We start from the raw sequence: 136,402 nt of genomic DNA, 5'->3' as shown, positions 1-136,402 counted from the left end.
TGTTATTTGTGCTTTTTTATTGTGAGATATTTTGAAAGATTTTAAATTAAAAAGAAAAGTGTCTGTTAAGTTTTGTTTTTGAGTCATTTTGTGAAAATTTTATGGAGTTTTTCAAAATTATTTTTAAGTTTATTTAAAAAAAAAGTTTTCTTGAGTTTTGTCAGTTTTGTGGTGAAGCGATAATTTCAATAATTTGTGGATTAAGCAAGATATTTTGAAGTTGAAACTCCTTCGAAAAATTAAGAAAATAATAAAGTTTCAGTGAAATAAAAGAAAAGATTTATTTAAAAATAATATTTTATTACAAAATATATAAAAATTAATAAGAGAACTCACGTAAAAGCGTAAGACGTGAAGACATAAATAGGAGTTTATTCACAAATGAAGCAATTTTTCTTTAAAATCTTCAATCTTCTTAAATATTATTTTAATTCAATAAAGACTACCTATATATAATTTATTTTTATGCGTTGGGAAAATCTCAATTTTTCTAATTTAAAATAAATTAATTTAAATCCTTTCAGTGATTTTTTGTGTGTTATTAATTTATTTATAATAGATTTTCCACAATTTTCATGAAAATCTCGATTCCAAAAATACTTAATAACTTTTTTTAATTCTCTTTTAAAAATTATAAAAGTGTTAAAAGTTTTAGAAACTTTCCCTATACATTGTGCGTAATATCCTTTTCATCTTAATTCAAACTATTCAAAGCGATTTATTCTCTTAATTTAAGAACTTGAAAAAAATTATGTTTCTTTCGCTAATTTTTTTAAAGCTTTTCAAGGCGATTTCAAGAAGTTTTCCAAATTAATTTTCTTTAATTATCTCAAGATAATAATTTTAAAGATTTTCCTTAAAATAATTAATCAAAAAAGAGAATTTTCTTTTATTTAGAATTATTTTTAAGTTGGCCACGAAATTTTGCTTTTGAATTTTTAAAAGGTCTTCATTTTGAATTAATTTTATTCAATTAATAAAAGAAAATATTTAATTAATTACAGAGTGTCCAAAAAGAATTTTGAGGAGCCAAAATGTGCGACGAAGAAGCTGCTGCCCTTGTTGTGGACAACGGATCGGGGATGTGCAAGGCAGGATTCGCCGGTGACGACGCCCCACGTGCCGTATTCCCATCCATTGTGGGCCGACCACGGCATCAGGGTGTGATGGTGGGTATGGGTCAGAAGGACTCGTACGTGGGTGATGAGGCGCAGAGCAAGCGCGGTATCCTCACGCTCAAGTACCCCATTGAGCACGGCATCATCACCAACTGGGACGACATGGAGAAGATCTGGCATCACACCTTCTACAATGAACTCCGTGTGGCGCCCGAGGAGCACCCGGTGCTGCTCACGGAGGCCCCCCTCAACCCAAAGGCCAATCGCGAGAAGATGACGCAGATTATGTTTGAAACCTTCAACTCCCCGGCCATGTATGTGGCCATCCAGGCCGTGCTCTCCCTCTACGCTTCCGGTCGTACCACCGGTATTGTCTTGGACTCTGGTGATGGTGTCAGCCACACTGTACCCATCTACGAAGGTTACGCCCTTCCCCATGCCATCCTCCGTCTCGATCTGGCCGGTCGCGATCTCACGGATTACCTCATGAAGATCCTCACGGAGCGCGGCTACTCCTTCACCACCACGGCCGAAAGGGAAATTGTGCGCGACATCAAGGAGAAGCTGTGCTACGTTGCTCTGGACTTTGAGCAGGAAATGGCCACTGCTGCCGCCTCCACCTCCCTCGAGAAGTCCTACGAGTTGCCCGATGGTCAGGTCATCACGATCGGCAATGAGCGCTTCCGTTGCCCCGAAGCCCTCTTCCAGCCATCCTTCCTCGGCATGGAATCCTGCGGCATCCACGAGACCGTCTACAACTCCATCATGAAGTGCGACGTGGACATCCGCAAGGATCTCTACGCCAACACAGTACTCTCCGGAGGCACCACCATGTACCCAGGTAACCACAAAATTCCTCAAAAGCCTTCAATTCAATTTTTTTTATTCAAAAATTAACTAAACGTCCGTTAAAATTTAAAAATCAAACACTTTTAACGACTTTTTAACGACATTTCTTTAATTCTCTTCAATTTCTTCTCTTCATCAGGTATCGCCGATAGGATGCAAAAGGAAATCACAGCACTCGCTCCATCAACCATCAAGATCAAGATCATTGCTCCACCAGAGAGGAAGTACTCCGTCTGGATTGGTGGCTCCATCCTGGCTTCCTTGTCCACCTTCCAGCAGATGTGGATCTCGAAGCAGGAATACGACGAATCCGGCCCAGGAATCGTTCACCGCAAATGCTTCTAAAGGATAAACTTCTCATGTTAATTGCACAAAAGACTCGATCTCCCAGTATTAAGGATGTGAGACAATACGAATGCAAACGCAATGAATTACAGAATTCTCTAAATCATTTCCGGTGTTTTCATTTCTTTGTTCCTCTTCAGCTTCTTCGGGTTCTTCGTTATTTTCCCGGCGGAATTTTGAGTAAAACCAATTGGCAATGCTGAGTTTTAGCTTGAGAGGATTAACTGCAGCCAGATCCTTCTGTTCAAGCACAGAAATAGCACTCCTGGAATTATTGGAAGGTTGTTAAAATTTCTTCGGAGGAATCTTCTGGAAACTCACTCCGGAAGTGTTGTCTTTTCAGTGATTAGAAGCAAATCCAGGCAGAAAGTACAATGAAGGAGGAACGTCAGGGCCGTGATGAGCCCCATTAGGCTCTGAAGGCAACTTATGCGGAAGAATTTGTGATCAGCTTCCTCGGAGTCAGTGAGGAAGAGCAAATGGACGTCCTGCTCAGCATTGAACATTGAAACAATAGCCGTAATGAGGAAGAGGACAAAGAAGAAGCCACAGAGAAAGATTTCCGATACAATTGACAATTCATAGCGAATCAGGATGCCTGCAGGAGGGTTTCCGGAAGCGGTTTTTCAGGCATTTTTGGATTAATTCTTGAATTAAAAATTGAATTTCTTATGCTTACTCATTGCCCCAATGAGGGAGACAAGAAAAGCCCCAAAGAATGTTCCGCAGAAGATGAATTGATGCGGAAGTGGTTCATGCTTGTACAGGAATCCCAGGATGTGGATCACCAGGCATGTGAAAGAGAGAATCTAATGAAATGAAAATCAATTTCTTCCAAATGATTAATCCGTCAAACTTACAGCTTCCAGGGATTTTGTAAGAAAACAAATCTTAATCATTTTTTTGTAGAAAAAATATTTATTTTATTTCTTAAGAAAAGAAAAACTTCAATGGCGTCTTTAATTCACAGATCAGTAATAAATTCAAGATTTACTTTAAAAAAGAAAAGAAGAGTCTTTAGCGGTTAATAATTCAGTCATTCATTGGTATTATGGATGTAACCAGCTGGTTTTGGCTTGGCAATAGCCCTCACAGACACAGCAGGGGTCTCCGGAGTATCCATGGCTTCCTGCAGGAGGGCTTTGATGTTGATCTTCCGTGGCTGGGCAATTTCCTCGCATTGTTCCTTCTTCTCCATAATTTCCGGAACAACGGGCAATTTCTTGGGCACATTGCGACTTGCCTCCGAACGCTCTTCCACCGTACACATCTCCAGCATCTTCAGCATCTCATTCACCTTCTCCTGCCCATATGGATTGCCGTCAATGGGATTCTCCTGGAAGTACTTGGCATTCTGCTCCTGCCAGCTGCGTACCTTCACATTTGCCGCATTCCGGAAGTAATCCAACTCATTCCGCGTCAACTTCCACACAACCTTCCCCACCGTGCTGTCCTGCAAATGCACAAAATTGCTCTCAATGTCCTCCCCATCGTCCCCACGTGCCTTCTCCGTTGCCAATGGATACAGCTGCGGTGTCACGGTGCTCAGCCCGAAGCTCACGGCATTGCGATCATTTCCCTGCCATCGAGGGAAGTGCCGCGTGAAGAGTTTCGGCAAATCCGCGAGGAAGTCTTCGGATTTTAGGGCAAAATTCATCCCAGCCAGCACCGTGGCAACATCCTCAACGTCCAGGGTGAGTGTCTTAATGTGCAACCTGCCAAAATGCTGGCCATTTGTCAACCGGAACTCCGGGGTGAACGTCATTGAATGCGATGAATCAATCATCCGGATCATTTGCATGACTGCCCCGCGATTCCAGTGCTTCGATGGGCCATACTCCTGTTTCCCGGAAACTGGATTCACCCACTGTGAACGTTTGAATTTTTTAAAAGCTTTTTTTTTAAATCTATATCTTCTATCTATCTATCTACCTATCTTAAGGGATGATCTGATGGGAAATATGAAAGAAAAATATCAAATAATTATTTTATTTTATTATCTATATAATAAAGAAAGGTCTCTCTTTAATTTCGTTCCTGTACAGCTATGCATTTCTACACCGTTGGTCCGACCGTGATGAAATTTGGTACAGAGTCTACTGATACCAGGCGGTTTTTATCAACGACATTCATTTTCCCCCCAGAGCCCCCCTTCACAAGGCCCCCATATAAAATTCATGCTTTTTTGACTACTTTTGAATTTGGCGCGGTAAAAAAGTAGTTCCAAAAGCAACCACTGCTATTTTTTGGCACATTTTACTAAAGAGAAAATGAGACAGTGCACGTCACTGATACTGTCTCCCTCCCACAATAAGTTTTTCGCAGTTTTCTCGCGTTTTCCACCGAATTTCCCAGCGAAATTACCTTTTTTGTGACCAGGAAGCGACGCCGCGTCGTTTGGCATCGTCAGTTCAAAACTCTCAAAATCCGCGCCAGAAAAAGTCGTGCAAATTCCCCAAAAAAATCCGGGGAGTTGCGCCACCAAATTTTTACTGAACGTACTTTGGGCCCCCCTGAGCCACCCGCCAACTTTTGGCGCTCCAAAAATGAGTTTTTCCCGGAAAAATAAATATTTTAAAATTTTTCCGCACAACTACAAACAAACATTTCACGCACACACTAAAAAAAAACTCACCTACACAAAATGCCAGAGTGAGAAGAATAGTATTTTTTTTCTCATGCCATCTCGTCTCTTTCTAAAAATTTGTTTCCTAGTGTAATAAATCCCTTCAATTGCTAATCATTTGAATCAATTGAATGGTTTCCAAAAACCCAAAATGATCAGAATGTAAGAAAAAGTCCCAAGAAAAAGCCGGAAAACAAGGAAAATATTCCATGACATCCCACAAAAATGATCAAAAGTAATCAGGAGAGGAAAATACTCTACAGGAAAATGCCCCAAAAGGGTGGAAAACTCACCAAATCGCATGGAATGATATCCTTTATGCCACCCATGAAGATTTTCTGAGATTTAACTTTGTAAATCTCCGGAAGTGGCCTCAACCACTTTCCAATACTCTCCAGGGAGTACCTGAAATGACCACAAAGATACCCAATTAGCCAACTTCCACGTGCGAATCCCCGAAAAGACAAATTGAATTTACCCATAATCCAGTGCAAAGAGGAAGTAAACCTTCTCATTGGTCAGTGAGTACGTAACGTAGTCCACCTGTGCCCGGAGCCATTTATTCTCAATCATATTGTAGTGGCCAACAATCTGTGAAATACGAGTAGGAGCGATTAGAATCCGCATAGTCAGCATTTTGCTGGGAATTTACCAATGAAAAAAAAACTCACCTCCCCTATTGCTGGGCTATAGCATTGATTGCATCCCACGAAATAATCCCTAGCAGGGAGGATTCTCTCCAAATCCTCCTCGAAGGGCTTCTTCCCCAACTCATCCTCCTCCAGTTGGTAATAGAAGAGATGTGGATTAACGAATTGTGTGATTTTTATATCAAACATTTTTTCATTCCTCACAAAATTCTCACTTTTCGCGGTGAAAGACAACAAGAAACCTTTCAAATGCTTTTGGTGAGTAAACGTCACAAATGCCACGACACACGATACGCAGCCTAAAATTCTTGAAGAGGTGTCAAAGAGAAGAAAAATTTAGTTTTGGCTTTTTTTTGCGTGGAAATTGTGTGAAATTCCTGGATTATTTTCCGTGAAAATTACCTTGTAGGGAATTCTCTTACCTGTGATTGTTCAAATACTTCACATTAGCTATGCCACGAGGTGAGAAAAAGGCAAAAATATGGAGGTTTTCTCACAATTTTCTCATTTATTTGCCTTGTCTTTGTCCCACCGCATTTTCACGGGAAAATTTGATAAGTTTTGCAGAATTTAGAAGATTTTTGAGGTTTTTTTGATGAGAAAATGTCGATATTTGCTTAATTTTCCGAGGGGGTTTTGGGGAATTTTCATTGGGGGAGTTGGGTGAGAAAAATTCAATGTAAACATAACCAAACTTTTGTGTTCTTTGCCAGGAAAATTTGTGAATCACAAAGGGCGCAGTCGCCACTTTACGAATCCGGAAGAATTGGAGGAAGAGCGCAGGAAGGAGCAGAAGAAGAAGTAAGTTCTGTGGAGATTTCTAAAGTTTCTGAGAAGGGTAAGAAATCCTTTTTATTTGTCTTAAGATTGCAGAAAGAATCTGATAGTGAGAGCGAAAGTCCCGATGAGGAGGAAGAGGAATCCGAGGGTGGTGATGAGGAAGACGAGGAGGAGAGTGAGGAAGAGGAGAAGCCCAAAGGAGTTTCCGGGTTGATTGATATCGAAAATCCCAATCGTGTGACGAAGAAGACAATCCAGAAGGTGGGACGAATGAGTCTCGAGGAGGGTGAGGCCTCCAAGCCAGAGCTGACACGTCGTGAGCAGGAGCAGATTCAGAAGCAGAAGGCACGTAGGCAGTACATGAAGCTCCATGCTGAGGGGAAAACAAAGCAGGCACGTGAAGATTTGGCACGTTTGGCCATTATAAAGCAGCACAGGGCTGAAGCAGCTGCCCGGAGGGAGCAGGAGAAGAAAGGTAATGCAATTCCTGATAAAATTTAACCCTTTTTGTCTAATTATTTGACTCTCTTCTCCTGCAGAGAAAGAAGAAGCCCGGAAGAAGGCTTCGAATGCTTGATAGCCAACAGGAAAGCCTCCCGTCGCATGGGATGCATCCGGAATCCACCCAATTGGACATTTCTCTCAACAAGACTAACTGAATTTCCTCCTCAACCACCCCCCCTAGGCACACACTCACTGAATTTTGTTTATTAAATTTAAGGAAATGTGTTTCTATATGGAATAAAAAAAAATTGAATTCACAGCGCTGAATTTAGAAGAAAAATCTTTCAAAAGGACTTTATTCATTTTCATCCAAAAACTCCCCCAAGATTCAGCGGCAAAAAATCATTTTATTTCGAAAGTTGATCACTAAAAAGACCTCGAAAGAGTAAAATTAGAAATTCATATCGATAGGAAAAACGGGAAAATGCCATGTGAAAGTTTTTTAAAAAAAAAAGTGTGGAAAATCGCATTTTTTGTGCTCAGGGATTCTTCCAGAAATCGGATTTTTAGCCCATATTTTCCATTTGTCCCCCGCGTCCCCCGTCTATCTTATTAAATACAGTCAGAAAATTCTAATTTTTGCTAATATCTTTAAAAAATACAGCAGATCGTGTAAAATTTACAGAATGATGGAATTTGTGAAATGAGAATAGTTTGAAACAAAACGAAAAAAAGTTCAGCGGAATCCGAAAAAAAATCGTTCAAAACAAGGATTATACGTTTCTGTTTCGTGAACAATCTCAACGTAAATAATAAACAAGTTAAAACGTAATAAATTCGAAAATAGCCTGAAAATGTGAGAAAAGTGGAAATATTTTCGAATTTTAGACGTTCTGCGGAATTTAGAATTGCTTCGAAGCGGAGTTTTGTTTCTTTTACGTATATTTCGGTTTCTTGAAGACGGGTTTTGTTGTTTTTTCTCACTTGCCCCGTTATATATTGTGTCGCGCTGTCACTGTCAAACAAGAAACGCGATTTTTATGTTTTATAACCGCGTTTCGTGTTTGACAGTGACAGCGCGATACAATTTGACAAGGAGCAAGTGAGAAAAAAGCAACGAAACCCGTCTTCTTACAAAAAGCTTTGGTTAGGCCTTTAAGGTTCTGTAAAATACTTTTTCTTCTGTATTATCTATTCTGATGTTTATTTAAATTTCTGAGTTTTATTGTCGTTTTTTTCATGTTTCCAGTAAAACTTTTAGTCAGACTTTTTAACCCAAATAAGGAATAATTTTCTTGGTTTCTCATGTTCCAAGAATATTTCCTATGATTTTAGCACGATTTGTTGTAATTTTCGTGTTTCATGAAACTATTTTCTGATTGTTTTATGTATCTTTTGCAGTTTCTAATGTTCAATGAAACATTTTTAGATGTTTTTAATGTTTAATAAACTTTTCAATTTTTTTTCCAATAGGTATAGAATATTTTTCTCATTTCTTGTGTTTCGTAGAACCACTATCGGATTCTTTTACGCACTTTAGCTTCCTACTTGGTTTCTCATGTTCTATGAAACCGAAACATATCATGGACTTTGTTTCGCCTTTTGCAAATTTTTGTGTTTCGTTCCAAGGAACACTTCTTAATTTTTTACGTTCCGGCGTTCTGTAAAGGTTTACCCGTTCTACGGATTTTCTTGTTTCATGTGTTCTTCAGCTCTTTTCTTGGTTTCTTATGTTCCATGAACTATTAATCGATTTCAATAGTTTCTACGGATTTTCGTGTTTCTTATGTTGTATGGAAATTCTTTCATTTTTTTAAAATTCTTTAGTTCTTTGTTTATCGGGTTTTGCGTATTAAGTTTTGATATTTTTCGCGTTCCGTAGACTTTTATGTTTCTTGTGTTCCAAAGAACTCGTCATTTTTTACGCCCCTCCGTTTTTTTTTGTTTTCTGCCCAATCATTTTTTGGCATTTTCCGTACTACTGATTTTCTCTTTGTGTTCTGCAGACTTTTCTTCCTTCTCATTCTCCGTGGAAATATTTTCGTATCAGTAACCAGCAAAAAAATTTTTATAAAAGAAAAACAAACTCAACATTTTTTCTCACAAGAATTTTATTTAATTTCTTCTCAATTACAATTAATGTAATTTCCAACGCATATACAGCTAATTAAATAAAAGAGGATTCTATTGACATTCACATTGAATATTAAATTAGTATTATATGAAAAAAAAAGTCATTCCTTCATTATTCTTCCCCGTTGCGCGCGTGATAAAAAACCCCAAAAGGAAAATTTTACTTCACGAAAATGACTCGAATTATGCGAAATCCTCTTTTATGCACTTTGTCTGTTTTATTACCATTTTTTTTCACTGTTTAAAAAACACGGAATTTCATGAAGATTGTTCTTTTTTTTGTGGCAGATTTATCTTAAACCAATCTCTAAAAATCATTAAGGTGTTTTTTTCTTTTTCTTTTAAATATAATTTTTATACATTTTGTAATATTTTCTTTCAATTTTTAATCCCTATATTTCTTTTTTTTTTTAATTTCCTTTTTTTTTCAAGCTGAAATTGAACATTGACGTCGGCAGCACGGATTTTTCTTTAATTCCCTGCAAGAAAACTTAATATTTATCTGCGATCGCGTTCTCGCGAATACGATCGTCGTCGCGACGATTGGCGACTCCTTGAGCGACTGCGTGAACGTGATCGTGACCGACGCTTGCTACTTCCCATCTTCCTGTCGCGACTCCGTGAACGATGCACCCGTGAACGCCTATCCAATTCCCGCCCACCCACATAGTAGCGAGATTTTCTCTCCTCATACTCACGTTCGTTGCGACTGCCGCCCTTGCGGAGTTCTGCCTTCCGTGGTCCAGCAGTTTTCTACCGGAAAAAGCAACAAAAAGAAAACGTTAAAAATTCAAAATTAAATTAAAAAAAAAAGAATTCTCTCACCTCAAGATCGGTCAATTTTTCACGGATGGCCATAAAGCCCAAATGGAGTTTCCCACCAAAATGATCAGCAAGACGCACATCGTTGTCGTGAATACCCAAATAGGCTGAACAAACCTCACAAACACGTAGCTTCTGCTGTTGATACGTACTTGCTGGCATTGATGAACGATACTCATGTTCCGCCTTTACCTTTTGCGAACGCAACTCATCAATCTGCAAAAAAAAAGGAAAATTAATTTATTTTTCCAGCTACAAAAAAACTGCAAAGAAAAACAAACCTCTCCCATCAATTTCATGCTCTCCTCAACTTCCCCAGCTTCTCCAAGAGCTTCAGCTTTTGCCAACTTCTTCCCAATCTCCTCGGCCAATTGATGCACTGCATTGGCCTTTTGAGCTACTTCGGCTGTTAATTCTTCTTGAGTTTCAGCTAGACGTTTCTTAGCTGCCTCAGTTCGTCTATCGCAATCAGCTATGAAAGCCTGAAGATGTTCCATTGCCTGCAAATTCAATAATTTTTAATTAATTTATTTATTAATTATGTGTAATATTGAAGGTTCCCTTTATTTTTAATACATTCAAGCCAAATTTATTACACGTATTTTTGCAGTGTAGAAAAATATTATTTTAGAATTATTTATTTCAAAAATTAATTTTTTATACAACGCGTAAAAAAAGGTTTTTAAATTTTACCTGATAGGACTTTCCTTTTAATTTATTACACGTACCTATTTTTTTAAAACAATGTAGAAAAATATTAATTTACAATCAATCATTTAGTTCAAAATTGTAATCAAAGAATAATTTTTTACATCACGCGTAAAAAAGGTTGACAAATTTTACCCGACAGACCTTTCCGTTTATTTTTAACACATTAAAGCCTTTATTACACGTTGTTTTGCTGCGTAGAAAAATATTAATTTAGAATGAAATGTTAATAAATTGAATAAATTATTTTTTACACTACGCGTAAAAAATATGGTCGAAAAATACTACCCGGCAGGTTTTTTTTCATAGAAAACTCCAAATAATTTCCATCAGATTATCTGACTTCTTAATCATGCAAATACGGATTAAAATTCATTTAAAAAAAATATTCTAAAATGTTAATCCTGTAAGTTTGTTAGGTTCATGATTTTTTTTTCATAAATCAAGAAATATTTTGTACACAATTTGTCAGCCGGGTTAATGTCAATAATATTAAAAGTACTAATCAGCGTAAACTTGGCTTTTAGATGTATTTATCATTTTACATCACAAACTCACCTCAATATCATAGTAATAATCCTTGTTTTTGGATGCCTTCTCGTAATCGGCACGAAGAGCAAGGTCATGTACTTTGGGGCATTCGCCCAAATCCATACGCTGATCAGCCAAAAAGAAAAAGAGCATTGTCTCAAGTAAGTTTTCTTTGCATAGAGCAAAATAATTAAAAAAATTTCTCACATTTTCTGTGTATTCTTTCTTTTTTCATTTTTATTTTTAAAAATATTTCTAAATATTATTTAAAAATTGAATATATAAAAAAACAAAGTCTATGATTTTTATTTAATTAAAATAATTTTGTTTCTTCTCACGTTTTAACTTTAAATGTGTTTTTTTTTTCTTTTGCTTTAGGCCCTGTAACCACACACATCCTAAAGGGGGAGAATAAAATTAAATTACAAAAGAAAAAAAAAAGTAATTTGACAAAATATTATGTTATTAGTCATAATTTTTTGTATATTATATTTTGTTTTTGACGAACCATATTTGGATGCAGGCATCGGGAAATTGTGTGATATTTTGTGGATCGATGTTGATGGATGATCTGCAGAGATCTGTATTCATACTCACACTTCGTCGTCTCACAAACTATATTTTACTCAATGCTTTTTTTCTCTTCTTTTGTGAAAAAAGAAAATCAAAAATTTTACATAATTCTTCACATTTTGCGTGGAAATTTTTATCATTTTTGTAGTTTTTTTTCTGTTTGGTTAACTACCGTCATTTTTTTTTGTTAAAATTTAGAAGTTATATGGTTTGAGTATTTGCTAAAATGTTTATTTAATTTTATATTTTAAAAAAAAAATTTCTTTATTTTCTTGAGAAACTTAAATCTTTACAACATCAATATTAAATTCGAATAAACTCAAATTAACTTTTCAATATACTTTCAGAAAGCAATTTAGGCCCTCTAGAGTACAAAATAGACCACAATCTCATACTCAAACCGTTCCTAACCTCCAAAAATCACTTTTTGACTAAATTTCAACCAAAAATGACTGATAGTTTATCCCAAAAATTGAAAAAAACTACTTTAGTAACTTCTTTAGTGTAAGAAATATCTTTTTTTTTTAATTCAGAAGACATAGAATAGTGATAAAAGAGAGAGAGACTTACAGACTTTTTGTGTCTTTGCTTTTCTGTAAAACTCATGGCGTCTTTTTTTTCGAATATCAGTCATTATGCCCATTATGCCGTGCCTACAATGCCCCGTAGATTATTCACATTCGGAAAGAAATATACAAAAAAAAAAGAAAATTTCTTGAATCACGAAATTTTTAAAAATTTTTTCAACAAAGAAAATTTTTTCCAACAAAAAACCCTCTACAATTTATATTAAAAAAAAATTAAGTAAAAAATAGGACGTACCATTCTGCAGTGTGACTGTTTTGGTTAAAAAATAAATTAACAAAAAATAATAATTGAAAAAGGAAAAAAAATACAAATTTATAGTTTTCTCTTACTCAGGACAACACCCCCATTTGACCGGATCATCTCCCCATCTGGATCATTTCACAGCCACAATGATGATCATCAGGGAAGAAAATCATTGATCTCATTGTTAGTTTTTTTTTTTCATTCGAAATCGCGACTTTTTTCTTCTTCAAAATTCTTGCTGAAACGTTTTCTTGATGAATTTCTTGTAAAATCTACTCACCCACAGAAAGGACACCAACGGTGTGTTGAAGGGAAAAATGCATTAGCATAGTAAACAAGGGTTCTACGTACAATTTTCACGTGGTTTTCCACATCTTTGATTTTTGCTTTTTGGATTTTTGTTGTTTGCATTTTAGATTTTCTTTTCTTTTTCTTGACAATCTCTGTTGAATTTTTGCTCTCATTGAGAATTTTTTTTTCTTTGTGTACGTACCCAATATTTTCCGGAAAAATCTCACCGAGGGGGATGAAAATATTCCACAAAAAATACATTCCTAATTTTCTTTTCAGGCGACTTTTTTTTTGCAAAGGACTAACATTAAAAGTATTTTTTTTTTATATCTAAGAATCAAGATGAAAGAATTCTTTAAAGAAATATTTAAAAAAAAAATGGTATTCAAGAACAAATTAAAGATTTTTTTCATTATTTTTTCTTCCATTTTGATTGATTAACAGAAGGTTTCGTTTTTTTTTTGTAAAAATAAATCTATTTTAACCCTGTTTTTGTTTTGAATTTTTTTTACTATTTTTCTATACAGTAAAGAATGAGATATTGTGTTTCGTGATACAATAATGGAGCACCTAAACATTTATTTCAAAAATGTTTTTAATATTAAAAGTAATTTTTAAAAAATGATTTTGAATCATAAAGATTTCTTTTTAGACAAAAAATATATAAACTGCAAAGATAAAAATTAAATATAGCATGGATGGAACAGTATAAAGCGAAAGAACGGTAAGTAAAACTTACGGGCTGTGATTCTTTCTTTGTCAGTGAAATGTGAAATTGACGGAAAATTGGGGATGGGCAAATTTTAAGTAAGGCTTTCTCGCGCACCGAATCACAGCCAACGCTCAGAAATTTTGTGAAAAGCCTTAATCGTGGGCGTTGGCTGTGATTCGGTACGCGAGAAAGCCTTACTTAAAATTTGCCCATCCCCAATTTTCCGTCAATTTCACATTTCACTGACAAAGAAAGAATCACAGCCCGTAAGTTTTACTTACCGTTCTTTCGCTTTATACTGTTCCATCCATGCTATATTTAATTTTTATCTTTGCAGTTTATATATATTTATCTTTGCATTTTATATGTATATATAATGTATATATCTATGCATTTATATATATTTTACTTTACTTTTGTATATGTATATATAAAACGCCCCGCTTCGCGGGGCGCTAGACTTGAACAACTCAAGATATGACATGTTAACTTTAAAACGCGATATCTCCGGAACGGCTACATAGATTTTCTTCATTTTTGGCATGGTGATAGATATTATAGCCAGCTATAACATATCCAAATTTGAAGCAATTCTATAGAGCGGTGCTCGAGATATTCATCGAAAACTCATCGAAAATTTTGTTTTCGATTTTAGCGCCACTTGCGGTCATTTTTTGAACTTGCGATGTTTCGAGCAGTTGTAGGGCTCGTTAATATCTTTCATTTGAGCCCGAGTTGATCAAAATCGGTCAAGCCGTTCTCGAGTTATGGTCGATTTTCGATGAAAAATTGTGGCGGCCATATTGACTAAACGGCTTGACCGATTTTCAAAAATGAGGTATCGTTTGAAAGGTCTTGATGGCCTCTACAACATATCAAAATTTTAGACCTCTAGCTAAAATAGGGGCTGAGATATAGCGAAAACAAAATTTGACAGTTATTCAAAATGGCGGACGCGGGGGTGGGGGGTTGGATTTGACTTCATAATCGGATGTCTTCCACCCGATATATGAACTTTGCCGTTGACCGCAAGTCTCTATCTATTACCGTTCTCTTGCAATATAGCGTTATATTCCGGCCGGACGGACTGCCGGCCGGCCGGCCGGCCGGCCGGCCGGCCGGAAAGATTTTTGGCGCCACCATTTTTTGGAATGTAGGGACCCTAATTCGTGCTCATCCTAAGTTTGAGCCCGATCTGACGACTTTGCATTTTTGAGTGTACACAGAAGCTGTGCTTCTTTGAAGAAAGAATCACAGCTAAAAAAGTTATAAAACAATAAATATAACTAACGTTCAAAATTCAATAATTCTATAATTTTTAACGTTAATGTATGACTGATGTACTGCTGGTTTCGACTAGTAAAATCAACAAATCTCTTCTTGAAATGTAAAGAAATAATAAGAATGAAAAAAGCTCTCTCATTGGTTGATAGATACACGAAGAGTATTTATTAGCTAATTAACGATCAAATAATTTTCTAATTGGTTGAGCTTTGGTGCAAAGTTTATTTGAATATCGACATGCCACGGACTTTCGATATGAACATCGAAGCGTGTTCGAAGAACTGCAAAAAACTGCTTCGCTTTTAAAATGCTTCGATTATTCGAATAATCGAATATGATTCGAATAATCGAATATGATTCGAATAATCGAATATGATTCGAATAATCGTATAATTTTGAGGTACCTAGTCGAAGCTTTGAAACTTTTTTATGTACTTATTCGATGAGCTATTCTCGAAATAACTCCTTTACAAGAGACCAATTTTTCTGAACTCAACCGATTCTACAAAACAAGATTCACTGCCTATCAGGGCTATCACACTTAAGCTCCAAGTGCTTGAGCATCATAACCTCTATGTGAGTACGAGAGAGACAACAATACTGTTTTTTTCTCGTTCTTTCACATGTAAAATCTTAAGCATCAAGTGCTTAGAGCTTTGGTGTGATTACTCCTTATGACACGCTCTAAGCACTAGATGCTTAAGCTTTTACATGTGAAAGAACGAGAAAAAAACAGTATTGTTGTCTCTCTCGTATTCATATAGAGGTTATGATGCTTAAGCACTTGGAGCTTAAGTGTGATAGCCCCCTAAAAAGAAACACCATGCAGCATTGCAGCAAATGCTTCATGACCCGAAGAAAAATAGCTTTTATTTCGCGGAAAAAAGAATTTTTCTTTAAACTTTTCTTGAAAAATTCTTTCTATTTAACAGGGATATAATATTTGAAGGCAGCCATACTCGAGTATGGTTCATATCATTCGGACATGTCGATACAATACTAAAGAAATTTTTGTAAGCTTTGTAAGAAACCGCCCCCTTTTTTTCCATAGGTGCTCCACTATTTTTATCTTCCACGAAACATTCTCCATTCATTTAAACATTTTTTCAACATAATAAGAATCTTATTAAAAATGCATAATGATAAGAAAAAAATTTAGTGTGTGCTCCCCAAGATAATGATAGCGAAACCATAACTCTTTTAATTGTTTTCTTATTTTTTTTTCTCTCAAGGATTGATAAAATCAAAAGCACATGGAATCTGATGGCCACAAAACAAGCCGTCAGAGCACAGATTGGCAATATATATAAATTCCATAGATATATATTGAGGGGTAGGTGGGAGAGGAGGTATATATAGAAATCGATACTGATTGATTTTTGTTTGTTTGTTTGGTTAATACGTACGGCAATTGTACTTACAAAGAGGCCTATTTAACATTTTTTCTATCCACATCTTAACAGAAAAAGCGATGGGCATTTTCTGAAAAGTATACATCGTAACATATTAAGAAGAAGCAGAGTTCCTCGCACGATCTTTGGAAGATTCTTTTCTTTATTTTTTTTTGTTTTCTTTTGGGTGTGGAGTGGGAACAATTGGAGGGGAAGGAGGCAAGGAAAAAAAATAAAGTTTTGCAGAAAAAGAAATTCAATGGAAATTACTCTACATGAAAGGGAGGTGGGTGGGGTGGGCGGAGGGTGGGAATTCTGGTACTCTGCTGAAGAGATCCAGAGGGTGAGGAAGGAAAACATACTGGAGGCTTTTTAATGTTCCTGGGAAGAAGATCCAGAGGCCACACAGCTTATTTATTTATGAAATTGCTTTCCTTCCTTCCCCGTTTGTTTATGTAAATAATAAAAAAAAACTTCCGGACATTCCGGGGGGTACCTACCGTGGAGGCGAGAATTTCATGGGGGCAGCATCCAAGGAGGAAACTTTTGCACACTTTCCCATCGTGGAAACGCAGCGTATATCGATTGTTTTCACCTGCAATCAAAGGAGAAAAAAAACGTCGTGACGCGTTATATAAAAAAAAAACATGGGGCGCTTTGACATTTCTCCGTGAGAGAAAATTTTCACAAAGAATTTTCAACGCACCATTGCGCCCTGTGCCCATCAATTGATCAAGCATGGCACGCATTTGATCCGTTGCCGTCATTTTTGCCACTTTTCACGCCTTTTCCCCCAAAAACATCCACAGAAAACACAATTAGAAAATTTTCTTCTTTCGTCAAAAAATCAACTCCCCAAAGAAACTTCACTTTCACTTTTGACTTCTTTGCGACGCCAGCGCCACCACCACACTTTCTCGCAATGGCGAAAGCGGCGAAAATTTCATTTGAAGAAAGAAGAAGAAGAATTCCAAGAGAATCAACAAGAAAAAAGACGCGGCGAGCGAAAATTGTGATATTTTGGGAAAGAAAAGCGTGAAAATGGAAAATATCATTATAACCTACTTCGTGAATCCCCATAGATTCTGGTTTAAGCGCGAGGAATTTCATCCAGATGAGGAAATTAGTATTTTCCGCGCAAACTTGGATCGAGCTCTGCGGACACAGAGCTTCAATGCGGAAACTTGGACGCCGGCTGTTGGGGAGGTAAGTTCTTTGTGGCCCCTGCGCCCCATGACAACATGGAAAAACTAACGGGTACCCTTTTTTGTAGACTGTGGCGTACTTCCAGAGAGATTCCGCTGTGTGGGATCGAGCGGTTGTGCGTGAAATTGCTCTCAATGGAAACATAACCTTGTGGATTGAGGATTGTGGGTAAGTTGTGCCCGTTATGTTGCACCCGGAAGCACTGTTATGACGATTTGTCTACTTGCAGGAAGCTTCAGAAGGCGAGGAAGAAGGAAATTCGCCCCATGCCAAAGAATGTGATACTTCCGTCGAAGAAAATTGTTCGGGAAGGGGGTCTTTTTGAGCTTATCCCAGCAAAAAGGGTAAAGATTGCTTCGTAAATTCTCATTTCCGGGCATTCCTTTATGCTTCTCTTTCTCTTTATCTTCTAGAAATTCAATCTCAACACAATGCGAATACAAATGGTTGACTGCGGAGGGGTATGGGCTGAAGATGCAATTGAATTGATGCGCGAAGCAATCAACATTGCTGACAGCATTACATTTGAGATTAAGAGCTCCCCCGATAAGAATACGGCCTTTGGGAATCTCACATTTCGCCTACCTAATGGAAAATCCCTCACAGCTGTGGAACTTCTTGCAGACTACAGCCAGCAATCTGAGAAGTTTTTAGAAGGTAAGTTAATTCGTTTTTTTTCTTCAAGTTGTGTTCTCTGTTTTAGAAGTAACCTAGAACTGTAATCAAGAAGTAGTCAAGGAAAAGCTTTTATTGAATTAAAAAAGCTGAAAGGAATTAGAGCTTTAATTATTTTATTCATTTAGATTTCATTTAAAGTTTATTTCCTAGTTTTGATTTTTGTGCAAGGTTCCTTTGAAATTACTTAGTTTAAAGCTTTTCCTTCATTTCTGAGCAAAAATTCATTAATTTGCCTAAAGTTTGTTCTTTTTTCAAGCTAATTTGTATTCTTTTTGAAGAGAATATTAAGCATGATATTTAAGCCTAGAAGGAACAAGCCTTTTCTACTTTCAGCGTTCTGTTTTGTAGGTCCTTCAGCGTTAATTTCGATTTATCTAATTTATTTGTTTAATTTGAAAAAAAAATCATTTTTCCTTCCCATTTTAACCTGAATTTTCCTTGATTTCCCTGAAAATTTCATTTTCGTTTTCTATTCTCAGTAGGCTTGGCGTCATTTATCCTAACCTCAATTTTCACTTTCTCAATTCTTCAATGTTTTTTATTCTTTTTTCCCGTTTTGTATATTTTCCATACCTTCAATCCATTGCAAGTTAAGTAATTTAGTTCCTTTTCCACAAAAATTAGCTAAAAATCGCTTTTTTCATGCTTTTCGTTACTTCCTTAAGTTTAATGGCGGATTCACCTGAAGTTTGCTACATATTTATTCCACAATTTAAATCTTTTTTTTTTTTTTTCAAATTATAACCGTCAAATCTGTGAAATAGCAAGAAAATCCAAGAAAATCAAGCCAAGATCTTGCAAACTGATTGAGAATTCCTGCATTTTTCAGTTATTTCGCGGGATGTTGCGTGTAAATTGCGTCTTGCTGGTGAGGAGAATTCCCCAGCGACGACGCCGAGTATCAACAGGTGTTCCGTAAATGAGTGGGTGGAGAAATCCATTGATGTGCTCGATGATAACTTTGACGATTCCGTCAGTACATTCAACCCACAGCATCAAACATCCCGGGAGAAGTTCCCAAAGATGAAGCTTCCATCGCCCAAGCAGAAACCATCGCAGCCCCCATCTGCTGGGCGAATTGAATCCTCCTGGACACCGCAGCCACTTCCAAAGCCTCAGGGAATTGATAGGGGCTATGATGGTGATTTCAGTCCTAATGCAGCAAAATCACACGAACAGCCAAAGCAGAGGATTACAGCAGATGACATTTTCAAAGGGATGTCGGGCAGCTCAAATACCGATTCGGCCAATTTATGCCCAAGTGATCAGGATATACGGAAGATTTACAATGCAAATGTCGAAAAGGCCCGCATGATGGCGCGTGAGAAGTTAAATAAGTCCTCCAATGGCGCAGCATCCACCATGCCCACAAATGGCCTCTCCGAGAGTTCACGATCGCATCACAATCCACAGCCAGCGGGGATGCTGCAGCATGCACCGTCGAAGAAGGCAAAAGAAAAGATGGAGAAGGCAATGCGCAGAGCCGGAATGGATCCAAACAGGTATTGATCCTCTTCATCTTAAGGCCTAAAATTTAATAATAAATTTACAGAAGATGTATGAAAGAATTATATAAAAAAAAATTAATGAATAAAATGGTGAAGATAAACTTGATCTATTTTCTCCAATTTTCTTTTTATAGTCCGGGAGTGGATTTGCGGGAATTGGGTGAGGCTCCGGTGGCGCGTACAGCAAAGAAGAGGTACCAGAGAGTCCTGGTACATTGTCCACTACCCGTGACAATGGTTGAAAAGATCACAGATGCCTTCTTTTGTCCGGAAGTCCATGAGAAGCTGAAGCAATTCCGGTAAAGTTTTATTTTAATTCAATTTCATTCAATTTTTTTCTTTTTTTTTGTGGCATTCAAGCCGGGTCAGAGTCCCCGGAATTTGCCTGAATTTCCAGGATTTAAGATTTTGATTTTCTAAGAAATATTTGTGGCGAGAGACGTTTTGGGCTCTGAAATATTCGGCCTTAAACTAATCCTATCCAAGATTTCTTTTTTTTTAATCTTTTACATTTCTTTTAAAAAGAGTAATTTGAATTTTTTTTAATATCTTATTTCTGGTTCTTTGAGAAAGCTTTAAGATCTACTAGAAAAAACTATTGTTTAGCACAAAACTTTCGTGCCGACATGTCGTAAGATAATCCAAATCTTTTCCACTTTTCGTCATTAGAAAAAATATAAATTGAAAAAAATCTTTAAAAAAAATTAAAAAGTTTTTGTTAATTAAAAAATAATAATTTTACGAAAATAAAAAAAAAAACTAATTATTAATTGAATGAACGTCCTATAATTTTGCCATAAACAAGTTAATTTTTGCTGAATGATTTTTTTTCCATAGGAGCAGAAGTTCAATTCCGTTATAGATAAAATTCTAGACGTAACCTACGACTAAAACGGCTATAAATATTTTTTATGTATGATTTTTTTTTACTTAAAAGAATTTTACTTTTAGTTCTCATAGCGGAGACACATTTTGTGCTATAAAATTGTTCTTCTAGTTTTAGACAAAGAAAGGAATTAAAAAGAAATATTAATAAAACAAATTAATTTAATGAACGTCCCATAATTTTGCTATAAAACAACTTTTATTCTGATTTTTTTTCCTAAGGCGCACACGTTCAATTCATGAAAATGTTGTTATGGATAAAATTCTAGGCGCTCCCTACGACTATAAAAGCTGTAAATGATTTTTTACTTATAATTTTAATTTTAGTTCTCCTCTTCACTCATACATCTACAATACTTCTGTTTCACATAAATTAGATTTTTTTATAGCACAAAATGTGTCTTGGCTATAAGACAAGATTTTAACGGTTTTTAGGGATTTTTTTTTCTATTAAATCTTTAAAAAATCTCAAAGAAAATCTAACAAATTGTTTTCTTAGGATTTTCTTTAAAAAAAAAAAAGAAGCCATAAAATGAAGTAAAAATAAATAAAAATAATCCTTCCCGGCAGCATTGATGATGTCCATCGTATTCAATCTCACGCATGGCCACACATTTTCCGTGGTGGTTCAGCTGTTCTTGTGGGGAATAGGAACAGCGGTATGACACTGGCCTACCTGCCAATGCTGTACACGCGTATGAAGCAAGATCAGGAAGATGGGACATTGGGGCTGAATGTGGGGGCACGTGCCATTGTTATTTGTGGCTCAAGCCGGAAGGTGCAGAAGACGAGTAAGACGTTCGATGGGTTCAACGATCGCCACAGAACACAGCTGACTGTGTTGGCTTCATCGGCACCCTGTGAGACGCGTGATCATGTGATTGAGCTGCAGAATGGCTTTGATGTGCTCTTCACGACTGTTCCGGGCTTCAAGAGACTCCTGGAGTGTGCCCAACAGGAGACAGTGGATGTTTTTCAGTTGGAAGATTTGCAGTATATTGTTGTGGATGACTACGATACCATTGTGCAGCACTATGGGAAACAACTGAAATCCATCCTGAAGACTCTCATGTCGCGTGTCGATGAGCACGGGAAGTTTAAGACACAGGTGGTGTTCACGTCAACACGATGGATGCCGGAGTTTATGAGTTTCCTCAAAAGGTGAGTGTTGGAAATTTATTTTATCTTCATTTAAAATGATTTATCTGCGCTCCTTTGCCTTTAAGGGGTGTTTATCTGGCGAATATATTGATTGAATAATAACAATATCTCCAAAGATCTGATTATTCTTATTTTCAGCTAAAATTTAGTACTTCTTCGGTTTGAATTTACTCTTAGAATTTACTTTTTTAGTACTTTTAAGGATAAATTTAGTTCTAATTCGCCTTGGATTTAGTACTATTTCGGCTTTAATTTAATACTTATTTTTTCCTTAAATTTAGTACTTATTCCTTAATTTAGAACTTTTTCAATTTGAAATTGCTATATTTTTAGCTAAAATTTAGTACTTCTTCGGCTTGAAATTACTATACTTTCTCGGTTAAAATTCCCTTTTTTAGTACTTTTTAAGAATAAATTTAGTACTTTTTAGGCTCAAATTTAATACTTTTTCAGCTTAAAACTAATATTTTTCCCATTGAATTCAGAACTTTTTCGGTTTAAATTTTCAATTAGAATTTAGTACTTTTAATTATTGAATTTACTTCTTAAGATTGAATTTTAAAAAATAACTTCTAAATTCTAGCCGAAGCAAAAGTAAATTCAAGACGAAAAAGTACTAACTACAATAATTAATAGTACTAAATTTAAGCCGAATAAGTATTAAATTGAATTTCACTTTGGCTAGAATTTAGATTTTTGCTTAAATTTAGTTACTTTTCCGATTGAATTTAGAACTTTTTCAGTTAGAATTTAATATATTCTTGGCTAGAATTTAGTATGTTTTCAACTAAAATTTCGAAGGCGAAAAAAAGAAAAAGTCGTAAGTCCCTTCAGCGGCCGAAGGTACTTTTAGTACTTTTGATTATATTTTAGTACTTTTGTTTATACTTTATACTTTAGTACTTTTAATTATTGAATTAACTTCCTGAGATTGAATTTTCAAAAAATAGTAAAATCTACTCGAAGTAAGAAATTTAAATCGAAAAGTACTAAATTTAATCGTTAAAAGTACTAAAATTCTAGCAGAAAACATTATACGGAGTTCTAACCAAAAACATGGTTAAATCTAGCTTAAAAGGTATACAGAATACAGTTGGAAAAAGTACTAAATTTAAGCCGAATAAGTACTAAATTGAATTTCACTTCTTTTTGCTAGAATTTAGTAGTCTTTAGGCTTTTGCTCCTCAGTCTTTACCAATTTAAGACTAAGAAAAGGACGGAAATGATTGTCTGTTGGATATTTTGATTTCTTTGGCGAATTATCATCATTTTTCAAGCCAAATGGTTTATTTTCCCCACCTTTTCTTTATTCACCATTCAAATTCACCACCATGACTTTATCGCCTCGTACGCGCGCCAAATTCAAACTTAAATATTTCTCAAAATGGAAATGAGTATAAGAGATTTTTCTTTTGCCCCAAAGGTTTGACAATCCAATGCTGTGCATCTCATCGGGCGTTGAGGCTGCCCTGTACGGAAGGGCAAAGTTTAATTTGCAAATTTTAACGCGTGACGAGAAAGTACGTGCTGTGCGTGAAATTTTGTCAACGCAGAATTACTTTCATGAACCAACAATGGTTATTTGCAATACAGCTGAAGAGGTGGAGCACCTGGCGGATGTTCTCCGGAAGGCCAGTGTGTCTGTTATGGCATTTACAACGACAACAATTGAGACACATCAAATGCACAAGAATGCAGTGATTTTGTGCACTGATGCCTGCTTGTTGCACATCAATGTGCGCTACATACAGAATCTCATTCATTTTAGCCTGCCGGAAAAGTGGAGTATGTACGATCAGCGTTTTGTGGCGTGTTTTGAGTACTATGAGGATCAGGTGACAAGTGGTGGGGAGCCGACAAAGCCACCAGTCAATGTGGACATCTTCTGCGACCAAGACAATGATTTGCAGCTGCCGAAATTGATTGATTTCATGCTAAAGCGCTTCAGTCGTGTTGCCATTGGACCGGAGATTGTGGCTTGTGCGCAGGCAAGTCTGGAGCGGAAGGAGCACAGGAAGTTGGCACGGGGCGTGCCATTGTGTCCGGCAATGATGGAATTCGGGGAATGTCGCATAAAGCGCTTTGATTGTGTGCATCGACACAATTTTAGTCCAGCCGATGCGCCATCCCCGCTCCTGCCCACGAAAGGTTTCATCCGCATGAAGATTGTCAATGTGCTGACACCGCTGCACTTTCAGGGCTATGTGCAGCACTCAATGCCACATCGTATCTCGCCCGAGAGTGAGTGGCGCATTGAGATGCAGAGTGATAAATTCTTGGTCTTCCAGAATGATCTCAATCGGCATATGATGTGCGAGGGGAATCAGCTCACCCCGTCATCGGCGGATGTTGCAGAGAATGACATCTACGTGCTTCCATTTGATCACACGTATTTGCGGGTACGGGTGGATAGTATTGTGTGTGAGAGGTCAAAGGTCATGGTCTCCCTGACGGGGGTTGATGTACCCAAAACAGTGGAAAAGGTCTCAGTACAGGATCTCCTTGTGCTCCCACAGGAATTCCGGGATTTCCCCCATCAGCTCATTGATATACGCCTCTTTGGCTTGATGCCGAATGACAATGAAATGCAATGGGATGCAAGATCAATTACAAAAGTCAAAGAATGGATTAAGGAAGCCAATGAATCGAATAATCTTGCCTTCCTCGGAGAGGTTTGTTTTTCCTTTATTAGGTGGTATACCACAATTGTGGCCAACACCAAGTAATGTAATCGTCAGAAAAACCTACCCCCTCAGATCGGCCTCATACTTGGTATGAGCACGTTTTAGACATCCCCCACATTACGAAAATGCTGGTGGAAATTTTTTAATCCAAACTTTGCCTTATAACCCGAAAACAGTGAGACATAGAGACTTCCGGTTTGAAGTTTTCTATAGAAATGTGGGTGTAAAATTTCATTTTTTCGCATTTTCAAAATCCAAGATGGCCGCCGTCCGCCATTTTGAAATACCGTCAACCACTTCCCTTACAGCTAGAGGTCTGAAATTTTAGTATATTGTAGTGCTCAGTGAGACGTTTTCATCAACAGTTCATACTTGAAAATCGGTCAAGCGGTTTATCAAAAATGGCGGCATAAAGCAAAAAGTGTTTTTTCGATATAACTTGAGAACGGCTTGACCGATTTTGACCATCTTGGTACCAAATGAAAGGTTTCAAGAAGCCCTACAACTGTCTATAACATTTCAAGTTCCAAAAATGACTGCAAGAGGCGCTAAAATCAAAAACAAAAATTGCCTAACTTTAAGGGGCAATATCTCCGAATCCCCATCATCGATTTCCTTTAAATTTTGATATGTTGTAGCCTGACTCAATGTCTTTCATCAGTCCGAAAATGAAGAAATTCTATGTCGCCGTTTAGAAGATATAGCCATTTGAAAAATTCTTGAATTTGAAAAGTTCCAAGAGCCATATCTCTTGAACGGCTTGTCCGATTTTACTCAACTTGGTATCAAATTAAAGGTTTTGCAAAACTCTACAACTTTCTAGAACATCAGAAATCTTTAGAACCATTCCTTCAGTATAAAAAATGCCAAAATATGATTTTGTAAAAGAAAAGTCCGCCATTTTGTGTTCTAGAGGTGACCTTGAAAAATATCATAATATATCCTAAATTATAGATTATTTCAGGACCTTTCCATAACTAGTCAATAAATTTCTGTAGCTCTTATAGAATTTAGAGATATGTGCATTTTTATCTTTGAAATTGCTTAATTTTACAAATAAAAATCAATTTTGCCCATTACTGCTAACAAATTAAATTCCAACGCATAGACTGACCCCTCCGCGCTGTGTTATACCAACTTTTATAACTGGACGTGGAAAAATCTCTATTTTTGATGTATTTTTTTTTTCTTTTCAGATTGAACTAACGCTCAACAAGACAATTTACGTGAAATCTCTCTTCTGTGTTGAATACTTTGACACGAATCATACGAATTTTGTGAAATTCTCCCTGAGAAATCGTATTCTCAATGAGCAAATTGGCATGGAGTGGGACAGGGAGAATATTAACTTCCTCAGAAATCTTGCAGAGGCCATTGGTGAGGAATTTTCATTTATCGTTTTCTTCTCTTGCTCAAATGCAGGACATTTAAACAGGAAACTTTTGTCTTTTTCTCTTCCGGAGTAGGATTGGAGGAGAGGAAGGAGGCAAAGGAGGAGGAACCTCCGGAGGAAGCAGTAGCTCCACAACCACAAATTCCCTCACGGTGGATGTCCTTGGCAAAGGAGGCTTTTGTGAATGTGCAAATGTTGAATTTTGAATCTCCAACGGAATTCTACGTGCAGGATCTCACACGAGCACCCGCCCTTAAGAAGCTAAATGAACAAATAAGCACCTTCGTGGAGCAGGGACTGAAGAATCTCCGTGATCTCCGTGTTGGCAATCACTGCCTCGTACGCATGGATGAGACGTACATTCGTGCGAAGATTTGGCAAGGAACACCCGATGATGATGAATACCATCTCTTCCTTGTCGACGAAGGATATTTCTCCATTTATAAATCAGAAGAAATCTTTGAGATTAGTGAAGCTCTCATCAAGGATTATCCGTTTTTTGTAAGTAAAAATCTTATTTTTTTTAAATAATTTTTATTTTTTTAGGGAAAATTGTGAAATTTTATGAATAATTTTATTTGAAAAACAATTGTCTTAAAATCTTGTCTTGGAATTTACGGGGGCAATCCTTGAAATATTTTCTCTGTTTCAACGATTTCTTGGTCGCTGAAAACAAGTTTTTTTTGAAAATTTTTGCTTAAAAAATTCTCTTTGAATCCTTGACTTAAGATTAACAGGAAATGCGTTTTTTTGAGAGAATTTTTCTGTTTGAAAAAAAGGAGATCATTCAATTTTGTGTTGAAAAAATGAAATACTGTAAAGCCGCGAAACTTTACCCATTTTTTGGTGAATAAAATCACACAGGGAAAAGTAAGGTTAGAATGATAAATTCGACATTCAAAAATATTTTTAAATTACTTCGGAAAGGTGAAAATTCAGGAAGAAAATTAATTAACATGATAGAAAAAGATAAATTTAAAAAATCGGAAAAAATTAAGAAGGACGCAAAACTCTTAATATTCATCTTATTTGTATTGTTTTCCGGGAGAAAGTTAAACATTAATTAAAATAAGAAAAATAGAAAAATAAAGAAAGGCGGAAATGACGTTTTAAAATACTGAAGAAGTAAGTTCTTTTCTGATCTTCTTCTATATAACAAAGAAAGGTCTGTTTGTTGGTAATCGTCGTTCCGACTTTTCTATACAAATCCACACCGTTTGACCGATCGCGATGAAATTTGGTACAGAGGCTCCTTATAACAGGCCGTTTCAGATGGCCGTATCCATTTTACCCCCAAAGCCCCCCTTCAGGTAGCCCCCATATAAAGTTCATGCAGTTTTTGCGAATTTTTGAATTTGGCGCTTGAAATGTTGTATGAAAATGATTTCTTCTCTTTGCAATTTTTTTCTTTTGGGATCGATAAATGGCCCAAATCTGCCTTTAAACCATCACAATTTATTTTCTGTCTAAAATTTGCGCGAAGCGCAAAAAATCCCCGCGAAGCGGGGCGAGGTAAATTGGAGCGAAGCGACATTTTACCTCGTTGCTTAATAAACTCAGACTAAATTTTCATTGGTAAGGATTTTTTCTTAGCCAATTTCTAATGATTTATTTAGGGTTTCTTGACTATTTTGTGTTACTATTAAAAAGTCTATCAAGAAAAAAAAAATCATTAATTTTTATAAAATGACGTTTTTATTGTAATAAATCTATCGAATCGATTTTGATGGAACTTTGTAGAAAACATCCTCGAAGAACAAAGATAATTTAGAAAATGGTTCAGTTAGAATTGGATGAATTTTTAAAAGATTCTTTTATTTAAAAAAAAATTTTTTTTTGAATAAAACAATACCGAATAAAACAATTAAAAGAACGTTTAATTTATTAGTGCAAAGTAATTTAAATGAATTTAAAAAAAAATTGTGGACTTTGTGGACCTTGTGGACAGTTTGCACAAAAATGAGTAAAGTTACCCTTTTCTACGGTATTTCATGTTTGAGCACAAAAATGAATATCCTCCTTTTTTTTCTCAAATAAAAGAAAAAACTGTTTTCAATTTTCCTTTTTGCTGGATCGAAAAGAAAGCATTTTCCTGATAAAAAAGAAATTATTTTCAGCAAATGAAAAGAATCATTTTTTTTTTCATTTAAAAATTTTATTAATTTTCTTTAATTTTCGGAACAAAAAAAATCTTTTTTAGGCCATTCGTTGTGCACTGCTGGGAGTGACGGAGAGGGCGTCAAAGTTCTCGGATGAGGAAGGAAATGATGAGATGTATGAGAAGTACTTCCGTGTGCCCAACGATAAATTTGCCCTCAATGCTTACACGGTGGATGAGAAGGTGCTCAAGGGTGGGGACAATTGGAGAGTGAAGGTGCACTATGTGATCCTCCTGGCGGCCGGGGAGGATGTTCCGGTGGTGAATGAACGTGTTGTTGAGGGGAATTACTGCGTGCGAAATGACAAATGGGCGACTGTGGAGAAATTTATTCGAGATGTGGAGGAACATCCGCAAATTCTGGAGGATTTATCGAAGAAATTGGAAGAGGAAAGGGATTGGGATGAGGAGCTGGCAGCAGAGGAGGAAGCTGCGAAGAAGGAGGGAAAGGTGGAGAAGGAGGAGAAGAGTGTGATGTACAATAAGTTGGAAACGGAGGGAACGGCATCAGGGGATTCATCTGGTGTTGCTGCAGCACTTCCGTTGAAGCCATTGCTTCCTGCTCCTGCCATTGAGTGGCGTCAGACAAGTCAGGATATCATTCTGTACGTCACAGCGGTTGACATGAAGGACTATAAGGTTGAATTGAAGCAGAACTACCTCACACTCGGCCTGGTGTTTGAGGATAAACCACAGCAGGGGTGTGTGATAAATTTCTTTGGGTGCATCGTTGTGCCCAGCAGTGGGGTACGTGTGCGTGGGAATAGTATTGTTATCAGGCTGAAAAAATGCATTTCCGGAAAGAAATTCAACTGGCCAACACTCATGGATCCCCCGGAGAAGGTTTCCTGGCTCCGGGAGGCCATTGAAGCGGTAAAGAGTGACACCGAAGAGTCAGACGGATCGGAGAAGCCTCTCATCCAGAAGGGATCACCGGGAGAGAGTGAAGGAAGCCCCGCCGAAGACAGCTCCGACATAAGTAGTTTCAATTCTGACAGAGATATTCACTTTGAAGATCATTTTGTGCCACCAAAAAAATGAATTTTTTAAAAGATTTTCCCACAATGTTGACAAATTAAATCAAAACGTTCAAATTTGCCATAAATTTTCTTAAAAAAAATGAATTATAAAATGAAATGAATTATTTTAAATATCTGAATTTTTTTTCTAATAAAGTTTACGAGAAAAAATGAATTTTCTCTACTTTTTTTGGATTTTATTTTTTCCAGTATCCAGGAGTACTTCTCCCTGCATTTTCTTCCCGGAAAGACCCAGAGAACGTTGAAAGAATGCAAATGACTCTACTAATTTTGTCGAGGGGTGTTTATTTGAGCTAGCCACTGAAGAAGGCTCTGAGCGGGGCCGAAATGTCTGGGAAGATTCTGAGTTTCTTTGGTTTACTTAGTTTCTCAGTTTAGTTTCTTTGGTTTTGATTTACAAAAAATAAAATTAAAAAAAAAACTATTTCGGAAAAATACGTCAGCATTTTCCGGACGATGAGAAAAGCGAAAAAATGCTATTTTGGAATAGAATAGATTTTGGTCCAAAATTGATTCTTAGGTCCTCCCGTCTACACGATCTACACTATCTATAAGAATTATGTGACAATTCCGATAGAAAATGCGGAAAAATTCAACATTTCTTAACATTTTTCCAATTCTTATTACTTTTTCTTGCTTTTCTGAGAGGATGGAGTGAAATTATACGTCCAATATAAAGAATTTTTTTTTTTATATTTTTAGAAAATATTTCGATATTCCCGAAAAAACGTCCAGAAAATGCTGCAAAATGCGTTTTTTCCCCCAAGAATTTATAGAAATGAAACAACTGTTTAGGAAATATTACATTTTTCAGTATTATCCGGTTGGATTTTCAGGAAAATCAAAATATTTTTTGAAAGAAAAAATAAAATTTTACACTCTCAAAAGGATAATTTTCAAAATAAAAAAAAATGTTTAGAAAAATCACATTTTTTCTTCATTTTCAGAGGGAGTTGTGCCACAATTCACTTTAATATTTGTTATTTATTACACGTGGTGTAAAAAAAATTTCTGGTATTATACATCTTGTTATCGTGTTAAGAAAAGAACGTTTCACTGCATTCCTACAATTTCTTCATTTTGATCTTATTTTTTTAATTATGAATTTACTTTTTCTTGAACATAAATTAGACGAATTTTTACACATTTTCCGTGAGCTTCAGATAAGGAAAATTCGTGAAAAATGCATGATTTTTTGTAAGTTTAACAGGTCTCATCAGCATTTAAAAAAAAACGGCATCAGCCCAGTAAAAGTGTTCGATTTTTCGATGAACTCCCCCGCAATATGTTTTCCGGCCATTTTCCTGTTGCTCTCTCGGAAAATTGTCGTGAAACTTGGGAGGTTTTTCTCCACAACGAAATAATCCATCAAAGTGAATTCGACTTGCGCCAGAGGCGATTGCTTTTCTTTTCTCGATCACCCCGAGATGATCAGTGCGTCGCGACGCGCCGTTGGAGTCAGTGCGCCATTTCCGCACCCACACACTCCCTCACACCATTTTCCACTTAAGTGACGTGGATTGAATTTTTTTTCTCTCTCGATTTTCTTGTCTAAATTTCCCTTGAGAAGAAAATTTCAAGGGTGGGAAAGATCGCGCAGAGGGTTTCTTCGGGGGAAATTTGTGCATCTTCAAAATCTTTTTTTTTTTGGAAGTTTGTAAAATGATCTCATTTGCGGAGGAAGGTGAAAAGTCAATTTTCCCTAAAAGCATCAAGAGAAGACCTTCGAGAGGGTAAGTCCTTTGGCCAAATTCGTGATCTCCGTTACGGAAGTTTTTGCTCTGATTTTGCTGGTTTTGATTGACCTCAAAATTAGTTCTTTTGAGTGTTTATTATACGCACGAAATATCTTTCTTTCCTCAACATTGCGGGGCAAGTTTAAAAATACGGAGATGACGTCAATTCCTGACTTCAACTAAAATTAAATACATTTATTATAATATTTTGCAAGAGGAATGTCTCTTTGACGAAGAAAAACCACTTCACGCGGAACAAACCATTTTTCTTTTCCACCCCGCGCAAGCAAAATTAATAATTTTCATAATTTTTTGGGGGAATGGGAGGGAATTTATCAATTTCCTCTCATAGCGTGAAATAAGAAGAGGATGATGGGAAAAGCCTCAAGAGAGGCGCTACGATGAGAAGTGAATGTGACAAAATCAGATCACCGGAAGTGAATTTAGCCAAGAATTTTCTTCACTCAATAATTTCTCTTTTAACTAAAATATGTCTCAAAATCCTCAAAATATTGTCTTTCATTCGTTTTTTTTCTTCTTCTTCATTAAGCGTTGAGGAAAATTTAACTTTAATTTATTGCATTAAAAATAAAAGGAATTCAGATAATTTTTATTTTAGAAATAAATTGAGGTGAAAATAAGAACTTTTGGCTGATTTTTTCATTTTTTTTAAATCGCCAAACGGTCAATTCAAGTACAGAATCTTCCTAAAATGACATAAAAGTCCCGAGGAAGATCGTAAAAGATTCGAAACGTCAACAGTGGAAACAAAAATTACATCAAATTCAAATAATTCAAACTTCTTCAAATTTTTAACAGAAGCTTTGCAAGAAATCTATTTCTAAGGGATGATTCTTATTGCATTCGAATGCTTTTGACGGCCCTGACCTTTCTGAAAATTTATTTGTAAAATTCTAACGTTTGACATTTCTTTCATGACGTTTGAAAATCCTTCGTTAAATCTTTTTCACGTTGGTAGTTTTTAGTCTGAAATTAATTTTTTTGCTGTCTAAAGAAAATTCAGAACTGTTTTAATTTTAGCGGTGTGTTGAGACGGTTACATTGATCACTTTTACCCCATGTGCTCTGTTCACTTAAAAACTACTGACTGAAGAGGAAAAACAATTCAAAATAATGAAAAACTAAATGAATATTCTTAATAAACTTGTTCTAATTGATCAAATATGGTTGGAAATTGATTATTCTTTCACAGTAAAAGCCTTAAAGAATTGATTTGAATCTTTTGACCCCCTTTACAATTTTTTTTGTTTAATTAAAAACTGATTAAAACATCGCTAAGAAAACATCAAAAGTCCGCTGGAAGATTCCTCTAAATATACCTCCTCAACATATCTGTGGGTGACACATCCTTTCCCAAAAGCTCTCTAAAATGATTTTTCATGCGCGAGGAACAGCTGTTGATGAGCGCATGTTATTTCAAAGAACTTATGGCTTTTTTTAAATCAATATGACAAATCGACACCACATAATTTCTATTAATATAAATACATATTTATGTTGCTATATATTGTTATTGTCATTCATTCTTCAGCTTTTTACATGGAAAATAAATTAATAATTTCCCTAATTTTCTCATTTTCTGTAACCCTATAATAAGGTAATTCACGTACACCATCACTTATCAAAATACATCCCCTTGCTCGCATCCGTGCGATTTATTAGAATTTTCTTATACGTACAATTTCCTCGTGATGTGGAATTTCCTTCTCAAGCTAAAAAGACATTTTTGAGATTCCTGACGTGATCATATAAATCCACCAGCAGCCGTTAAAAATTTACGATGATACCCGTGCGTGTAATTCCTCAATTATCACTTCGCACACAGAGGAGGGATCCTACACACCACAGGGAATCTTTTCCGGATAAAGGTAGCAATGATGATGAAGAAAATCAAGTCATTGACCCCACTCGCACCCCGAAAATTTGGGCGTTGAAATAAATAAAATTTGTGAAAAAGCCGCGATATTTTGAAGCTCTGCTACAATCAAAATGTGATAAAGTGTGAGCGATGTGCGTCGCAATTAATTATGAGAAGCGCCAAGAATGTCCATTGGGGAAAATGCGTGCGTGAAAATTTTGAGCACTCACGCACATGGTGTGGCATGTAACGTAAACATCTTGACTTTCTGGTGCGTTCTTCTCATCTCCGTGTGTTTTTATTGTACCTTCCACTACATAATATACCGTCAAATGGGGTGAATAGGAACATAGGGGTTAATTATTATGATTTTTATCTCCTCAGATTAAGTAAAATTTGAAGATTTTTATGAAGTTAAAAACGTTCATGAGCAGATGAGAATAATTTAAGTTCTCTACCCTTGGAGGTCTTTGCTGGCCACCGTGGCCAGTTCAATATAATTTAAATCGTCACAGAATAAAATCTAATGAACACATCGTGATAATTTCTACATCTGTGTGTAAGGAAGTTCCTTTACATTAAGATCGGCGAAAGAAAACTTGGAAAATATTTCCTTTTTCAGAAAATGTTTCGTTTTTTTTTTTAGAAAATTAAGGTCAAAGTTTTGAGGTTAGAAACCACGATTCTCCAAGTTTTAAATGTATTTTAGTGATTAGTAAGAGCCAATAGGGCACACATACATATTCAATAAATTATTTCAAATAAAATATCTATTTTCATTCACAGACTTTTACAATTAAACGGGGAAAATGCAACAAAATCCTCGCTTTCCAGATTTTTTAATTAAAGAAAAAGTTCTCTTCTTCGTTTTTTTTTATACTTTTAAACATTTTAATCTTTAAAAAATAATTTTCAAAGTATTATTGTATTCTAAAAAAAAATCTTTATGGGTTAGTCAATCACTTTTTATAAAATCTTTCATGGCCTTTATTTATTCTTAAAAAGATAGAAGAATTATTTTTACATGTCGCTTTATTTTGGAAGATTTTATAAGTTTATTTTAATAACTCTGATAGGATCTACAAATATATTTTCATTATATAAATTAAAACATATTTTTATAGCATAAAATGTGTCTTGGATAAAAGTCTGCAACGAATTGCTATAAAATTAGCAAACGGCGCCCTCACATTTGGTAAAGCGCAAATGATGATATAATTTTGAAAGTAAAGCATTTATTTAATCTTCTTTTTTTTTTAATTGGAAGAAAGTTTTTCTTTAGACAATTCCAGGTCTTGTAAAATGAAAGTAAAGACTCAAGAAAACAAATTCAATTAATGTACTACCTGACTTAACTTTTAAACTTTTATCCTCTAAAAATTCAAAACTTCTCCTATTCACCCCATGTGACGGTATAATCTTCAAAACTAACAAACTTTAAAAATACATTGCACTCCATACTAGAAATATACCACAGAGAGTTATTTATATAAAAAGAAAACTTCTTTTTTTTCTCTCATCCATACCACCTCCTCTCTTCCTCCCCTCTATGGCTCCTGTGGAAGCTTCCCAGTGTTGCCATGAGAGAAGAAAAAAAAATATATAGATGAGTGTTTTTCCTCAAGGCAAGAGGAATATGTATGAAAATGAGGAAAAAATAGTCCAATGGGGGCATCTGGATCGCCTAGCTCTTGATCACTCTCTCACCACAAGCAATTACCCGGCGGTGAGAAGGAATTAATTGCAAATATTTTTGTATATGGTTGTGTGATGAATTTCATTGGATTTCTCACATTTTACAAAGAGAAAAAAAAATACAATTTCCCAAATGCAGGAAGTGACACACGCGAGTGTCCTATTTCACTGGCTTTACACACCGTGCCACGGGAGGGTCTGTGATCCTCAGTGAAGATCAAAGATGAGGAAATACATTTATATACCTTACTCTATGTTGCTGTTCAATTAAATCAACAATTACATCATTTGCAACACATTTGATGAATTTGATTAAACCCATCAATCTTTTTCTCTTTTAATTTTTATTTTTAGTTGTTATTTTCTTGGTTTTATCAATGAAAAATTAATTATGAAAAAATAATAATCTAGATAGATGAGAAAATAGTCCCATTTGACGGTATTCTAATCACATTAACCCTTTCGCGTTCATTAAGTTGACAAACTATTCCAATAGTGAAACATTTCATTTTCCCGAATTTTAATGAATTGAATTAATTTTTACAAGTTAAAAATACATTAAGTTTACATTAAAGATGCAAAAGAAGGCGTTTTAACTTCCAAATATTCTCTAAGAGCATTCAAAGAATAAATATCGTGATAAGAATATCACTTGTTTCAACGTTTCCATGTTTCACGCAGACGCAAAAAGCTTAAAATTTGTCTTTTGGGGTTTTTCTGAAGCTTTTATCAAAACCAATTTAACTTTTTTGTTAAATAAAATAAGATTGAATATCAATTTCCGCAGATAAATATTTAACCTAAACATGGAAATGTTGAAACATGCGCTCTTTTTATCACGATATTTATTCTATGTATGATCTGTGGAGGATATTTGTCAGTCAAAATGTCTTTTTTGGTTTCTTCTGCACAATTTTCATGCATTTCCCACGTAAGAATGGCAATTAAACTCATAAAAATTTGGAAAAATAGAATGTTTCACGTTTGGGTCTACGTATGACCCAAAGAACGCGAAAGGTTTAAATGAATTTAATCATTCTCTGATTTTCAAAATTTAACCCTTTAGCATTTGTCGCGAATGTCTTTTTTTAAACCACTTCTGTGTAAATTTAATGTATTTCTAATTAATTAATTATTGTTTCACGTTTACTCTGACCCAAAGAACGCCAAAATGATTTTTAAACCGTATGAATAATATACCTAAATGATTTTCACAATACAAATTCGCTCTTCGACATTTTGAACGTTTTAACTTTTCCTTTGGATACATCCTCCGAAAAAGCCAATGAAGCAATTTTCTGTTTAACTTCATGTCTGTTGTATCAATGCAAAGAAAAAAATGAAAATTCCCTCTGGTTTGAATTTTCTCTCACACAGGGAATGTTTCTTGTTCACAAAGAGAAAATTCGCAATATTGTTTACATTGAATTGTGTGCAGAAATGATCCACACTTTGCACAACCCATGAAGAAAATTTTCCCGCGAGAGCATCGTGTGCGAAGGAAAATTGGAAGAAAATTGGGATTTTCATGGCGCGATGATTAATGTGGAATTAAAATTGTGAACAACCACGGTGTAGCAGTTTTCGCAAAATTTTGTGTAATTGTTACCGTGTCGCAGAATGGGGAACTTCTTATGGGTGGTGCCAAGGAATGTTTGCTTGAGGAAAAGTTATATTATGTATATACCACTGCATCCGTTTCCAATTAACACATCGTCGGGACGCACCATCACACATAACTTTTAGCTTATAATTGAGTACCTAACATATATATTTTCTCGTGTACCATCCACATCTTTTCAAATAAATTACACTCAGATATGTAGGTAGAATGGTAAGAAAACTATGTATGCAAACTACATCAGCAGAAGCATATTTGGGGCATTGCAAGAGCAGCATCATTGAGGCAAAAATTTAATGCACTTTCCTTGTTATTGTGTGCTGAAAAATTGGTGGAAAAGGCGATGTGTGTGCGCGAAGAAGAATATTCAGCACCATATTGTTGATTTTATCCATTTTGCTACACGCGTGTTGTTTATACAATATCTCAGTGGAAAATGGATTGGGGGATTTTCAAACAAACACTCACCACTTCTCCATCATCAACCACACTCTTTGTATGTCCCAATAAAATCCACCCACAATAGGCGAAGGATTTTTTTTTCGAAAAATATGTAGCTTAGAAAAAAATTCGTTACTTGCTGTTATTTTTAACTTGACTGTCTAATAGGATTTTTTTATTCCTTTGGCGCCATTTTGTAATTTTTCATCTTAGTTGTGATTTTTCTTTTTAATAAAAAGCAAGAATTTCATAGAAAAAGATTATGCAAACATTTTCAATATAAATCAATTATTTTTATTAACTCAGAACAGACGATGGAGGATTTTACATAACTTCTACGAGGAGAATTTTTCTTGACATGTCTGCCATATTTTTCTCACTCCAACATAACCTCACTTTTAATTTTTGTGTGCGAAAGAAGTGTTTAGTAGGGATAAATTGAAATAAAAGGAGCCCGAATAACTTTTCTGCTACTTTAAGTTTTTTTCTCTAGCGGTCAAAAAAAAATTTTCAGCTCTGAAATACATTTTAAAGAATTTTAAAGAGAGTTTTTCAAAAGATTAACAAATGACAAACGTAGGAAAATAAGCGTCAGGTGTTAAAACAAACATCAAATGTTTAAAAAGATCGTCAAAAAGGAACGTCAAACGTTTAAAAAAAAATGTCAAACAGTCAATCCAACGAGGCGTTATTATGGGGTAGTAACGTTAGGAAGCTCAATCTTTAGAAACCTCAACTCTTTAGTTTTTTTTTAAATTCATTTTCAATGCTAAAAATCAAACAATTTTTTTCAAGTTTGACACACTAAAAATCGACTATAAATAAATTAAAAGGTTGATTAACTTCTATTAACTAGAAGTTTTTTTTTAAATCATTTCCTGTTTAGATCGGAGTATGATGCAGAGAACGTTAAAGGGTTAAATTTATTTTAAAGATATCTATTTAAAAAAAAAACCTTCTTTTGGCCACTGGAAGAGGAGAAAGAATCAATTCTGCATGAAAATTTTTTAAATTAAATTCTTTACTAAATATGCAAAAGTTCTTTATGAATTCCGCATTAAAAGCATGAATTTTCTCTTAATCCTCACTAACTAATTAATTTGAATTTTTAACCGTTGATGACGCCATTTAAAATCACCATACGCCAGCAATGATTCACCAACTGCATTTGCAAAAAAAATAATTTCAATAAAAATCTCGCAAAAATTGACAGAAAAACCACAAGATCTATAGATTCTAAGAAATGTGTTGTATTTTATAAAGAATGTGAATTGAAGGAAGAAAAAATGAAGGAAGAGTGGGAAATTGAAGAGAAAAAAGAAGTGAAGGAGTTGAGAAAAAGCGAGCTATATACACGGTGCGGTGATGAAGGCGGGGGCAAAAAGGCAATCTATTTTGGGGGCGTTCAGTTTACATCCCAAACCATAAATAATATCGGAACATCGACTTATATACAAATCTCGTAAAACTAATTTTATTCGACGATTGAAATATTATATAGTGATTTCATTCTGGAAAATTTATTTTTAGCCGGAAATGAAAATGCTACAATTCACGTTGTGCGCGCAGTTTGAAATGAGAATTTTTTGATTCAAAAGAGAAATCAAACTAAACTCAATTGACGCTTTTTGCGAGTATTTTTGGGGATTTCCTTTGCAGATGGGTACAGGATTTTCGTGGGATCCAGGAAGGAAATCGATTGATTTGTCTTTTTCCGCTTACTGCCGCCTGAATTTGAGACGCGACAGCAAACTGAAAGAGGCGCATTACTCGATCCAACACCCTTTTGGGGGGAAAGTGCGATGATTTATATTTTATGAGCCACGAAAATATGACCAAAGAGATCATCAGTCAGCACACAGGATCATCCGTGAGATCGTAAAAAGTGATTGAGGTGTTGCTGAAGTGGAAATTTTCACAGGTGAGTTCTCTTTTAGATGTGAGAACAAAGGATTTTCCTTTTTGGTTGAATTTTCATCAAAGGGTATATAATTAATCAAAATCAATGCATTTATTTACCTTATTCCGTTTATTCATTTTTTTTATCTTTTATCAGATATATTTTTTTTAATTTATTTAAACTGTTGAATGATTTCTAATTGAAAAACTGAAAAAAAAATTAATAATTTTGAATGAAATTGAAATAAAAAATTACCATTTTATAGGATATTTTAGGTAAAAAGATTAAAATTAATTAAGAAAGTAAAAATATATATTTTTTTTAATAATTTTTCTGAAAAAAACTTTATGTTTTTGTCCAAAAAAAGAATCCTAATCCCTAAAATGTAGAACTCTTACATCGATAATCATTCAATTAATATTTTCTAAAGAAAACCAGATAAAGCTTAGAAATAATCAATGCAGATTATATAGTTCAGCCGGGTAATTAATTCATTAGACAGCAGCGACAGAAGTATAAAAATATTTTTTTACAATTTGCGTATAAAACAAACCCTGATTTTTTTTATACAAGCTCTTAACGTGTTAACCCATTAAAAAGAAAATGTAATTTTATGAATTTTATATAAAAGAAAGGAAATTTTTACCTAAACTCCTCATTTTTTTTGTGCAAAATCTGCTCAATGTTGCTTCACACATTTCTGATAAATGAGTTGCAATTAAAATTCTGGGAAAACATGCAAAGAAATTTTTGGGGCAATAATGAAAATTGCTAAAGTAATTCATCACGAAAAGCTCGCTTATTTTTTTCTCTTTTTCTTTTAAAACATTCATTTTCCCCACAAGAAATTTGGGCGTCTGGTATGTAAGTAAAAAAAAAAATGAGGAAAAGAAGAAAAAACTTTTCTTTTTCCCGGCTGTTCATTCACCGTGAAATGAATTATTTTTCTTGGTGAGAGTAAGGAGAGTTTTAAAAATAAAATAGACAACACAGAAGCGGCAATATAAATAAAATGTTAATAAAAATAATCATTTTGGGGGGATATTTGATGGAAAACAGTTTGTGTATACATATACACAATGTGTGAGAGATGAAAATCTCCCTACCAATGGGGCAGTGATTTTTCCTCATACACACTTCACGTGAATTCTTCTCAGGAGGGAAAACTCTCGGGATTTTCTCTTCTTTATTTTTTTTTTAGTTTTACTATTTTTTCTCCTTTTTCTGCGCGCCCTGCATCCCGAAAAAGAAAAACTAATTGGGATGAGATTTTTTTTTGTAGAAAGGAGGAGGATTTTGTTCAGGAAAACCAATCGAGGGTAAACTCGTACGCGATGTTCTTGTGGTGTTTTGGTTTTTATTTTTAGATTAACTTTTCACTCCCCCTCTTCGCATAAAAGAAGAATTTTTCTTCAATGATCCGCGCACTTATTTTAATGTTTTTTTTTCTTCTTCTTCATCTTCGCTCCACCCGCTCCCGCGCACATGATGCTATATACAAAATATTCATTTTTAGTCATTTTCAGTGTTGCCAAGAGGAGTCATAAAAGAATTTTCCTTTTAATATAATAACAGCCGATGGGTGGTCGCACGATGGAGCCGCAAAAGTGCCGGGAAGATGGTGTGTGGGGAATCTCATTCGTGATGATTGATCCACACACGAAGCCATTTCTGGAGATCAAGAGGATGCGCAGCACATCCAAATTGCTGCGAGAGTATCGTTGGGATATGAATGTTTATTGTGGCACCCAAGTTTTGCGTAGAAGCCGCGCGCGAGGGTTGATTTATGATTATTTTCCAATAACTTTCAGGCCCGTACTCGCAGCCATTTTCCCGCGAAAATTCTCTCCCAAATTTTTCCCGAAGCTGCCGCACTTCAATCCTCCTGACCATGAGCATCAAACACACACCACACTTGAGCTTAATGGAGATTTTTTTTACATCTTCATCTCCGCGTAATGCTTCTGATGAGCATTTGGAAAGTATATATGTTGTGTAGAGAGCACTTTTGGGGAATCATAAATCACCCAAAAGAACGTTTCTTTTCATTTTTCGCTTTCCGCGAAGGCAAAAAAAAATTATTAAAAGGAATCTGCTATGTAATATTTTTTCCACACTCTCTGAGAAAATATGCTGCAGCAGTGATTGTTGTAATAAATATTCATGGGAAGTTTTCTTTTCCACTGTGAAAATATTTTTTGAAAGGTTTCCTTTATCTCAAACAAATGTTAAAGAGTTCAAAAGGTTCTTATGAAAAATCCCTGTAAATTAAATTTTGTTGTTTTAAAGCATTTCTTCACAATTTATTAATGTACCTACATGTAATAAAATTTTCCTTTAAGGATTTCCCAAAGTATTCGTGAAGATTATGGCATGAGAAACAAATAATTAAAGTAAAAAAAAAATTTTTTTGTTACTGTTTAATGGGGAAATTTTGTATTGATTAACCTCTGGAGACTGTGCTGGCCACAGTTGCCAATTTGAGTTTTTTAAAATTGTTACAGAACTAAAAATCTTTTCAACATTTCATGTTAAATTCTACATCTGTGTGTTTGTAATTTCAATCACTTCAATTTTATCGAAAGATTTGGAAAAACATTTTCTTTTTAACATTTGGGCCCTCCAAGTGTTAAAAAAAATTTCCTAAGATATTCCCGAAGATTATTGCATGAGAAAAAAATAATTAAAGTCGAAAAACCTTGGAGGATAGAGATTTCTAACCTCAAAACTTTGACTTTAATTTTCTCAAAAAGAAAATGTTTTTCCAAGCTTTCTTTTAGGGATCTTGAAGTAAATTGAGATTCCCTACTCATAGATGTAGAATTTATCACGAAATAATCAGATTTTGATAACCAGAAAAATCCGCCAAGGGTTAACACACTGACGACGGGTAAAATACTTCCCAAAGGTTTTTTACGCGACATGTAACAATTAGTCACTGGCGTCCAGAAATGTTACCCGGTGGGACCATAGTGTGCTTATGTTCTTCGCACGTTATCAGAAAATATTTATTTGAGAGAATACTCACTTAAGTGAAACACAAATATTCTTTTAATATAAAATAATCGAAAACAAAACAGTAAAAAAAAGAATAATATTCAAATTAAAATACAATTTAAATTTCAAAAACCTTTCTTTAAGATTTCACTAACTGTTGTATGTTGAACATCAAATTCAAGCTCACCGAACAGTCAGAGGAATAGTTTAAATGGTATGATATTGGTGAAGAGAATTTTTTGGACATATTTGGCATTTTTTTTTCTCATTCCAACATAACCGCACTTTTATATTTACGTGGGAAAAAGTCAGATTTATGGGATAATTTCAGTGAAAATCTCTCAGACGAGTTTCCTTTATTCTATTAAACATTATGTAGCATTTTTTTACCACAAAAATTAAATTAAGGTTATGTAAGAGGAAAATTTTCTTTTCGCAAAATATATAACCTAACTCACCTGAAGTTTTACACGATGAAATTTTCCGCTATAAAACACTTAAAATTAAATTTCCATGTGAATTTTCAGCTAGAACATTATTTTATAGCCTAAAGTGAAAATTCTGGAAGCTTTTCTTTGCTAATTTATTCCATAATTCTCACTTTTTTCGGACACCAGAATAAAAATTAGGTTATGTTGAAACGAGAAAATATACCAGATATGTCAAAAAAATGCTTCGCCATCCGTTCTGAACCAAATGGTAATGATAACGTGAACGAGCAGGTTGATTTTTTTGTTCTAAAAATTCTGAAAACTTCATAATATGTAGGTACATGTATTTAGCTAAATTCTTTTCTGTGACAGAGCAATTAAAAAAACTAGAATATTCTAAATATCCTTCTACTTATTTCTTGTTTTTTTTTAAGTTTTGAAAATTTTATTTCTCCTGACATGATATTTTTCATAATCTTTATAGGATAATAATATCAAAGAATGTTCTATTCGTTCTATTGTCAATATCAAGATTAATAGAATAGAATATTCTAGATATTCCATTTTCTTGTCTTGTTATTAATCATATATGAACACCTCACGAGTCAGCAATCAAAATTGGCTGAAAAAATGTTGGAGAAGTTTTCCTACCGGGTAAATGTCAAACGCAAAAAGAGTGGCAAATTGTTACAGCGTACAGAATTGAGAACTGTCAGTGGACGCCGATGTGCGTCAATCCGTCCTGGATGTGTTAATTAAATCAATCCCCATAATTCAAAACTGAAAAAAAGTAAACCATTATAAACTTTTAGATTTTATTACATATTCACAAAATTTAAAATGGCCACCTTACGCCATTTTAATAATCTTTTTTTACGAGAAAAGGAATAAATAATTCCTTAATTAATTTTTTCTTTTAAGTCAAAAATTCATTAAATTCGCGTTATTGAGCTGAAAAGCCCTCAAGGCTATATACAGAGATTGTTCAAAGCTCAACGAAGGATAATAAATGCAATATGACAATGTAAAAAAACAAACATTTTAGCATTATTTATCATTTATCGAAAACTAAAATATTTTCTCATTTTATAATTCAATATTTTAGAAAAAAAACTCTTTAAACTATGTAATAAATAAATAAAATGAAAGTGAAATTAAACCCTAAATTAAATGAAAAACTACACGAATTTACCCCAGTTGACTGTATGAAAGAAAAATGGTAAATAATTCTGAAGAAGTCGAAGAAGCATGGATGCTTGTATCAATACTTGTAGTAACTGCAAAGAAGAATTTTCTTTGCCCTGTGAGTGGAGGATCCTTAAGATTCTTACAACCTGTGCACCAACAAAATATACTTTTCATACCACTTTTTTTCAGTGTGAGATGAGAAAAATCCTGAATTAATTGGAAAACTCTCTTCATCACCATCTTATTTATTTTCAGTGACATTTTAGTTCATTTTGTGACGAGCTAAAAAATTGCGGGACATTCCCTCAAGAAGACACAAGAGAAGTCAGAAAGATGTCTCCTCATTAGAGTGTTGGATGAGTCCCAACAAATCATCCAAACGTGCTACCACACCACATGAAGAAAAAAAAGCCACAGGGGCCTGAATAAAAAAAATCGTTATGAAATTTCGTCATTTTACTCTTAAAAGTTGATTTTAAATAATAAAAAAAAAAACGAAGAACATCCATCTCCTGAAGACTTGCATATGGAGAGTGTTGTATAGATTTAAATTAGTTGGTGCCACATGCGGACGTCATCCTCACGCAGGAGGAGATTAATACGAGAAATGCCAGGAAGCACGAATGATGAAGCTTCTCCTCACCATAGCAGGAATGAAAATTCAACGATAGAGCTTTAGTTGATCTTTAAAGTCCTCCTGTGTGAGCTCTTCGGCTTTCAGTTCTTCCTGTTGCTTCTTTAGTAGCTCAAAAATTGCCGCCAGTTGCTGTTGCTGCACTCTGAAATCCGGAAGGAACATCAATGAATAAAAGAAATTAAAATTTTCCAAAAAAAAGGATTTTTCTTACTCATTTTCTTTGGTTTTCTGCTCTTCCGACATCCTCTTCTCCATCTCACGCAATTTTGCCGACTTCAGCTGCCCCATGAGCCCCAACTCCTGGCCACAGCCCTCATCCTCCGTCTCATCGTGAGGCGCATCAGCATCTCCTTTTGATGTGGCACGCTATAAAAATTTGGTTGTGCGCGTGCGATGCCAGAGATTCCAAAGAAAAACAAACCCAAAATCAGTCACACACGGGCTGTTATTTAGAGAGAGAGAGGCACCATCCCAAAAGTGGAAGCATCCAGAAAATTTTATACATAGCACGATCGGAAGTGGCGCGCGCGGACTTGGCGGCAAATTTTCATATAATCATAAAGGAGTTGATGTGAGAATGTACGAAGGATGATCCTCTATCGCAGAACAATTTTAACCCATCTCATCTTGTAGGGGAACATAAAAAATAGAAGAATCGCGAGAGAAACTCCCCAATATCCACTGGGATCACATAGAAAAGTGCAGTGAAAGTACAGTCCGGGAAAACATAACCTCAATTTTGGAACACCATTGAAATGAATAGGAAGACCTTTATTATGTTCGACCAGCGTGGCATCGGGACCTCTTGAGCTTCTTTATAACCTTCCCAACCTTTCCTGCCTACCCGGATGAAGATTTGAATGATTTTTGCTTTACAACTTTTGTCTTTCCGGACTTCTCGTTGTTGAGTTTTTTTTCTTTTGGAGTGTCGGAAGTTTTTGAAGTCCGGAAAGACAAAAGTTGTAAAGCAAAAATCATTCAAATCTTCATCCGGGTAGGCAGGAAAGGTTGGGAAGGTTATAAAGAAGCTCAAGAGGTCCCGATGCCACGCTGGTCGAACATAATAAAGGTCTTCCTATTCATTTCAATGGTGTTCCAAAATTGAGGTTATGTTTTCCCGGACTGTACTTTCACTGCACTTTTCTATGTGATCCCAGTGGATATTGGGGAGTTTCTCTCGCGATTCTTCTATTTTTTATGTTCCCCTACAAGATGAGATGGGTTAAAATTGTTCTGCGATAGAGGATCATCCTTCGTACATTCTCACATCAACTCCTTTGGGTTATCCAAATCATTCACATCATGATTAAATATTTATTCAGAGCTCAGTCTCTCTGTGCCCCAGAAGATTACCCCCACAAATTCCCCTTCAAAGATAGAGGAAGAAAGGCAAGCAAAACTCACATCTACAGCTTCAGGTGGTCGAAGGCTACGAAGGCGCTTCCGCAGGATGATTGTTGCTGCAACAAGGAACACGGTGATGACAATCTTGATGACTGTGAGGACACTGGCGCTCGCCACGAATGCAGAAATCTCCTCCAGGTAGACCATCCCGAAGTTTCCGAGAAGCTCCTCTTTTGGACAATAACTGCTTTTTTTATTTAGCTTCGTGACATTTTAACGTGATGTGACTGCAAGTCAAATCTGCGCAACTACTTTTTGCCCCAGAGATGGGAACCATTTATTACATTCCAGCATGTTACTCCGCGGATTCTCTACAAAAGCTACAAAACTTTGTAATAAAATCACGCGGGAAAGTCGCCATTGCTCTTAAGTTAAGCAAAAAACGAATTTAAATAAAAGACACCATCTTGAATTTATTTCTTTATTATTTTTTTTTTAAGTTCTGGATAAAATTTATAAGTTTTATAAATTCTTTTACATAGATTTGTCTTTTTTCTTCAATTTTAAATCATTTTAATATAGTTTTTGTTAATGAAATGAGTTAAAAAATTCTAAAAAGGACGCGCATGTAGGCTGTCATGCTGTTTATCCTTGATCCTGAAGTTTCTGAGCTCTTTGAGGATTGGAAATCTCTCAAAGCAATATTCTGAAGATTCTAAGAGAACCTTAAATAAAGAAAATATTAAATGTTTTATGAATAAAATTGGGATTTGTATTTTTTCTCTTAATCTTTTTTATTTATTAAAAAAAATTACAAAAAAAATACAAAATTTGTAACTCCACGGTTTATAAAGGCGCTGTAATCACAAAGAAGTATTTTTTCCTTCCAGACTTTCCAGACACACAACTTCCATACGACCACTGCGACGTCTAGTTGAAAAATCCCAAAGTAGTGGTTTGTTTTCATTTTCCGCGTTTCCCCCGAAAATCCACTTTTCTCTGCTTATTTAATGAATTTTCCTTGAAAACATTAAAGGAAATACCAAGGGAAACCACCGTAAATTGTTTTTGCAACGAAGAAGGCTGAAATTCGCGTAAATACAAACATTTCGGCCAATTTGTGTGTAACATAACCTCACAATGGCGGGTGTTTTGTTTGAGGATATTTTCAATGTGAAAGATATGGATCCGGAAGGAAAGAAATTCGACCGTGTAAGTCGATTGCACTGTGAATCTGAATCCTTCAAAATGGACCTCATCCTGGATATTAATTGTTGGCTGTATCCCATGGAATTGGGTGATAAATTCCGCCTTGTTCTGGCCACAACGCTCTACGAAGATGGGCATCCAGGTGAGTCTCTCTGTTTTGCATGTCTGTGCGGACGTGGAGTAAATGTGGGGGCTTTTTTCGTGCAGGAAGTGGTGAATACAATCCATTGGAGACTGAGGGAACACGAGCTGATAGCTTTGAGTATGTAATGTATGGGAAAATCTACCGGATAGAGGGTGATGAGGCACACACAGAAGCATCCAGTCGACTGTCAGCATACGTCTCATTCGGGGGGCTCCTGATGCGCCTTCAGGGTGACGCCAACAATCTCCATGGCTTCGAAGTAGATCAAAATATCTACTTGCTCATGAAAAAACTCGCTTTTTAGATTTCAAATATAGATTTTTTTGTATATTTCATAAAATTAAATTTTTTTCAGAGCGCTTAAACACAACACAAGACGCACAGAGAATTTTTATTTTTTATAAATATTTCTTAAGAAAAAATTTGCAGTTCGGCTTTGCTCCAAAGCTTAAACATTGCGTGGTTCATCAAAAAGTTTATTTTCTGCTGGACCCATTACGGAGTACAAAAGCGCGGCACCTGAAAAATAGAAGAAATAACATTACTTTCAATGAGGTGCGGGGGCGCTCGTAGTGTAAACAAAGCCACTCTTCACGTGTAAGCGTAAACAAACAATGTTGCTTTATGGCTTTTGTTTTATAGTGGTGCGAAGAGAAGGTGGGGCACGTTGGGGGAGGTGCGGCACAACCATTTAACTCACATTAGTGGTGTTTGATTAAATTGTCATTCCGGATGAATTAGCGGCCAGGGCGGGAGGCTTGGCGTCATCCGCTAGCCCCCCTTGACATGCTCAATGGTTTTGTTGAAGAATTTGGCAACATTCGGATCATCCGGATGGTAGATACCGAAATAAATACCCAAGCCAATCGCCACGGCAACCACAATTGCCACAAAAACGATCAGCAAGATGATATTCCAGGCACAGCTGCAGCAGCTACAAAGAGAAACAAAAGAAAGAAGCAATTAACGCAAAATGCCCTCAATGCCATTTCCGGAGCAGCAAACACACCAGCAGAAGACACTAGTCGCGAGACATTTGCACATTTTCCCGGCAACGTTAATTCCCCTACAGAGGCACACACAACTTCCTAACTAAATAATCTTCACGCAGGAACAACAGGTGGGCCCAACAACCCAAAGGCACTTTTCCTGTCCACACCCACCACAAATTAAATTCCGTGGCTTTTGCGTGAAAATTCCTATCACAAATGCTTCTCCACCCAACTTTTTGGCGTCAGCGTCGTCAGTGTGACGCGTCGTTGGTCGTAAAAGTACCCTATACTTATATAGGATAACATAGGACGCACACGAGGAGGGAGATTCTCCTTCTCAGTTGACTTTTATTGGCAAAACTGCTGCAAAAATAAAACTGCTAACGCTCAATCATGCTCTGAAAGCTTCTAAAAGCCACCGTCATGTGCTCTTACGGGAGATGAGGGCACTACTGGTCATGCAAACTTTTAACCTGTAATTCACCTTCCCTCCCGCCACGCCATCTGGGTTCCCGCGTAAATTTTGGTGGGAAAAGTTTGGAAGTAAAATTTAATTTATTGATTTTCCCAGTTTTCCCACGAAAAGAAAATTAGTAAAGAGGTCATGAGGTCAAAGGCAGTCTGTTAGATTGAGATATTACTTCGTTTTGGGGGCAGTAGTATTGAGGGGCTTTGATAAATTACATAATAACATGTTTGATGGTACAATACGAATTATTAGTGGTTAGGGGAAGTTGCCCTAAAAGCGGCCCTTATATGTATTTATATAGAAGGGTTAAAAAAAACTATCTTTATCCACTTTAATGTTAATTTTTATGGTTTTCATGCCTTCTAAATCCAATTATTTTCCTTTAATTACAAAACCTTTGTGAATAGACTGAATAGACTTTTTTCCGGGAGTTCTGAGAATTTCTTTAGTATCCGGGAGCTTTTTTTTTAATTTTAGTATTTTACGGCCGCGAACTTCATGTCCTTAGGGCCTATCCGGGAGCTGATAATGAAGTTCTTTTTTAATTAAACGCTTTATTCTAGAGCTCAAAATCCCACTAAAACTTTCTTAAACCGCCTTTTTTTTTAATTAAACGAATCAAAAGAAATAAACGCCGGGATTCTAGAATTAGAACGATTAAGTAGTAGAGGATTTAACCTAACTTTCTAATTATACTCATCTAATCAAATATTTCGTTAGAATGTGATAAAATATGGACGAATTATTCTTTTAACAGACAATATCTGGCCAATTTCATCATCCACAGGTTTATAATAAATTAAAATTCGTCTAATTTGTTATTTTTGGGTAAAACAAATTAGAAAAAAATAATTCTCAGTACAAATTCATATTGAAAGAAAACCAATAAATTGTATCCATTATTAAGTTAATTTTGGTTGAGACACTGTGTGTTATTCACTACAAAACACTTCTTGATTCATTAGCAAAATTACTTAAATTTTGCATAATTAAAATCAACTTTCTAAAACTCTTTTCGTGCGTGCAATAGGCCCACAGGAAACGCATTTTAGACCTTTTACAACTTGGAACGAATTAAATATTCACTGCGATTCCGGCGATTCCCTAAAAGACTTATTTGTTAATTTTTTTTACTCTATTTTACCCCACTCTTTAACAACAAACTAACTTGGTCTGCTGTAAATACTGTATTAAAGCATCTGAATCACAATTTTGCTGGATTTTCATGAAGTAACATGCTGCAAAACTATGTCAAGTTTATCACCTTGACGCCGTTGCGTGTCTTTTGTGCGAACATTAATTCATTCAATTCTTCGTTTACAGAGGCAATTAAAGACGGTACGTAGAGGCAATAAGATGCCATCAAAAGTGTTGAGAAGGTTGAGAAGTTGTGGGATGTGAGCAATATTATGCAAGATAAGCGCGTTAATCAATATTTTTGGCGATATTTTAACAGCAAAAAAAATATCACACAACTGAATCAATTGACTGAATACAACAAGTGCTGAGGAGTGGTAAATGAGTCAACAATGAGAAGAAAAATTTCCGTGAAAAAAATACGGGGAAAAACACCAACTGGAAGCAGAAAAAGCCAATCATTTGAGGCTTTATCTCACACAAATTTGATACAATTTTTTCCATGATTGTAAAATAAAAGTAACACAGCACAGGTAATAAGTCTTACCAGCAAACACATTTAGCTAATCCACACATTATTTGCTAATTAAATTATTATATTTTCAAAGCACTGCACTTTGTCGTCAACATGTGAGACACTGTGTGAGGAGCAGAGGTAATAAAATTACCTGCTAGCGCGGAAAAAGCCGTGGATGTGCGGAGGAATATGAAGTTGAGGGTGAATAACGAGGCCGAACTAAAGTTTTGTGATAATTCCCCCGCTCTATTTATATGACAAATCAACAGGTGATAAAAGCCCGTGGACGCCAATATATTTTTATGTTTGATTTTGGATAGAGATTCCACCTTATCAACAAATTCCTTACAACTCATTTTTTTATTGACAAGAATTTTGGGAAGCTTTTTTTTAGGGACTTCAGGGATATAAGATTGAAGCTTAAGTAAAATTAGAAGTGGAAAAAGATATAGAATAAGTTCATTCAATCCGGGGATTTGAACCAGGTTCTTTATTAGTAAGAGAAGGAGCTTTAACCAATTGACCTACGAGTCTCCCTTTTATACGAAAAAAAGAAGAATTTTATGGATTTTACTAACCAGCAAGCACATCGAGCTACTCCACACATTTCATTAAATTAAAACTACAATACAATCAACGATATAAAAGCAATTAAAAGTTAAATTAGTATAAAAAATATGCTATTTTCTCGCAAGATGCTCACGAGAGACTGACGAGCGTTTCCACAAAGAAAAAACAGAATTGGAAGTGATTTATTTTTTCTCTTTGTACACGCAAAAGAGGGAATTTCCAACACAAAGCTGTGGGAATTATTTTATTCTGTTTTTAGTGGAAGCAGCAGAGTTATCAGCTGCGATTTGCAATGTGCTATCTTTAGCTATCTCTCTGTGACTCTTCCACTTAAATTTTTTTGTGATATCTGCATTTTGTGGAGCGCGCTAAAAGATAAGTGTCGTGTTTGTAATTTATGGAGGAATTATGACTAAACTTATGGCTTTTTTGGAGGTATTATGGGAAGCCGGACATTTTATTCTAATTACTCAAATACAACTTTAAAGGAATTGCGATGATTTTAATACAGGACCTTGCAGTTAGCTAATGGGACTCATCGAATGAATGAAAATTTACTCATAAGCTAATCTCAAGAAATGGAGTAAAAAGCTGTTGAATGAAAACTTCTTTACTTCACATTTCTCTTTATCTTCTAATACCTAATCAATCATTTTGTAACAAACTCAATTTCTTAATTTTGTTTCCATTTTTAATAGATACTTAAAAAAAATATGATTAGTCATATCGGAACAGTAGTTTTTTTTTAGATAAAAATTAAGGAAATTTTTTTTAAATGGCCTCCTTAATTTAAAGTTTGAACAAAGTCAACGAGAGCCCGCAAAATTAAATCAATGAAGCTTCAAGAAGGCCAAGAAAGTTCGGAGGATACTTTTTCAACTTGATTTAATTGATTTTCGTCGATTTTTTTCTCTTTCGTCATTTTATTTTAATCATTTTAACCTAAAAATCATTTAAAAAATTCTCTAAAGCAAAGAAATTGTTTTTCCACGAAATTATGATTTTTAAGGATAAAATAAATTATTAAAAATTTAATTAATTTCGCACATTCAATTCATTATGATTGGTCTGTGTGGTGGTCCAGAAAGGGTTAAACCTCCCCTATTAAACCGCTAGATTTTTGTCTATTTGTTTTAACGTGTTTTCAGTTAGTCCACTCTCCTCAACATTATTTTGTTTTTTTGCGCTACATTATTGAGGTAAGTTCCTTCTAATTCTTACCTCTAGAGATTCTAGATCAATCAGGAAGCTCCTGCATTCACAGTTTCCACGTAAAATGGGTGGAAAGACGACGCAATACCGAAAAATCCTGCGGGTGCTGAAGGCAAAAGAGAAGGAACTGCAAAAAATTCGTGGCAAGCAAAAATGCGCAAAAGATGTGCAAAATGAAAAGGATTTGGCACAAAGAGAGGCGGAAGTGATCAAGGATATTGCAAAACTTAGAGCTGAGAAGAAAAAATACGAAATTTAACTTTTGAGCCGGACATCCTTTTGTTTTGCCGGAATTCAAATCAAAACGATGACTGCGACCTTGAAGACTCTTTCAGTATTCTGAAATACTTTTTTTAAATTTTGGGACCTTTAATTGAACTCATTCGAATTAATCGAATTCTAAGAAGAAATTGAGGAAATTAATAATTTTTATTAATTCATTTTGCAGACAATTTTCAACTTGTAAATTTTGTGAATTTCTCCTTTGAAATTTTAACGCTAGTTGGCGCTAAGTGTTACAAAGAATAATAAAAGATGTTTTGTTGAGGAGAAAATTGGATTTTCTTCCTATTTTCTTTTGAAAAGTTTATCTAGGAGGGTTTGTGAGATGAATCTAGGACGCTTTTTGACAACAGCCACATCCCTGTTCAATGGATTCAGTGAGTAAAAGCCGAAATTCCCATGAAAATGAAGTGAGTAGTAAATGTGAGGTTATGTCTTCTTGGAACGTCCCAGCTGTAGCCTCCTTGAATGCAGTCCGGGGGATGGCATCGTTGCAGAGAATGCACAGAACGGGTCCCCATAAGAAGGAAAGAGCCCCACGTCAGCCATTGGATGGGAAACCCTTTGCCAAGGGGATTATCCTGAAAACTCTCATAAAGAAACCGAAGAAACCCAATTCGGCTAATAGAAAATGCGTCCTAGTGCGCCTCTCCACGGGCAAGGAGATGGTTGCGTATGTTCCGGGCATTGGGCATAATCTCCAAGAGCACAATATTGTCCTGTGTCGCGTGGGACGATTGCAGGATGTACCTGGGGTGAAGATAAAATGCGTCCGGGGTGTTTATGATCTACCGCATGTGAAGAAAGCTTAGAATTTTATTGTTAGAAAACGAATTAAGAATTACAGAATTATTTGTAGAAATCATGCTCCTGCTCGTCCTTTTTGATGTTATTCTTGTAGCCCTTCTCAAAGTCCTTGGCCAGGACGATGTATCTATTCTCCCGGACAGCATGCATACCTGCCTCTTGGCAAATTGCATTGATATCCGCTCCGCTGATCTTATCCGGACGCGCCACGTAATCCTCGAGATCAACATCCTCCGAGAGGTTCATCTTGGCGGTGATTGTGGTGAAAATGAGACGTTTCTGCCGACGATCCGGAAGGGGGAATTCAATCTTCCTGTCAAGACGTCCCGGACGCAGCAGGGCCGGATCGAGGGTGTCTGCCCTATTGGTGGCCATGATTACCTTTACATTGGTCGTCTGATCGAAGCCATCCATCTGATTGAGAAGCTCCAGCAGGATACGCTGCACCTCCCTGTCAGCTCCGGTTTGTGCATCGAATCTCTTCGTGGCAATTGCATCAATTTCATCGATGAAAATAATTGCTGGAGAATTCTCCTTGGCCAGGCGGAAGACATCACGCACCATACGTGGCCCCTCGCCGAGGTATTTCTGCACAAATTCCGACCCAACGACACGAATGAAGGCAGCCGTGGTGTGATGAGCCACTGCCTTGGCCAGCATTGTCTTCCCACATCCCGGTGGCCCATACAGAAGCACCCCACGTGGGGGATCAATACCAATCTGCTTGTACAGCTCAAAGTGTGTGAGTGGCAGCTCCACAGCTTCACGAATCTCCTGCTTTTGCATATCCATCCCACCAATATCGGCATAACTAACATCGGGCTTCTCATCTGCCTGCAGCATTGAGATTGAGCTGTCCGCCTCCGGTGGGAGAACATCCACAAGGGCATTGCTGTGCTTATGCAGTGCCACACTAGCGGAGGGTTTCAGCAGTTCCCGATCAATTGTCGACAGGATGCGCACGTAGTAGTTGGAGCCCGTGGTGGAGCCCACAATTCCCGTATTCTGATCCACAGCCTCGAGAAATTGTCCAATCACCAGCGGTACGGATTGGATGCGCTTCACCTCCTCCTGGGCATGCAGGTACTCCTTCTTGAGATTCCTCTGCTCATCCTTTATGTACTCCTCCTGCACCTCCAGGAATTCCAGCATTTTCTCCAATTTCTTGTACTTTGTGTACAAATCCTCCGTGTCCAGCTCATCGAGCCCTCCATGGGCATCTTTTGCTTGCTTCAACTCCAACGTTTCATCCTGAAAATTAAGTCAAATTCACCAAATTCATCTCATTTTCCCAGGAACTTCCAGAATCTTTGGTTTTCTTTCATACCAAACTAACCTTTTCCGGGAGCACTACATCCACATCAGCCATTTTCAATTTATCCAGGAAACAATCAATTGGTATTCCTCTGTGGGCACAAAAGTACTTTCACGCACAAAATTTGGATATTTTCGTGGAAAATTGCAAAAATAAACTCGGAGGAAAAACGCTTCGTCACAAAGTTAGACAATTGGTTAGCTGACTTAGCATTTGTTGTAACATCACAGACGATAGAAGATTTGCTCAATTAGCTGACGTACAGGTTAGAGATCAGCGAAAGTTGGGTTATGTTTGATTTCAAACCAATCGCGTTTTGTTTTCTTTTAAACATTTTAAAAAATTGCAAAATCATAATAAAATTAAGGAAAATATAACCAGGAAGTGACTCTGGAATCCCCATAACCTCCAGGAAGGCAAATTATGTCACCCAATAGGAGAAATTACTACGAAATCCTCGGATGTTCTGCAGAAGCAACATTGGAGGAACTTAAAAAATCCTACCAAACTCTTATCCTCAAGCACCATCCGGATAAAATGCCCCAAATAACCGAGGATGAAGTGGAGAAGCAAAGTGAATCTTTCCACATGATTGACACAGCCTACAAAGTCCTGAGAGATCCAGAATCTCGCAAAATCTACGATGCTGAACTCCTTCAGGAGGAATTCTGCATGCAACCCCTTGTCTTTGCCACTGTTGACCGGAAAGAGTTCATTTGGGACACAGAGAGTGAACTTATGTGCAAAACCTGCCGCTGTGGGGGTACCTATATCCTTCCGGAAGATGAAGAAATGCCGGAGAATGAGAATATTTTTGTTGCATGTGATGAATGTTCTCTTGTTATTGAAGTTTTGATGAAGAAATAATATTTATTTATTGCTAGAAAAGCATGTTTTTCTATGCGAAAGCATAATTTTTGCTTCTTTAGGAAAATATTGTACATATTTAAAAAAAAAACATTTGTAAGGTTTTTTGGAGACTTCGCGAATTTTGGAGAGATCTACTAAACGTCAAAACTGACACGGGTGACGCAGAAGAAAATTTTCCTTTTGTTTTTTGAGTGCAAAAATTCTTGGAAAATAATGGATTTTGGTGATAATTTCGATCAGCAGGACGTTGATCCGGCAGCAGAGTTCCTTGCCCGTGAACAGAACGCCCTGGCGGGGCTCGAGGATGACCTCAATCCACCACCAGCTCAGCCAAAGACAGAACCTGGTAAGATGGGCGGATTCCGCCCGCGGGGGCATTCCCCTCAATTCCGGGACAATACAAAGAATCTCCTTCAAATTCTTACTGTAAAAACACCCATAAAAATCAAATATGCCAAAAAAATTTACAAAAAAAAGGCAAACCTTTATTAACTTCCATGTGATTTGCTTGTCCTTTAAAAAAAACTGCCTCTGTTTATTGATTTTTTGCTCCCGTTGCTCCCTAATTTTTGTGTGCTAAAGAAAAATCTCTTCAGCTGCAAATCCTCCAAAAGAAAATGATCAAAAAGCTTTCTCTGTTGAAAAAAAAAAGAACTTTATGTGCTTTCTGTCGTAAGAATTTTCTTTTTTCTTTTTAATTTCTTTTTTCATGTAGACAATGGCACACTGGAGTCATCCGAGAGCTTTGAAATGATCAATAACATTGAGTCTCACGAGCAGACTAACGTCAATGGTAAACATTTTAATTCTCTTTCCCATCCACATTTTTCTCACACACACATCTTCCCTTTTTTTTAACAAGAAAAAGCCTTTAAATTTTCTTCCAAAAAAAAATCACGAAAAGGAGTTTATTCATTTTTCTGTGGGAAATACATCATTTGGGGTAATAATCAATGTTGGCTAAACTTTGTAGAGAGAGAGAAGATCAGAGAATAAGAAATCCTCAAAAACTTCCTATTTTCCACTTTAATCTTCCGGGGAAACCCGAAAAAAACTTTACCCAAAAAATATCAATAATGACGTCACTTTTGTGATTTTTGTCTCTAAAAACAATTTATCCAAAGTTATGGATAAAGCATTAGCATGAGTGCTTCAATGCTTCATCATGCTTTGAAACGATTTAAAGGAGTCAAAAATAAAGCATTTTGTGACGTCATTATTTAAATTTTAGGGCAAATCTTCCGCTTTAGCTGATCATTGTGGGAATTTTCTTCAGAGATTATCTCTTATTAACTCGATTATTTCTCTGAATAAAAAGGGTTTTCCCAAGAAAAACGAATAAACTCCTTTTTATTTTATTTTTTTCGTTTCCAATGGCACGTTGACTTCATTTTTTTTTATTTAATTTTTAGATGTTTTCATGTGAGATTCATCTTTTATTAACTTTCATCACTGGCTTCATTTTTTTTCTTTTTTTAGACACAAAAAAAACCAATTAAGGGGCAAGAAATTAAAACAAAAAGTTTTTGGGGTGGTTTGGAGGTTAGAAAAAAAAAGAAGATAAGAATTAAATAAAAATAGAAATACAAGAAATTTACCTTTAAAAGATATTTAAAAAAAAGGTTCTTACTCTACTTTTTTAAAGTTTAATAAATCCATAAAAATAAGAGATAGAAATTAAATAAAAATTAAACCAGGATAGAGTTTTCTTAGGGTAGCTCCTAACTTCTGTTTTTAATCCGTTCAAACACTGTTAAACCTCAATCACAACATTTTTATCACTCTTTTTGTTTTAAAATTTATTTAATTTCATTAATTTTTAAGCTTATTTTTGCATGTGTAAAGATTGTTTTTTATTTATTTATTTTTTATTTTCTCAGAAGATGAGTCAAACGATTTCGAAATAAGCTATCGCTCAGGTGAGACAAAGACAATGAAAAAAGAAACCCCTTTCAGTCCTTTCAGTGTTCCTTAAAAATTTAAATGTTTTTTTTCTTAACGAATGCCTAGAGTTTTTCTTTTAGAGAGAAATTTTTCTTTGAAGGACACTAAAAAGAATTTTTTTCAATGATTTTCTTTGCAGCTAAACCACCGATGGAGGAGCCGGAGAAGATCAAGAAGTGGCGTGAGGATCAAAAGAAGCGCCTCGAGGAGAAGGATCGTGAGGAGGAGAAGAAGAAGGAAGAGCTGAAGCAGCAGGCTAAGAAGGAACTTGAGGATTGGTATAAGCAACACGAGGAATCCATCACGAAGACAAAGTCCTCGAATAGGTAAGAAGAAGATTTTCTTCTTCAATTTGTCTCTTTTGTTGTTTCTTGCTTTGTTTTTGGGGGATTCATGCGCTTTGTGCTCATTTCTTGAATGCTTCCCGAAGGGAGTCAGCCAAGTGAGTATTTTCTTGATTTTAAAATTAACAAAACAAAAAGATTCTTTGTGTTGCTGAGCAGCTTGGCCAGGAGGAACGCATGCAAAATGCATTGAAAAGAGAAATGACGGGGGAAAAACAATTAATTTCTCACCTCAATTCCAGGAATGCCGAGAAGAACTTTGTGGCTGAATCGACGGAAATTGAGCCAGGGACGGAATGGGAGAGAATTGCCAAGTTGTGCGATTTTAATCCAAAAGCCAGCAAGACAAGTCGCGATGTCTCCCGGATGCGTTCAATCATTCTTCAGCTGAAGCAAAATCCTGTCACCATTAAACGTGAATAAATAAAAATAATTTGCATTCCTCTCTGCTGGGACAGGAAGAAGGAGGAGCCCCTTTCCGGCAATCATTCTTGATGAGCGTTATTGAATAAATTGAATATTTTGGATTTAGAAGAGAATTCCAAGATGAAACGCTTTTTTTCTTTTATTTTCACTTCATGGCAACGGCTACTTGGTATTGCTGCTGAAGCTTCTGGAGATTCTCTCTGTGCTTATCTTGCTTCTTCTCCAGCGTCACAAGGGTGTCTTGGCACCTCTTCAGCTCCTTATTTATGTACTCAATGCGCTTCCCAACATTCTGTCGGCATTCCTCAAGCTCCTGTCGCACCAATACGGGCCCATAGAGTTTGTAAACCTACAATGAAAGACATTTTTTTATTAATTCCGGATGACTAAACATTCCTCCTTCACCCACCCACGCACACAGGGAACTTACTTTATTTTCGGATTTAAGTAAATTCAATTCCTCCATGACATTTTTATTCTCATTCAATTGCCCATCGAGGAGTTGTCGTTGCTGTACCAATTTGTTGAAATCTACAAAAAAAAACCAGGAAAAGGGCATTAGAAAAATCCCCAAATGCCTGGAAGGGAAGACATAACCTCACCTTTCTGGGCTGCTTTGAAATGCTCCAGCTCCGTTTGCAATTTCTTCTGAATCAAAGCACTATCCTTGTCCACCATGATTAGCAAAATGCCTTTTTGCAAGAACTAATCACACACAAATGCAGAAAATTGAAGAAAATTCGTGAAAAATGGGAAAAGCAAAACAAAAAACTTTCAGCTGGTTTTTGTGGTAGTTGTTTGCTTTGATGATGTCAGATGGCGCTGTGGGTGGAGTCATGGTGCGAGCATAAAAGATATTTTAGCGCTAAGATTTTTTTTTTGTAAGAAAAACGCGATTTATTCCTTTTTCTTTTGCATTTTAATGAATTTTCCATAGAGAAAAATTACTTGAAAATTTTCCAAATTTAAGCAAGCAATTCTGCCAAAGTTTTAACAAAAAAAATAATTTTTGAGGAGATTCTTCGAAAATAAAAGATTGATTTTTACGTTAACCCTGGAAGATTTTGATGGCCGCTTTGACCAAGATGATTTTTTTTTTAAATTGCTAAAATAAAATATATTTAAGCTATTTGAGATAAATTCTACGTCTCTTTATGTCAGGAAATTCAATTAATTAAAAAAAAAGGTTTCTTTCAGAGAAACAAATATAAGGTTAAATTTTGAGAATGAAATATCGAATTCTCTAGGATTAAAGGGTTTAAAGAGATTAAAGATTAAAACTTTAAAGCTAACTGAAAAAAAACTAATTTTCCCTCTTTTTCTTTAAGTTTCTTAGCTGATTTTAATGCAGAAAAACTCTTTATAAGTTTAGTTATGAATTTTATTTATGCTAAAACTCGATATAAATCGAAAGAATCATTAAAACCCAGGAGGATCAAATCCAAAAACTTAACAAAAGAACTTTTATTTTTTAGCTTAAATTAATTTAAAAAGAATCACAGCTAAAAGGAGTTTACCAGCTTTCTAGAAGAAAAACATTTCATCAGCAAGGAAGGTTAAGTTTTTTCCTTTATAAATTGTTTTTTTTTTCTCAATAAGTTCTTTCAGTGCACTAGAACCGATCAAGTTTTTCAAGGATTTGCACCCATTTTCCAAAGCTTTCGACACAAAAAGGGGATCCTTTCTCAGTGGCCATCATGGTGGTGGATTTTGTATTAAATTAAAAGTCTCACTTTTCTCATTTAGACGCTTATTCATTTATTTTTATTCATTAATAATAATAATAATTCTTATTAAATTTATTTGGATAACCTATATATTTTTTGTATTTTTTTCTCCTATAATTTAAAAGGTTTTTTTCTTTAATTTTTTTGTAGAACACATATTTCGTTTCCATTTCCATCATACATTTAAATTTTCTTTCTCTCTCTTTGTTTAAATTATTTTTTTTTCTTTTTCATTTATTACTACAAAAAAAGTGAGTTTTTTTTTTATTAAAATGTGTGTAGGAATTATAATAAAAATTTTTATATAAAAATGAGAGAGCAAAAGAATGGTGCAGAATTATGTATTATTTATGTATAATAATTAAAATTTAATAAATCTTTGTTTTTCAATAATACTGGATTTCTTTTTTCTTGAAAGAATTCATCCAAAAAAGCCTTTTTTATGAAAACCCTAAAATAAATTTTTAATTACCTATAGTGTGGTGTTTGTTCTTTGTTTTTCTCTATTCCTTAACTCCCATTTAGAGACCTCCTTCTGGCTCTTTCGTTTATTTATTATTTTTACTTGTTGTGTGTACTGAACATCTCTTTTTTGTTGTTTAATTAATAACATTTTGAACTATTTTGAAGAAAAATAGTCTTTAATCAGTCTGTTTAAGTTCTCTTTTTTTTAACCATTTAAATATAATTTCCTTTTTCTTTCTCACAATAAATCATCAATTTAAATCTAACAAGAGGATTTTCTTTATTCTTTTTGTTTCGTTTAATTTTGTTGTTGTGTTACAAAGAAGTTGATTTTAATGTTTTTTTCTTTAAAAATAATGCGAGATTTTAGGTAAACAGAAAATTTATTTTTAACCACGTTTTTTGGCAAAAATTTAATTTTTTTTGCAACAAAACGTTGCTTTTAACAGATCTTTATATTTTTTCCTTGTCCCTTAACTATGATTTAAAAGCCCTTACATCCCTATAAAGATTTTTTTTTCTTTCCATAAATATTTTTTTTATATAATATAGTAAAAAAATCTTTTTCATTGGTTCCCATTTAATTTTTTTCTTTTCTCATTTTTAGACTTAATTTTAGTTTCTTTTTTTCAATTTTAAATAGCATGAGCGCTTAACGATTTCTTTTGCAACTTTTTTTTTTCATTTAAATATATTAGCTAAATCCACAAAAAACGACGATTTAAAAAAGAAAACAATTAGCGTATTTTTTATGAAAAAGAATTCAATTTATTTTTCTCGCGCGTGAGAAATTTAGTGTCATGATAATTTTTTTTTTTTTTTTAATATTTTCTAACTACAGGAAATTTTTTTTTCTTTCTGATTTAGCAATTTTTCATTGAGAAAGAAATTTTTTACACATCAATATCTTAATTTTTTTTTAATTTTATTTTACTTAAAGTTTTTTTTTGTGTGTGCAGTGAAAAATTAAAATATTTCTTTAGTGTCAGCTCTTAAGAAACAATTAAAATTTGTATTAAAAAACATCTTAAAAAACCTCTTAAAATGATGATTTTTCCACTCGTTAACAGTAAAGGAAATAATTTCTTTAAATTTTTCTTCAATGTTGATTTCGTTGTGTTTAAATTAAAATTAATTCTAACAAATATTCTAATTTAAAAAATTTCGGTTTAGTTAATTTTTCGGTGATATTTTTGCTTGAATTGTGTGTGCCAGTGGACGGTGTTTTCTTTCGGTTTTATCGTGATTCTGTATTTTAATTAAAATTTAATATTATTCTGGATTTTTCTTCTTGCTCTCTAGCAATTAGTTTTATTAAAAAAAAGACATTTAAATGCTCGAAAGGAATGTGATTTTGTGAAAAGTTTCTCAATTTTCCTGGATTTTTCTGCTTATTTTTTATTTAATTTGATATAATTCTGTAATTAAAAAGAGAACATTGCAATAGCCAACGTCACTCGGCAAAGGAGTTTATTCATTTTTGAGACCTTCATGGCATTTTTTGAAGAAAATATTTATTTAATAATTAATCTTGCAGGCTGATCAAAACATGTAAAACAAAAGCAAAAAGACTTGTACTTTACTTCCGAATTCAGCTAATGTACCTTTTTTTATTGAATAGATAAAGCATATGCTTCAATGCCCCATTTAACTATTTTCTTGAATGGAAGAATTCAAAAATGCATTATTAGAGTTAATAAAACTCGAATTAAAATTGTCTTAAAGTGTTTAACCTTCACATTTCTATATTTTAGTTATTGATTCTTCAAAATCATATGCTTCATTGCTGCAACTGATTTTTTTTTATTCATAAAAAGTTTCCTTTTCATTGTTAATTCTATTTTTTAAAAAATCATCAAACACTGAAGCATATGCTTTAAAAAAAAGTTAAATACTTAATGGGGGCGTGGCTTTTGGATATTTTTAGTGAATCTTTTAGGAGTTCCTTCAGCTAATTTTATAGTACAGGGTGGTCAAGAAATCAGGGCAAATATTAGCTAATTTTTGATTGGATTGAGATATCTGAAAACTTCTGCCACCAAAAGAAGCATAAACTCAAAGTTTTTTTTTTATTCTTGGCCACCCTGTAGATAATGGAGGTCTTTTCTGTCACTAATTTAGGCTTTTTTTAAGAGATTTTCTTTACCTGCAGGAACTTTCATCACATCATCTATACTTACATTTCAAATGCATCGAGCATATGCTTCATGGTGGTTATCTTCAAATAATGCCATGAAAAATGTCTTAAAAATGAATTTCAAAATTAAAGGAAAACAAGGATGTGCTCTTAAATTTATAAAAAAAAGACAAAATGAGACACACGAAAAGAATGTTGATGTGTTGTTTGGTTGTTTGTTTGTTTGTTGATCTTTTGTTGTGTATTAGAAAAAAAGAGGTGAAGATATTACTGTTGCGCTTTCTTTGGTGCTTTCTCCCTCTCATTTCAAATTCATACCTAATCGTCAGTCGTCGCGGGGAATCATACTCTTGGTGGTTTGTAGTGATGGTGAATGGTGTCCTGCGTAGCCGGTGGCGGTGTCGTGTCCATCATTACAACGTGGCACTCATCGGGGGCATCTGTGACCATTGGCATGTCCGCATCGGTGGCATCATCAATGGCTGGTGCATAATCGCACCATTTTCCCGGCGATGAGTGCATTGTAGCATCAAAAGACACCCCTTTGGGCTTCTTGAGACGTCCCACACCTGCCCCTGATGCTGCCCCGTCTGCATTGCTGTTGTGATGACTGTTGCTGGCCTGTAGTCCACTTGCGGTGGTGTTGCGGAAACTACCGGGTCGTGAGCCGTTCTCCTTGTTCCTACGCGACGACGAACGATGCGGATGATGGCGTGAACCGCCGGTGCGACGGCTATTGGCACGCTTCAGTTGATGCACCGATTCAGCTGAAGCACTCAAGCCGATGTTGCCAACTAATTGAAGGGACAGAGGAGGTAGTATGGAGGTTGCAAAAATGCACGCAGCGAGAAGAGAAAAAAAAGAGAAGAAAATTCAAAATTATTCCGCAAACACGCTTCTTTTTGTTCTCTGTGTCACAGCTATTGCAAAGCACCAGTAAAGACGTTTCTTTTTCCTTCTTATTCATCTTCCCCACCATCCCAAAACATTCTCTTTCCCACGATCCCAACGACATAGAGTTATTTACAAAATAACACACATATATGTAGGTAATTATTAACCTTTTTTCTTGTGATAAGAATGGACTCAATTGATTTTCGATTAGTTGATAGCATTTTAACTTTCTTGAAATTGGCGAAGTTGAGGAAATAATTATTTGATAGCACGACGAGATATTTACTCGCCAATTTCATGTTTGTGTTTCTTTTATTTTTCCTTTCATATTATCGCCCATATAGTTAAGATTAAGGGAGGTACACCATTAATGGGGCTATTTTGGTGGTCTTTTCTCTTGTCACAATACCATGAAGAAAACTTTCTCTTTGCTACAAAACTGAGGGAAAATGAGAAATTTTACCTTTTACGTTAGAAATAATTTTGATTTTCAAAGCTAATAGAATTTTTATTCTTTTGCAATGAAATGAAAATTAAGGAGTTTATTCATTTTGAGGCCATCAAAACATTTTCTAGAATAATTATTCTTAGCTTTCTGGGTAAAATATTCAGAACAAATCCAAATTATATTTTTTACAGATTTTCCACTGATTCTGAGCTAAATATCTCAAATTTTTCTTGTATTTTCCCGAGTTTTCTACAACACTTACATTGAAATATAAACGTATGTTCTGCTCAGAATCATTCTGGATAGATTTTGATCAAGTAAATAGCAATTAAAAGAGATGATCCAGCAGAGATACTACTGGAAGAGATTTTTCAATTTTTTTTCAGTCCCAAAATCAGAATTCACAATTTTCCCTCCCAGACTTTCCAACTGTTTCTAGTTAAAAGAAAAAATAGAAAATCTGTTTGGTTTTCTTCGAAGCTTTTTAAACTTTCTGAATCTCTTAAAGACTGCTTTGTATTGTTTTTACATCATTAAAATTAGAATAAAAATGAAAATGAAAATGAATAAAATTCTTTGCAAAAGAGACGAACAAGGCTTGCATTCAACATTTCCCATCATCATCACTACCTATATGGAGAAAGATTTTCTAATTTATTTTTAATAAATTAATTTAGTTGTAAGTCCGTAATTTTATACCTATATACAATTAAAGAATTGTTAATTATTTGAAAAAAAGCTAAATGTTTTTCTATTCTTTGAAATTTTTAAGATCGATTTAGATGATAAACTTTGCTCGATCGTCTCTAATTTTATCGTTAATTATTATTATTTTTTTAGAAAAATAAGAGAAATTGTTGCATTGTTATATTTCTAAGCAGTCTAGGTATTTCAAAAATACTTAAACATACCCCTAGAACACGAAGAGAGACACAATACTAAACAACAGAACGTGAGAATATGTGTTTCATATCAAAGTTTTTATTATAATTATATTAACATTTTTTTTTATCATCGCCTAATTCCATAAAAAAAAGAAAAAGAAGAAAATTTATTTGAAACGTGAGAAAATTGATCAAATTGAGAAGAAGAATTTTTGCAAAAATGCAGGAAATCTGTTTTCTTTTCTAGAGAGTAAAGATTTCGCGTTCTTTGGGTCATACATAGACCCAAACTTGAAACATTTCATTTTCCCAAATTTTTATGAACCTAATTGTTTTTCCAAGTTAGAAATGCATTGAATTCACATAAAAGAGACCAAAGAATACGTTTAGTCTAAGAAATATCCTCCGAAAACATCCATAAGACAATTATCGTGATAAAGAGAGTACATGTTTCAATGTTTCCATGTTTTACGTGGACGCGAAAGGGTTAAAGTAGGGAAAATTGGCGCAATAAAGTAAGGCAAATCTTCTGAAAAAATTGATTTAGATAAGTCCTATAAGATAATATTCCGTCCTTTAAGTATCTTTCTCCGTCAGAACAATTTTCTCCATCTCGTTAAAAAATATGATACCTTGAAATATTCTTAACCCAGATTTGCACATTTTGTTCTCTATTAATGCTCTCGGAAAATTTTCTTTATTAACTTTAAGTTCATAAAAATGGCATAGAAAATTTCTATTTTCACAAAAATCAAATGAATTCGGTTAAGGAAAGAATCTTAAAATCTTTGAGTGAGTTTCACAGAATTTTATTATTTTCGAATTTATTATGTTCCTCAGGTTTAAGTGTCAGGTGTTACGGTTGAAAGTTGTGGTTTTAATTGCTGCTTTTCCTTAGGGACAGCAGAAATTTTTTGACGAACATCGGAGGTATAAAAGAGAATTAAGAATTTTCTTTTTTAGGTACTTTTGAAGTCAAAATTAGCGAAGATTTCTGATTAAATCTGTGATAAATCCTTAATTGATTTTTTTTAAAGCCTAAAATCTCATCTAATCAATTTAAAAAAAGGAATAAATATAATAAATTCCCAATCATGAACATCTTGAGAGAACATGAGAGATATAATTTAATTCTCAAGACGAATGAGAAGAATTTTATTGCATTTATTCTCACTCTATTACCACAATTTGGGTCAATAGATCAAATTTCCCTTCTTCTCTCTATAAACGATTTTGTAGCCACAAATAAAAAGAAACGGAAATCAATTCAAAAAAAAAATGTGAAGAGAAATTGTTGCGCGGGTGAAGATGCTGCGAATGCCGCAATAAACAACCGCGGGAAGAATTTTCAAATTAAATTTATAAACAATTATAATCAATCATAAAACAGAACTATTGAAATAAAATAAAACTACTTGAATTAGCTAATAAATTCCCATAAAAATGCCATCAACTTATCAAAGCACAAATTCCACTTTTTTTCTCTCAATGAAAATTCCTACACGTCCATTCTTACTTTATGAATTGCACGGCGCACGTTTTTTCTCTCTCTCTGTCTCTTTGTATTAGAAAATTTCTGTGATTGAGTACAAAGTTTATATGAAATGAAACTACGACCAATGTAGGGAGCATAAAATGTTATTTACAGTGACAATTATGGTGTGATTTACTCGATATTTCTCTCTGCCTTTCTTTCCCATTCTTTTCCTTCTCCCCTTTCCCGTCATATTTTTATCACAAACAGACACCAAAAGATTTCTTCTTCACATCTTTTCTTCTTTTTTTTATCACAATTATTTGTAAAAGAAATTTTGAAAATTGTTCTAATTTCCAATATCTCTTCATTTGTCCCCATTAAACTTTTTTTCTTTCGACTTTCCAATGAGTTAATTTCCCAGCACAGTGATTTTTTTTTGTACAAGAATGAATTTATTTATTTATTTATTCTTTTTAGTATGAATAGCATAGAACATTGATTAAGACAAAACAATTATAATAAAATGAACTTGACATGCTTGACAAATTGCACACAAACACACAAAATCAATCGTGAAATATATTTAATTTTATTTAGAAAAACCATTTAAATAAAAAAAAAATGTGTAGTAGATACCATGTGAATGTTAAATAAAATTGCAAAATATTAAATTAATAACTTATTTGTTTAAAGATATACCGTAAAACGGGGCGAATTGGATGGGTTTTATTCAAAACAAACTCTTTAACGATTCTGGAAAGGAAAACAACGAAGAAAAATCGTTTTTTAACGTATTAGAACTTTACAAAATGGCCACCAAGTTGTACCGCCATTTTGTGATGAAAATATCACTCTAAAAATGCGCAATACTGAGTATTCTGTTGCTTTTTTTTAGTAGAAAAATTAAATAAATGAAAGAAATGCTTGAAATCTTTGATGTTACGGTACAAATTCTTGAAATTCAAAAGCTTTCTTGGTCGCAGAAAAGAACTCAATGGCTGCCATTTTGAAAATATGACAGAATCATGTTTTTCCGGTGGAGAAAATAAATATTCGAACTCAAGAAGCATTAATAAAAGGAAATGAGATTCTTTTAGAACGTTTAACACACCTAAAAATTTGTAGGAGCTTTTTAGGTTAGAAAATACATTTTCGTTCCGTCCAAAAATAATATTATTGGGTTGTCTAATATTTATTCGGAATTCTAACCTAACAATGGGAATGAAAGAGACAGAAAATCAAAATTGTACTGATTTTATATGAATATCTTAGGTTTGAAATCCGTGTGAATATTGGATAAACCAATAACTAAATGAGCTTTTTAAAACTTATACCTGGTTTGCCATCTTTATGGCAAAAGCGACCACTGTAGACCATTTTTCGGTACCAATTGCAACCAAACTTCTGGGACCTATCTCATCTAGCATCTACTAGATCGCATGAAAAGCATAAAATTTGTATTTTCACGAAAGATTTTTCATTCAAAATAGTCAATTAATACTCAATAATCTTCATTGTGAAAACTTTGTTTCGTTCACAAGGGCAAGAGCCATATGGCTATCAACTATTGGGAATATATCCCTTGCTTTGCACCTTTCTGCAAAATTAGGGTTGATTCTGTCAAAAATCTTTGCTTTTCATTTACAACTTAAACGTCATTGTAAGATATTGACAGTTTAAAACGTTCTATTGAATCTTTTTGAGTCTTATGTATTCTTTCATATTGTTGTAGGTCCTGAGGAAGGACTTATGTAAATAGTCCGAACGATTGGCCTAGAATAAAATTTAATTAACCGAGCTCGTTTAGGAAATTAATTCACCCCATTTTACGGTATATTCATATTAGATATATGTATTTAATTATTCTTAATTATAATTTAAACGTTTTTGTCATTTTTTGTGTAATTTATTAGGAATGTTACTCATGATAGATTATTTTTTTTGTAAAATTTTTAAATATTTTACATAAATTATTAAAATCATAAATTATTAATTAAAAAGACAACATTGAGGATATAAAAAAACGACACAAATACTGTTTTAAAATCACATTTAAAAGAAATTTAATTGGGAAAAAAATGTAAAATTTAGAAGAGGGAATAAAGATTTTTTTTAAATAAAAATTAAAAAATTTAAAAAATAAAATCAAGAACGGTGAAGAAAATCATGAGGGCACTATTCTGGCGTGCAACATTCTGTGAAATGTGTCGAGAATTGGATGTTGATGGATGCACAGGGTGTTGGTGATGATGATGGTGTGTATGATGATGTATCTGATGATGTGCTGGAGGAGGTGGATGTGAATTAATCATTCGATTTGTGGTGCGAGCCATCGTTGTTGCTCCAATTGTACCCCGACGCGATGCATGAGCGGTGACGGAGGAACGTGAAGCAACATAGACTCTATCGACAGAATCACTGCGTGCAAAATCCCCCAAATTGTTATCATTGTTATGGTTAAAGTATGTGGTGGAGGTGGTGATAGTAAGTGGTGATGAGTTTTTAGCAACAATTAGCATAGACTTTTTAGCATTTCTATCATTTTTTGCATTACAGTAGGTACCGATTGTTGCCGATGGTAGCAGTGTTGATGATTGATTGCATCCTGGACTCGTGGATTGTCGCATATTGTCCGGATTGAGTTCCAATGAACCACCACGAGCCCCCAAAAACCATTCGGAGCGTGTCCTCATGCGCGCCGTCTGTCGTTCATGGACCTTTTGGAAAGTATCGGGTTTTTATGTTTGTTTAATTTTTCTTTTCTCTTTTTTTTTTTGATTGTGTATTTCACATTCGCAAAATAGACATCATTTATATGTTTATAGGTAGATACATATAGAGGTATAGGATGTGGAAAAAAACTCTAACTTGTGAAGAGAGATCAATAAAAATCACAAACGTTCTTCGACTTTTTTCACACTTCTTTTTTTTCGTATTTTTCATCAGTCTCTCACGATAGAATTTCACAAGATTTTCATTCAAAAGATTCTTTTCTTCTTCACACAACCAATTGACATAAAAACAAAAAATAAAATAAAATAAAGCTTAAATAGTTAGAGAAAAAGCATAATTCTTACGAAAAAAAATTAATCTCCAAGTGATCATTTTAAAAGAGAGTAAAAGTTTTATTTAATTAAATTGCGAATGGTTTTAGAACATAAGTGAGTGGACTCCTTTAAAACATCAATTAAGCTTGCACCAGAGCTTTACTCGATAGCCTGAAGAGTCTGAAGATGAATAAAAATTATTCGAAACGTCGCTGATTACAAAAAGAAACCGCTCCAACCAATGAAAATCTGATGTTTAAACTAAATTAGCCAATCAGAGAGTTTTTCACTACAATCGTAATATTCTTCTTCTTATTCATTTATATTTTATTTTGTAAACTGTTCAGTAAATGTGATTTGAACGCTCTAAATACTTTTATCTTTAAAAAATTTGTATTATTTTCTCCCTTTCAGCTTGTTTTCCATAAAAAATCTTGCAAAAATTACCTCTTTTACGTAATAAATTCTTTTTCAAAACTTCCACATAATGACCACAGGTGGCTCTTAATGTTTTCTTTATTGTGTAATGTCTCATATTTCTCTTAAATTGATCACCAGAAAATTTTTTATGGAGCATAAAATAAAAATGAGAAATGAAAAATAATATAATAGATCACCATAAAACCAAAACCACCATAAACCACCACCTAATAGTTAAAAATAAAAGAGATATATTTTTACAAAAGAACCCCAATTAAAAATACCTGCTAAAAATAGATAAAAAATAGTAAAAAAAAAATGTAAAAATCATAAATTAAAATGAAAGTTGTTAATCAAATGAAACCTAATTTTTTTCATGTTAACAAACCACGCTTAAAAGCCAAAAAAAAAACCTGTTGAAGATGTTAAATGAAGGGGAAAAAATAAAGAAAAACAATATATAAAAGAAAGTCTCAATGAGAATTTTTATTTAAAATGTCTTTTGGGAATTTTTAAAATCTTTCAGGGAAATTATTCTTTTTTTTTCTCACAAAATAAAAAAATAGTGGAAAGTTAATTTAAAAAATAATTGGAGGAGAGCTTTGAGGGTTAGATTGTTAGATTTCGTACATTCCTGATGGCAATGCCACTCTTCATTGCAATGCTGAACGGTGCCATAATTACCTGTGGCAAATATGAGAGACTTTTTGTACTTTCAGCATAACGATTAACCGCCCGCAATTCCTCCAATGTCATATGATGGTGTGAACCAGATTTCGATGAATGCCCCGATAGTGATGATGAGCAGCTAGATTGATTTGTTGTTGTGCCCGTAAAAATGCTCGGACCCTCGAGGCTCACGGACAATCGTGCACATGATTCAAGAAGTGAATGTTCAGGAATTATTCCCAATGACATTGCACTATTGCCAACATTTGGGCCTCCAGCTGTCAAAAGTGCCGGCGTTGAGTGAGATTCCTCTTGAACTGGAAAATATTTACCAAAAAAAAAAAAAAATTCGCATAAAGCCCTCACATGCGGGTTAATTTTTTTATAAAGGAAATTCAAGTAAAAAGAAAAAGAAAAATCGTCTAGTAAAATTCGTTTGTCCATGAATTAAATTCCTCATTTATATTCTACGTCAATGATCGTTATTTTTTTTTAAATAACTTCTTCATTTACGCGCAAAGAGATCGAATGAAGGAAAAAAAAAAGAAAAAGAGAAGTTTTATAATTAATAATCTCAATGAAAGTCAACTTACTCAATCCCCAGCGATCGCATTCGCACTGTAGCCACGTCTTTTCCGTCTCGAGTGACAATTGTACTGAAATTAATACAAAAGAAGAATTAAAAAAATCATCAAATTAAACAATTAATTAATTTTTAGAGCAATTAAATAAATAATTAAAAACAATATTTTAGAACCATCAGGGACTATTAATCACCATTTTGATTGCATTTGGACTATGTAATTTAATTTTATACGACGGGTGTTTATTTGCCGAATATATTATTTTTATTTTTACGAATTATTCAAATATGGAGAACTATCCTTTTTTGTTCAATTGCTAAAAATTAATCATTTAGTACTTTTTAGTCTTTTTAGTACTTTTAATAACTACCTAAATTTATTACTCTTCCAGCATAAATTTAGTACTTTTCTATTTGAATTTAGTATTTTCGCAGCATAACTTTAGTACACTTTTATGACTTAAATTTAACGTTTTAAGCATAATTTAAATCTATTGCTCTCCCAGCATTAATTTAGTACTTTTTATGTATGATTTTTGAACTTTCCCGTCATAAGTTTAGTACATTTTCAACTAAAATTTAGTACTTTTTCAGTTTTAATTTAGTACTTTCCTAGCAAAAGTTTAGTACTTTATCAGCTTAAATTTAGTACTTTTAAAATTTGAATTTATTACTTTTCTAGCATAAGTTTAGTACTTTTCAACTTAAATTTAATACTTTCCAGTATAAATTTAGTACTCTTCCAGCATTTTATTACTTTTTTCAGCTTGAATTTAGTCATTTTCAGCCTTAGATTAGGTACTTTTTCAGCTTCATTTTAGAACTCTTCTTTTTTCTAATAAATAATTTTAAACAAAATCGAATAACTCAATAATAGCAAAAATCTATTATCCTTCCGCGTTGTTCTATTTTTAGGTCATATAGCGTGTGGTATTTGACACACACACAATGCACAGAGTCAAGAAGGAAATTAGCATTTGCAATTAAGTAATTGCATTTTGTAACTCCTTTCAGGCAATAAATAGGGTTTCACACTCACTGAATTTGAGTAATTTTCCCAACAAAACATTTTACTTTTAAACAAAACAAAAAAAAATATTATTCAAACCGACAATCTAATAGATTATGTAGGTATTTTTTGCAAACTATGCCATGGGAGCTAATAAAATTATGAATAATAAATTAATGATGTGTTAATTAGATAGATTGTTAAGTATGTACTTACGTGCATAATTTTGCTGGGCAAATTTTCCCCTTGGAAGGGGTGGATATCGAAAACTAATAATCCATTCATCCTGAACACGTAACACCCTACCCGTCACCCTTGCATAATATTCATAATTTTCTCGTCCAAACAAGTTGAATGTTGTGAATTGTTCAATCATCTGTTTCATGATTCTCGTTGCGACCTAGCAGAAGAAGAGGAGAAGAAGAAAATTAATTAAATCGTTATAAATTAATTTTTCTTTTTTTTTCCTTTGGTCGGTTTTTTTTTAATTCAAAAAAGAATTTTCATTTAATTGTTTTTTTCTTTTTTAATTTAGTTCTCTCTTTTTTCAAAAAAAAAAGTATTTAAGTATTTTTATTTCAGAATCAAATGAAATATTTTTATTCCAAAAAAACATTTGAATAAATTCACATTTAAGCATAATGCAAAGATAGGGGAGGGAGGTGCACATCTGAGCATTCAAGAGTTTAGAAAAGAAGATATTTAGAATTTTTATTAGTATACGAAAAAATAAAATGTGGGAAAAATAAAGTTCTGAGCCGCTAAGTTTCCTACAAAATTACAGATTCTTTAAATGAAATTTTTAAACGAATAGTTTAAGAAAGGAATGTATTCATCGTAATGATGGTAAGAAATCATAATAAAATTGCAAATTAAACATAGATTTTTCATATTAAATGAAGATTATTATTCCAAAATTATCATATAAGAACGTCAAAAATTAATAAACTCCTTTTTTGGAAAACTATATTCTTTACATTTTTAAATTATTTTTTTAATCACGTGTACTACAATACTAACATTTATACATCCACTTTGTAGATACTACCTATGACAACTTTTAATCTAAAATTTTCCAATAATTTTTGCTCTAACATTCTTTTTTTTTCATTTTTTTTGTGCTCACAAAAAATGTAACTTACATTAACTTCCGCCTTTAGTCGTGAAGGCAAAGAAAAAAGAAGAGAGATAAAGAATAAAATTAAGCAAAATACTCCAAGAAAAGAATTTAAACAAAATAAAATTAGAATGAAAAATAAAAGTTTTTTCAACTAAAAAATTCTACAAACTTAATTTTCTTCCAATGAAAAGATGACAAATTCAGAAATTCTCCTAAAGAGAAAAATTATTGATCTTTTACGTTGATATTTCTTCGTTATCTATATAATGTTTATATATTGATTTGAGTATTTACATAACATGTGAAATGCACGAAAATAAACAGAGATTTTGAAAAGGAAATTATCACTAAAACAGCGGAAATAACTTCATAAAAAGCAAACAGTTGTAAAAATTGCTTTTAAAAAATTGATTTCTCGCTTTATTTACTTCTTTTTTTCAATTTATGTACAACATGTAGGTACATCAATTCCCCCCTCCCCCCCTCATAAACGCCCATAAAGTCACGAAATGTATTTTTCATATTGAAAAAAAAATTGTTGTTTGATAAAGAAGATGCAGAGAGAGAATGTTTAACAAATTGCAGAGGTCATAGGCTATGGCAAAAGGTGAATGTTTAATTACATAATAAATGCTAATCTCAATCAAGTGTCCAAAAACATCAAAATATTTCTTCTTTTTTAGTAGAATTCTTTAAAACACTTTTACACCGTTTTGTTCTTTTATTTTTCTTTCAAACAAAGTATTACTTCTATGCCTTTTATCTCTTATCACTTCCCCTTTCATTCCCCGCGGGCATTTTTTCAACGAAATTCTCTTCAAAAGCATTCTTTTGTACATGTGGAAGAAAATAAACTAAAACAGACACTTTTAGTGATATATTTTTGGGCATTCTTTTTATCATTTTTTCAACACTTCAAGTCCCCCTTTTTTAACAGCTCTTTATGTGTATTCCAACTTTCTCTCTTTTCTCCTCCACAAAATATTACATTGATAAAATTCTTAGTCAACTAAAGTAATGCATTCTTCGAGGAACTAATTGTTTTCAAAGGGAAAAAAAACTTTAGAGGTTCCTTATCTAAGGAACAAAAAGACGAAAGAATTTCATTAAATTTTATAATTATTTTAAAAATATTAATGCAAAAGGTAGGTAGTCTTAACCGTTTATCTGATTATTATTTTTTTGTTCTGCTCAGTTCCTTAAAACAATAAGGTAGAACTAATTCTTTAAAAAAAAAAGATTTTATTATTTAATTTTTATCACGACAAAAATAAAAATTAACACAAAATACTATTTTCTTAAATTTTTATGAAACAAAGGATAATTTAAACTACATAAATATACGTTTTTCAGACTTATTATTAAAACGTGTAGTCAGTTAATTTGCATAGCTGAGAGCTCTATTGTTGTAGGCTTATCATTCCCTGCAAATTGGTATAAAAATGACTTCTTCTTGAAGTTCTTTCAGACACTTTTTACGTGAATTTTGAAGAATATTCTTATGCTAAAATTTTTCCAAAGAAGCAAATAAGCTACAAAAATGTTTCATAAAGATTTTCTTTTAAGTTTCTTTTTACTATTTCTTATTACATTATTTCATTTTGTAATGTGCTGTGAGAGAGACAATCAAAATCAACCGAATATTGTGGTTCTACTAGCGGATGATTTCGTAAGTTCTAACGACATTATACACACAAAACAAAGAAATTAATATTTTTTAAAATTTTACAAACAAATCTTAAAACTTTTAAGCTTTAAGGTTAAAATTCTCCATACATTTAGCCATATTCTATAGAGTGTTAAGATTGATTTCTGAATACTTCTATAATGCCCTAAAAGCCAAAAAAAAACATAGCATGTTTTTAGTGACGTTTTGCTTTATTTTAATCGCTCTTAAACCCACCATTAAAATCGATTTCAAAAGGAAAATCTGAAAAGTCAACAAAGATTAAAATTTCAAAGCTTTCTACGCAGTTTTATTATAATTTTTAATGGAATTTGGATAAAATATTAATTACAGGGATCACACGATATGAGTTTGAGGGGATCTAATCAAATTCTAACACCCAACATTGATGCTCTGGGCTGTCAAGGAGTCATTTTCAATCGACACTACACAGCACCACTGTGTACACCATCGAGATCGGCTTTTCTCTCAGGGAAATATCCCATAAACAATGGGATGCAGCATTCGGTGATCCTTGCAAATGAACCACGTAGTTTGCCCCTAGATGAGGAGATTCTATCGCAATGCCTTCAAGATGTTGGCTACAAGACACACATTGTGGGAAAATGGCATTTGGGATTTGCCCGAAAGACCTTCACACCAACCTATAGGGGTTTTGATTCACACATAGGTAACCTAGGACCCTACATTGATTACTGGGCTTTTACCCAACAAACCAGCTACTACCCAGCTGGATTTGATTTTCGCTACAACATGGATGTCTATCGCAACCGAAGTGATGAATATGCAACGGATGTTGTAACTTATGAAGCAACTAACATTATTATGAATCATAATCAAAGCAATGGACCCCTATTTCTCTACATTCCTCAAGTAGCTACACACAGTGGAAATACAAATGGTGGACTTCAAGCAACTCCGGATGATTTAGCAACTGTTACACATATCCAGGATCCCGATAGGAGAACTTATGCTGCTATGGTTAAGGCCCTAGATCGAAGTATAGGAAAAATTATTACGGCGCTGAGTGATAAAGGAATCCTTGAGAATACTTTCTTCTTGTTCTTCTCGGATAACGGTGCACCTACAGCGGGACAACTTCATACAAAAGGTTCAAACTATCCGTTGCGTGGGGTGAGTTAACTACAAAAAAATGCTAAAAGAAACTAAATTAAAACTTTTTATTTGCTCTAGCAAAAGGATAGTCCTTGGGAAGGAGCAGTTCGTGGTGTAGCCTTAGCTTGGAGTACGGACTTCGAAGAACGCCATTACGTATCAGATAATTTACTTCACATAACCGATTGGTATCCTACACTAACCAAACTAGGTGGTTCAACTTGTTATACTGATAACATAATTGATGGTATTGACATTTGGGCCACATTATCCTGCAATAATCCATCAACACGCACAGAAATGGTCAATAATATAGACCCAGTTGATAACTACGTCTCCTATCAGTATAATGAGTATAAATACATCGTAGGAACAACATGGGGTGGCTCCTATGACACCTGGCTTGGTAATATGCCCTACGAAGATGATCCTCAATCATCAAACTATGCCCAACTTGTTATGCAAAGTGATGCTTGGCTAGCTCTCAATCCCTACGCATCAACAACTCTTACCGCAACCGATGTTTTAAATATTCGAGCTGACACAGAGATAGTTTGTCAAGGACAAGGCGTTAGTTGCAATCCACAACAAGGACCCTGTCTCTTTCGCATCTACGAAGATCCCTGTGAAGAGAACAACCTCGCATCGGATCCTGCCTACAGCGCAATAAAGACTACCATTGAGAGTAGACTTGGAAGCATAATGAGCACAATGGTACAACCCAATAATGTTCATACGGATCGAAATGCAAATCCTGCATTTCATAATTATATTTGGACTTGGTGGCTAGATGATACTTCTTCACAGAGTCTCAGTAATTTTTTCTAGTTTTAAAAAAAATTCTTTTTATTAAAAAATAAAACATAAAAATAAAGTAAAGACGATCTCCTTCTGGGATGAAGGACTAAGCCGTTAAATTTTAACTTAAAATCGAATGTTAATTCAATTATAAAAGATTTAAAATAAATTTTCAAGCATGAAAAAAAGTTTTTAATGTCATTGAATCTCAAAGGGTATTTTACTGTCGAATATTTTTTAATTTCTTTGACGATTCGAATATTGTCTTTAATCTGAAGATTCGCAAATAATCAGAATATTTTCCAAGTTGGAAATATCTTCATTCCGAAAAACGTTACTTACGAAAGACTTCTTCTTAACTTGAATTTAGTACATATTGAACTAAAATTTATTACTTTTCAGGCTTTCTGTTCTTAATCTTAATATGTGCCTTTAACAAATCTTAAAATTTAAAGATTAATAATTGATCACTTTGCTTGAAAAAACTCAATTTAAAACTCAATTAATTCTAATCCAAACTATTAATCTAGTTTGTTTCTAAACCAATTCCAAATACAAAACTATATATAGACAAAAATATATTTAAACGATTGAGAGAGAAGAAAAAAAAGTAAACTAAATGGCAGTGAAGGAAAAAAAAAGAGAAAATACACATTTCTCTAATTGAGATTTATTAAGTGTTTGTGTAATAAATAAATTAAACACACTTCTAATGAGTAGAAAAAATATACATATAGAGCAGATTCCACCACCAAACCTTTATTATAATAATACAATTATTAATGTATTATTTTTGGTGAATTTTATGGGATTTTTTTCTGTATCATGTGCGTGTGTTTGTGTGATGAAAATAGATTCTTTTTTTTTCTTATTAATGCTACACAATTTAATTTTGCGCAAGGTCAATTTTTATTTCTATACTACATGCTCTTTTTTTTCCACCTCCTCCACATATATGTCCCACAACCACCCCCCTCCTCCTTGCCATCCTCATTTTTTTTTCACGCATATAACATCGTCTTGGCATGATTTTTGCAGACAATTTTATTCACTCCACATACTATACGAAGTATGTTTATATCGAATGCGGGATATATACATACGTTTTTTTTTTCTACTTCTTCTGTATATTATGTTTTGAGAAGGAGAGCAATGAACTGGTGAACTCCCCCATATAGCACACACACACACCCAAAATTATAGAAAATACACATTTTCGAGTAAATAAAAAGGAAAAGTCTATCGAATTATTGAGATGTGAAAAATTGAAAAGGCTTTTTCTCACTCAAATATATTTTATTTTCCTTATTTAATTGCCGGAACTATTGGAATGGTTTTTTTTCACTAGTTCTTTCTTTTATTTCAATGTACTTTATTGCTATTTTTATAATTCAATAAATTAGCAATGCAATAATTTATGTTTTTTAGTTTTGTTGAAAAAAATATTTCTTTTTGTTTAATGATTTAATTGAATCAGATAGAAAAAAGTCTTTACGGTTGTTTGCATCCCGAAAGCCCCCAATTGTTATTAAGATTTACATATTTCTTTGGATTTTTTTTCTAGATCTCTTTAATTATTCTTTATATTTTATTTCTTGAAAAATCTTACTTATCTGATGTTACTCTTACAGTTAAGAACAAATAAAAGTGATTTATAGTCTAATCAGTAAATAATTTTGAAATGTTATAATCACGTGACGGATCGAAATGATTTTTTTTAATTTAGGGGACATGATTGGCTACCATTTGAATCCGAGTTTGTTCAAATCGGTCAACCACAGGCTGAGATATAGTCAAAAATGTATTTTTTACTATGGTTCACTAGAATGGCTGCCACGACCGAACCGCTTGACCGATTTTCAAATAGTTATCAGACTTGGAAAGGAAATTAAATTACCTTTTCAACGATATTCTATTTATTAAAATCGGTGCACTAGCGGCCGCTAGGCAAGAGGTCAAAGTCAAAATTTGTTTAATTGTGAAAAAATACTCTTGCCTAGGTTTACCAAAATGACTGCCAAGAAATAACGGGTTGACCGATTTTCAAAAATTTACCATTTTTGGAAAAGTGAGAAATGTACCTTTCCAAAACTAGTAAAATTTTTAAAATCGGTTAACCACAGCCAAAGATATAAACACATGAAGTTTGCCTTCAAAATTACGCCATTTTTGCTTGCCCTGAAATTTTTTCATGGTAGTAGGGGGCTCTCATGATGCAAACAACCGTAAAGACTACTTTTTACCTGATCAAATTAAATCAGCTCTGTTTACCTTATTCAGGACTAGATAAGCTATAGTAAAAACTCTAATGATTAGTTTGGAATTATATTGATCGTTGACTTGATTTAATCAGTACAACAACAAAAATCATCCATTGACGTCTTGATTTTTTTTTATTATTAAAAATCATTATTAACCTTCATAAACAATTTTGCATTTTTTTTATAGAACTTTTTTTTATCACCCTAAAACAATCTTATTAGATTATTTTTTCTTCAAATTACTGTGTTTTGGTTTCACCTACTCAAAGGTGAGCAACTTAATAAATTTCAATTAATCACCAATTCAATAATATTGCAAATTAATTGTGATATGTAAATGAAAGGTGAATTAATTTTTAAAAAAAAAAGTAGGTCAAACAAGTGGCATGAATTTGCAAAATAATGATTAATGGATATCAATATTTGTCTTTAATTTATCAGTGTACACAGCAACGCGCTATATGTAATATTAACTTTGTTTGCAAATGTTACTAAATTGTTACTTTTGCCATTGCATGTGCACATTTATTACCCAATAGCAATGGCGTTGTACTCAAAGGCCAATAATACGCGTGGTGTAAAGAAAATGACCTTTCAAGGTCCACCAAATCAATCAATTTCTTCGTTTTTTTGCCACAATTTTTGCATATATACCCCATTCAAAAAAAATTGAATCTTATCGTTAATTTGATAAGAAAAGATAATTTTTACTCTGTTTGGAGTTTTTCTTTTCGTAGCATAGGTACTTCGCAGTCTTCAAACAACAAAAAAAAAGAAACAATTTCTATCGTAATTATTTAAATAAATTCCTATGGATTTAACAATGTTAAAATATTGTCTTAGGTCGCTGTCGACGAGATGTCTGTGTGATGTCTCTCACATGGAATAATCAACAAAAGGCGCAGACTCAATGAGATTTATTCTCTTCATTCTTCCACTTTGGAATATTTCTCATAGAAAAAAATTACTATCAATTTATCAAACATTTATTTACGCTGTAAATCCCTCGATATTTTGACCTCGAAATACAAAAGATTGTTTGTTTCCCCCCTCTTGTGATGTACAGTACGTATATATGAGACACATATCACAACTTCTCAGTCGTAAGACAAGCTGAAGATATGATAACTAAATTAATATTATATAATAGAAGAAATAAAATTGCGTCAATAGGCAATTTATTAATAAGAAAAAATGGGGAAGGATATAGGGTAGAGTCGTCAAATATGGAGCAAGGAATTTAATTTTAAATGTTTAAAAAAACTTGAGAAAACAACGAAATTTTATTAACAGATTAACCTAATTTAATAAAAAGCATAAAGAGCCTTTATCCAGGTATTAATCAACAACAATTTAATACCTTCCCCGTATTCTAATGTCCATGAAAGTCACGAAAATCTAATGCGTGTCATTTTCTATTTATTTTTTCACATGCTTCTTCACAGAACGTGTAATTAATAAAGTAGGTTAACTTGATAAAAAAAAGAACATAACTAAACAAAAAAGAATAATTTGAGGAGACTTTAACTTTTTTCCTAATAAAAAAATATCTTTTGAAGTAAATTTTAAATAGTTTTCTGTTTTAAGAAAAATAAATAATAATTTATGGAAGTGCTATGAATGTAATTTAAGATGTTTTTCATGCATTTTATATTCAAAAAAAAAAAAAAACAAAAGTAATGTGGATGTGCTTTAATTATTATTAATTTTACCTTAAACCGAAGAACATCCTCCATTCGTGCCGTCTTCCCATCACTCACGCACGAGTGAAAAAAACTGGGTGCCACTGACACACCAAGAGCCTCACTGGTCATCCCCGTATCCGCCCTTTCGGCATTACTGGCAATCACCCGGAATGTTCCAAACAGCAGTACAAGGAGTCGCTGTGTATGGACTGGCAGTGACATTAAAAGTCTGCAAAAGAAATGCCGAAAAGAAATTTATTAAAATTGGAAAAAAAAATTAATTCATTAATTGCTACACAGTCATTACCCATTGAAGCATGAATAAAATATAATAATTTATTCATCATCTCCAATTCAAAAACATCGCTGCAACATTCAAAACCACCCACATTGGAAAAAAAACTTATCCAGAGTGACCAAAAGAGAGAGATCGTGAATTGGAAAAGGAAATTTAATCCAAGTGTTTTGCAATATTACTTCTTCGTTTTTTTTTCTCTCTCCTCACTCTATTTTATTTCCCTTTTTTTCCACATATTGTTACACAACATTTGTAACAACAATGCACCGCACTAGAGTGGAACATACAAATAGAATTTATATTTTTCAGTAAATAAATTTTCTAATTTATATATTATTGCACTTAATTGCTTTCAATTCATTTTAGATTGAATGTTTAAATTGTAATTGATAAATTTGACGAGGAAAAAAAAACATAAACAATCGGATATTGTACAACAGTGTTGAGGAAGAGAGCATAAAAAGTGGGCGTTTTAGTACAAAGAAAAAATGTCTTTCCGAACGATGTTTTTTTATTCTTCTTCTATTCCGCTAAATTGTTTTCTTTTTGTACTTTTAGCTATAAATAATTAAAGTTTTAGAGCAAGCTCTTCCTCTTACAGTACATTTTCACCATCACCTGGTGCATTGATTTTTATTTTCATGACCCGTAAGCACATTAAAAAGCATAATCTCTGCAGTCAGTGAAAGTATAAAGTCAACAAAATAAACATGTTGTAGCAAGAAGTGAAAGAAAAAAGAAAGAAAATACACATAGACAAGACAAGATTGTATTTAATGTTTTAAAATGCTATTTATTATACAAAATAGAGAAAAATAATACGTACCTATATCTACGCCAAAAATAAAACTAATAAAGGAGATTATTCGTTTTTATACAGAAAAATCCTTAATTTGTGGAATCAATCGAAATATAGAGAATCAGAAAAAAACGAATAGACAAAGAGACTTCCAATTTCCCACTCCGAAATTACTCCAGAAAAGACTGTAAAGATTTGCTTAAAAATACAATAGATGACGTCACTATTGTATTTTTTTGTCTCTTTTAATATGCACTTGTTTTTGATAATTAGGTAAAGTTTTTAGGCAAATAATCAATCTCTTCTGTTCTAAATAATAATTTTTTTGAGTAAGATCTACGAACGAAAACTTACTATAAAGAAAAAAAAACTATTAATTCAATATTATACCCCCTCAGCCACATATTGGCAATTTTACCCTATATATGACTACTAGAAAAACAGAAATTTAACAAATAAAATTTAAATCGATTAAAAATCTTTAAAAATCAACTCTTTCACAACCTCTTAAAACAGAAAAGTTGATCTTCTTATCAAACAAAGAATTTTGTGAATGGCTCTTCAAGGATTTTTCTGTCATTCAAAACGTTATCTGTAGCCTATATTCCTTTGTAGATTTAATTTATTTTCGACTAGAGAAAAATTATTAAATTAATTTAAATAAAAAAAAAATAATATTTCACATTTAGGTCAGCAATGAACGTGAAAGGGTTAATTATTTAAAATATAAAACTCTTGCACTTGTTCATATAAAAGTATTTTTTCTTACAACATTTTATAAATGAAAGTAAAATTAGAGAGAATTTTAATTTATAGAGCAAAAATGTTATAATGGTGTGTGTGTGTTGTTAAATAAAGAATAAAAATCGCAAGAAGTGAAAGATAGTGTGAGAGAAAATAGACTTAAAAATTCCTTCTTCTTCTTCTTCGCCATTTTATACAACAATATTCATTGTGTGCATAGCTTCACGTTTCACTGAATCATCCATTCTTCAATATTTTTTTGCATTTTCTCTTTAAGCATTCATCTCACTACTTTGTCTCTTTTTTTTCTTCTTCTTCATTCAATTCAATCAATTATTTACAATTATATTCAAAATATTATATAAAATATACATAAAATTATATTAATATTCTATTTAATTTTATTTCATTCTAACAGTCAGAATAAAATATAATAATCAAATTGCAAAAATAGAGAAAAGATCGTTGTAATTGAAGTTTTGCCCACCTCCTTATCAAAATATAAATCAATTTAATAAATCCAACTTATTAAACTCCAGTCTCCCCTAATAAAACAACAATTAAACAGAAAATCATTAGTTATAGCCTCTCTCAATTTATTATGCCTTTCACTTTCTGAAAACTTGTTATTTTATTTTTATTTTTAATTCCATATTTGGCTCTTCATTGAGAGGAAACTTTTGTATATAAAATACACCTGCCCTCCACAAATTATATTCCTGGAATTATGGAAAAACACCCACAGAAAGTTTTTGGAAACTTTTAAAAATTTCAAAATATTTCTTTTTTTATGCCATTGCGGTACAACAAAGTCTCAAAAAAAAATTATGATTTATGAATTTGTAAAATAATGTGTTCAAGTTTAGCACATCTAACAGTTTTGCTTTAATCCATATATTGCAATTTAATCGCTTAGAAATCACACATCTTTATCTTCTGATTTTCTTATTATTTATTTATTTTAATTCTACGGATTTCCGCTTGGGGTATCATATTGCAAATTAGAAAAAAAAATCTTATTCAGTCTCTCCACGACTCTTTCATCACGATTTGAATCAGAATTGATGGTGTAATTGAAAATGATAAAAAGGAATGAGCGTATTATTGTTGTGTTGTTGTGAAATGGCAAAGAGTTTTATTTTTGCATTGAGGCAATATAATTGCTTGTCCCTGATCTATGCAAGTGAGTAAATTGAAAAAAAAAGTCAATCATAACGCGTCCAGTTATTAGAGTTGGTATACCACAACGCGGATGGGTCAGTCTATGCGTTGTAATTTAATTTGTGAGTAGTATTAGTAGGCAAAGTCGATTTTTTGTAAAATTAAGCAATTTAACAGATTAAAATGCTAATATCTTAAGTTCTATTAGACCTACAGAAATTTCTTGACTAGTTATGGAAAGCTATTAAAATAAGCTATAATCTGATGTATATTGCGATACATTTCAAGGTCACCTCCAGAACACAAAATGGCGGATTTTTGTTCTACCAAAACAGTTTTTTTCACTTTTTGTCCACAAGGAATGGTTCTAGAGGTTTCTGATGTTTCGGAAAGTTATAGAGTTTTGCAAAACCTTTAATTTGATACCAAATTGAGCAAAATCGGACAGACCGTTCAAGAGATATGGCTCTTAGAACTTTTCAAATTCAAGAATTTTTCAAATGGCTATATCTTCTAAACGGAGACATAGATTTTCTTCATTTTCGGACTGATGATAGATATTGAGTCAGGCTACAACATATCAAAATTTAAAGGAAATCTATAACAGATGTTCGGAGATATTGCCCCTTAAAGTTAGGCAATTTTTGTTTTCGATTTTAGCGCCTCTTGCGGATGTTTTTGAAACTTGGAATGTTCTAGACTGTTGTAGGGCTTCTCAATACCTTTCATTTGATACCAAGATGGTCAAAATCGGTCAAGCCGTTCTCGAGTTATATTGAAAAAACACTTTTTGCTTTAGGCCGCCATATATGCTAAACCTCTTGACCGATTTTCAAGTATGATTTGTTGATGAAAACATCTCACTGAGCACTACAACATACTAAAATTTCAGACCTCTAACTATAAGGGAAGTGGTTCACGATATTTCAAAATGGCGGACGGCGGCCATTTTGAATTTTGAAAATGTGAAAAAATGAAATTTTACACCCACATTTCTATAGAAAACTTCAAACCGGAAGTCTCTATCTGTTACCGTTCTTAAGATATAAGGCAAAGTTTGGGCGACCGGCAGGACGGCCGGCCGGCCGGATCAAAAATTTTCCACCACCATTTTCGTAATGTGGGAAGTCTAAAACTTGCTCATACCAAGTTTGAGCCCGATCTGAGGTGGTCGGTTTTTCCGATGATTACAATACTTGGTATGCCACGATTGTGGTATACCAACTAAATTACAACAAGAGGTGCACAAGTGGAAATGAAAGAAAAAAAAAGAAAAGATTGAAGGGTATGGCAAAAGCATAAAAATCAACTTATTCAAAAGTTAGTAGAATGTTACTTATTTGCGCATAAAGTACAACATAAAAAAAACTATATTTTCCAACCATACAAAGTGTGAGAAAATGATGAGAAATACAATAACTTCTCACTCAAAAACTCTCAACTTCTGTCACAACTTCTTTACAATCTTTTCTCACCTTTGTCTCTCTTTATACATGCGATAGTGATTAAAATCAATAAAGTCGTAATTTATTTTTTTTCTTTCATTTATTTTTATCATTTACTCTCAATACAAAATCAACATTATTCAAGCAATACAAACTGCGTGAAGAATATGACTAATAGAAATATAAATGCAATCATTAAATAAATTATTGGGTTGTTGCAAAATATTTTGCTTTATTTTCTTTTCAACGCAAAAAATTATTAATAGTTGTGTGGTGACAACTAATTTAATATGTACCTACATAATAATGTCAATGAAGGAGAATATGAAACAACTTTAATGTTTTGATACTTTTAGCATAGATTTTACACTGAAAAAAAAAATTATTTCGGATTCAGATTCAGATTTCAGAATGAAAAATCTAAAATTGGGCCAAGAAATGGACAAAATGTTTCACAACGATAAAATCAGCGATGAAACATTGACATTGTTTTGAAACATTTAAAGAGATAAAGTGGGCAATCGCTGTGCAAATCTTTTTATTTTGTTTGACAAACTAAGTTCCTTTTTTTCCTAACACGCAACTTTTTTTAAAGAATTAACCCTTTCACGTCTTCATAAAACAAAGAAACATTAGATCTTTTCTGTTATTGGATTTTACCGAATTTTTATTATTACTTTAATAGTTTTTTTTTTAAATTAAAAATACATTAAATGAAAAAATGAAAAAAAATCGAATGTTTCCAAGTTTTTTCGTGAACGCAAAAGGGTTAAATTTGGGAAAATCTAATGTTTCACGTTTGCTTCACAGAACGCAGATAAACACGAAAGGGTTAAAGTACAAAAATAAATGTGAAAAAAAACTCATGAAGACTGTGTTGAACAATATGGTCAAGTCCAAAAGAAATTCTTAATTAATTCTTTCTTTCCCTCAATTCTCCTTTTTTCTTCTTCTTTTTTTGTGTATTCAATTGTGTGACATACATGGGCATGGCGGCGCAGTATACTTATATAAAAAAAACTAAACTAATACAAAAATGTATGCTATTTCCTGGTTATGGTTCAGAGAATTTTTAGTTTTTTTTTTTTCAAACAACAAAGAGAAGCATTTTTATTTTTATTTTCTTTTAAATTGCCATATGGGTGTTACCCCATTCTAGAGGCATTTTCATTCAAATAAAAAGAGCAAAAAAAACTATTAAAATGAAATTGATAAGAGGGCAATAGCATTGTTCAAGTGAATGACTTGAAGGAAAAAAAAAAGAAAACAGTGGGCTTCCTATCGTAATGTTTTTTATGCAGAAGCATTAAATTATATAGAAATTTTAAATCTATATAGTGTTGCATTTTCATATGAGAAAAGGGTATGAGCGAGATGGAAAAGGGAAGTGAAAGAAAAAAAATAAAAATGTAATTTAGCACATTTATATATCGTCTCTTTTAGTCTGTTGGAGTGTGAAACTTTCCAATGAGATTTTTGCTAAATTGTGACCCACTTTCTTCTTCCTCCTCCACTAAAACTTTAGCACCCATATCTCCTCATTCTTGCCTGCCAATGTGCCATCACTATGGGGCTCTTCTACTCTTTATTATGAAGTCATTGGGGCTCACTGAACTTTCCCTTTTTTCCGCACATTCTTCACTTCTCTCCTCCTCCTCCTCCCATTTTGACTTCATTCTCCCTGTGCGCGCAAACACAAAAGCACATTTCAGCAACAACGAAAAACTGACCAACTAAAATATATGCGCAAAGGTATTATGCTACTCTTCCCTCACACAATGGAAGAACTTTTATATTGTTAGAGGAATTCATGTGCATTGTATGCAAATTGTCTGTAATTTGGGACAAAATCAAATTTCTGTCATTGTACTCATACCCATTGCGTATACTCCGTTGTACTTCCTTTCTCACACTATACGTTAGAAAATAAAACCTTCCTCAATCACTTTGAAAAATTTAAACTATTTTATTTATTGAGCTATATGGGTGGAGAAATAACACGCAATGATTCTTTATTTTAGTCTAACAAAAACTAGGTTAGAATGTGTAATGTTTTAGTGCCCTTTTCTCTTCAATTCAACGTTAAAAATCATCCCTTAAGAGTCAGGAAAGAAAATTAATTTAGCCTTATTGGGAAAAGAATTATTAGGATTTTGCACACATTTTTTTTTTCAGTGACGTAGGTTTCTTAAGACATCAAATTAAATATTCTAAAATTCGGCCTAAAAATTAGATAAAAAAAAACTCAAGTTGTTTTTCAAATGTTTTAAAAACCGCTAAAAATAAAAACAATAAACGTTATAAAAAGATTTCTATGTCAAAAATGAAAAAAGTCTATAAGTTTAGTTCAAAAAAGTTCTCTAAAGGATATAGTTTAACCGTTTTAACCGTTTAGAAGCCAACCTTTCCACAACTAACCTTGTAAATTAAAAAAAAAAATATTAAGGATTTAAAAGGTTTATTGATTTTTTTTTGCTAAGCTAAGAAAAAGTTTTAGAGTATGGTATACACTACCCGCCAAAAGTTTCCGAGTGAGCAAAAATGGTTTTTTTTTAACCCAGGTTTGTGCGTCCATATATCCGGATATAGTTAACTGTTTTACAAAACTTTACGTTTTTGAAAAGTACATATCTCACCTTTCTAAAGCCATTTTAGTGAATCATTGTGGAACCCCCAAACCTTTTAACAAATTATTTTAGAAAAATTTTGATAATCCAGAAGATTTTTGTTTAGTTGCTTTCATTTAGGGATATTAGAACCTCTTTCTAATGAATAAATAATTTTAGAAAATAGTTGATGCAAATTTAACGTTATGGTCTCTACAAGATCCTTATTCGGCATACCAAAGGTTAAAAAAAAGAAAGTTCTTACAAATACAGAAGCTTTAGGTTAAAAAAAAATGAATTTTCAGCCAAATTAAAGATATATTTTCTGTGCAATTTATCAAAATGTCACACAAGTGCACAACATAAATACATAAATTCCCATTTTCTTTTCCCTCTTTTAACTGGGAGAGCAATTTTCCAAATGAGAAATTATGTGTCTTTGGAGGTTAAAAAAAAATTTGGGAATAAAGGCAAATTTTTTGAGAGTCTTTGTAATTGATTTTAATGAGCATGATGAGCATAAAAAAATTCAAATTATACATAGTCTGACCCAGAAATAAAAGCATATTTATGCCTGTAAATGTGCGTATAGGCACATAAATCGATTGGATGATAAGAAAATTGATGCAACTTTCGTCACAATGCTCTTAATGAATCACTTTAGCAAGTTTGGTTTCCCTTTAAGGATGTTGCATCATTTCTCGTGAACTAATTATACGAATTATACATAATATGCTAATGGGACTTCAATTGAGGCACCCTAGCATAGAAGTAGAAGTAGCAACAGCAGCAGATGAACCGCAAAAGCAAAGTGCCTTGATAGGGCGATCACACATAGAATATGATGATGACGATGTTTTGCAATTGCTCCAACAACTTATGAATCATTTTGTGGAGAATTTAAGTCTTCTTTAGCATTTGTACATTTATGTATGTACTTGCTACATTACCACGAAAAAAAAAAACATTCATCGAGAGAGAGAGAGAGAGAGAGACTTTTGATACGCAACCTACGCAACAATTAAATTGTGACACTTTCAAGTGGACTCTGTGAGTGCTTTACATGAAATTCTGTTTTTTTTTGTGTTATTCTCATTAAAAATTTCAGTGCAAAACTAAATTTATTCACAAGCACACACTTCTCTCTTGCTCAAGAAGTCTCTAATTAACAAAACACTTATCATCCATTCATTTTCTCCATTTTCACCATGTCAAAACCTCTTTAATACTACGAGGTCATAATAAAAAACAAATTACAATTGAAACTGGAAGAGTTGTTATAACTTCTTCACCATCATCTCTCTCTCTCTCTCTTTACCACAAACTAAAACCAATTTCAATATTATATTTATTTTTGATCATTAATTTGGTGAAATTTTATTTTGTTGTAATTTCACTCATTTCCTGCCCACTATTTTTTTCTTCTTTAATTTTTAACATGGCCTATAAGTAATTAAATTGGAAAGTAATTTAATTTTGTATGTGCATATCCATTTCCTAATTTCAGAGACAAAACCCCTATTAGATTTTTCTTTATTTTTGCTACCTTTTATGATTTTTATCTATTTGAGACATTTTATCAAACTCAAAATCTTATAAACAGTGATGTACGTAAAATAGTTGAGCACACTTCTATGGATGATTCATGAATTATTTTTCAGGGACGTAGTTAGATATTTATTAAAGTGACATATCTTTTTTATTTTATTTATTCAAAGGAGATTTAAAAAATCGAATTAAAAAATGAGTTCAAAGTTTATTGAGATTGAAAGAGAAAGATAGCTAAACCATATTAACGGATGTTGCATTCAAATTTACCGTTTTTGACAATTTTGACTTTTTTTTTTTTGAAACGTTTGACGTTATTTTGTAATCTGTGGTTGTTTCTAACTTCTTCCTTTTTTTCTTAAAGTTTATCTTGACCGGAAGTGTTGATTTCTAAAGTTTTGATGTTTTCTCTTAACGTTTGACGATGATGTTTTATTCTTTTTGGTTTATTTTCTAACAATTGTCGTTTTTCTTTTAACATTTGACGATGTTTTATAACGTTTTTTAAAGGACTCACTGTGATTTCTTTTCTTTCTCTTTTTAGTGCAATCTTCAAAAACTAGACAATGAGTTGACGTTTCTTTCACAAGTTTGACGTTATTTTCTAATATTAAAAAATCATATTTAATTTTTTTTCGCGTGTAATTCTTAACCTAGAAAAGTTTTTTCTCTCCTAGCATTTTGGGACAAAATAATCGATTAGAAGAAATCTAAATTTTTCAGTACCTAATAGCAAAATCTAGTCCAGCAAACTTTATAAAAAGAATTAGCACAGAAAAATCTCATTCCAAACCTATTTTAAAGATTTTCCTAATTGTCTTTTTCAAGAAAAATTCTCAAAAAAAACAAAATAATTTAAGTTCCGGAATTTTTTTTTTAAACTATTTTGAGGATTGTGAATGATTTCCAGTATTTCGAGACTTTAACCTGTTTATTTATTATCTGAAGTCTTGAAGTATATTTTTAAGGATTAAATGGAATCTTTTCCGGGATAGAGGAATAAATAAGATTTTCCGGAAGTTGAATAGTTCCTCAAAACGGACCAATTTTCTTTAAATTTTTCGGTCTGGAACTACACGAATTTCTTTAAAGCATCTAAGAAGGAATAAAATGGTTCTTAGGACTTTCTAGGCTTGAATGGATTAGTTATTCAAATGAAAATATCTGTAAATATAAGTTTTAACAAATCTTTATTAAAATTAATTATTCTCTTAAAATTACAAGGATTAACAAATTCCTGACAAAACAATCCAAAAGATGTCGATCCTTTAATCGATTGCATTCATTAATCGATACAATAGATACTTTTTACAACAGGCGCTTATTGGCCATTTAAAGGTTAATGGCAGTGCTCCACTATTTTTGACACTGTACTCTCAATGACCCATTCATTCATTCAGGTTGGTTTCTTATCAGAGAGAGACTAAAGGCAAATTTATACCATGAGTCAATAGGGAGTTAGCTAAAATAAGTCATAGGAAGCAATTCTGTTGACTTATATTGCTCATTTGCACTGCGATTATTACTTTTTTTGCCATCAAAGCAAAAAGTATTTAGATTATGGAAGCTAATCAGTCATATCAGGGATGGTTGTGGCATACCGTCCAACCCACATGGGAGGTGAATGTGTATTATGAATTTACATTGTGAGGAATTTCAAATTGCATCGTTCTCCTGACCACCACCACCATCAGTGTGAGAGACTCTGTTTGAGTTAATTAAATCATTATTATCCCATATTGTTGCGTCTCTCTGCAATTGCATGTGGGTGAGTGGAATGGGAGCCAATGACCTGTGTGTGTGTGTGGAGTGGACTTGTGGGGGCGATGCAGTGGGAAAGGATTCAAGGGGGAGAGAGAGAAAATGATTGGATTTACCTGTGAATTCTCTCCTGCTGCTCATCCTCACTGGGTATGTCCACAATGGCAAAGAGTTCAGCCTCACCCTGACGCCCAAAGACCCCACCCGGAATTTTGCGAAGGAACTTCTTGAGGACACTGGCGATTGTGTACACGGAATAGTTGTCCACATTAACCAGGCGTCCCGCCTGGAGGAAGTGGATGAGCTTCTTAATGGCCCCCTGGTGTCCGGGTGCGCGGAAGACATCCTTTCGCTGTGGGGCCTCCTTGTTGAGCTTGAGGATGAGCACAAGGAGTGGCCCGGGGATATCATTCTTGCACACCTCATCGAGTGGAATGCCGAATTTCACTTTTTCCAATCGATGAGGGTACGGTCCGGGATCCGGATGGCCACAGCTGGTAACAACACTGCCCAAATTTGCAGCATGTCGATGCATCCGAGCTGCCCAGCTGCTCATTTCTCCTCCAACCACTTCCGGAACTTCTTTTCCTGCCTTCTCAAAACACCCACAAACAATCTCACTTCCCTTTTGATTCTCTTTTCACCGCACTTTGGCGCCCCCACACACACACACGGCGTGGCCCCACAGACTTTCCGGAAAGGAATCAATTGGGACGCACCACACTGCAGTAGTTTGACAGGGAAAGGTGACGAGGGTGGGAGGGGAAAACAATTTTCTTCGCTCCTCGTTCAATTGTCATACGCGCTTCCTACGATTTCATGTTTTGTGGAAAGATTTTCCGCGGAAAAGTCAACTTTATGCACGCGCACACCGCCACTCTATGGGCACAAAATATCACATTTTTGCACAAATATGTCCAGCATTTTGACACACGAGAAAGAAAATAGGTACTCCACCAGTCGAGAAAAATGCGAGTGATCGCAAACAATTTACGCGAGCGACTGAAGATTTTGAAAACTTTCCGAGAACACCGCGGCAATTTCTTGGCGCTGCTGATTGAGGAAGAAGTGAGACAAAGATATATTTTTCCGTGCCATCTCACCTCGATTCTCTCGCTCACACGTGCACTATTAGTTTACTCGCACGATACTCTTCCACATAAAATATTTGTCGTATCGTGGGATAATAGTGTGGATAATCATAGGACATGTCTTATGGATAACCAAAAATTGAATGAATTTTCAATAATTTACTTTATTTTTGCCATTTTTGCAAAAATAAATGTTCAAAATGATCTAAAGATTGTAATTTTTTAGCCAAAAAGAGCCCTAAAAAGAAGAATTTAAGCAAAATAAATAAAAACAATCAACCCTCTTTCAAAAAGCCGACTTTTCGATTCCAATACAATCTTCCTCAGGCCTTCAAAATCAGAGTCGTCAGAATCAAAGGAAAAACTACAATTTTTTCTCAAAGAACGAATTTTATTCTCTCACGAAATTCGTGTTGGATGTTTAAATGTTTTCTTTTTCGTGTTTTTTATCCTTTCTGTTTAAATAAATCCATAATAGCAATGGGTTATATTTTGTGTTGTATTGTTTATTTTTTTTATTTACCAATAATTAATTAAAAAATTGAAATTGTGGGCTACCGCCGCATCTTTATCTCCCGCCATTTGGCGAACTTACGATCAGCCGCTTGAAGTAATTGATTCAAATGGAGTGTTAATGAGGCACCGACCGGTGAAAATTCTCGAATGGCACGTTCCTATTGCAAATAAATTATTTAATTTTTTTTAAATAAATCCTCTTTCCCTTTTCTTTTCTTTTGTTTTTTTTTCTCACCTCAAATGGTTTTAATTTTGCCATCTGATACCGTTGCAATGCTTCGTGCATTTTCACAACTTTGGCTTCCAACTCGGGCGTTGTGGGTGGAAATGACGTCCAAAAATGCCGCAGCAACTCCGATAGGGATAAATACAAATTCTTCAGCTCTTTCTCAGCTTCTGGAGGCACTAATTCTGTGAAATTTATCAAGGAAAAATATATATATTTTTTTAAATCAAAATAAATTTTAGAGAAAAGAAAACAAATTACTCACGGGCAAGAGATTGCTCCTGGAAGCCCGGCATTAGAGCCCCACCCGGACTCAATTCACTCAACGCATTGACAGCCGATGTTGCACTCACGAGCACTTTGTGGGGTGTTCGTGCATTCCATGAATCCGTCAAATTAAACAGGTGTATCTGTACGGAATCCAAATCCAACATTGGTACATCCCCATCACTCCCTCCTCCCGGTGTACTTGACGCCGCAACAGGGCCATGCAGATACCGCTCGACTTTTGTCAAATTCAACTGCATCTTCTCCGCATTTGCCGCCTCATCATCCTCCGGATTCCCCATGAGATCCTCATAGACAATCTTATCCATTATTCTGGCACGCTTGGTAACTGGTGGCAATGGTGATTGGGATCTACTTGCAATCCCATTGCCATCCTTTGTGCCAACACCATTCGTTGTGGATGTCGCTGAATTCTCCAATGACGAGGAATTCAAATTATTCCTATTGTTACTCTCATGTGATTTGGAACAGGAGGTGGTGATTTGTGTTGCATTTGCGCATGTTTTTAGCACCATTATTGAGTGCTGATTGAAGCGCTTTATCATATTTTGATGCACAATATTGCCACTATTGACCACATTGCGATCCATTGAGGCACCACCGAAGCCATCCTCAAGTGAATTATCACCAAATAATCGTATATCAAGAAGTGGATCACCCGATGCTTCTGCCACAGCCACTTTAAGTGCTTGATCATCTATCTTGCCGCATTCACTGAAGATATCTTTGGTTCCGGCAGTGATTCTATCCCTAAAATTTTCATTTTTTTTCAATTAATTTTATAATTTATTTTGAAAAAGACTTTTGGAAAAGTCTCTACAAAGACAATAAAATAAAATAAAAAATAATAAGCTAAATAATGGATTGTATTCAGCGACCAAGAAATCCTTAAAATCGTTAAAGATTCAGAAGAAATTCTTGAAATGTCTTTTTTTTGTTGAAAATATGGTTCTAAAAATTCCCTAAAAATAAGTTTAAATATATTTTAGCTATGATTGTAAGACATATTCCACATTATTTACAATGCAGAACAAATAATTAAAAGAATGAAAATATTTTCTACAAAATCGAACCCCGTTATTGATTTCTATGTTGAACTAGTTGAGCATTTTTTTTATGTACACGTGCCTTGTAATTTTCTCAAGGTTCCCTCACATTTATTTCATTAAAAGGGGGGTGAGAGCTTTTGTGACTTGTATTTAAAAACAATTTAATATTTAAAGGGAAAATCGTGTGAAAATAGGTACAAAATACCTCCTATATAAAGGTACGTATTGAGGTCGAATAAATTAGAGAAATTGCAATAAATTTGATTTTTATTGATTTCAGAACTTTCTGGAATATTGGAGGGGGTTCGAGAGCGTCAAGAAACTCTATTTTAGAATTAATTTTAAAGCAAAAAGAAAAGAAAATATTAAGTTTTGACTTTATGGATAAAAAAAAGGGTTAACCGGTTGAAGGAAAAAAAAGGAGCTTGAAGGAAGACGTACTTTACAAGGATTTATTTGAATTTAAAATGAAAAATGAAATAAATCAATTTTTACTCCGTTCAAATTAATCTTTCACCGAAGCTCCACCCTCTAAGCAATGCAGGGAGGTAGCCAATTAAAAGGTTTTTCAAGAATTTCTCATCCAATCGGAGCTCTCCACCTTTGATTGATACGTAAATTCTTCTTCTTATTTACATCAATTTCATTTTCCAAACAACTTATTTCAAATTAATGAATGAATATTATTAGTTTTTCCAACATTTTCACGGATTTCTAACCTAAGATATTGACATAAATTCAGTAGGTACAATTTTAATTTTCTGTCTCATTCATCCCCATTGAATGTAATGGTAAATACAGGATGGCGGAGCGATATAGTCACGAAATTAAATGCTCATAACTTTTTATTGAATTAAGATATTTTTAAAATTTCACCGCCAAATGATCAGAATCATAATCAAGTTTTATCATGCCAAATTTGGGGGTGCTGACTCCAAATCGGGAGGCGCTAGAGTTGAAAGAAAAAAGTGCAATTTCCCATAAATTTTGACAAAATATAGTGTTTTCATAATGATTTGAAGTGAAACTGCTAATTGTTCGGTTAGAAATCCGAATAAATATTGGACAAACCAATAAAAGAAAATAGTAAAATCTCACCTGTGAAAGTAATGTGATTGAAAAAACTTGGTCCAAAACTCCGATTCACTTAGCTTGGCTGGTACGTGCTCCTGATATTTGCGCTTAACGGCTGGATATGTCTTGAAGATGCACTGAATGATGTCCGCCGTGAGATTGTAGCGCAACCCATTGCATCCATCCGTCTGTGGCTTAATGTCAGCCAAGAAGGCACCAGAGACACCAATATCCTGCTTGAGTGCCCCCTGATTCTGTGTGTATTGCTTCGCGTGCGTCGCCCAGAATTCCTCACTACTCAACACTTTGGTTATCACCAAATCCCGGTAGAGTTGCAGGAGATTCGGATGCTCCATGAGAATGCGGTTCTTCTCCTCCAGCTCCTTGTTGACTTTCTTCTTGAAATTTGGCAAAAGCTGCTGCAGGAGCTCCTTCACTTTGTCCCTGTCGGCAATCTGAGCGGCTACGCCGTTGCGATTGACAAAGTGGAACGTGGAGCTGTTCCCATCGTGTAGTACCACCTGCAGCTGGACCTTTGGCTTTCCCTCCGGTGAGATTTTCTGCAATTTGATGTCCTGAAAACGATGGGACACCGCCACTGTGTCCCGATGCTCAGCCATCCATGCCACACGCTCATTCATCACATACAGCGTCCCGTCGCCCTTCTTGTAGCGCACTTCGCTCATTTGAAGCAGAACATCCTCACTACTCGTCGTCATGGCGGCTCAATTTTTTTTGTTTGAGGTTCCAACCCCCGTCCCAGAGTTCCGTGTCGTGCTAGACTTTCAGATCTTTGTCACTTGCTTCAGGCAGAATCTCGCGATGGAATCTGAAAATTTCAATTTTTTCTTTTGTTAAATTAAACACACCCACAGAAAACAAAAAAATTGCGAAAAACAATTTTTTGGGGCAAAAAATTCCCTCAAGGCTCACTGAGATGCGAGATGCTATTATTGGGTTAAGTAGGAAAAAAAAGGTCATTGAATTTTTTTCTGTTGAAACCCCCCCATTGAAAGACACTGCGCAAATATTCCCACAACAGACAATTCTATTTTGATAGCCAAGAAGCCCCCCAAGGCACCCCTTGACCCCCCACAAATGGAGAGAGCAAGAAGAAGAAACCCGGCACATAGGAACGCCCTTTTCCGGAGAATTTCCACGGCGGCCAAAAAGGCCCCTTGTGATGTAATTTCACAAATCTTCGACATCACAGAATGACTGGGCTTCCGTAGGAAAATCCGCATTTTCCCGGGAAATTCCCCGCAAAATGCCCCGTTCTCCACACTCAACTCATCCGCAGAATACTCATGCACGTCCCCACACAAAAATTGTCACACAATGCAACCGGATTACCTTTACATTTCACAAAATTTCCACGAGATCCCCGAAGGAACGTTTTGTGGCGGCCGCCATGTGCAATTTTATTTCGTTGGTCTGTTCTAGAGATGCAAAAACCATCGATATTTATCGATAGTTATCGATAGCTTCGACTATCGAAAACTATCGATTGGGAATAGGACTATCGGACTATCGGAATAATTTTCTCTTTCTATTGAAACGCGCTGTCTCATTTGAGAGTTTTACAAAAAATACTATAAAAACTCAAACTCAGATTCATCAAAATTTTAATTTTAATTTATATAGGGTTTTTTCTACATGTACGGATAGCAAGTCGTAGTAGTATGAAATTGATATCTTTTCAATATTTGTTATAGAGAGACTACTTACTACTTTTATTCAAATATATATGGTTAAGCGCGTAGCGCCCTTGCAAAAAAGCAAACTACGTTCTTAGGGTAGATACTGATAATTTTTTCTTTCCTTTTAATTAAAATTTGTCAATTATAAGATTTTTGATATTCTGGAAAAAATCTTACAGGATTTTGACATTTTATTCCTTTAATTGAATTTTTGAAAGAAAATTACTTTTCCGGGCCTCTTCAGAGATCTTTTGACTTTTCCTCGACAACAAATTCTTTGTTTTTCTTTTCTAGAACGAAAATAGAACGATTCCAAAATATTCACCTGTCAAAATCTTCCAACTTTTTAATTCTTAGAAAAAAAAGAAAAGATTTTTATCAGAATATACCTCATTTTTTTTAACTCTTCGTACACTATGACCAAAATACTTAAGTCCATTGCCATGGGGGTAGTGACCGACTTCATAGACCGAAATCTTTCGGTCAAATGTGCATTATTAAACTCATTGGTACTCTTTTATCTTTTGTCTATTTTAGAACACAGAAATAATTTTTAAATGGATTTTTTAATAAATTTTTCATTGAGTCTTTTCAGTTTAGAATGATCAAGAAAGAGACTCAGAGTGACAAAGCGAAGAGAAAATGGAATAAATTCAACCGTTACACCAATATTTGAATTCCCTCTTCTTACATTTATGTTAATAACTTTTTTTCTGGTGGATGGATTGACCTCAAATTTTGATACAATCTTCTCAGATAACCAAGAAACTTATTTCTAAAAGATCGGTTCTAAATGTCTAAGAATTAGGGCGTAATAGCTAGAGATAGAACTCTGGGGTCGGTCACCTACCCCTCATGGCAGTGCGAGGGTTTTAAGAACGTTTTTCGTTTATTTCAATTATTTTCGCAATGAAAAATTCTGTTTCGGTAATTGGGTTTTTGCGAGGGTGCTACGCGCTTTATCATGTTGGTAAAAATAAATTCTTTTTGGGTAAGTAGTTTGGTTTTTTTGCGGGGGATAGGGTAACTGGTGCAAAATGTTAGAAATACAAGACACAACATTTCCAATAGATATCTCAGTAAATATTATTTCGTAATTATTCTAATTTAGTTAAAAGTACCTTTTTTTAACTCTAACTAACCATATAAAGATTTAAAATAATTGATCTAATATTTTGGGATTTATTTAAAAATAATATTTTCGAATTTCAAAGTTACTTTGACCTTTCATTTCAATATCGTATTTCGGCGTATTTCTACGTATTTTTTTTTTTTTGACCCAAATGCATTTTAGATAGAGTAACAATTGCTGAACACGAACCTAGTTTAAATTTTCCGGGTTTTCCCGTAGAACACTGACATTAAAAAGTACCACTTGGGTCAAAAAGTTAGACACCCTTTTTAAGGCAGTTATCTTTATTTTAATTAATTTATTTTTTTTTGTATTTTTATTATAAAAAAAATTTCCAATTGTTGCACAAATATCTTATTCTCAATTGCTTTTATAGTGTTTAAATGAAATAAATTCATAAAATTAAAATTTAGGGACAAAAAACGTAAATTAACATTTTGCCCCATGGTTGGGGCAAAAAGTTAGAAGTGCAAGGTTTCGGAAAATAAGCTGAAAATGCATTTTCCCCTTGAGTTATAAATTTTTCGTCTGAGACAAAGTTGTAGCCTGGAAAATTTCCTATAAGATAGTTGTCATGGAAAAACTCAAATATTTTCAGGGAAATCAGGAAAATGTTTCTCCCAAAAAAACAACTTTTTGCCCCATGTCCCCCAACACTTCTTTTGAACAGCGAAAAACCGGTCATATCCACGAACAAAAAATTTATCGATAGTCATCGATAGTTATCGATAGCTTTCCCAAAAATATTCGATAGTATCGATAGCGAATTTTTCCGATAGTTTGCATCTCTAGTCTGTTCGCATTGGAGCTTCCTCCGAACTGTCTCGTCGTCTCAACGGGAGCGTTCTTGCACGTTTGTTACCAATGCAAAATCACACACACATCCACCATTTCCGTATACATATTCACATTTTCATCCGTCACATCAGCTGCTTCGCCATCTGCCACGACAAATGCGCCAAATGCTCATTTTCTTGACGACATGTTTCACGGTGGAAAGATGTTTCAAGCGCCAAAAATGTTTCAATACATTGGGGGTTTATCAACACAAACTTTATTTTTAAGTTTATTACCATCTTTTTACTATTTTTAGCAATTTCTTTATTAATTTTTTGTTGTTATTTTTAAAGAATAAATTTTTTATGAATTTTGAAATTTTTCTTATAAAAAGAAAACTCAGTAAACCGAAGAAAGTAAATTTTGTGAAACTGAGAAACACCACAAAAACATTTTGTTATGAAGAAATAAGATTTTCAGTCAAAAAGGGTTAAAATAATGTTAATTACATGATAAATTAGATATTTCTCTTACTTCTATCGCTAATGGTCTCAAAATTTCGCAGTTGATCAGTTAAGTCAGTTAAAAATAAGAAAATAAAAATCGCGGGAGTAAAATTCTAACCTCACTTTTTAATCAGAGTGCTCTAACCTCAAATTAATATTTCAGAGGCTTCAAATCTGACCAGCTGATTCGAAAAATTCAACAAACTCCAGGAAAAATGAGATGTTCAGTGGAAAATTGTGAAAATAACATAAGAAATGGGAAAAGGAAACCAGGAGTCTCCTTTCACTAGTGAGTCATGCAGAATTACATTTAAAAAATGAAGAAAAAACAATCTTGTTTTGATTTTCCAGCTTTCCCATGAACAGAGAGATGGGAATAAGGTGGATAAAAGCACTGGGATGGAGAAATCGCTACGTTAGCTGTCATCATAGAATCTGTAGTGAGCACTTTGAGGAACGTTTTCTCGATAAATCCTTGGGATTCAAGACGCGTCTCACAAAGGATGCCGTCCCAACGATTTTTGGGCAGAAAGTGAAACAGCCGGAAGAGGTGGAGGAACAAATTGAAGAAGTTGTGTTGGAAGTGCCTGATGAGGATGTTGTCATTGAGTACACGGAAGGTCAGGAGGAAGATTTCGCGGAGACTGAAGTACCCACGAATTATGAGGAAGCCTACCGACAGCAATGTCTCCTTGTTGAAGGACTCTACCAAGAGCTGCAGGCAAGTGAGAATGAGACAAATAACCTCCGGGATGAGCTACAGGAGATGAAGAGGAAATACTGTAAATTGCAAAAGTTAATGCGACACCTGACCCCCTTTGAGGAGCTCCTGGTGCAAAATGAAGTCCACACAAATGGGCTGAGTGAGGAAAATTGCAGATTTGCCACGAATCTCTACAACATCTCTCCCCTTGCATATGATTTTGTCCAACGATCCCTCCTGACAGCACTTCCGGATGTTGAAACATTCGTGGAAACGGAAGAAGTGTAAAATAAATTACTTTTTTAAAGATAAAATACACATTTTTTTATTATTTTATGTGATGAATTCTAAAATATCGGAAAAATACTTTAACTGGGAGGAGGGGCGTGGGGTCTTACGGCAAGATGGGGCAAGAAGGAAGGAGAAGCGCGTGTTATAAATAAATATATGGCCACGGAGAATGCTGGAGAGTAACACACACAATACACAACACATTCGAAAGAGCTTCATTGGGCTTTTGCGGGTCCAACGCCAAAGCAGACCCGATTGAATTTGTGACAGAGCTGCTGAACAACCCTCGAGCCGTAGTGCCAGTGACTGAGGGTTGTGCCCACACAGAGGGCATAGAGAATGAGGAGTTCCAATGATGGGAAGGACATTCCCAGAAGGATTCCCGCCACGAAGATTGGTGTCATCCAGTGGACTGCTTCACAGCGTGTGCTGGACATCTGGGCGACAATGAGACGGCAGCTGATATTGCTGAAGATTGTACCACTCAGAAGGAACAGCCCTCGTGGTTCACGTTCCATGATATTCGTCGGGGATTTGTGCACCCACACCATGAAGATCACAAAGAAGGTGGCAAAGGGTAAGAGAGGACGTAGAGCTTCCAGCGGTGGTCGCATTTTTCCCGTCTTGGAGCGATAGGAGCTACAAGAAAGGAAAAAAATCATTTTTTCATCTTCCGGAAGGACTTTCCGGATAAATAAATTGAATTTTAGTTAAACTCACTGGTAGATGTTGTAGAGGGACATGGGGAGGCTGGAAAGGGCACACACGTGCAGAACAGCCTCCATGACAGCACCGGAAGTGAGTCCAAAGGGGAAGGGTGCCTTCCACATGGTGTACGTTCCAATGTAGGTGATGAGAAACATAAATGTTGAGCCCCACATACTGAGATCATAGCCCCAGGGTAGGTAGAGCACCCCAGTGTTGTACTTCTCCCAGTGGGACAAGTAGAAATTGAAGAAAACCATCCAGGTGATGTAGAACATCCGCAGGGGTGGAATTGACGGTGCTACACGTCCAAAGATGCTGTACAAGCACGCGGGAATGAGGGCAGCCGTGTAGGAATCCAAACCATGATCAAAAAGCTCCCCCAGTGGCCCCGACAGCCCAATCCGTCGTGCCTGCTTCCCATCAATCCCATCAAGTGTGTAGGCCAGGAAGAGATTGAGTGCTGCCATGGCCCAGAACCAATTGGGAATGGGTTGTGTGTCAGGTTGCCCAGTGCTTGCCCAGAAGCCCCAATCGTACCAGGAGAGCATGACGAAATTCAAAGCCGTAAAGAGGAAACCGAGGAATGTCATGACATTCGGTGCCACCCACCGTGGGAAAAAGCGCACAATGTAATTCCAAAAGGGGTGCATCACGTAAATGCTGAGCGGTGATGTATCAATGGAGCTATACTGCAATATGCAAAAAGGTGCGCATGAAAAGCTTTTTTCCGGTTTTCCCAAGGGCAGTGCATTATAAACTTGAAGGTTAGCCGCCACCTGACTCACCTTGTACCCATCAAACCCATCCAGATGCTCCTGCGACAGATACTCAAAATCCATCCTGAATCACACTGCCTTTATGTGTGTTGTCCTGCAGCCTAAAATACACACCCACAGAAGCGCTAGGAAAAGGAATCGCCCCAAAAAGTCGTGCTGAAGGCCGGAAAAATTCAACCCGCGCGCCTTATCGAAGCGTCATCGTTGCGAAACGTAAAAAAACGTCAATTTTTGGTTGTCTCTTTGGCCTTATCACAGCACCAGGTGAATTATCACCGTGCTCCGCAATTGACAATGATTGGGAATTAGGCAGAAAATCACAAATCTATATAATACCACCACACTATGCAGGTTTCACAGCACGCAACAACTTGGGCTTTATGCGCAAAATCTATAATAAATAAAGGATTTTGTGTCATGCATTTCCACACCATTGATCCGATCGCGATGAAATTTGGTACAGAGACTACTGGCATCAAGCAGTTTTCACCAACGACATTCATTTTCACCCCAGAGCCCCCCTTCATAGCGCCCCCATATAAAATTCATGCTTTTTTGACTACTTTTTGAAATTGGCGCCGTAAATGTAGTTCCAAAAGTCACCACTTGCTATTTTTTGGTACATTTTGTTGAAGAGAAAATAAAACAGTACACGTCACTGATACTGTCTCCCTCTCACAATAAGTTTTTCGCAGTTTTCTCACGTTTTTCGCCGAATTTCCCAGCGAAATTACTTTTTTTGTGACCAGGAAACGACGCCGCGCCGATTGGCGTCCCCCGTTCAAAACACTCAAAATCCGCGCCAGAAAAAATCGTACAAAATGTACAAAATGGTTTTTTTAATCCGGCGAATTTCGCGCCAAAATTTTTATTGAAGCTCCCCGGGGCCCCCCTAAGCATTTCCCGCGTAGGCCCAAGTCGCAAAAATGAGTTTTTCCCGGAAAAATAAATATTTTTAATTTTTTCCGCACAACTACAAACAAACATCTCACGCACACACAAAAAAACTCACCGACACAAAATGCTGGAGTGAGAGGAAAGTATTTTTCTCATGTTACCTTATTCACACAGCACCCAATTTACACTGATACCTCGTATAAACTTCCCGCTCGGTTGTACTACTCTTACAAGAGAATTCAAGTAATAGGTGTGAGGAGTATATCCGAGTTGAATCACCCGAATGCAAGCCGAACATGACCGATGAAGCGAAGTAGAGAAACAGCCGCGTAAACAAATCTTCGTGTCCTCTTCGGCTACATTCGCAAATCTTTTGTGGATATTTTCAGAATGTTCAACAGAAGAGCGCGCTGTTGTCGCGATTTGACATTTAACTTTTACAGCTAACTTCACATCAGGTGTGTTGTGTTTGCAAAAGGTGTGCGGGATTTTCTTCAATTTTTCCGAGGAAAATCAATTATTTTAGGCTGTAAAAATACAAAAATCCTTTTCTCTGGTGTGTTGTGACGCATTTGGTGATTAGAAATGAATGGTGTTGCAATGGTGAGTAGGTGAAAAGGCGTGTTGTGAAAAATTGCGGCTTCCCTTCGGCCATCTTGTTTTTTTGTTGTGTGGGGGGCTGTCCGGAAAACAAAATAAATAAATTTGCGTGGATCTTGGCAAAATTGTGTTGAATTTCTCTGTATTTTGTAGGAAAATAGTGACGGAGATAAGACTCCGCCACCAACAAATGGGGGTGAGAGTGATACCCCAATGAATGATGACGATGTCTCCCCTCCGGAAGCAAAAATAGCCAAAACGGAGGAACCAGGTGAGCAAATACCGCAAAATCTGTTTTTTTTTTCTTTAAATCTCTCCCCTTAACACTTGGAGGACCCAACATTTGGCACAACGCGGAGGATCAAATTGGTAATAAGTACCAGTTGATAAAATATGCTCAATAATTAATTATTAATCAGTTTATTGAACGAGGATCGATAGTTTCACTAATTCTTGATCTCCTTCAAGCATTCCTGCATCTAATTACTAAATATTTAATTGAGAAAATCGTCACTAAAAAAAAATTGCGTCGAATCTATGCAAAATTGCCAATTCAAATGACTTTTTTAGCTACAATTTTACTTAATTTATTATTGCGCCTAAATCATCACAAACTTTGATTCTTCAAGTAACTTTTTAGTCACTTCCGGTAATAAAACTAGTCCATATTAATGATTTTCACCGAGGAAAAGTGAACAAGAATACTTTATTTGGGAAATATGGGGATACATAACCTCAAAACTAAGGCTAAAATGTATGAGATTTTGACTGGTACTTATTACCAATTTGATCCTCCACGTTGGATTCTGACTTTGACCTCAATTATCTTCCAAAGAAAAGACTTTTCTCGAGATTTTCTTTCCGCTATCTTAAAGTAATTAAAATTCCCTACACATAGATGCTAAATTCATCGAGATAAGTCCAATAGATTTTATTTTGTGACGATTTTAAAGTTCCAATTGGTAGCAATTACCAGTAAAGTCCTCCGAGTGTTAAAAATGAATGTTTATTATGTAAATTTTATTGCATTTTCCATGCCAATTTGTAATGATATTTTATGTGAGAAAATTGTTACAAAATAAAGATAAAAAAAAATTGTAAAGCCTGTGCAGGGTACACAGAAAAATACAAAGGAAAACAAAGAATTTCATTGATAAGATTTAGAAGCAAAAAAAAAAAAATAAAAACAATGAAGATTACCTGGTTACCTGCACAGTGCTAAAAAAAATGTAAAGAAAAGCAAAAAAGCCCGTTGGATGCTGCTGTGGGCGTTTTTGACTAATTTCGCGGTGTTGTTCTGCTTGAGATTTTGCAGACCATTGTCCGAGGACTTGTCTCAAGAACACACGCTGAATACCCGGCGATACCACCGAATGTGATGTCTCATAAAAGAGGTGAAGCTCGCTCTCTGTGCCCTCTTAAAACAAACAAGAAAAAAAGAGTATCTGGTTGTTCCTGGGGGTGCACGCACACACAAAATAAATCTCGCGGGCAAAAAGAAAACAATCTCTGCCACCTCCACGCTCTGTTGTCCACACAGAATGACACAAAAAAAGCAATGAATGACTAATATGGAAGAATCAAAACAGTGAAAGAAAAATTCTTCACACGCTCGTCTTGATGCTCTCATGCTAATTCATATTTCTCTCTTTTTTTTCTCTCTCTCCAATTTTTTTTCTTTCTCCCTCCCCGGAAGATGAGGTCCGCGCGAAAACCACCTGCGACAAGGCGGACACACGCTATGTGTATGGCTGATTTTGGGGGGAATCCACCAACGAGGATGAATCCTTTTCTGTTCTGTGTCTAATCCTGGTGGGTTTGTATTTTATTTGTCGTTTCAGATTTGCGCGACACGCGGCTCATCTTCACCGTCGTCGGCGTCGTGTTCTTCTCCCCTTTTTGATTAAATTATTTTATTTATTTTATTTGCTTTGTTTTTGGTGATCTCCAAAAGAATTTTTTTGTTGCAACAATGTGATTCATTCCCGTGAGTAAATATTTGTTTGAAAGTCAGATAATTTAGAATGTGCCGGAGAAGTTAATGTCCGGATAACAGATGGAATGAATCACAAAGCAAATGTGTGATATCGTGAGATTTTCAGCTTAGTATTCTATTGTTTGAAAACGCGTCTAGAATGACGAATAATTTAACAAAGAAATTAAGTTCTCTGTCTATTCTTTCATCTCATTTGTAAGAACGAATAATATTTCGCGTTAAGCATGTCAGAGTATTTAGATCAAGTAGATACTGAAGCTTCGACAACCTGATTTGGCTTGGATCATCATAGAATAGATATCCAAGAGATACATAAAGATCTATAACAGTATTCCGGGAACTAATAAAGAAATATTAATTTGAATTTGGCGCGCAAACAAAGAAAGAGGAAAGGTGGTGAAATTGAATGGTGAAAAAGTAAATGTGGGGAAAATAAAAAAAAAATTGCGGCAAAAAAGGCAGATCGCACAAGAATATAGAAGTGTATGAATGCAAAAAGATTTATATCTATAAATTGATTAATTAATGACTTTCTCAGCTTTATAGTGAATGGGGTGAAAAGACGGGAATTAATACAGTACAACTAATTTAAGGAAAGAATGAAGGGGAATGAAATGAGAAGAAGAATTAACATCACAAGGACAAACAACTAATAATGAAGACCTGGAAATTCTATGCTAGATTATAGGCGACAATTACAAAATAATATCCCAAATTGAATTTGTAGAGAAAATTGTATAAAAAAGTGTGTAAAAATCTGAATGGAATGTGAATAAACAATTATTATAAAAAAAATAAGGAAGTTACGAAAGTTAGGGAGAACTGCCGGGAAACTCGTAGTTGCTGTTCAAACCGGAAGGGGTTCGTTGGTGCGTAAGGGCTCAACAAAGCTCGGCAGTCGACGACAGACCGATAAATGAGCAGCTCGTTGCTGGCTGGCGCGGAAAATTTAGCTTTGCTGATAAAAAAAATCCTACAGGCTTGAACCATCAGCTAATGATGCTAGAAAGTAGATGTTGCCTCCTCAGAAAGCTAAACGCATTAAAGTTAGAATAAGATCAATGAAAAGCCAATATTTCCAGATAATAATAAAGCTAAAAGTCTCACGATAACAATACACAAAAACAAAATGTTGTTTAGTGAAGACAGAAGATCACCATTTTTCGTCTTAATGTCTTTATACCTACATTGCACAGAGAGAGAGAGAGAGAGTATCCCCTACAAGAGACTTCCTCTACTTGAATACGAAAAGGTGATAGTTCGGCAACAAAACAAAAAACGTTAATTTTTAAAATTCGAAATATTTAAAGTGAAAGTAATCAAAGAAGATATTTGGATTTTTAGACAAATATTTAAATATTTTGTTTATCATTTTTATGTTTTTTTTCTCTCTTTTTCTCGGAGTTATGTCTTTCAGAGAGAGAAAGAGCGATCAATGTGATATGAGAGTATGGGTTTGCAAACTCCTCACACGGTGTGTTGTGTAATCCTTCTTCCTCAAGAGCTGTGCGGTGTTGTGATCCAACTGGCGCGATCAAATTCATGGCTTTCATCCTTTTGATGTTAAATCTCTACCACACAATTTATTAACACACACCACCCACACATCTCACAATGTGAGAGAGAGAGAAAAGGACTCATAAGATGGTCACAGATTGCAAAAAAAATGTGTGTGTGCAAAAATCGCAGAGATATCTTGGCGCCAAAAAAAAACTTCCTTCTCACAAAGAAGCAACAATTTCTATTACAAATAACAACAACAATTTATTCAAAAAATAATTCTAAATATCTCTTTTTTTATTTTTTTTTCTCTTTCATCTCTCTTGTATGTGTGTCTCCAGGAGACTACCTACCTTTTCGTCACGTGTGTAGGGGATGGTGTCAGCCATATTATACAAAGAAATGCCCAAAATGAACCAAAAAAAAAAACAAATTAAATATCCAAAAAAAATTTCATCTGAATGCTTTAAGAAAAAAAAAATGCAAAAGAAACAGAAAAAAATCAACTTGATGACTGCCCCGGTGTTTGTGTGATGGTAACATAACTAATGATGATTTTGGTTGGTGATTTTTAGGCTCATGGCAACCGAAAATGCCTTTTATTGCGACTCCCATTTATGAACTTCGACAGATTGGCGATGTTAAGTTCGGACCGGGTGCTAGGTCGGCTCTCCTGGGGATTCTCGGTGGAGCCCTACCGCGATTGTCGTCGGAACAACTGGAGACAGTGACGCGGGCTAAGAAGTACGCCATGGAGCAGAGTATTAAGATGGTTCTCATGAAGCAAACCCTTGCACATCAACAGCAAGTAAGCTATTTGAGGGGCTAGATCTCTTTGTCAAGCTCATTGAGCTCACTTTTCAATAGAATTAATTAATTGTTTTCTTTTTTTGCGCAATGATCAGCAATTGGCAAGTCAGAGGACTCAAGTTCAGCGACAGCAAGCCCTTGCGCTCATGTGCAGGTTAGTAAATTTATTTTTTAAATCCTTTCTGTTTTGTTAAGAATAATAAAAAAAGAAGAATTTAATGAATTTGAGGCTTTTGTGAGACTTTCATCAGTCAAATTAGGAATTATTATCCTTTTTTTTTTAAATTAAATTTTTTATTTTCTTATTTATAAAAATTTAAGGTAGTGAGATAGTGTGAAGTGCATTCTAGAAGACCTAGCCTGTTTTAACTATTTAAACTATAAATACTTTATTTTAAACAATTGTAAGGAAAATTATAAAACACCTAAAAAAAATGAAATTTTAACTTAAGAATCTAAGCTTGTCTTAATAAACAAGGTTAAGCCGTTTATTTTGCCACGTCTTTTTTTTAATCTGAACCTTATTTTCTTTAGGTCAGACTCAATTCAGCCTGATCTAACCTTGGAACCTAGTCTAGTCTACAACAAAGACTTTGATAAAAAATCTTAGAACTGACTTTAAAAACTTAAACCTAGTTTGAAGAAAACTGAGTGAGGTCTAGCCTAAAACAGTATATTCTGATTCAAAAAAAAACTCAGATCAGACTTGAGACGATTTTCCTTTAACCTAAAAAAAATTAAAACTTTCTAAATTACAGAGTCCATTTCAATTTCCGATTTTTTTTAGTTTTCTGATACTGCTGAAAATTAAAGCAAAAAAAAAAATTAAGACCATGTGAGTGGGAGAAAATCATACTGAAACCCCGAGAGGTGGTAACCATTACCAATTAGGTCAAGCGAAATGTAAAATTACTTCATAAAAAATTGCTTCACATCCAAATTTTGCACTACAATTAGATTTAGATAAGTAAAAGATTTTTTTTATATTTATGAAAATTTGAAATTGAATGCGTATTGGCTAAAATAGACTAAAATTAGCTGTGCTCCCCTACAAATGCAGCAACTTGATGTTTATTTACTTTTTGAATACTTTCTTCTTCCCGGATAGTGGCAAAAGCGCCTGGAAGTTGTGCAGCCATAATTTCTATTGCATCAGGAAGTTTCTAAGGGATCTTAGGGACCTCCTTATCAATACCCGGTTGTTCTTTGATGTCATCTTCAGGTTAAAATCTGAATCTATAAAAACGCTTCATGCAATTGAAATGATAATTTCCTAAATTGGCAGATTTTGACCCCTAAATAGAATCAAGGATAAGCCGGGTGTTGAAAAGACAGTTCCTAAGATCCCTTAGAAACTTCCTGATGCAATAGGAATTATGGCTGCACAACTTCCAGGCACTTATGGCACTTTCCGGGAACACATCAAACCGTTCCGGGAAGAAAAGTGTATACAAAAAGTTTCTAGCTAAAATATTGTAACTTCGATAGATGACCACAAGAGGCGCTCGTATCAAAAACCTTTTTTTTTATTTTAACCTTTCCAACGATAATTCAAAATCGGAAATCGACGGAACCGTTTAAGAAATATTTCTTTCTAAACATTTCTTAGTAGGATAATGACCTTTCAACTTTTCTTGACTTTGCTCAATTTTGAATTAATTTACGTTCTAATTTGTCCATCGATGAAAGTTTCAATAATTTAAAATAATTTATTTTAACTAAAATATGATGACAAGACAAGGAATTTGATAAGATCAGCTAAAGCGTTGAGTGATAAAAAATTCCGCTTGTGCTGTCTTAATCGATGATGTTCCATAAAAAAAAATAAACTAATAAGATCTGAAACATTTTCATAACATTATTGTCTCTGGGATTCTTTTTAAATTAATTTCTCCTTAAGAAAATAATTTTTCCTTTCACTTTTATCCTTTGGCCACAGAGTCTACGTGGGAAGTATCTCATTTGAGTTGAAGGAAGACACCATCCGGGCATCATTTCTCCCATTTGGCCCCATTAAATCCATCAATATGTCTTGGGATCCGGTGACGCAGAAGCACAAGGGATTCGCATTTGTTGAATACGAAATACCAGAGGGGGCGCAATTGGCGTTAGAACAGATGAATGGTGCCATGCTAGGGGGGAGGAATATAAAAGTTGGACGACCCAGTAATATGCCACAGGCACAGCAAGTTATCGATGAGATTCAGGAAGAGGCAAAAAGCTACAATCGCATCTACATTGCATCAATTCATCCCGATCTATCGGAAGAGGATCTCAAGAGTGTCTTTGAGGCATTTGGGCCAATTATCTATTGTCGCATCTCACAAGGGAGTTCACTGCATTCGCACAAAGGTTATGGCTTTATTGAGTATGCCAATAAAGTGGCGGCCGATGAAGCTATTGCCAGTATGAATCTTTTTGATTTGGGCGGTCAGTTGCTTAGGTAAAGAAGATTTTTAAAAAAAAAAAAAAGGACAAAAAGTTCCGGAATAATGATTTTTTTTGTTTGTTTCTTTGGTAGAGTTGGACGTTCCATAACACCACCAAATGCTTTAGTTGGTCCCACAACTAATTCCTCAATGCCGACTGCGGCTGCTGTTGCAGCAGCAGCTGCAACTGCCAAAATTCAAGCAATGGATGCTGTTGCAACTAATGCTGTTCTAGGTGAGTTTTTAATGTTTTTCTTTCTACACAGCTTCCAGGGCCGTAGCCAGGTGTCTAAACTTCCACGAATTATTCAGTAAATCAGCCTTTTTTTTAGGAAGTTCAAACAAATTATTTATTTTCATTAAAAAAAATTTTAAAAAGAATAAAATAATAAAGAATCTTGAAAAAGAAACGTTTAATTTATAAAAGAATCGTCAAACGTGAAAAAAATAACAAAAGGTTTTAAATGAAGCGCTAGACGTTAAAACTAACGTCAAGTGTTAGAAAGTTAATGTCAAACGTTAGAAAAAATCGTTAAATCCTTAAAAAACATGTCAAGATATTAGAATAGAAGCGTCAGACGTTAAAATGAACGTCAATCGTATGAAATGTCAAATGTTTAAAAAGGAATGTCAAACTAAAACAAAAAAAAATCTTCAAAGAGCAAAAATTATTATTAAACGTTAGAAGGAAAATTTGAAACGTCTTTAAACGAAAGAAATTTTAAAAAGGGTGTTTTTCGGACGAATATTTAGCTAATTAATTTTTTTTTATTTAAAGCTGACGTTTCCTACTATTTAGTCCTTCTTCAGGACTTACAACATTTGAAAAGGATAATTGTTCTTGTGGCTTGAAAAGGCTGGGGTCATAAAGCTTTAAAATAAAATAAGAAAAGGAAAGGAAAATTTAAAAGAAAACTTTAAATACAATTCTAAATCACTTGAATTAAAATTCTGACTACGCCCCTGACAGCTTCTGTTGTTTTAACTGTCAGTATTTTTTTAACACTCTAAAAAATATATTTTTATCGTTTCTCAAGAAATGTCAAGAAATTTGTTTTTTTTTTAATTTACTTCCAAAGTCTTTTTGTTAACTTTTAGATTTAATTTACTACTTTTCAGTTTTAATTTAGTCCTCTTTTAAGACTTTAATTAATTGCATTTTCTTAAAGTTTTTTTTCTCAATCTATGCTGTTTTAGGACTGAAAATTAGATATTTTTCAGCTTGAATTTAGGCTTTTTTTTGGGGTAGAATTTACTACTTTTTGATTTGAATTAAAACTGTTGGGTTTAATCTTATTATTTTTAGAGAATTTAACTAAAAGAAATCTAAAATCTTTTTGAATACATTTTCTGGGATTTCTGGCTACGCGATCCTTAGTTTTTTTTTAATTTTTAATTTTCCCATTGTGTTTTGTTGCTTTTTTTTTTGCTTTGTGGTTCTCAATAAGAATTCTACTACATATATTTAGGTCTTTCAGCTGCAGCACCATCATTGGGTTTGTCAACATTACCAACAATCACCGCACCCACGTGCATCCCCTCTGTGATGGGGCACACGGCAAATTCAGCTGTTTCCGTGTCTGCAGCCGCTGCTGCTGCTGCTGCCGCCGCCGCTGCTGCAGCTGCCGCCGCCCAGCAGCATCCTGCCGCAGTGACGAGTGTAACAGCGGGACTCCAGGTACCGGGTGTGGTGGCATTGTCGCCTGTCAGTACGGTGGCATCACTGCATCCCCCGCAGGTGGTTAATCCCGTATTGGGGGCTGTTACGCAAGCCACGGCTGTTACGTCGTCACCCAAGACAGCTGCCGTGGCGGCGGCAGCAGCTGCAGCGGCTGTTGTATCGTCCACATTGGCGGCACAGGCGGCGGCGGGTCAGAGTGCAGCTGAGAGTGTCCTGAAGAAGGCACATGAGCGTCAGCAGGAGGAGTTGCAGAAGAAACTCCTCGAGGAGGGGGAGCCGCAGACGTTGCAGCAGCAGGAAACAATGTCAATTAAAGGTCAAAGTGCCCGGCATCTCGTGATGCAGCGCCTCATGCGACCCACCGATAGTCGTGTTGTCATCCTGCGGAATATGGTGGGCCCCGAGGATGTGGATGAGATGCTGCAGGAGGAGATTCAGGAGGAATGCAGTAAGTTTGGGGTTGTGGAGCAGGTGATAATTTACAAGGAGAAACAAACGGACAACGAGGAGGATGATGATGCGGATGTGATTGTGAAGATCTTTGTGGAGTTCAATGTGCCAGGAGAGGCGCTGAAAGCTCGTGAAGTTCTCCATGGGAGGTACTTTGGGGGGCGTCTCGTACAGGCACAGCTCTACGATCAGGCGCTATTTGATCATGGTGATCTCTCTGCATGAATTCCCTTCTTCCGGATCTTCCTGTGCGCTCTCTTTCACTGTTGCCGTGTCCATGGAGATGATGATTGAATAAAAATAATTGTAAAATGTGCTTAATATCTTCCTAAATCCAAAAAGTTGTTTTTCTCTCTCTCGAAAAGTTCTTTCCAGGATCTTTAGCTGAAAGGAAATAAATCACCAGGAAGTTCCTTAAGAACTCTAAAAGTAATTTATTTACAATTTTTTCTATGGGAAACAATACATAATTTACAGAGAGAGTATAAATCTAAGATTTGGGATCCTTCGGAGGTGGTACACCAGCGGAATATTCATACTCAGCGCCGTAGGATGGGAAGGAACTCATACCCTTCTCCTCCTTGACAACAACACGAAGATCCTTCCCTTTGGGCAAGCCTGCCTCGAGTTTTGCCGCATTTTCCTTCTTCATCTCCGCAATGGCGAGATTCTGCACCAATTCCTCCATTGTTGGTGCCTCCTGACGTCTCCCACGGAGCCAGGCTTCCCACTCAGCAGACATTTCATGATCGAATCCCTCCTCCTTGCCGGGTGGTTCAAAGTATCGTGCCCGTTTGGCACGCCCTTTCTCGGGGTCAGCAGCAATTTCGTAGAATTTATTCCCAAATGTATCCTCCCCAATGAGACTACCCTGGAACTTTCGTGGACGCAGGGAATTTATGAAGTTCCGGAAGATTATCTTCAAAATATCCCGCTCCTTTCCTTTTGACATTCTCCCAAATTTTAAGCACAGAGTTTCTCTTAACTTTTTTTTTTGAGGTTTTTCTCTATTTTTTTCTTACTTTCTGGGATTTGTGGTCAGGAAGTTTGTGGAGAACTTCCCTAACCTCAAAAAATTCTTCTTCTTTTGTCATTGGACGTCACTTTTATCCATCAACTGAGTTTTTAAATCAAATTCAATAAAAGTTCGTTACTTTAACTGATTTAATAGGCAAAACAATAAAATCAAAGCGTCCTTTAGCATGTAAGGTGATTCCATCTTAGATTTTTTTTGGGAAAGAAGATTATGAGCTTGATTTATCTTTTTTGTGTTAAATTTTATCGACGCATAAACTCTTTTTTTTTGTGAAAAACGTTTAAAGGAGTTAAAAACACCAGATATTCTTTTTACTTCTTGAATTGAATCAATTAACACTTGGAGGATCGAGGTTTCTAACCTCAAAAGTTTGACCTTCATTTTCACTCAAAAGAAAATGTTTTTCCAAGTTTTCTTTCGGCGATCTTGAGATTTTAAGTTTGTGGCGATTTGAAAAAAGTCGAATTGGTCATAAAAATCCTTCAAGTGCTTAAAGATGATGGTGCAAGCCAGGAGACATTGGAAAGTCCTACCCATGCTGAGTATCCAATGAAAGGAACTATGTTAAATCGGTTAAATCACCGAAGAAAAGAGAATTGCACAGAAGCACCCAAAAGACCCAAAACCAAAAATTTAATAAGAAAAAACACTTTTTTGTATTTAATTTTCATTTTTTTTATTATTTTATTTTGATACTGAATTTTTAGATTCATTATGAATAGTTTTCTGTTCAAGTTGTGTATAATTTCATCATTTACTATTTAATTAATTTAAAATGTGTAAAGATGAGGGAAAAAGCTATTTCTCAAAATAATTTTAAAATGATTTTTTTTCTTTTCTTTAAAAATTCTTCTTAAGTAAAAGTGAAAAAAAAGATCACAATTGAAAAAACGCAAGAAAAAAATTCTAAAAAATATTTTTTTCTTTTCAAACTACATTTTGTAAAACAAATTTAATTTGTGAATTGAAAGCTGAAACAAAAAAAAATCCTATGATCTAAAAAATGTCCTTTCAGTTTAAATTACTACTTTGTCACTCTAAAAGGTATCTCATTTTTTATTTTTTTGTTGTTTATTAATACGTTTTTTTTCCTTTTTAAATTATATATGCTATGTCTATTTCTTTTTTTTTTAATATAATAGTACGGTAATATATTTATAATATTTATTTCTTTATATTTTATGCAAATCTCTATGCTCTTCTAAAGATCATATTCGAAGTTCCAAGGAAAGAATATAAACACTATATTAAATAAAACTCTAAAACTCCTATTTAGTGTAGTTTTTTTTACCCTCGTTTTGCTTCACTAAACATAAATAGTTTTTTTTTATTTATTTCTTTAATTATTTATTTAACTAAATCTAATTTATATAAACTGAGAGTTGCATTGAAAACGATTTTTTGTTAATCGTTGTTCCGGGGACACTATACGAATGCAAATGAAATATCATTCAAAGGAGAATTTTTAGAATGAATTTTAACTTTAGGGTTACTTAATACAAAAAAAATTACGACGTTGTGAAAAAATAAAATTTTCTCCTATTCTCAACATTTTCTTCTTTTTTTTTTTAACCAAGAATCCAACACAAAGGGAACTTTCTCTATGTTCCTACATTTTTTCCACTAAATATATCATTTATTTTTCATTTAAAAAAAAAACTCTTTTTTCAGCTTGCAAAAAAGAAATTAAAATCTAATAAGTCTCTCAAGAAAATGAAAGTATAAAAAAATTGACAATGGAATTGAAAAAGAAATACGTTGAAAAGATACTAAAAAAATATTTTTTTGACAGTCTGAACTTAGGTGAGATTTTTTTTACTTTTTATTATTTTATTAAATTATTTTTATTATATTTAATTTTGATTTTTTTTTAACTTTGACTTTTCGGGTTGCAGCTACCGTATTTGGGGGTCTAAACATCTCAAAAATTTTAATTTTTCTTTAAGAATTAAAAGAAATTCTGTTGAAACAAATTTAAAAATAAGTTACTTTCAAATACTCTAAAAGAAACGTCAAATTTTAGAACAAACTTGTTGTCAAAACTGTCAAAGAGATTTGTCAAATGCTAAAACAGATATCAAACGTCAAAAGAGGCTTCTGAAAAGTAAAATACTGTCAAATATGTTAATTCCATTTTCACGAAATGTCAAACGCTAAACAAACTTCAAAATCATTCATTTATAGCGTCTTTTCAATTTCAATTGAAACAAATTTTAAAAAAGTGATTTTTTAATGCTTTAATAGAAACGTCAAACTTCAGAACTATCAGTGTTAGAATAAATGTCAAAACTGTCAAAGAGATATGTCAAATTTCAAAACAGATATCAAACATCAAAAGAGGCTTCTGAAAAGTAAAACGCTAATGTGTAAAAAAAGAAAACGTAAATAGTGAGAAAAGAAATGTCAAATGTCACTTCATTTTCACGAAATGTCAAACGCTAAACAAACTTCAAAATTATTCATTTTAATTTATTTTTAGCGTCTTTTAAATTTTCAATTAAAAAGACTTAAAAACACCCCTTTAGGAGTTATATTTTAAGTCAGATTCTCTTTGATGCTCTATCGATGATTTTTGACAAGATATTTCTATGTTTCATGCATTGAATGAAACATAGATATTTGTGACGTCACTCTTTGCATTTTTGAATAAATTTTTGCCATTTTTGCCAGCTGTTCTCTTTAAAAAAAAATTTGAAAAATCTGGGAAATTTCTGAATCTTTTTCGATCACATTTGCAACAAAATTACGCATATCCTGATTTTTGTTCCTTTCAGAATGAACAAAATTCTTCAATATAAAAAACAAATAAATTCCTTTTTTACTGCAAAAATCGCCCAAAATTTTTTTGAGTATCTCTTCTCCGTATTTCATGTTTCAATTTCCTTTTTTTCTATTTAATAAATTATATTCACAAATTACTATTTACTAATTTATGCGCGCGCGTTAAGAATAATAACACTGTGAGGCATTTTTTTTCATTCTATTTTAGAGATAAATCAGCACAAATTGCCACAATAATTAATTTGCTATCTCTTTTACACTGAAAGCTTTTTACGATTCTTTTATTTATCCTTTTTGCAAAACGTTCGTTATTTTTCAAAAAAGCTTTTATTTTTTTTTAAATTTATTTCAAAGTGAATTGAGAAAACTTTCTTCTGTGGAAATTCTCAATTTTTTTTAAGAGTTTCTTGTAAAGTGCTTGAAAGTTGATAAATGTTGGATTTTTTTGTTTACTTTTCATAAAAGTTTGGTATGAAGATTGCAAGACTCCCCCGCATGAAATAAAAAATAATATTCTTTCTGCATACACACACGCACACACACACATCCATTCATAAAGTAATTTCCCATCTCTTTCTAATTTATACTCTTTGCATTTTTCTCTTTCTCTTTCAAAGGAAACTTCTATAAATCTTCTATCATGGGAGCATTTTTTTCCCCATTTGAATTTATTCTTTTTTTTCTCCCCCTTCCCCCAATGGACACCACCCCAGATTAAATTCCATTTTTTCTTACCTCATTTTCTTGACAATTTTTTTATTAATGGAACTACAATTTGATCCTCCAACATTCATTCTTGGCTCATCTTGTTTTGTGTGGCAAGTGTTGAAATTAATTATTTTCTTTTGTTATTGTATCTTCAATAATTATTTTCTCTTCTCTTATAAATAGCATCAACTAAGAGATTTTTATGTAAAGAAAAAAAAACTAATAATTTTTTGTTGTTGTTTTTAACGACATTCCCAAACTTTTACAGTTTGATCTACACTCCCCGAAATAACGTAGGGATGTGTCCGATGGAAATCTGCAGACAAAAACAAAGATTTAATGAGAAAAAAAATCTCTCAAGAAGGGCGCAATTCACTACTCAGTCAGGTTTTAAATTTTAAGTCAATTTTTAAGGTTTTTAAGTCGATATTAAAGTTTTTAAGTCAGGCTCGGATTTTCCTGTGTTGTCCTGAAAAATATGTAAGCTTTACTGATTAAAGAACTTGAATTTGATTAAAAAAAACATACCTATCTTAAATTACATTTGAATAGAGAGCAAGAAGTTTATAAAAGTTAAGTCTAGGACTTCATTATAATATTTTTATTTTATTCCTTTATTTTATTTTATCGATGGAGCCCTTAAAAATCTTTTTGATGATTTTTTATTCATTTTTATAAAATAAAATAAAATAAAATAAAATAAAATAGAAAAAATAAAAAAAAATTATAATAAAATAGAAAAATAAAATAAAATAAAAGAAAAAGAAAAAAATAAATTAAAGTAAAATAAAAAAATAGAAAAATAAAATAAAAAATAGAAAAATAGAAAAAATAAAATAAAATAGAAAAATAAAAAAGAAAAATAGAAAAAAAAGAAAAATTAAATTAAAGTAAAATAAATAAAATAAAATTAAATTAAATTTAAAAAAAAGTAAAATAAAGAAATAAAACAAAAATATTATAATGAAGTCCTAGACATAACTTTTATAATTTTTTTTACTTTCTATTCAATGCAATTTAAGATTTATTTTTAATTAAATTAGAGTTCTTTTAATTCGAAATTGAAATCAAGTTCTTTCCCTTCGAATTAAAAAAAAATTAGGTCAGACCTAAAAAACTGACTTAAAACCTTAAGACTGACTTAAAATTTTAAACCCGTCAGTGAATTTCGCCCAAAGTTAAAAAAAAAAAGAAAAAAAAGACTTTGCAACTCACCGACTGATGTACAAAAGTGCTGGTGGGCATAGAGAGTCTTCATACATCTCTTATTGCGTAGATCCCATACCCGGATTGTTCGGTCATCACTTGCGGAAATCAAGTATTTACCACCAGGATGGAAAATGAGTCCTCGCACCCAATTGTCATGACCCGTAAGCGTAAAAAGACATAAGCCAGAGTTTATATCCCACACCTATTAACCAAAAAAAAAAAATAACAATCCGAAAATATTAATTTTAAAATCAAAAATTATTATTTTTTGCATGAATTAAGAGACAAAAAAAAGTCAAAAGAGAAAATAAAAACTTACACAAATGGTTTTATCTCGAGATCCCGATGCTAAGAATGGTCCCTGATGCGCACCCTTCTTATTATCCGCACCAGCAGCCTCATTTATCACTGCAGACGCCGATTCGGGTGCCCAGGCGATGCATTCAACAGTGTGTTCATGATCTCGAAGCTCAGCCTGAAACAGGAAAAAGTTCATTTGTTTTTTTTTTATCATTATAAGGAGGTTTTTTTTAGACTTTTATTTAATTTTTTTAAAAGTTGAAAATAAATTTAATAAAACCTGCCTTAGATAAAAAGCAAAATTTTATAAATTCACAAATAAATGCAAAGAATCCCTCAGCAACGTTTAATAAAAAAAAAATTAACAGTCAATTAATTTTATTAGGTGGCAAGATTGCAATTTCTTCATTAATTGCATCTAATTAAAATTTATTTTCAATCTTTCCTCTGACTAAAGTTTAGCATAACAAGAGCAGTCTTAATGCAACAATTAACCTTTGGCGTTAAGTCATAACATTTCTTCATTTTCTTCTTTTTTTTTCTTGTGGGATAGAATGTCTAATTCTTAGTAAGAAAATGAATTAATTAATTATAAAAAAAAATCTTTTTTGTGACCTACCTTACATTCTTTTGAGCTGGTCATCCAAACTCTAACCGTGTGATCATTTGAGCAGGTTGCAAATAAGGAACCATCCACATTGACTCGTACCATACGCACCCATTCTCTGTGTCCACTGTATGTTTTTACGCAGTAGCTGTTTTGAAAAAAAAAAAGGTGAAAAAGAATGTTTTTTTACGGTGAAATTAAATATTCTTTTTTTCACGGGGTTTTACTTGAACTTGGTTTTCCGGTCTTGGCCACATTCAAAGACTTATTATTGAAGAGTAAGAAAATCACTTTCCTCAAAACACAAAGGTAGGTTTTTATCAGGATCTACCGGATGGATTTTGATGGGGTGAAAAGCAAATGGAAGAGGAAGGATTAACGGAGAATGTACCGGAACAGATTTTTTAATTTCCACTCAGAAGCTGAGAAATGTCGATAAATATTCTTATTGACTTTTCTCAACTTCTGAGTCGAAATTCAAAAATCTGTTCTGGTACATTCTTTGTTAATCCTTCATCATACATTTGCTTTTTACCCCATCAAAATCCATCCAGTAGAACCTGAGAAAAACCTACCTTTGTGTTTTAGGGTAGTTCTGTGAAAATGTCGGAAAATCACAAGATGGCGTTGCACGTAAGATGGCGAAAAGTGATTTTTTTACTTTTCAAGAATTATACTTCAAATGCAACCAACTCCGGAAAACCAAGTTTAATAACAAGACCCTTCTTAATAACTTTGCTCTTGTTGCATGGAAAACTTTACGTCTTTTGCAATGAAAAAAATGAAAAAAAGAAAGAAGAAACTCACCCAGTTGCAACTTCCCACATTTTAATGGTACGATCCCGCGATGCTGATAGTACAAAATCTCCAGCTGGCACAAAAGCCACAGACGACACATTGTGATCGTGGCCATGCATTGTTTTGACGCATTCATACGTTTGCTGAAAGTCCCACAATTTAATGGACACATCCGCACTACAGGATGCCAATAATTTTCCCTGAGCATCAAATGCAATATCTTGTACTGAATCAGTATGTCCCTTTAGTGTCCTCTCATATTCACCCGTCTCAAAGTCCCACACTTTTATCGTTGCATCCTCCGATGCTGATACCATCACACTAAATACCGGATGGAAGATTACACGTGTCACCGTTGCCCTATGACCCGTTAATGTGAACTTCTCCGGTGGCCGCGGTATCCATTCCCCGGGGGTACGCTTACTTTTCGTTGGTGCCCCATCCAGGGCCTCCTTCTCAATTTCCGACAATTTCGCCTCCAATTCCATCACCTTCTTCTGCAACCTTATCACCGATGTCCACTTTTTCTCCAACAAACCCCCATATTTGCGTTCCAATTCATTCGAAACATCCGCCTCCTTCCGGAATGCCTCCAATGCATCCGTGTACCCATTTGTGCCCAAATAGTCGGCAATCGCTTGGTTTCTGTGTGTGAAAGTAAAATAATTCCCATGAGAGAGTGCATGTGATGGCATCAGCAGAAAGCACAGCACACACCATTCTCTTCTTCTTAAGGTTTTTTTTATTTCTTTTTCTTTGGGTGAATTAGTATGAAATGTCAGAGGCTATATTACAATGCAAAACTTATTTTTAATTTTCTGAATAGAGAAAATCCAAAATTAAATAATTAAAACATTTATTTTTAAAGAAACTTTGCAAATTTCCTTATTAAATAAAATTTTATTCAACACTTTTGGGGCTGATTCTGTTAATAAATGTTTGTATTTTTATATCATTCATTTGTCTTTAAAAAAAAATATAAAACAAAAATTAAAGATTTTAATGTTTAAAAAATCTTTCAGAAAGGTTTTTAAAAAGCTCAAGAAAAAGAATTATTTTTTTAAACAAAATCATCCATTCTTTTTTCATTTGAATGAAATATAAATAAAGAATAAGAAGAATAGTCAACGAAATGATTTCTGATTGGTTAACTAATTCAACGAAAGCGCGCGGTCATTGGCTGCCTCGCGTTTGACTTTACAACAAGGCGGATCCTATGTGTAAGGATTGATTTGAATTGGATTATTTTCTCTGTTTCCTAAACAATCAATATGAACTTCTTATTCAGAACATGAATAAGCTACAATTTAATACTTTAAACGTGAAAAATATGAAAGAATTTGTAACCAAAAAATCATTAACATTCAAATTACAAACAATGATTGTCATTTCATGTTTAACAACCAAAAGCTTCGCAAAGGCAGAGCTCGAATACACAACATGCAAATCTCTCAATTGGATCTCATCGTCATTATTATTTGAAGTTCTATTTTTGTGTAATGTGTGTGGGGACCTGAACAGTGTTAAGGGGTCATTCTAAATTACATTTCACTGAGAGAGACATTGACTTTGATAAGATGACTTCTCACATAGTTGCCGCTTTTTTTTTGCCTATTTTGCTTCACATACATCCATTTACATTTCCAATCTCGCGGCGTATCTGCTGACCTAAAACCAAGCTCACATTGCAATTTACCAATTATCTCCGCATTTTAAATTGAATTTAAATGTATAATATTGTAGAGATCCTTTGGAAAATTTTTACTTAATCAAAACGTTTAGTATATGCTCTAATTAAATATAATCTTGAGGCAAAAGAGAAAAAGAAAATTTCTCATTAGAAATTAAGTTCAAATAAAAACCTTTAAATATCTTGAAGGTTTTTTTTACTGCATTCTGTTCAAATGACTTCTTAGCGAAAGGCAAGTAAAATGTTTAATCATTTGACAAGGAAAAGTCTTTTAATCATTACCTCGCGGCTGGTGTGTTGGTATTAAATAATTACCCACAACAATGTGACTTTTTTACTATACTTAACAAATCTCATCATTATTGGGTAATTATCATCATGTCTTTAACCTTTTCTTCAACATGATTACCACGTGAAACAACATTGTATGAATACTACAAATGAAGGAAAATTTTAAGGAACTAAACAAAATTTTCAATTGACTAGAAAAATTTTAACTTCTGTAAGCACAGGCAAAAAAAATCTCTATCATCTGTTAAAAGTCGTTATGTCACTTTGAAATTTAAATTTTGACAGTTAACAAAACACGAATGCTCCCGATGATCAACGATTTGGGAATTTATTGTTATTTTATCTATTTTCTCTACTTTCTGACTATTTTAGCACATATTGCGCATACCATATGGTCCTTTATAAAATTTCCTACATTCTGTATGATTTTTTTTCTTATTGTTCCTTGTAGGGTTTTTGCAATGCTCTCTCATAAATTCTTATTAGTCCACACGAAGGTAATTTTAAGACAATCCCTCTGTCTTCAATCCACCTACCCTTTGACGTCAATTCCACTTCATTCATCGATTTTCTCACCAACATTCTGCTAGGATTCTGTTTTTTTTTCTTTTTGCTTTCTCTGCCTGTCTCTTTGCCTTTTGCTGGCCTTTGGCAACACAACATTGTCTCGAGCAAATAAATATTTAATGCTTTATATCCCTGAATGGATACCATACCTTAAAAAACCTTGGCATTGATGTGGAAAGTCACACGATACAACATTAAATAACATATAGACTTCTGATGAACTTCTCTCTCTCTTCTTGCTATCTACTGCTTTCCATTTAACCATCTTGTGGAGATTATTATTAATTCACACACTTTAATTTTCAATTAACACGCTATTAAAAATTAATCTACATTCGCTGATATACTTAAGAAATAAAGAGAAAAAAAAGAAATATACGAGATCACCTTGTGGTGCAAAAGTCTCCCAATTAAGTAATATAAATCAATTTTGAAGAAGAAAAAAAACTTTCCATTTCATTTCCGTGCCATCTGGTGTGTTGATATCATTATTATAATTTGTTTTCTTTCAACTCTGTGCGACAGGTATCATCAACTGTGAGATTTCATTTTTCTTTTCTCTTTCAATCAAATTACACCTCACCGAGAGCAACGTCAAAGAAACTAATATAAACGTATATAGCTACGTCGTTTTGGGTGACACTGAAAGTGCAATTTTTTCCTTCATCTCATTTTTTTTTGCCATTTTTTCTGAGATGAAGCTTTTGGCAATCTCCACCAGAAATTAGTGTGTGTCTGTGATAAAAAAAAAATCACCTACAAGCAGTTAATCTTATATATTTTCACTTTCTCCTTCTCTCTCGCGGGAGATTAACTTTGAACGCATTTAGAGTAATACCCTCCTCCCGCGCTGTGAAAGAGCTTTTCTGAATTTCTGACAGCATTACTTAAAGGTCAATCAACCTTAATATCTTCCATATTTTACTCGTGACATTTTAAAGCATTTTTTACACCAAAGATTCACGTTCTTCACATACTTATAAAATTGCCTCACTTTTCTTTCACTCCTATTTCACTCGCCTCATATCGTATTTGCAATCTCTCGTACTATAAAAAAGGAGATTATGCAGCACTCATGTTAAAAACTTCCTCAATCGCAGAACAATTTTGATCCATTTCATCTTGTAGAGAATTTAAAAAAATGAAAAATAAATGAATATTTATTGCAAGAGAATTGACATTTTTATTAATGATGCAAAATTAATTTGAAAAAGTAAAAATCTCCGCGGAAAATGCGCGACAAGTCTGCAAAAAAGTTTTGAAGCATTTTTTATAGGGACAAAAACTGCAAATGGCGCTGAAATATTTGAATTTTTTGGCAATCTCTATTTGCCATTTTCTTTGTGATCCAATTGCATATTAGAGAGATTCTCTCGCGATTTTTCTATTTTTTTTTTCTAATTCTCTACAAGATGAAATGGGTCAAAATTGTTCTGCGATAGAAGAAGTTTTTTCATTAACGCTGCATAATCTCCTTTATTTTTCTTCTCTTCAGCAACAATGTATGTATATTGCTTTTGAAAATGAAGAGAGAGAAAAAAGAATAACAGCATAAATTGCAAAGGTAAGGAACCGACTTCGAAAAAAGAAGTAAAAAAAAACCAAAGTGAAAGAAAAAAAATGAAGGCATAGAAATGATATTTCAAAATCCAACCACAAGCCAACATAGTATGGCTTCCCCATAAACTACCTACAACACCGCAAGACATAATGTTGAACAAAATGATTCAATGATCAAATTAATTAAATAGTTAACTGAAGGTGTGGAGTTTTGTCTGTGAGCTTCAGTTTTTGATCTTATTTCTTCCTGTACAAAATTTTTAATCTTTTCACGATTATACTTTTGAATTTAAACCACAAACTTCAAAACCATATTTAGTCGAAGAATTTTCTCTTTTTTCTCCACACAAAAAAAAGCTTCAAAGTTAATCACTTTGAAATTATTCCCCCAAAGAATATATAAATAGAATATGTAATATTCATTCCAAATTATAGAAGAAAAATTACATAAAAAATCACATAAATCATATTAATATTTTTGTTTTAAAGAAATTACGGAACTTTTTCCATTACAGTTTCACAATTAACATACATTTGATCTTTCTTTTTTTTTGGCTACTTTGCACGAAAAACGCGTAAATTTATGACTATAATTCACTATAAAGTGTGTGTGTGTATCTGTTACAATATAATCAACAAAACCAAAAAAATATATTGACTTAATAAAATATAATTTATGATTGTTGATTCTATAATAGTGTGTGATTAATAAAATAAATAAATATAATAGTGTGTCTGCTTGGGTATGGGTTGAATAGTATTTTACATAGTTTAATGAAATTTTCTCTGTGAAAATATTGTTTTTGTTAACCCATTAACTACTGGTATTATACTTATGCAGGATTTTTTTTACAGGACATGTAGAAAATTGGAAAAATTAAATCATAAAATTTTATCCGGCTGCACAAAAAATAAATCGCAAAACTTAAAAAAAAAACACGAGAAATAAGAAAAAAAGTAAACACCGGAAATTATACCTATCTGAAATACAGAAACAATTTACGCATTTTTTAGGATATTCTAGTTTCTCGTGTTCCAAAGAAGTTCTATTGAAATTTTGTAGTTTCGTTATTTTTTCCTAATTTTTGTGTTTTGCAGAGCTAATTATAAAAATTTAAATTTTTGCGGTTTTTTCTGATTTCTCGTGTTCCGCACGAAATTCTTTCTGAAATTTTTAAGCATCGCGTTTTTTTCGAGTTTCTTATGTTCTTTTAGAACTCAGAAACAATTTATAACTTTCATTGTGTCGTGATTTTGTTTAGTTTTACCGTATTTTACGGTCGTGTGTATCATAAAATTAGTTTCTAAGCTTCCTTGTTTCATGTTTCTATCTGGTTTCGTATGTTCAACATTAGGAAATTCATAATTCTCTTCTTTCTTTTAGCTGTAAAGAATTGATAAAATCATCAATGCCTTTGATATATTTTTAATCAAGACTAATTGAACAACTTTGCAATTTTAGGTAAGAAGAAATAATTAACATAACGTAATTAAAAATGGAAAAAGCAAGTATTTAGAGTTGTTTTCCACCCATGTCTCTTCACAATCAACTCAATCAAAATCAAACTTTTGCCTTACAAAAATTCTCCCGCTTATACCTCAATTCAGGAAGTTTAATATAAATTTCTTAAACTCTTTGTCGTGTATGTAAAATATTTATAAACATTCGTGACAAAATGTCTACACAAACATATTGTATAATGTAACAGAAGTAGGTACATTTTATACAACAATTTACATTGTACTCTCAATTGAGAGATCTCTGTATTAGAGAAGTAAGACAGAGGAGAGATGTAGATTTAGAGGTACTTGCTCTGTGTATCTAAAACTTTCATCAAAATTGCATTGTAACAGATGGAATGTAATGTATGAGTTAAAAAAAAACATAACTTACTCTTTAAAAGAAAAAGATAAATATGTAGTTTAATATAGGACTTACAGTTCCTCGCGTTGCCGCTGTGACAAAACCATTTTCATGTTTTTCCGGTGATCCACAACTCCGAGGTAATTTATTTGTGAGTAAATTTCACGATTTATGATTTCTTCCCCCCAAAGTTATTGATACTTCTTCTTCTTCTTTTCTCACTCCAATTGCTCTTCTTCTCTTTGCGCACGTTGTGCACACGGTTACACAAAAAAATTTCCTTTTATTTTCCAACTCTATTCCCTTTCCCACACACACGCACAATTCACTTTCCTATATGTTCCAGTTGTATCTTACAATCAAACCTTAAATCTTGAATCTGAAAAGGAAATAGAAAAAGAAAAACATTTTTTAAAAAATTATTCACCTTGAAAATTTTTATGTTTTCAAGAAAATATACGTGGTATTGTATTGATTACATTGCTTTTTGGACACAATATCGATGGATTTCCTTTATACAGAGTTAACCCTTCAGTGCATGACTTTAGTTGAGATTTTTCAAAGATTTCTTATAAACTTTTACGTGACAATTGGTAAAAATTTGTTATATGTTTACTGGATCTAGAATAAACGTCTTTTAGCCGAGACGTTCTAATTGTATCTTTTAGACTTCCAGTGGCACCGGTTCAAATCCCACTAAGGTCCGAAATCTTTTTTAAATTTTGAGATGTTCAAGATTTTGTCAATTCTAAACAAATTTTCTTAATTCTAAACAGGCTAATGATGGGCCAGACGGTTCAGAAGTCTCAGATGGAAGAATAAATTAATAAAGACAATCAGTCTAAAAATAATTCCTCCCTATTTTCTTTAATTGTTTAGGGCAACAGATAGTGCTGTCAGTTTTACAATTAAAGTGTCGTGAGTTCGAATACAATGGCAGTTTTTTTTCTCAGCTGACAAACGTATTTTAGGGGCTTTTTCTCATGTTCAATTAAATTAAATTTAAATGGGATTGGTCGGAGAAGACATTCCAATACAAGATAAATCCAATTTCTGTTGTACATTGCCTAAACTTTAAAATGTAATGCAATAAATTGATTACTATAAAATTCATGATTGACAGTTAAATATGAATTTCAATTAACGTCAAAATTCATTCAATCTTTCTACCTCACTACAAGATTCAACAAAAGGGTTAATAGAAAAATCACATATGTGTGTAATACTTTTAAATTCTTACATACTTCATCAATGACTAATTCACGCTTTTTTCCCCTTCCGAACTTTTCTTTCTCTTTTTTTTTCGCCATTGCAATTAAACTGTGTTATGCAATAAATGTGGTATATGCTCAAGTTTTTTTTTTCTTGTATTTCTTTCTTCTTCACAAGTGTTCTTACCCCTGAGACAGTTGTACGTTTGTGTGTGCATTGAGAAGCATAAGTGTATTAAAGTTCTGTCTTTTCGCACCTCAAAAAAAAATTCATGTCTCATAAAAAGCCACACGACGATGAATGATTAATTGACCGGTAAAGTTATCCAACTGGAATAAGGTAAAACTTTTAAATGTTTTGCAGTAAAATCTCACACGATGTTGGTTTTTTCATTCTTCTTTTCTTATTAAATAATGTTCTTTTTTCTTCAAGTACAGTTGAATGTTTTGCAGTCACAATTGTCAATATCAAAACATCTTAACGGGTTTTTCTTTGCTTCTTCTTTCTAAGGCATAATAATCTCTAAACTTTTCACCATGGAATACTCTACATTGTAAATTATTCCTTTTGTCATCTTACCTCTGTGTTTTGACGGAAATTTTTATTATTATCTTATAAGAAAAAAATTAAATAAATAAATAAATCACCGGATGCTTAAAACATATTTTTTCTCACATTTTCCTACATAATCTCCCAAAAATTGACTTGTACTCAATTACATCACCATTAACCACAATAATCTATACATAATATACCCATAATACCTTGAAAAGATGGCAAAAAACTCTCATTTTCATTTAGGATGTTTAGCAAAAAGCATTTCAAACTAAATTCCAATTGGATTGAATTGGAGTGCTTTTAGTGTAAATCAACTTGATGAAAGGAATTACTTAGCAGTTTAGAGAAATGCAATAAGTACTTATATTAAATTTAAATCACACGGAATATTGGAGAGCAAACATAACGAACGTCCCATAACTATGCATTTAAACCAACACCCATTAAGTGAGAATTTATGGAGCTCGCTTGTTGGAATGGAATATCGGGTACACATGCACCATTGCGAGGGTTATTTCGAGGAGAGACAAACTAATAAAATACATAAAAAAAAAGACTTTTAGCATGTTTTCAGGGATGAATTTTATGGTTTTGCTATTTTCCTAAAAATCTCTATAAAACTTATAGGAGAATGTTAAGCAATGCGGGAAGCATAATTAAATAAAACATAACATAAGTATCTTCTTCAATAATTCTTTTTTTTTTAATATTAGACAAAGACCTTCTGAGGAAAAAAAAAAAAAAAACTTGTGTAGTCAGAAATTTAATTAGTGCCCCACAATAGGTCGATTGAGTTAACCCTTTAACGTCCAACGTGAAACATAAAAACATTGAAACATCCGCTCTTTTATCGCGATTTTTATTCAATGAATTTTTTTAGAGGACTTTTCTCACTCAGAACGTCTTCTTTGATCCCTTATGCGTGAATTTGAAACATTTGTAACATGGAAAAACAATTACATTCATAAATAATTAAAAAAATAAAATGTTTCACTTTTGGGTCAGCGTATTACCCAAAAAACCTTAAAGGGTTAAAAAATGATTTGATGATTTTTGTAAACATTTGTTTTTGTGTTAATTTTTAACGATTGACGATTCTGTTCTAAAATTTTGACGATCATTTTATTTAAGGACTAATGCTTATTTTCTAATATTTGACAATTCTTTTTTTAATGGTTTTTTTGTTACAAAAATTTAATACTATACCCTTCTAACGTTTGTGATTTTTTTACTGCGACGTTCGACAGTTCTTTTCTATAACAACTGACGTTTCTTTTCAAACATTTGACATATTTCCCAGCGATCAACGTTCTTGTCTAATAATTAATGCTTATTCTCAATTTCTTCTTCAAACATTAAATGTCTCTTTTCTTTTTTTTTTTTTTCATTACATGTCGTTTTCTTCTAACATTCTATATTTTATAAATCTTAAATTTCCTTTCTTAAGTTTTTAATTATTTATTTTTTCATTTGTCTTTTTAAGAAAAACCTGAATTTCACGATCTTTTAGGAGATGCTCAGTCACTCCAAAACCCACCCTTATTACGCCCCTGTAGAACATTTGACGTTTTGTCAATCTGCTGTGATGTTTCGATAAATAACTTCACCTTCATCAGATCCTTTTGTAGGAGTTTGTTAATGAAGTTTAAGACTTCTTTTTTTTTTCTTAATTACAAAATGCAATTTGAAAAATGACTACATCGTCATAAAACATCAAACCGCCAAAGCTTAATGTTTTCCTCTTCTTCTCAAACACATAATGTATAAATAGATAAAGTCCACAACAATGTCTTTGAACCGCCTAACTGTACCCGCGTGGCAAGAAACATAATTTGGCATTGATTGATGGAACAATATATAAGATGCGAAAGTAACATGAAAACAAGAAAGAGAGAAGTTTTATCAATACTCCCTCGTACAATTATGTGGGATCCTCGAAAGAATGTCTTTTAGCTGTGATTTTTTGTATCTCTTGTGCACATGGCTACTTTTTCAGATAAAGTCAATCTATTGGAAGCGCTTATCGTCAACATTACTCATTGTTTATAAATAAAATTTACTTCCAAAATTCAACCAGAAATAATTACACAACACGCACCATCTTCACATTTTTTTTTAGTGCTCAACTCACGTGAAAATGCTGCACCATTTCTCTCACACAACAGGGAGCTACAACCAGCTAGCAAAAATTACACATATGGCAAAGAAAACTTGGGAGATTTTTGTGAAAACAATACAATTTAATGAGAATCATGTGAGTGTGTGAGAATTGAGAGAAGTGAAAAAAAAAACTGGAAGCGTTAAATTGTAGCACAGTCAGAGAGACTTCTTGCTCATTAAAGTAACATTGTATTATGGAAGCATTGACTTCCCGCAGATAAACCGGAAACTATGTCTTCTTCCCAGGTTCACCGTATATACCATTTTGATGCTATGTTGCTCCAATGTTTGTCAATCGCCCGAGAAACAAAAAAAAATCTACCGTTTTTGACGAATTACACAACGCACATTTAAAAAAAAATGACGATGATGTAGTTGTTGACACACTACTTGAGTTTTCTTAATGGATTTTTGAGAAGTCTCAGTGGCATCGCGCATAGCAGGAGAGGAGCTTGTGTAGAGGTGACAAAAGTACCATGTGATTTCACCCAAAATTTAAAAAAAAAACCCACCGTGGAATTAATTAAATCAAGGCTATCGAGACTAACCAAATGAGTAAAAATATTTGCCATCTTTTTTATTTTCCTACAAAGCCCACAAAGACATTGAGCCTGAAATGCGTCGTAAATCGTTTGGAAGTAAACTTATAGTTTGTAATTAAATAAATCAGAAGAAAAATCATTTAAAGAATTTGCCAGGAAGAAGAATAAGGGAGGAAAGTCTGTGAATTAATTATAAATTATGTAATTCTTTAGGGGAGGTTGAAGTTGAGTGTGTCACACAAGAAATTTGAGGAAAGTTCTAAAAATCAAATTACTTTTAGAGAGATTGAGAAATAAGAATTTTAAGAAAAAAACTTTCATATCATTGCTGTGGTCAGTAAAAGAATAATTTATAAAAAATGTTTATTTAAACATCATCCCCAAAAATCTCTGATGAAACATCAGGACAAATGTTTCAGACAAATAAAGAAACACACAACAACAATGACGTAATTTTTGGGCTTTTTTAAACAAATCTTTACCATCCTTTTCCAGGAAACACGAAGAAAACATGATTTTTTAGAGAAAAAAACAGAGATTCCAAACCCGCGAAAGAAACTTCAATTTTCATTCATTTATAGTTGGAAAAACTTAACAAAGTTTTGCTCAAAAATACTCAAAAAATACGTCACTGATGTTTCTTTTTTTGAGTTTCTTGTACATGTGAAACATTCATCCTGATGTTTCAAAACTATAAATTATGATACATTCCATTGTTTTTATTCTTTCGAATTCATCATGGATCTTTAGCACGTTAAATGAATAAAAAATTTATCTTGTAATAAAGTTCTAGCTCTGAAAGTTAAGAAAAAAATCCCTTTTAAAAATTCTGAGTAAAGTTTCATAGATTTCTACGGTCACTGTCAAGCATGAAACGTGTCGTTGAAACAAAGCAATCGTGTTTCACAGTGTTTGACAGTGACAGTGCTACACAATTTGACGGAGAGCGAAAGAGAAAAACGACAAAAACGCATTTTTTTTTAAAGTTCGGCTATGGATTGGCTTTTATGGTACAAAAAAAACTACGAAAAAATCATATTACTTGTCAATTTTGTCCCTAAGAAATTAATTAAGAAAATGCTTTTGACTTTTCTTTGTGTGAACGTTTTACCTTTTTTTTAATACTTCATGTAAATTATAACGTTTGACGTATTTTTTTTTATTTGAAAGAAAACTCAAACTGCTACAAGTTTTAAAGTGTTTAGATAACCTAACTCTAGCTAGCTAGTTCCCTATCTACACCAATATTTTTTGCCAATACAGATAGTTTGTCAAAGGCTTGAATTCACACAACAACCGGAAAAAAATTATAGAATTGAAATTAAACAATTTCACCCACTCTAGATAAATTTCTAGACACTTTCCTGGAATTTTAAGGAGGTTTTATATATTCTGCAACTTCTCTAAATTGACACCAATTCATTTAGAACTAATCACGTTAAAGAGTTTAAGCCCCGCCCTCCCCTAATGTAAGAATTAGTTGAATAAAATTAAAGAATCTAATTGTTGAATTTTTAAGTAAAGTAATAAAATATAAAATCCGCTTCTAATTAAAATATCAATGTAGCAAAACACAAAGCAAAAATTCACGAGCTGGCTTTTAACCAAAAAAACGCGATTCCTCCTCCTCCTCCACTGAGACATCTTGAGCCAAACCACCACCCACGAAATGTAATTTTGAGCGCAATCACAGGGAAATAAATAAATAAACAACCGTAAATTTCTGCTCCAAAAGTTACAAAAGAATTTTTTTTTGAGCAGAATAAAAGGTAATTTTGGGAGGGAGTTCACGTGAAACGAAATGCCACGGGTGGGAATTTCTTTAAGGGAACTGTATGTCCTTGCCACAAGGTGTCCCTACACTTTTGTCACTCACTGTTTTCTTGGAATATTTCACAATTTAGCGCCTATGGGGGGAGGAGGAAGAAATGTATTGAGGAAAATGCGTAGAAGATTGAATCATCACGATGCTCACTGAATCTCTGATGGGCACATTGCTGTCTTCTGGAGGGAATCTCCGTGTGTCCCTCTTGGTACAAATCCCACAATCACTTCTTCACAATGAATCTATTTTTACAAGAAATTCTCCAAAAAGGGAAATTCTGGAAAAACCCACAAAACAGATGCACTGAAAAGCTCCAATGGACAACTCCTTGGCAGTGGGGCGCATGTGCCGTGTCCCTGGTGCACTCCTCTTTAGCGGAGGGAGTGCGTCGTTTTTTTTTTTCACTGCCTTTTCCGGACTGCCCGAACTTGAGGTCTCGTTCCGACGTCTGTCTCACTGTGACTGAGGCGTGTGAGTCAGAGCAGCTGAAAAATCAATGAGTTCACTTCCTCCTCCGCTCCGCCACTACGTCACGGTCCCCCCCTGTTCAGTCGTCCAACTGCCAAATGAGACGCTTTCCTCGGTGTCGCAACTTTGTTTTTTTCACTCTCAATTCTTTCCACAGTCGCGCATTGAGAAGTCCCATCAGAGACCAAAATATACCCGCATCTCCTGACCAAATGACACATTCATTCACAGTGGATGTATGCAAAATAATTGCACCTGCCCTCCCACATGCATTGACCACTAAAATGGGTATCTTTCATTCACTCAAATACCCTCCATTTGAAGAAAATTTTGCATTGAATGAAAAATTTTTCACACACTTCGCCATCTTGAATGGGGGGAACCTTTCAAAAATTACATTTTTGCACACTTTTCCCCCATATTGGGCACCATTTTCAGGGCAATTTGCAATTGTATATCACAGGTGGGCTACTTACAATGTAAGATGGGCAATTATTCACTCAAATTGATGATTTTTTCACAGAGAAATTACTCGAAAACTGAGAGGTGGCGAATCGCGCACTCACAAGAAATTCTTTTTTTCGCAATTCTTTCTCATGTCAAAACATTCCCCACTTTGTGGTGTGCAGCGCCACCACTTTACGACATTTCGACATACAGTCATACCCCGCTTACAAATCTTGGTTAAACTCTTCTCACCCATTAATTTTAATGCGTAAGAAGAGTTTATCCAAGACTGTTAAACGGGGTATGACTGTACGCGCCATCTTGCCCGCCAATTTTTCCTCCTTTTACACACAACGCGCGTCGTTGAGCAAATTAAATTCGAGATAAAACGGAAAAAAAGAAGTAAAAAAAAGTGAAAATGGATAAGAAAATCAGTGATTTGAAGAAGAAAATTGAAGTGTTGAACACAACAACTGATGGAATAATCGGGCTGCAGAAGAAATATGAAAGGGAAATTCAAGAGATTGCCGTTGCCCAAGCAAGCGTCACGCTTGAAACGCGTATACTCGATGCCAAAATGGGAATTGTCCAGAAGGAGTTTGAGAAGTTGTGTCCAGGTGTAAAGCCGGAGGATATACCCAAGGCCATGGAGCAGATGAAACAGACAGTCGATAAGTTGCAGGCTGAGCTGGCGGAGAAAACTTCCACCGACAGAGACAATGCCCAGGAATTGTTGGAGATTATGCGCCAATTGAAGGAAAATGATGAGATGCCGGTGAAGGCGAAGGAGAAATTGGACCAAATGAGAGCCGAACTTGCCGTGGTGAACAAGGAGAAGGATAATTTGAAAGTTGAAATTGAGGAGAAGAAGAGGAAGCTTAAGAAGGCAACGGAAAAGAAGGCTGCTAAGATGCAAGAGATGGAGAAGAGGTCCGAAAGTAACCGCATTAAGAAGCAGATGCTCAAGGACAGGATTGCCAAGCGGGAGGAAGAGATTAAGAAGTTGGACAAGGAATATGAGGAGTTGAAATCCACAAAGGAAAACCTCGAGAAGCTAGTCAAGAATTTCAAGGAATTGTAATAATTTCCATGATCACCGATACGCGCCAAATGGACAGAATTCATTTTTTTTCATCTTCAATTTTTCTTTCTAATTAATTTTCAAAGACTTTCCATGAATTTATATAATATTTTTTCACCTAAAAAAGGATTAATTACTGATGAAATTTCATATAATATTACCTAAAATCCTTACAAAAATGAATTAAAAGATACAATTTGTAGAATAATCTTTTCAATAAACATAATAAAAAACGTTAAAAATTTGATTTTTATTGAGGTTAATGTTAATATTTATGTTTTCCTACATAAAGCCGTGTTTACGTTTTTTTCTGGTGAATTTTCAGCAATTTTCACAGAGAATGGCTAGAAATAATTTAATGCACGAAAGGAATATTTACCGGCGAGTTCCGGACTTTACTCAGCTGGCCATAAAGTTCCCGGAATTCCTCAAAGTTTGCTCATTGGTAAGTATAACCTCACTTTTCCCCCCAAAGGATTCCATGAGAATTTTCTTTTTATCCCTCCAAGGACTTGAATGGGACAGCTCATGTGGATTTTAAGAATCCAGATACCTTGAGAATTCTCACCAAATGCCTCCTGAAGCAGGACTTTCAGTTGGATGTGGAAATTCCACCGGGAAAATTGGTGCCAACATTGCCACTGCGCCTAAACTACATCCTCTGGATTGAAGATATCATGGAAAAGATGGGGATTGCGGTACCTGTTGGCATGGATATTGGGTGTGGAGCATCATGTGTGTATCCCTTGCTAGCAGCCAAGTGGAAGGGATGGCAAATGTTTGGCACAGACATCACAGATGAGATTGCAAAGAGTGCCAGGGAGAATGTGTCGAGGAATCAATTGGAGGAGAAAATCCACATAATACAGCAGGAAGAAAATGCCCCAATTTTCACAGAGGTCCTCCAGAATAGGGAGAGTCTCCATTTCTGCATGTGCAATCCTCCCTTCTTTGATGACACCACCACATCTCCGGAAAATCGAACTGGCCGCAGAGCTGCACCACGGAATGCCCCAACGGGGAATTCCACGGAATTAGCATGTTCCGGCGGGGAAGTAGCCTTCATTGAGCGTATCCTGGAGGAGAGTATCAAGGTCAGCGATAGAGTATCCATCTTCACCACAATGATTGGCATAAAGCACGATCTGGGTGTGCTGGTGAAGAAGCTCCGCCACAAGGGCATCACAAACTACATTGAGACCCATTTTTGTCAGGGAAATACCACCCGATGGGGCTTAGCGTGGACTTTCCGAGAAGATTTACTCCTCCGCCGTGTTCCATGCATAAATCCCTCTCCCAGCGACAGCAACAGGAAATCCGTGAATTTTTCCCTGTCGAACACAAGCGAGGAATCCGTGAGATTCATCATTGAGAAGCTCAAGAGAATCTTCAGGGATCTGGAGGCGGCAATTGAAGTTCTGGAGGAGAGCACGAGCAGGGTGGATTGGATAGTTAGAGCTCACACAAACACATGGTCCCATCAGCGAAGGAAAAGACGACAAATGCTCCAGAATGAACCCAGTGCCACCACTTCGCCGGAAAGGAAGAAGATCCGCCTGGATGACAAGCCAATCCTCGTGGCTGAAGTCTTTCTCACCCCCCGCGACAATCAAGTAAAGCTGGAACTGATGTATCTCAACGGGGAACTAGGAAGGGATGGGATTCACCAGGTGTTGCAGTACATCATCAACAATTGGCGAAGAACAGACCAGAAAACTCCCGTCAGGACAGAGGAGCAAAATGAAGAGGATCTGGAGACGATTTCAAAGCAGGAGTTGGGATCTTAGAGAATTCTCTTTCACTGGGATTTACTCCTGTTTCTCCTGGGAAGAATATCAATTATTTCAATGAATAAAATTGCATATTTGGTTAAAAAATGATTTTTTTAATTCTTTGAAGAGTAAGGTTTACCTAACTTGTAGTGATTGTGATTCTTTTGTTGGCCACGACGATTTAACTTCAAGAATTATTTAAAAAAAATCATCTCTCAATTTTTGAAGAGGAGGTTTAAACACATAAAATGAGAAAAAAAACTTACGGGCTGTGATTCTTTCTTTGTCAGTGTAATGTGAAGTTAGCTGAAAATTTGGGGATGGGCAAACTTTGAGAAAAGACTTATATTACTTAGATTTGGCTCGCGAGTCTTTCCTCAAAAGCCCATCCCCAATTTTCAGCCAACTTTACATTACACTGGCAAAGAAAGAATTACATAGCTAAAATAAAAGGTATAATAGGTTAAGAAAAAACTTCATTAATTTTATTTTGCGTGGCTTAAACATATAATACAGAAAACATCGTGAATTTTTACATTTTTGTCAAAAAAGAATTCCGGAAAATCACCAAAAGTTCGGATGGAGCACCCCTTCAGGTTGATCAAATTTGCCCTCCTTCATGACTTTGGCTAGGAGAACTTCAAGACGCACGCGTGGCCCTCCCTCATCGACGAGTTTCAGCTTTGGCAAATACTGATTGTGAATAACAAAGATCAGCTTCAGAAACTGCCTACCGTAGACACGTATCATCTCATCCCCGACAATTTGCAGCACCTCCAGGAGAACTGTGGCACAAATATCGGGCAGAGGATCCATATTGAGTACATTGCACAGCCACATCCAACCATTCTTCAAGCAATGCGGATTGCTCTGAGTCTCCCCCATACGGGGTTTTGTGATGAAAATAGCCGCATAGAGTCGTGCAATACCGGACATGCGTTTCAAGTACATATCTTGTGGTTCTTGAGTGTCATTGGTTGTCTTGTAGCCCAATGCGCGGTAGTATTCCTCCGTAGATTGCCCCTCAAATTGTGGTATAAAGTACGGCACTAAATACGGACATTCCCGGTAGGCGTGTGCCAGAAAGAGATCACCAAAATCAGGGAATTTCTGCCAGAGTGCCACAATTACAGCTGCAATGGGGTACGCAGCTTTGGGATTACTCGCAACCATTGTATCACCCTGATTTACAAACTTTTTCGCCAGTAGCACCATGCAGAATTTTTTTCCGAGTGGATGAGCACCGGCATTTATTTGCTCATCCCCACACGGAGCTGTATTACCGCTTAGGAGGCAAGCTAATTTGTCATATTTATCCTTGAGATGAGCTGCACTCACCCCGGAAATTGCATTTACCGGGATATTTATTGCCTTCTGGCAGTTGAAGCGAAATTTCTTGAGTGATTCATCCTTTGTTAAGGGCTCAATGTCCTTTGTGTACCCAATTAGTAAGTCCATCACCTTTCGGGGGGGAAAGTATATTTATATTTTTTTAGTAACAAAAAAATGAGTTAACCCTTTCGCGTCTGCATGAAACATTGAAAAATTCGATGTTTTTATTGCCGATTAATAATTATTTTGATCTGCGGATGCTTTAAGGGAATATTTCTCATTCAGAACGTTTTCTTTGATCCCATTTACGTAAATTCAATTCATTTCTAACGTAGAAAAAAATTAACACTGGAGAACGAAACTGGTACTCGCTACCAATTGTACCAATTTGATATTTTTAAACCATCACAGAATAAAATTTATCTAACTTATTATGATAAATTCTACATTTAAAAAAATTTAGAAAATATAGAAAAACATTTTCTTTATGATAGAAAATTAAAGTCAAAGTTTGAGGTTAGAAATTCGTCTCCGCCAAATGTTAAATTCATTAAAATTCAATAAAATGACCCAAAGGGTTAAAAAAAATTGTTAAAATCTAATGGAATAATTTTTCCAATGGATTACAATATCAGTTCATTCTTAACGAATCCTTCGAGCAAATGCAATTTTTCCGTAAGAATTTTTGTCAATGAA

The 136,402-nt window shown here is 34.2% G+C and overlaps 22 protein-coding genes across 46 annotated transcripts in view; 10 read left to right on the top strand and 12 right to left on the bottom strand.

The window, feature by feature from the left end:
* LOC129795630 (actin, clone 205) overlaps positions 1 to 2,418 on the top strand; it is a 2,696-nt gene extending 278 nt beyond the window's left edge. Inside the window, exons 2-3 of the mRNA XM_055837071.1 lie at positions 1,005 to 1,959; positions 2,107 to 2,418. Of these exons, the coding sequence (XP_055693046.1) occupies positions 1,035 to 1,959; positions 2,107 to 2,312 (1,131 nt within the window). The 5' untranslated portion in view covers positions 1,005 to 1,034 and the 3' untranslated portion in view covers positions 2,313 to 2,418. The remainder of the gene's footprint in view (positions 1 to 1,004; positions 1,960 to 2,106) is intronic.
* Positions 2,419 to 2,482: 64 nt separating this feature from the next.
* On the bottom strand, positions 2,483 to 3,112 carry LOC129795766 (uncharacterized; the record flags this gene model as incomplete). The annotated part of the gene is made up of 2 exons (XM_055837249.1): positions 2,483 to 2,910; positions 2,992 to 3,112. Coding segments are annotated over 2 exons (402 nt in total), but the record flags the coding sequence as incomplete, so codon positions are not given.
* Positions 3,113 to 3,210: 98 nt separating this feature from the next.
* On the bottom strand, positions 3,211 to 5,859 carry LOC129795610 (uncharacterized). The gene is made up of 4 exons (XM_055837051.1): positions 5,610 to 5,859; positions 5,417 to 5,529; positions 5,232 to 5,343; positions 3,211 to 4,179 (listed from the first exon to the last, which is right to left on the bottom strand). The coding sequence occupies exons 1-4, from the start codon at positions 5,775 to 5,777 to the stop codon at positions 3,349 to 3,351; spliced, it is 1,224 nt and encodes a 407-aa protein (XP_055693026.1). The 5' UTR covers positions 5,778 to 5,859; the 3' UTR covers positions 3,211 to 3,348.
* Positions 5,860 to 5,864: 5 nt separating this feature from the next.
* Positions 5,865 to 7,152, top strand: LOC129795722 (28 kDa heat- and acid-stable phosphoprotein). Its single transcript, XM_055837199.1, has 4 exons — positions 5,865 to 6,050; positions 6,302 to 6,389; positions 6,455 to 6,843; positions 6,908 to 7,152. Exons 1-4 carry the CDS (start codon positions 6,041 to 6,043, stop codon positions 6,943 to 6,945), a joined length of 525 nt encoding a protein of 174 aa, XP_055693174.1. The 5' UTR covers positions 5,865 to 6,040; the 3' UTR covers positions 6,946 to 7,152.
* Positions 7,153 to 8,905: 1,753 nt separating this feature from the next.
* On the bottom strand, positions 8,906 to 16,999 carry LOC129795656 (putative RNA-binding protein Luc7-like 1). 4 transcript variants are annotated; one of them, XM_055837114.1, is made up of 6 exons: positions 16,795 to 16,999; positions 16,589 to 16,683; positions 11,034 to 11,132; positions 10,049 to 10,267; positions 9,771 to 9,983; positions 8,906 to 9,698 (listed from the first exon to the last, which is right to left on the bottom strand). In XM_055837114.1, exons 1-6 carry the CDS (start codon positions 16,853 to 16,855, stop codon positions 9,444 to 9,446), a joined length of 942 nt encoding a protein of 313 aa, XP_055693089.1. In that variant the 5' UTR covers positions 16,856 to 16,999; the 3' UTR covers positions 8,906 to 9,443. The 4 variants fall into 4 exon arrangements, with proteins under 4 accessions (XP_055693089.1, XP_055693092.1, XP_055693091.1 ...); XM_055837117.1 differs by lacking the exon at positions 16,795 to 16,999 and adding an exon at positions 16,119 to 16,179 and having other exon boundaries at positions 16,589 to 16,684; XM_055837116.1 differs by lacking the exons at positions 16,589 to 16,683; positions 16,795 to 16,999 and adding exons at positions 11,345 to 11,404; positions 11,515 to 13,811.
* A 76-nt stretch (positions 17,000 to 17,075) lies between these two features.
* LOC129795445 (putative ATP-dependent RNA helicase TDRD12) lies at positions 17,076 to 28,955 on the top strand. Its single transcript, XM_055836723.1, has 11 exons — positions 17,076 to 17,294; positions 17,362 to 17,462; positions 17,524 to 17,638; positions 17,708 to 17,951; positions 18,802 to 19,474; positions 19,615 to 19,779; positions 20,936 to 21,526; positions 22,950 to 24,198; positions 25,407 to 25,587; positions 25,677 to 26,104; positions 27,804 to 28,955. The coding sequence occupies exons 1-11, from the start codon at positions 17,130 to 17,132 to the stop codon at positions 28,800 to 28,802; spliced, it is 4,911 nt and encodes a 1,636-aa protein (XP_055692698.1). The 5' UTR covers positions 17,076 to 17,129; the 3' UTR covers positions 28,803 to 28,955.
* A 14,172-nt stretch (positions 28,956 to 43,127) lies between these two features.
* Positions 43,128 to 44,975, bottom strand: LOC129795740 (matrix-remodeling-associated protein 7). The gene is made up of 3 exons (XM_055837219.1): positions 44,731 to 44,975; positions 43,538 to 43,692; positions 43,128 to 43,468 (listed from the first exon to the last, which is right to left on the bottom strand). The coding sequence occupies exons 1-3, from the start codon at positions 44,875 to 44,877 to the stop codon at positions 43,351 to 43,353; spliced, it is 420 nt and encodes a 139-aa protein (XP_055693194.1). The 5' UTR covers positions 44,878 to 44,975; the 3' UTR covers positions 43,128 to 43,350.
* A 627-nt stretch (positions 44,976 to 45,602) lies between these two features.
* Positions 45,603 to 46,399, top strand: LOC129795736 (DNA-directed RNA polymerases I, II, and III subunit RPABC3). The gene is made up of 2 exons (XM_055837214.1): positions 45,603 to 46,021; positions 46,087 to 46,399. Exons 1-2 carry the CDS (start codon positions 45,811 to 45,813, stop codon positions 46,326 to 46,328), a joined length of 453 nt encoding a protein of 150 aa, XP_055693189.1. The 5' UTR covers positions 45,603 to 45,810; the 3' UTR covers positions 46,329 to 46,399.
* A 4,427-nt stretch (positions 46,400 to 50,826) lies between these two features.
* Positions 50,827 to 52,068, top strand: LOC129795741 (40S ribosomal protein S12, mitochondrial). The gene is made up of 3 exons (XM_055837220.1): positions 50,827 to 50,908; positions 50,974 to 51,580; positions 51,657 to 52,068. The coding sequence occupies exons 2-3, from the start codon at positions 51,529 to 51,531 to the stop codon at positions 52,013 to 52,015; spliced, it is 411 nt and encodes a 136-aa protein (XP_055693195.1). The 5' UTR covers positions 50,827 to 50,908; positions 50,974 to 51,528; the 3' UTR covers positions 52,016 to 52,068.
* On the bottom strand, positions 52,002 to 53,583 carry LOC129795603 (26S proteasome regulatory subunit 6B). 2 transcript variants are annotated; one of them, XM_055837041.1, is made up of 2 exons: positions 53,347 to 53,583; positions 52,002 to 53,261 (listed from the first exon to the last, which is right to left on the bottom strand). In XM_055837041.1, the coding sequence occupies exons 1-2, from the start codon at positions 53,377 to 53,379 to the stop codon at positions 52,053 to 52,055; spliced, it is 1,242 nt and encodes a 413-aa protein (XP_055693016.1). In that variant the 5' UTR covers positions 53,380 to 53,583; the 3' UTR covers positions 52,002 to 52,052. The 2 variants fall into 2 exon arrangements, with proteins under 2 accessions (XP_055693016.1, XP_055693015.1); XM_055837040.1 differs by having other exon boundaries at positions 53,338 to 53,552.
* Positions 53,584 to 53,589: 6 nt separating this feature from the next.
* LOC129795737 (dnaJ homolog subfamily C member 24-like) lies at positions 53,590 to 54,213 on the top strand. The gene has a single exon (XM_055837215.1). It carries the CDS (start codon positions 53,749 to 53,751, stop codon positions 54,190 to 54,192), a length of 444 nt encoding a protein of 147 aa, XP_055693190.1. The 5' UTR covers positions 53,590 to 53,748; the 3' UTR covers positions 54,193 to 54,213.
* Positions 54,214 to 54,326: 113 nt separating this feature from the next.
* Positions 54,327 to 57,035, top strand: LOC129795706 (clathrin light chain). Of its 6 annotated transcripts, none has more exons than XM_055837179.1 (6): positions 54,329 to 54,541; positions 54,911 to 54,988; positions 56,079 to 56,114; positions 56,279 to 56,465; positions 56,570 to 56,581; positions 56,726 to 57,035. In XM_055837179.1, exons 1-6 carry the CDS (start codon positions 54,409 to 54,411, stop codon positions 56,904 to 56,906), a joined length of 627 nt encoding a protein of 208 aa, XP_055693154.1. In that variant the 5' UTR covers positions 54,329 to 54,408; the 3' UTR covers positions 56,907 to 57,035. The 6 variants fall into 6 exon arrangements, with proteins under 6 accessions (XP_055693155.1, XP_055693157.1, XP_055693154.1 ...); XM_055837178.1 differs by having other exon boundaries at positions 56,076 to 56,114; XM_055837180.1 differs by lacking the exon at positions 56,570 to 56,581 and having other exon boundaries at positions 54,327 to 54,541; positions 56,076 to 56,114.
* LOC129795748 (probable prefoldin subunit 6) lies at positions 57,023 to 57,728 on the bottom strand. Its single transcript, XM_055837230.1, has 3 exons — positions 57,512 to 57,728; positions 57,340 to 57,440; positions 57,023 to 57,258 (listed from the first exon to the last, which is right to left on the bottom strand). The coding sequence occupies exons 1-3, from the start codon at positions 57,585 to 57,587 to the stop codon at positions 57,055 to 57,057; spliced, it is 381 nt and encodes a 126-aa protein (XP_055693205.1). The 5' UTR covers positions 57,588 to 57,728; the 3' UTR covers positions 57,023 to 57,054.
* Positions 57,729 to 59,095: 1,367 nt separating this feature from the next.
* LOC129795525 (rho GTPase-activating protein 20) lies at positions 59,096 to 90,714 on the bottom strand. 6 transcript variants are annotated; one of them, XM_055836895.1, is made up of 8 exons: positions 89,815 to 90,714; positions 79,364 to 79,565; positions 70,886 to 71,069; positions 69,671 to 69,733; positions 69,093 to 69,394; positions 67,496 to 67,658; positions 61,557 to 62,032; positions 59,096 to 60,519 (listed from the first exon to the last, which is right to left on the bottom strand). In XM_055836895.1, exons 1-7 carry the CDS (start codon positions 90,252 to 90,254, stop codon positions 61,581 to 61,583), a joined length of 1,806 nt encoding a protein of 601 aa, XP_055692870.1. In that variant the 5' UTR covers positions 90,255 to 90,714; the 3' UTR covers positions 59,096 to 60,519; positions 61,557 to 61,580. The 6 variants fall into 6 exon arrangements, 5 of the variants coding, with proteins under 5 accessions (XP_055692870.1, XP_055692872.1, XP_055692869.1 ...); XM_055836897.1 differs by having other exon boundaries at positions 67,505 to 67,658; XR_008751134.1 differs by lacking the exon at positions 67,496 to 67,658 and having other exon boundaries at positions 89,815 to 90,710.
* On the top strand, positions 71,341 to 75,578 carry LOC129795541 (arylsulfatase B-like). Its single transcript, XM_055836926.1, has 3 exons — positions 71,341 to 73,458; positions 73,810 to 74,610; positions 74,671 to 75,578. Exons 1-3 carry the CDS (start codon positions 73,330 to 73,332, stop codon positions 75,418 to 75,420), a joined length of 1,680 nt encoding a protein of 559 aa, XP_055692901.1. The 5' UTR covers positions 71,341 to 73,329; the 3' UTR covers positions 75,421 to 75,578.
* A 445-nt stretch (positions 90,715 to 91,159) lies between the features above and the next one.
* On the bottom strand, positions 91,160 to 95,382 carry LOC129795530 (general transcription factor IIH subunit 1). Its single transcript, XM_055836912.1, has 5 exons — positions 95,296 to 95,382; positions 93,967 to 94,771; positions 91,797 to 92,569; positions 91,541 to 91,716; positions 91,160 to 91,463 (listed from the first exon to the last, which is right to left on the bottom strand). The coding sequence occupies exons 2-5, from the start codon at positions 94,659 to 94,661 to the stop codon at positions 91,344 to 91,346; spliced, it is 1,764 nt and encodes a 587-aa protein (XP_055692887.1). The 5' UTR covers positions 94,662 to 94,771; positions 95,296 to 95,382; the 3' UTR covers positions 91,160 to 91,343.
* A 3,676-nt stretch (positions 95,383 to 99,058) lies between these two features.
* On the bottom strand, positions 99,059 to 101,553 carry LOC129795626 (ethanolaminephosphotransferase 1). The gene is made up of 3 exons (XM_055837067.1): positions 100,545 to 101,553; positions 99,772 to 100,448; positions 99,059 to 99,690 (listed from the first exon to the last, which is right to left on the bottom strand). Exons 1-3 carry the CDS (start codon positions 100,596 to 100,598, stop codon positions 99,267 to 99,269), a joined length of 1,155 nt encoding a protein of 384 aa, XP_055693042.1. The 5' UTR covers positions 100,599 to 101,553; the 3' UTR covers positions 99,059 to 99,266.
* A 302-nt stretch (positions 101,554 to 101,855) lies between these two features.
* LOC129795510 (poly(U)-binding-splicing factor half pint) lies at positions 101,856 to 111,214 on the top strand. Of its 9 annotated transcripts, none has more exons than XM_055836860.1 (7): positions 101,856 to 102,035; positions 102,186 to 102,303; positions 106,104 to 106,336; positions 106,434 to 106,492; positions 108,278 to 108,781; positions 108,860 to 109,002; positions 110,246 to 111,214. In XM_055836860.1, exons 1-7 carry the CDS (start codon positions 102,018 to 102,020, stop codon positions 111,121 to 111,123), a joined length of 1,953 nt encoding a protein of 650 aa, XP_055692835.1. In that variant the 5' UTR covers positions 101,856 to 102,017; the 3' UTR covers positions 111,124 to 111,214. The 9 variants fall into 9 exon arrangements, with proteins under 9 accessions (XP_055692835.1, XP_055692834.1, XP_055692838.1 ...); XM_055836859.1 differs by having other exon boundaries at positions 110,237 to 111,214; XM_055836863.1 differs by lacking the exon at positions 101,856 to 102,035 and adding an exon at positions 103,348 to 103,426 and having other exon boundaries at positions 102,188 to 102,303; positions 110,237 to 111,214.
* Positions 111,215 to 111,308: 94 nt separating this feature from the next.
* LOC129795733 (NADH dehydrogenase [ubiquinone] 1 alpha subcomplex assembly factor 2) lies at positions 111,309 to 111,981 on the bottom strand. The gene has a single exon (XM_055837212.1). The coding sequence runs from the start codon at positions 111,848 to 111,850 to the stop codon at positions 111,389 to 111,391; it is 462 nt and encodes a 153-aa protein (XP_055693187.1). The 5' UTR covers positions 111,851 to 111,981; the 3' UTR covers positions 111,309 to 111,388.
* Positions 111,982 to 115,553: 3,572 nt separating this feature from the next.
* Positions 115,554 to 131,687, bottom strand: LOC129795606 (lissencephaly-1 homolog). 3 transcript variants are annotated; one of them, XM_055837047.1, is made up of 7 exons: positions 131,551 to 131,687; positions 124,385 to 124,688; positions 118,347 to 118,982; positions 117,552 to 117,687; positions 116,952 to 117,107; positions 116,639 to 116,834; positions 115,554 to 115,739 (listed from the first exon to the last, which is right to left on the bottom strand). In XM_055837047.1, exons 2-7 carry the CDS (start codon positions 124,420 to 124,422, stop codon positions 115,666 to 115,668), a joined length of 1,236 nt encoding a protein of 411 aa, XP_055693022.1. In that variant the 5' UTR covers positions 124,423 to 124,688; positions 131,551 to 131,687; the 3' UTR covers positions 115,554 to 115,665. The 3 variants fall into 3 exon arrangements, with proteins under 3 accessions (XP_055693022.1, XP_055693021.1, XP_055693020.1); XM_055837046.1 differs by having other exon boundaries at positions 130,757 to 131,661; XM_055837045.1 differs by lacking the exon at positions 131,551 to 131,687 and adding an exon at positions 130,658 to 131,273.
* Positions 131,688 to 132,853: 1,166 nt separating this feature from the next.
* Positions 132,854 to 134,479, top strand: LOC129795574 (U6 small nuclear RNA (adenine-(43)-N(6))-methyltransferase). Its single transcript, XM_055836975.1, has 2 exons — positions 132,854 to 133,047; positions 133,112 to 134,479. The coding sequence occupies exons 1-2, from the start codon at positions 132,865 to 132,867 to the stop codon at positions 134,387 to 134,389; spliced, it is 1,461 nt and encodes a 486-aa protein (XP_055692950.1). The 5' UTR covers positions 132,854 to 132,864; the 3' UTR covers positions 134,390 to 134,479.
* A 358-nt stretch (positions 134,480 to 134,837) lies between these two features.
* LOC129795515 (mRNA export factor Gle1-like) overlaps positions 134,838 to 136,402 on the bottom strand; it is a 2,885-nt gene continuing 1,320 nt past the window's right edge. Inside the window, exon 3 of the mRNA XM_055836873.1 lies at positions 134,838 to 135,835. Coding sequence (XP_055692848.1) covers positions 134,939 to 135,835 — 897 coding nt within the window. The 3' untranslated portion in view covers positions 134,838 to 134,938. The remainder of the gene's footprint in view (positions 135,836 to 136,402) is intronic.

The sequence above is a fragment of the Lutzomyia longipalpis genome, chromosome 4 (genome assembly GCF_024334085.1).
Source record: "Lutzomyia longipalpis isolate SR_M1_2022 chromosome 4, ASM2433408v1".
Lineage (NCBI taxonomy): Eukaryota > Metazoa > Arthropoda > Insecta > Diptera > Psychodidae > Lutzomyia > Lutzomyia longipalpis.
The sequence above is the reverse complement of the archived record's forward strand: the minus strand, read 5'-3'. Positions and strand labels throughout refer to the sequence as shown.

Bases quoted from the DNA above. Each gene is read 5' to 3' on its own strand.
- LOC129795610 (XM_055837051.1), bottom strand. From the start codon at position 5,777: ATGTTTGATATAAAAATCACACAATTCGTTAATCCACATCTCTTCTAT. The intron at 5,530-5,609 runs GTGAGTTTTTTT...CGTATTTCACAG, and splicing joins ATAGCCCAGCAATAGGGGAG to ATTGTTGGCCACTACAATAT. The intron at 4,180-5,231 runs GTGAGTTTTCCA...AAACGTTCACAG, and splicing joins ATATCATTCCATGCGATTTG to TGGGTGAATCCAGTTTCCGG.
- LOC129795722 (XM_055837199.1), top strand. The intron at 6,390-6,454 runs GTAAGTTCTGTG...ATTTGTCTTAAG, and splicing joins AGGAAGGAGCAGAAGAAGAA to ATTGCAGAAAGAATCTGATA. The intron at 6,844-6,907 runs GTAATGCAATTC...CTTCTCCTGCAG, and splicing joins GAGGGAGCAGGAGAAGAAAG to AGAAAGAAGAAGCCCGGAAG.
- LOC129795656 (XM_055837114.1), bottom strand. From the start codon at position 16,855: ATGACGGCAACGGATCAAATGCGTGCCATGCTTGATCAATTGATGGGC. The intron at 16,684-16,794 runs GTGCGTTGAAAA...CTTTGATTGCAG, and splicing joins GATGGGCACAGGGCGCAATG to GTGAAAACAATCGATATACG. The intron at 10,268-11,033 runs GTGAGTTTGTGA...TTGAATTTGCAG, and splicing joins ATTATTACTATGATATTGAG to GCAATGGAACATCTTCAGGC.
- LOC129795445 (XM_055836723.1), top strand. From the start codon at position 17,130: ATGGAAAATATCATTATAACCTACTTCGTGAATCCCCATAGATTCTGG. The intron at 17,952-18,801 runs GTAAGTTAATTC...TGCATTTTTCAG, and splicing joins ATCTGAGAAGTTTTTAGAAG to TTATTTCGCGGGATGTTGCG. The intron at 26,105-27,803 runs GTAAGTAAAAAT...AATCTTTTTTAG, and splicing joins TCAAGGATTATCCGTTTTTT to GCCATTCGTTGTGCACTGCT.
- LOC129795740 (XM_055837219.1), bottom strand. From the start codon at position 44,877: ATGGTCTACCTGGAGGAGATTTCTGCATTCGTGGCGAGCGCCAGTGTC. The intron at 43,693-44,730 runs GTGAGTTTTGCT...AAATTTTTATAG, and splicing joins GACCACCTGAAGCTGTAGAT to CGTGCCACATCAAAAGGAGA. The intron at 43,469-43,537 runs GTAAGAAAAATC...TCCGGATTTCAG, and splicing joins CAGAAAACCAAAGAAAATGA to AGTGCAGCAACAGCAACTGG.
- LOC129795736 (XM_055837214.1), top strand. From the start codon at position 45,811: ATGGCGGGTGTTTTGTTTGAGGATATTTTCAATGTGAAAGATATGGAT. The intron at 46,022-46,086 runs GTGAGTCTCTCT...TTTTTCGTGCAG, and splicing joins CTACGAAGATGGGCATCCAG to GAAGTGGTGAATACAATCCA.
- LOC129795741 (XM_055837220.1), top strand. From the start codon at position 51,529: ATGAATCTAGGACGCTTTTTGACAACAGCCACATCCCTGTTCAATGGA. The intron at 51,581-51,656 runs GTGAGTAAAAGC...GGAACGTCCCAG, and splicing joins ATCCCTGTTCAATGGATTCA to CTGTAGCCTCCTTGAATGCA.
- LOC129795603 (XM_055837040.1), bottom strand. From the start codon at position 53,379: ATGGCTGATGTGGATGTAGTGCTCCCGGAAAAGGTTAGTTTG. The intron at 53,262-53,337 runs GTATGAAAGAAA...CTTAATTTTCAG, and splicing joins TCCCGGAAAAGGTTAGTTTG to GATGAAACGTTGGAGTTGAA.
- LOC129795737 (XM_055837215.1), top strand. From the start codon at position 53,749: ATGTCACCCAATAGGAGAAATTACTACGAAATCCTCGGATGTTCTGCA.
- LOC129795706 (XM_055837178.1), top strand. From the start codon at position 54,409: ATGGATTTTGGTGATAATTTCGATCAGCAGGACGTTGATCCGGCAGCA. The intron at 54,989-56,075 runs GTAAACATTTTA...TTATTTTCTCAG, and splicing joins CGAGCAGACTAACGTCAATG to AAGATGAGTCAAACGATTTC. The intron at 56,115-56,278 runs GTGAGACAAAGA...TTTTCTTTGCAG, and splicing joins CGAAATAAGCTATCGCTCAG to CTAAACCACCGATGGAGGAG.
- LOC129795748 (XM_055837230.1), bottom strand. From the start codon at position 57,587: ATGGTGGACAAGGATAGTGCTTTGATTCAGAAGAAATTGCAAACGGAG. The intron at 57,441-57,511 runs GTGAGGTTATGT...TTTTTTTTGTAG, and splicing joins TTTCAAAGCAGCCCAGAAAG to ATTTCAACAAATTGGTACAG. The intron at 57,259-57,339 runs GTAAGTTCCCTG...CTTTCATTGTAG, and splicing joins TACTTAAATCCGAAAATAAA to GTTTACAAACTCTATGGGCC.
- LOC129795541 (XM_055836926.1), top strand. From the start codon at position 73,330: ATGTTTCATAAAGATTTTCTTTTAAGTTTCTTTTTACTATTTCTTATT. The intron at 73,459-73,809 runs GTAAGTTCTAAC...TATTAATTACAG, and splicing joins TTCTACTAGCGGATGATTTC to GGATCACACGATATGAGTTT. The intron at 74,611-74,670 runs GTGAGTTAACTA...TATTTGCTCTAG, and splicing joins CAAACTATCCGTTGCGTGGG to CAAAAGGATAGTCCTTGGGA.
- LOC129795525 (XM_055836895.1), bottom strand. From the start codon at position 90,254: ATGAGCAGCTGGGCAGCTCGGATGCATCGACATGCTGCAAATTTGGGC. The intron at 71,070-79,363 runs GTAAAATTAATA...TTCTTCTGCTAG, and splicing joins AGGATGTTCTTCGGTTTAAG to GTCGCAACGAGAATCATGAA. The intron at 62,033-67,495 runs GTAATGCAAAAA...CCCTTCAATTAG, and splicing joins GGCAACAATCGGTACCTACT to TTGGCAACATCGGCTTGAGT.
- LOC129795530 (XM_055836912.1), bottom strand. From the start codon at position 94,661: ATGACGACGAGTAGTGAGGATGTTCTGCTTCAAATGAGCGAAGTGCGC. The intron at 92,570-93,966 runs GTGAGATTTTAC...TGAAAATTTTAG, and splicing joins CAATCACATTACTTTCACAG to GGATAGAATCACTGCCGGAA. The intron at 91,717-91,796 runs GTGAGTAATTTG...TAAATTTCACAG, and splicing joins CCAGGAGCAATCTCTTGCCC to AATTAGTGCCTCCAGAAGCT.
- LOC129795626 (XM_055837067.1), bottom strand. From the start codon at position 100,598: ATGGATTTTGAGTATCTGTCGCAGGAGCATCTGGATGGGTTTGATGGG. The intron at 100,449-100,544 runs GTGAGTCAGGTG...TGCATATTGCAG, and splicing joins ATGGGTTTGATGGGTACAAG to TATAGCTCCATTGATACATC. The intron at 99,691-99,771 runs GTGAGTTTAACT...CCTTTCTTGTAG, and splicing joins TCCCTCTACAACATCTACCA to CTCCTATCGCTCCAAGACGG.
- LOC129795510 (XM_055836859.1), top strand. The intron at 102,304-106,103 runs GTGAGCAAATAC...GGTGATTTTTAG, and splicing joins AGCCAAAACGGAGGAACCAG to GCTCATGGCAACCGAAAATG. The intron at 109,003-110,236 runs GTGAGTTTTTAA...ACATATATTTAG, and splicing joins TGCAACTAATGCTGTTCTAG to GTCTTTCAGCTGCAGCACCA.
- LOC129795733 (XM_055837212.1), bottom strand. From the start codon at position 111,850: ATGTCAAAAGGAAAGGAGCGGGATATTTTGAAGATAATCTTCCGGAAC.
- LOC129795606 (XM_055837047.1), bottom strand. From the start codon at position 124,422: ATGAAAATGGTTTTGTCACAGCGGCAACGCGAGGAACT. The intron at 118,983-124,384 runs GTAAGTCCTATA...TTTCACACACAG, and splicing joins CAGCGGCAACGCGAGGAACT to AAACCAAGCGATTGCCGACT. The intron at 117,108-117,551 runs GTAGGTCACAAA...TTCCTGTTTCAG, and splicing joins CCAGCTCAAAAGAATGTAAG to GCTGAGCTTCGAGATCATGA.
- LOC129795574 (XM_055836975.1), top strand. From the start codon at position 132,865: ATGTTAATATTTATGTTTTCCTACATAAAGCCGTGTTTACGTTTTTTT. The intron at 133,048-133,111 runs GTAAGTATAACC...TATCCCTCCAAG, and splicing joins TCCTCAAAGTTTGCTCATTG to GACTTGAATGGGACAGCTCA.